We start from the raw sequence: 144,179 nt of genomic DNA on the forward strand, positions 1-144,179 counted from the left end.
TTCTTTAAAGAATTTACAATCAGGGAAACATTAACAAACCACTCTATACATATTCTAAACCACATGTATCTATCTATATATATATATATATATATATACATATAAGCATAAATATAAATCATTATGCATATAGCAAATATAAATTTAGTTTTCCACTTACAAAATATAAAACAGGACCATGAAAACCATAATGCATACACACAAAGTTTAATAATACAGTAACACATTGCTTCACAATTGCATTGTAAGTTGATTTCATCATTTTGTGCATATTAAGGTGTGCTTCTCTTGATATAATCAAGAGATGCAATAACTATAAGACACATGAGATTGCTTCCAGCATAATAAAAGATGATTTTGAGCAAATTTCTTTTAAAAATAAAAAGAATATTATATAAAGTAGCAATTAAAGACCTACAATGTCTCCAATGTTTTGGTTTTGTCGGTTTTGTTCTTTACTGTTTTGTTCAATTTTATTATAACTGATGATATAGGCAATTCTATTAGAGATAGCGGGAGGCATTATGTTAACCATTGTCGATCACCTTGTATTATGTTTTTACATTATCTATTATGTCCACCCTTTTGATTTGACCGACTCTGTTCTGTTATGTCACATTTGGTTTTACTCTCTTCCAAAAAAGTAATAAGAACCGTGGGAGCAATGAAACCCAAAATGTGTAATAGTCATTGTACAAAAGAGAGGAAAAGAAAGTGCTCTAAATGATATAACTGCATGTATATTTAAGTGTATAAGATAGAAAATGATATCACTGAGTTTTATTGGATCATTGAACAGAACTGTTTGCAGTATCATTGTCGGAATGTCCACTTTACAAGCTTTAATTTTGTGACTTGAACAATTATTTCTAAGATGACAATATGTAATCCATTAACTAGTGACTTCCTACTGTTTATTTTTTTCTGTAAATCTGTATAACTTGTACCCTTTCTCTGCTTTTTTTTCCTCCTTAAATAAAATTTAAAAAAAAAACTGTAAGCTACTAAATACATAACCAGTAACATATGCATTATTACTAATGAATATAATGTACTGTAGATAATTGCATGTGCTATACTTTCACACAACTGACACTATAAATGTGTTTACACCAATGGCACCACAAACACATAAGTAATGTGCTATGCTATAATGTTGTGACAATTACAATGTTAGGTGATAGTAAACTTTACCTTCATTATCATTGTATGGAACGACCACCACATATGTGGTCCATTATTGATCAAAATATTGTGAGGTGACTCACAACTGAATGTTGAATTCTGGGTCTCTGACTTATTAGTTCTCATATGTTGTGTTTCTAACTTCTAATTTGCTTACTTCGTTCTCTCTCTCCAAGGCTACTGCAGGCCATTTTCACAGCATATTGATTTCATTTAAACTACTCATATGATACAGGGACACTTGCACAATGTGGCTTTTCCTCTAGGCAGTCAAAGCTAACGTTTTGACATCATTGTTTCCCTTTTATGAATGGCTCTGAGTTGCTCAGGGTCCGTGCCGCTCATTTTATGTCAATTTCCCTGGCTTCCTTGCTCTCGGTGAGTCATCGTTTGCTATACTCAGTGATTTCCTCAAATCCTTACTTCCTTCTGAGCCACTTAAAAGTCTGTGCAGACAAAGCCCCTTTTTTCATCCAGAGGGTAAAACATTCATCTTTTGTTGTTAGGGCTAAATGCTAGATGATGAGATCAGAGATTTTTACATTCTACATTTTATATCTTCACCATGCTGTGTGGTACTTAATGGATATTTATTCTTGTTTAGTAATAATCAATCTGAACAAGCTTCCTTCATTCACTGCCTCAGTAAATACTAATTATCTAGTATATGCTTAGAACTATGCAAGGCCCCAGGCCTTACCATGAGCAAAGAAAGATATGGTATTCAACTATGTATACCTGGGGATGCCCTCTTTTATCTCAATCTCCACTCCATTATTTACTTTTTTATTTTTATCCTTTTAATTAAAGGAAAAAAATAGCAGGATATATTATAGTAACCCACTTTGACTTTCCATTATCTCGATTTGAAGCCCTATATTACTCTCACCATCTTGTTTTTGACTGATGTTCCCCTATTCTGTTTTGCTGGATAGTATCAGGTTCGAAAGTTTAGGCATCAGCTGTGAAGATAATGAGTTTCATTATAACACCCATTCTCGTTGACTTTTATCTACTTTTGAAGACCTACAATGTCACCAATGTTTTGGTTTTGTCGGTTTTGTTCTTTACTGTTTTGCTCAATTGTATTACAACTAATGATATAGGCAATTCTATTAGAGATAGCGGGAGGCATTATGGTAACCATTGTTGATCACCTTGTATCATGTTTTTACATTATCTATTATGTCCACCCCTTTGACTTGACCGATGCTGTTCTGTTATGTCACATTTGGTTTTACTCTCTTCCAAAAAATGTAATAAGAACCGTGGGAGCAATGAAACCCAAAATGTGTAATAGTCATTGTACAAAAGAGACGAAAAGAAAGTGCTCTAAATGATATAACTGCATGTATGTATATTTAAGTGTATAAGATAGAAAATGATATCACAGAGTTTTATTGGATCATTGAACAGAACTGTTTGCAGTATCATTGTTGGAATGTCCACTTTACAAGCTTTAATTTTGTGACTTGAACAATTATTTCTAAGTTGACAATATGTAATCCATTAACTAGTGATTTCCTACTGTTCATTTTTTTTTCTGTAAATCTGTAGAACTTGTACCCTTTCTCTGCTTTTTTTTTCTTTTCTCCTTAAATAAAATTAAAAAAAAACTCTATGTATACCTGGGGATGACAAATTTTAAGAAAACAATCACAGAAATATATTTATAGGACTGAGGATGTAGCTCAGTGGTAGAGTTTTGCCTTGCGTGCACAAGGCCCTGGGTTTGATTCCCACCACCACAAAAAAAATTAATTTATAATAAAACCCTGAGACATGCATTGCGAAGGAAAGGAATATGGTTCTATAGGTTTACCAATTGCAGACAGATTATTTCAGGCCAAATGTCTCTGAAAAAAATGAGAAAAACAGAATTTAGAAAGAAATCTGAATCAGTCATAAAGCTACCAACACTGAGAACTTGATCAACCAAACAAACTATGTCCTTAAGAGTGGAGATAGGCAGTCAAACATTTGCAAATAGATACATTTTAGCAATAGTATGGATTAGCTCCACTCTCAACTGAATTCTATCATCGGAGCTATGTTTTCAATCCATAGAAGATGTAATACTCTGAAATTTGGCTGCAAAGATACTATAAGACTTTCACAAGGTGTTATATCTCAGCAGTACCGTACACCAAACACCATTTCTGGACATGAGTGTTCTTAGACTTGTCTATTACCTTTGGTGTCACTTATGTCTCTGTAAAATAAACTTTTTTGGTCAGGTAGAGCTTGAGTGAATATTGAAATAACATATAAAATAATCTATGGAAGGTGATATTGAAAGAAGAAAAAATTAAGAAAGGTGAATTAAAATCTAAAGTATCATAGCTCCTCCCTGAAGGAGTCTAGTTTGCCATACTGCATTGCAAGCTTGGAGATACTTGCTGGTGCGGACAACTGTCATATTTTTTGAGGAAAAAAAAAAAAAAACCTTTTATATCTGTCACTATGTCTGCTCTTATCAAGTCCTAAGAAGGTATGGAAAAAAAGTAGATTGATATAAATAGTATCAGTCACCTGTTAATTAAAAGCTTCATTCCCAGGGACCTTCTACTGGTCGTTCACATAGGATATGCTAGTCACACTTTGAAACTCCATTCACGGAAGTTCATTCATACATGTCTTCACTCCAACACTTAGACATCAGTCTTAACAATTCTGTTTCCTTTAGATTCCTGACAATCTGATTGTGTCATTAGCCACTCACCACGAATTAGAATAGATACTTATCAGGCTCTCTACTAAAAGACAAAGTGAATAATAAAGATAAATTGTTTGAACTTCTGTCCAATGGGAGAATTTCCTTTCTAATGATTGTTCAGGGCCAATTTGAAGGGAGGAACTGATGCCTCAGAAATCTGTTTTTGGCAGGTGCAAATATGTGGAGAGCCATTTACCAGTTTTAATCAGAATCAAGCATTTTCCTTTTTCAGTCAACTGATCTGAAGTAGTTCTTCCAAGACAGTGAGTGAGTGGTGCCTCTTCCTAGAGGCAAGATCAGAGTTAATGAAATTACTTATGTAACTTATTCCTGCTTTCACAACTGGCTTGAACCCAATCCTCAATGAATCAATTCAGCTTGCTGATGGAGGACATCTAACTTCGTTGTTGGATTCTAAGCCTTCTCTGCGTCATGATATTATCTTGTACTCTCGTGTTTGGGGGAAAGAAATAATTCAGTCTGGCTGATGAACCAAACAAACTATGTCCTTAACAGTGGTCCTTGACCTCTTACCATAGTTGTGTCAGCAGGCTAGCTACATTGTACACAATCCTTGCCTTTGTTATTCTTCCCATCCAGAATCCTCTTCCCTGTAAATGTACAAGCCTCATTAACACTTCCTCAGGCTACTGCTCAAATGTGATGCTCTCAGTGACACTGGCTCTGATAGTCCTATTTACAATTGTACCCATCCACACACTGGCAAGTTTTACATATCCAGATTTATTTTTATCATATAAATCACCTTCTAACATGCTGTGTGTTTTAATGTGCTCATTTATTTTCTTTCTCCACTGGAATATAAGCTACAGGAGAGATTTTCATCTACCCAATTTACTGATATATGTAACAGCTAGAATACTGAGTATGAACATGTTAGAAATTTGATATGTATTTGAATGAATGAATAAACTATTATCTACAAGCTCAAATCAAATTTTAAGAGAGTATTCTAATGTGTCAAAAATAAATACTAATGTTTCATGAATTATATACCTGATTTTATTCACCTATGTTGTCAAACATCTCCAATTTATTTTCTTTTTTTCCCACATCTAACATATTAATTAATGTATATACGTATTTATTTTATTTCTATCAATTCTGTATATAAAGATATAAAAACATTTACATGAAAAGAAATCAGTTCAATGTGTTCTTTACCAACATCTGCTGGTTTTAGAACAATAATGTCACTGGTTTCTTTAGATGCAAACACAATGTGAGGCTTTGTTTCTGACACAAATAACCCAAGCAAACAATTACAGCTACTTCCAGTTCAAAGAGGCACACTGAATCCAGAATCTCAGTGAGTCTCCCCCATCATGTTAAAATCATCCTGTCCTAAGACTATCTGTTCCTTCTTGGGCCTGCTGACAACACACACACACATCCAATTCTGATATAAATTAACAAAACTGGTGATGTTTTGTGCCAGCACTCTTACATCTCACTGGTTTTCTTTTAAACTGATTTTCAGAGCAAGATAGAATCTGACAGCAGTTAAAGCCCTGGAGACAAAGCAGGTGAGACTGGAACAAAAGACAAAAAGCCTTCCTGTTGCCTGGTAAATTTCTAAGATAGCCCTGTTAATAGGCATTTCAGTCTTCATGTAAAAGGGAGCTGACACCATCAAAGAGAGGAGGAAGGCTGCTTTTCTTGCCAACAAAACTTACTAGGGAGTTTAAGTTGCTCCAATATAACAAAATTTACATTCTCAGTATTCTACTTCTTGATCAACACCCAAACTTTACATCAGACACATGGCAAAGCTGAAACTTTAACTGGCATTAAATCTTGGCAGCCCATAGACTCAGTGTGTGCATGTGTGTATGTATGTGTGTTTTGGCTCTCTTAACCTATCAGCTACAAGAAACCTAACGTTTCTTTTACAGAGTTAAAAACACTAATTTCCCATCTATATTTTAGGCAGGAAATTGTACATTATACAATTAAAAGTCCATTTTATTAAACTGTTTAGAAATAATAAACACTCTACCTCACGGATCTTGCATAACTGTTTCTACTAACCTCTAGTGTCACCTAATTGTGCCCCCTTCAATTTTGCTTCAGTTGGTTTATATTCAGGGTGAACATTTTAATATACTGTATTATTTCTAGATACCACAGTCTGTCAGAGACTCACTGCCTATAAGTAAGAGGTTTCAGTATCTTAATCTGTATCAATCAGTATATGAGTTAGTTTTCCTTCTCGATAACAAAAGAGCCCAGGTAGCTGACAGTGAAAAGAAATTGATTTAGCTCACAGTTTCAGAGGTTCAAAGACATGGCAGTGACACTCTGCTCACAGCCCTTTTGGCGGCATCATATAACAGACATCACCATGGAAGAATGCAGGAGAGGAATCATGGGAAAGAGAGCCAGAGCGCACAGAAGCCAGTCTTCCTCTTCTAAAACAATCATTTCTTCTCATTCTTTGTTTTGTTTTGTTTTGTTTTGTTTTGTTTTTTTGGTACCAGGGATTGAACTTCACACTTTCCAGGTAGACGCTTATGACGCTGAGCTAAATCTCCAACAAAACAACCCTTTCTTGAGCCACATGAGAACTATTTTAATAACCTCCAGGGCAGCATTCCCAATGACCTAACCACCTCCCTCCAAGACCCACTTCTTAAAATGGGCCACCACCTCTCAGTACCACCACAATAAGAACTAAACTCTCAAAACGTGGACCTTTAGGCACAAACCACAGCTAAAACGCAGAACTCAGATACTGTCATAAAAATGCTGCAATAAAACTATATGGTTTAATATAATTTCTTATTCTTGCTTTATAACCTCAGGTTGTCAGAAGTTAATTGATATACCGGATCTTCAAATTGTTCCGTAGACTGCTCATCTTCCTTAAACCAGCAAACTACCTGGGGAAGGAATGGATAATTTTTTCATGACAATGGTAAAAGTACAAGAGAACAGGCAACTACTTCACAAATGCATCTGAGAACTTTATTCACATTATATATGCTTGATTTCCATTAGCCAAGTGACATGATCAAGCACAATGTTAATGAAGCACTATACTATACATTGCACTCATAAATGAAGAAAAGACTAGTGAATATTTGCTGAACAATAACCCAAACTATGGTAAGTCCTAACATGTCCAGATAACCATTTCTTCAAATGTCTGTGCCTATAAAATCTTTTCATTTAAATTTTGATATCAATAGTGTTCTTAGTTGCAAACAACAAAAAGTCTGGCTGATTTAGTCAAAAGATAAGAATGTTGAAAGAATAGTAAATTGTTAACAGACACAACAGGTGGCACAGAGTCCGACATAAGTAACAGTGTGTAAATCCCAGTATAATACAGTCTTGCATCAAGTCATACTCCTCATTACCTCGGAGGTCTCATCCTACACTGTCTAAAGTTGGGGAGTGTTGTCACATAAATCTGTTAAAAATCAAAACACAAATAATCTGAGTTAAGATGTGCTTGTAATTTAAAGTACACACTAGATTTTTTAAATGAAAGGAAAATATTTATAAAATAACTCAATGTCCTAAATAGATTGCATGTTTAAGGCATCTATTGGATATTTGAGTTGAATAAATTATATTCTTAAAATTAATCTAACCTGTTTCTATTTTCTTTTTTAAAACAATTAGGCTAACAGAAAGTCTTTACTTGCATATGTGATTTATAGTACATTTTATTGGGCAGCACTGCTCTAGAAATATGGAAGAATGGAGAGAGTATTTATTGGGTACAAAGGTGCAGTTGAACAGGAGGAATAACTTTTTGAGGATGTGTGGTACCAAGGTTTGAATACAGGGCCTTCAGAATGAGCTATGTTTGTGTTTTCTTTTGATTTGTTTTGTTTTATGACATAGCCTCACTGGCTGGGCTTCAATTTATAATCCTCCTGGCATTACAGGTATGCGTCATCATGTCTGACTGAGAGATAACTTTTAATATTATACAGCACAAAAAGATAAATACAGTTTAAAGTTAAGCAAATATTTTAGAATAGTTTTCAGAGTGAATTTTGAATGTTTCCAACATAAAGAAATTAGGTCTAAAGTGATAGATATGAGCCTTCTTCTATACATGTACTGAAAAGAAACACCTTCCCCTATACATATATACCATTAATTAAAATAAAAATATATTTAAGTAAGAAATAGAAATACAGGCAAACTTTTTCTCTTAACTGGGTCATTCCAGAAGCAGACCCAGAAATATTTCATTTGTGAGATGACTCCAAAGGCCTCAGTAAGAACTTTTAGAAGGAAGATAAGGCAGAAAAGGGGATCAATTTAAAGTGCATTAATGAGGGCTCCTGTGTTGTTCACTGATCTATGGTTTCTTTAATAGTGCTTTATGCATTTTAGGTCTTCAATAAATATTTATGGAATGAATTGCATAGATTTTCAAAACCACTTTGAAAAATGAAATAATTTTAAATTGAAAAATAAAATTATGTATATTTGTTTTGTTTGTATATATATCATATATATATATATATATATATATACACACACACACACACACACACACACACACACAATGTGTAAAGCACTATTAAAGAAACCATAGATCAGTTAACAACACAGACCAAAAGAAAAAGATAAATACCCGGAAAAATAACGAATTGTTTGTGTCATAAAAGCTCATCATATAAGTGGGCTTTCCTGTTGCTGCACATAGTAACTGATGATCACAACATAAAGCAAGAAAGATTTAATTTGACTCATGAGATCAGGAGATTTAGGGCATGATCCATAGGCCCTAAGGAGAAACATCACCAAAGGACTTAGTGCCAATAGAAAATAATTACAAGCTGCTAGCTTAAACTTGTATTTCCTTTAAAAAAAAAAAAATAAAACTAACTGCCATGTATGGTGGTGCACATCTGTAATCTCAGCACTTGTGAGGCTGAGGCAAGAGGTTTTCCATAAGTTCAAGGCCAGCTCAGGTTATATAATGACTTCAGGACCAACCTGAACTATGTAGTGAGACATGTCTCAAAAACTTAAATTAATAAATAATAAATAAAACTACCCTTTGATCTAGCAATTCTATAATTCTACTCCTTAGTATAAATCCACAAGAAATAAAAATTCTTGTACACGTATAGTCATAGCAAAAGTATTCATAATGGACAAAGACTGAGAAATCAAACCAAACTGTCATCAACTTGTGTAAGCGAAGTATAGTAATCCATACAATGGCATATTATTATAAGGGGAATGAGGTAATGATACACAGCACAATATAGATGATCACTGAAAACCTGCTAGTTGAAATAAGCCAGATAGAAAATGTAACTATATCATTACATGTATGTGACATGTCCAGAATAAACAAGTCTATGGAGGCACAAAATAAAGCACTGGTAGTCTAGGTCTGAGAGCAGATTGAAATGGACCTTGGTGTTTTTGTGGAGGATAATTAAAATGATCTAAAATTAATTACAATAAGGGTTGCACAATTCTGCATATATAATCAAAGCCACCAAAATGTAATTGAATTTTGTGTTATGTGAATTATCTTCCAAAAATATTGCCTAAAAAATGGAAGGACCAAGTGTTTGAGTTGGAACCATTAAACATTTAGGGATTTGGGATCCTTATTAGAGAATACAATATAAAATTTTGAGTAGAAGATTGGAACAATAATTTAGAGTTTCAAAGAGTTATCTGAGCTTAACAGATGAATTTGAAATGTTCTTAATATATAAATAATACTTAAAATCATTGTACTAGATAAGCACACTTTGAGAGAGGCTATAGAAAATGAACAGAAAAAGCCTGAGGCACAGTCTGGGGCATGCCAAGAGGTTCAAGGTTAGAAACATATAAGAGAACTAGCAAAGGAATCTAAAAGGAACATCCAAGAAAGTAAAAACAGAACCAAGTGTATGGGATCCTACAGTCAAGAAAATACTTAAGGGAAAAGTAATCAACTGTGTTAAATGCTGCCAAGAGACAAGTAAAATGAAAACTAAGATCCTTCACTGTTTTAGCTATGTGGAAGTCAACAGCATTTTGACAAGTGTGCTTTATAAGAACTGCGAGAAAGAATGCCTGTTTCACGAACAGAAGACAAGCAAATTACAGATATCAAGTAGATATGTCTATTGAGAACAGTTGCTTTCCAGAGAAACAGAGAAATGTTCCAGTAACTGAAAGAAGATACAAAGTCTAGAAATTTTTGTTCTCTCTGGGACGGGAAAAAATTAACATTTACGTATTTATGAAAATGATCAAGCAAAAAAAAAAACATGGTTTTATAGAAAAGAAATTTGTACTGCTGATGTGATGACCTTGAACACATGAGAGGGAAAGAACACTTGTGGGGTAGGGTTGATCTAGCCAAAGTATGGCAAATTCACACTAATAAGAAAGATGAGGATTGTGAGCACAGAGCAAGCATCTGGGAAGCAGTGGTGGCAGGAGCATGATGGAGGTGTATTTTGCTGGTTTTTATTATCCTAGTAGTACAGGAAACAAAAGCTCAGTACAGAGTGACAAGGTACTGAGGAAAGAGGAGAAGGAAAAACAGCCTCCCGTCAATGATCAACTAAAGGCCTAGACCAGTGCATATGGGGCATAGCTGTGGTTCATAGAAGTGTTTCAAAAGTGAGACCAGCCAGCAAGATGGTAGAGCTGAGCAAGACCCTGATAAACTCAGATTTAGATTTAACCAGGATGGAATTGTCACAAGGAGCAAATGCCCATAATTTTGTAAAAAAGAAAAAAAAGAAAGAAAAGAAACATAGGAAACTTTACATAGCGTATGATTATAGTATATTCTCCAGAGAGGATAAACAGGCAAGAAATTTATGTATATAAATGATTTTATAGGCAATTTTTATTCTCTTCTATGGTCTCTAATTTGTTGTAAACATAAAAACTCATTGTATCCTAAGCACATTCGTATTGGGGATTATCCTATATAATCAAAGACAAGAGCCAGATCCTACAACAAATTTAATTCTGAAAGCAAGAAAAGGAAATAATTCTTTTGTCTTTCCCTTCCCTTATGCACATTTCCTTCCGCATTTCTGCATCACTATCTTGAATCTCTCTCTGCCTGCCAAACAACACACTGGACCCCAACAAGCTGCTCTTGTCTCAGTCCATAGTTGAAGAGATCATCATCATTTGATTCTTTTATCTTTTTTGAAAAAAACTATAAGAGGTAAGCTGATTAGCTCAGTTTAAATCAATCAGCTTTGCTCAGTTAGCTGGACCCAGAAATGGAAGTCACCTACTCAAAATACAAGGGTCATCCAGCTCCATATTTTTCACCAAAAGTGGGGGAGAGACACAGAAGATACCAAGAAATATAATAAATATTAGGATCCTAGTTTATCCCCTTAGTATCAAATACTCCATCTTTGTTTTAGGCAGTCATAATTGTGATGTCTGTTTTTGAGTTTATTCATGCAATTTAAGTATACACAATAATCACATTCATTACAGGGAATTTGTAACTGTACATGGTACGTTTCGATTCCATTTTTCTTTTTTTTTCTCATTTCCATCCCATCTTTTCAAGTTCGCTTTCCTTTTCCATTCACAAAGCTCAGTTTTCATTTTATCCTTCTTTTCTCATTTTATCGTTCCTTTCCTTCCTTTCCTCTCTTCCCCTCCCTGGTTGTTTTTCCTTTTGAACAGTTTCTTCCTATTTTGCAGTGTATATTGTACATTTTTGTTCTTATTTACTTTTTCAGTTTCTCATACCAGAGAGATAATATAATATTTATTCATGGATATTTTATTTATTTCACTTATGATTATGCTCTTAAGGTCCATCCATTTAGCTATAAATGTCTCAATTTTATCTTCTTTATGGCTGAGTAATAATCCATTGCATTTTTTAAAACCACATCTTTTTATCCATTCAATGGTTGATGGGCATTTGGGCCACTTCCAACTATTACAAACTGTGTTACTATAAACAGGCATGTGCATATATCACTGTGGTATGATGCTTTGAATTCTTCCAAGAAGACACCCAGCAAGGGAAAAGCTGGATCAAATGGACTACTAATCCTAGTTTTTTTGAAATCTCCACACTGATTTCTACAGTGACTGTATCAGCCTACACTCCTACCAACAGTGAAGAAGTGTTTCTTTTTCTCCACAGCCTCACAAGCATTTGTTATTACTTGTTTCCTTGATAACATTCTTTGATCTAGAATAACAAAAGCAGTTCTGGGCAACAAAGGCCCAGAGGCAAGGCATCAAAATTCCTGACTTGAAATTATACTACAGAGCTACTGTGATAAAAATAGCATAGTAGTGGCAAAAAAAATACCTGAGGGTCAATGGAATAGATTAAAATGTGGAAACAGTTCCAAACACACTCAGCCACCTGATCTTAGACAAAGAGGTCAAATATGTTCACTGGAGGATGCCCCTTTAATAAATGGTGCTGGAAAAACTGGAAAAACTTTCTACCTGCCAAAGACTAAAATTAGACCCATGCCTATCATCACATACCAAACTAAAATCAAAATGGACCAAAGATCTAAATATTAAAACAGAAACAGTAAAACTGCAAGCAGACAGAATAGATAAAACTTGGAAGAGATAGGTGTAGACAAAGACATTATGAACAAAATCCCATTTAAACAAGAATTACCACAAAGAATTAACAACTGCAACTCTCATCTTACTAAAAAGCTTTTGAACTGCTAACGAAATCATCAACAGGGCGAGAGATTTAGCTCAGTGGCATAAGCAACTGTCTGGCAAGCGCAAGGTGATGAGTTTGATCCTGAATACCAAAAGAAAAAAAAGAAACCATCCACAAAGTGAAAAGATAACCCACAGAGTGGGAAAAAATTTATGTAAATTGTTCTTCAGACAAAGGACTCATATCTAGAACATATAAAGAATCGAAAAAATCAAACTCTCCACATTCAAAGACTCAAACCAAAATGGTCACCTAAGATGAACACATACTTCTCAGAAGAAGAACAAATAGCAAATAAATATATGAAAAAAATGTAACATCATTGGTCACTTGAGGAATGCAAATTAAAACAATGCTAAGATCCCATCACATTCCATATCTGTGATTTTTAAAGTTTCTGTTGAATACCTATTAGCACAAGGTGCCATTAATCTTCATTGTATAAATCAGACTGACAAACCTAAAATTGTGTTTAAAAGTAAAATCCGTATTTTTAAAGAAAATATTGAGAAGTTGGAACGTACTCCCAGGTGTCAAACAGACCTTCCAACAAATACCAAAATTTCTGAGGATTCCCTTCCTTGTGCAGTGACCATTCAGTGAATACTTTCTACATGTTATTAGACTTGGAATTAGATTGAATGCAAGGTAAAATGAGCCTATTAATAACTTTTTAGAAGTTATCTTATTTACATAAATTGTACATGATAAATATTTGTGTATTTGAAAATTCAAATAAATACAGAAGCCTATGGAGAAAATGTACCTTTAATCCTACCACCCTCTCCCGACTCTCCTTCTGCAGGGGAAAATACATTTAATATTTTCTAGGTTAGGTTTATTTTCCTGTTAATTCTTCAGGTTTCCTTTTCATTTTTAAGCCTTCCTTTCTTTGTTTACATTAATCATTTCCTGTCAGTTTTCCTGGTAATTTGATACTTTGTTGGCCTTGTGGCCCAGACTCATAAAGACATTTTAATAATATCCCAGTGATCACATGTCCTAAAGTTCTGGTATTCACCAGTTTTTTAAAAGCTGACATTTTATAGACTGGTAGAACAATCATTTAGAAACATGTGTCTCTGCAGCTGTAATCATTTTATAACTTAAAAACAACTACACTTAGTCTTCCATTAGAGTAATCCTCTAAACCAAATGTCTAACATTAAAGTTGCTTATGGCTGTATCAGACAATAGGTGCTGTCCAGTGTATGCTGTTCTCCATTTTTGACATTTAGGAAAGATCTGTTGTACATTATTCAATCAACTTGAAAGAGGGCTGAGTACTACAGATTCAGATTCAGCTGTGAAAACATGGAAATAAGTTATGAAATTTTTAGAAATTTCTGAATGTCAGAGATTATATCAAGCACAATGGCAAGTACATGAGAGATAAGGTAAATTATATGGTCCTTTCAAAAGATTTAGTTAAGTGTAATCAAACCAACATCTATTTTGTACATTTGTCTAAATTTCTAAAACAACAAATAATATGCAAAAAAGCTCTGCAGACTTCTTCAAAGGAGAAAATTCCCCAAAATATGTCCTTGTCATATTTTAAGTCATATCTCTATAGAATTACATCCTGTCAGTTGAGTTATATTATCTTAAATAGATACAAGAACTTTTTTTCTGATTCTCAGTTTCCTCATTAAACTGGAATAATAATGCATATGTTGTAAGTACCATTGCTATGATCTGCATGTTAACGTCTCCCTCTAACTGCTGTGATGAAGCACAGTCCTTAATGTTATTATTAGTTGGAGCCTTTAAGATGTAATTAGGCCACAAGATTTTAAGGAACTGAAGGGACAAGAGTGAGGCTGCAGTGAAAAGGCACTGTTCTAAGAATACAGGCTCTCACTAGACATTAAATCAGTCTTTTCTTGATCTTGAAATCCCCAGGCTTTAAAACTGTAAGAAATTGGGGGCTGGGATTTAGCTCAGCGGCATAAGCACCTGCCTTGTAAAGCAGGCAGTCATGAGTTTGATCCCCGGTACCGATAAAAAGGAAAAAAACAAAAAAATAAAAACTGTAAAAAATAAGTTTCTACTGTTTTCAAGCCACTTGGTTTATGACATCTTGCTAAGCAACCCAAACAGACTACATAAGCAGAAAATTTCCATGCAGGGAAAGAGAAAGAATGTGTGGATGACTCTAAATATCTAACAAGATGTTTAACTACAAGTCATAGAAAATTTAGGCCAAGGTAAGAAATATTTTTATTAGCAATTAAACGAAGCTCCAAAACTGGCCCAAAGAAACAAGTGTGGAGGCCAAGCACCAGGTACACTGTTACTAGAGAATTTGAATGGCTGCCATCATTCTGCTTCCCATAGCCACATGCTTGGCAACGTGGCTTTGAAGTGCTTACCATCAAGAAGTAGTGTATTTCTTTACGCTTTGAGTCAATGCAGACCTTGTGACCTGCTTTGGCCAAAAGAATGTACCAGAAGAGGGTACTGTTTCAGTTCTGAAATCAGACTTCGCAAGCATTTTCCTTCATGGAAACCTGCTGAGTTGTCATGGGAAGGACCTCCGGCTGGCAAGCTGGTTGACAAAAGCATATGGTTCACTTGGCCCCCTAGGCTCAGCTGACAGCCACCCAACCCACAGAAATGGAGCTGCCTCTCTGTCTGGCTACTGATTGCAAACACAAGAGGAAGCCCAGAGTTGCTTAGGTAGACCTGGTTCAGAAAGATCTTTTCACTGAATCATTAACTAAACAAGCAACTATGTCCTGAAGTGGCATGTGTCAAAGATAAACCTAACAGTCTTTATTTAATAATAGAGGAACTAGCATAAACTGAACTCGACTTCGATTTATGCAGAGGTGGCTAGGCATTTTAAAAGTATCTTAGAACATAGAGAGGAGAATTGAGCAGAGACTGAGTCTGTTAAATGATGCTTAACTGGAGGAGAAGCTAGCTTGTATAATTACAAGACATAGTCTAAGTTAAAGGAAAGTGAAAGGTGCTCAGAGAGCTGGGAAAGAGAGCAGAACTTATTTGCTTAATGTTTGCATTTCAAACAGATGGCTCTCAAATCCTTGAGAAGACACTTCACAATGGTAGACGATGTACTTCTCAAAGGAGAAAAGAATCATAAATGCAAATTTACTATGGTAACTATTCCAAGGATGATTTCAGGTGCCTGCCTATTACCAGCTTTGGACTAGAACAAGCAGTAATTCTGCTGGCAGCCTGCATCTGCTCAGGCAGGAAACCTAAGGGGGCTGGGTTTCATGACTCTTTAGGGATGCAGCCTTGAGCTGCTAGCAACTATACTCCTGTTTGTTCAGATCTCTTAGTGTGTGTATGAAATAGGAATAGAGGAGAGGTGAGAAAAATCACTTGCACTGAAAAATCTATGCTTTCTATAGGTCTAAGGCCTGGTCAGAAACAAACCTACAAAGCTTCAACAAGACAGTCTTTGTCATTTGCCACTTACTTGGGGGATTGCTTGTCCTACAGCAAAGTCTAAATATTATACTATCTCAAATCAAGGCACAAAATCCATCATACTGGAAACTCTACCATCCTTCTCACTGAACCTTCTAGTTCATACTACTATGCCCTGTTATAAATATAAAGGAAGTTTTGTTCTCCTCCAGGTAAACATCAAAAATGCATCTTGCCTTGCTAACCTACTGATCATGAGCATGGCACTGCCACTGTTTCCCTGAGCCCACTAGAATGGATTTTGTACTATCTATGATTTGGAACATCACTAGGATTGATAGTGCTTAAGACACATGCCCATGCCCTAGATTCACACTGGCATGTTTAGCTTCTAAAATACTGAAAGTTGTGCTTAATAAAATAGGGAATTATTCAGTACAAGAAAGGCATTTAGATGCCAGCTAGGTCATCAGATCAGAAACCGAATGATATTCTATGCACTATCATATTGCATGCCTCCATTGCTTACCGATAATGAGAGCATGCTTGAAACATAGTTTCATCCTCCTAAGCTTTAACACTTCCTCTACACCTTCTTGAAGAATTATTTCATGACTTTCCTTTTTCCCAGCCCTGGCAAAATTAAAAAGATATATAGATGCATGAGGCCAAAGTAATTAACAATTCCACTGCTTGCTTAGTTGTTCACTGTGATACTTTTCAGCAACAAGAATTTTTCAGTGAAAATGACTGAAAGCTTTCATTCCTTTCCCAATATTTGGCATAGTACAGGGAACATAGTAAAGCTTCAGTATCTGCCTTGACACAAATAATCTAGGTGCTTTATGAAAGGAATAATGTGACGTCGATTTTATAAAACAGGCTGTATCAGATTATGGCATATGTCATTGTATGGCCTTTCTAAAGGCCATATCATGTGATAGAAGGCTTTCATATCATTTATTGAAAAGATTTATCAGGAATCAATGTGTATGATGCAAAAAAGGGGAGAGGATTAAGACTACAAACTAGGTAGCATCCTATTGCAAATTGAGAATATGTGAGTAGAAGGGGGTAGCCATGGCGATAGAGGAGAAGCACCAACTGCCTCTGATAAAATTAAGAAGATTCTGGAATCTGATTAATCCTGGTGGAAAAAAGAGAGGGAGAACTATGTTCATACATCTAGTGAGAAACATATCTTTGTTTAGTTGTGGTGATAGTAGTTTATTTGTTTCCTTATGACCTTTCTCTTATCCTATTGATTCTGAGGCATTTTTTTTTTAGCTCATAAAAGGAAATACTCTGCACAACAAGATAAAAGGATGTCCTCTTCTGTCCCATTGGCCTCAAAAGCTACGTTCCAGGACAGAAAGAACTTTGGAAGAATACTTGCAGAAAGAGTTTACACTCTTCTCTCCATGCAAGTTCCAGTCCTCAGTAGGTAAAAGTCTTCTGAATACGAATTCATGGCAGACAGCCTGGCATAGTGGCATGTGCCTAGTAATCCCAGCAATCGAGAGACTGAGGTAGTAGGATCACTGTGAGTTCAAGGCCAACCTGAAGTACATAGCAAAACAAAACAAATGAAAGAATTCATAGAGGAGAAGCAAGAGTTAAACATGATTGCAAGGAGGACTACAGATTTAGAAAAGAGAAGTTTGGAGAAAAATACAATTTGCTGGATCTGCCCCATCAACATCAGCATCAGAACAGAAATGGTACTGTCAGTCTCTGTAGAACAAAGACACTGAGCCAACAGATTCATCTTGACATGACATCAAGGGACTAGGAGGCTCTGGTGACAGTGTCATACCTTAAATTTTACCAGTAAGTAGGCAAACTTTCCCTATTTTGACCAGCAGAGTTCATAGGTCATTTGTTGGAGACAATTGATAGCTAAACAGGCTTGAATTTTTAACACAAATTCAAGTGTGAATCATTCAACAGAGGCTTTTACAATTGCAGAGTTTTGAAGAGGTAGCCTTTAGAAGATAAATATCATGACTATCAAAGAGGACACATCATTTTCCTCTGAAGGTCTCTCCTCACTTTTATCCTGTCAAAATTTTATATGGGAACAGGCATTATTCTGAAGAGAAGAAAAAGGTAAAATCCAAAATTGGCATGATCTTAAACTTGAAGCAACTGAAAACACACACACACACACACACACACACACACACACACACACACACAACAAAGGCCGAGCTCACCTGTAAAATAACTTGTTTTTCTTCCATCAGAGGAATTAGAGCATATAGTAGAAAATAAGTTCAGTTAAGGGAAAATGAAATGTTCCTTGTTTTATATGTATGACTTTAGGACTTATAGACTATAGACTTACAGACTACAGACATGACACTATAGCCATGAAGGAGTTTACTGAATTCTCAAGAGATTTAAAATCTGTCTGTCGATCTGGCTCTCTCTCTTTCTTTCTCTCTCAGCAGTATTCTCCAATATAAGGCAGTTCAAAGATTTCCAGTCCATTCTTAGATCAATAGAAGTCTGGAGGACTCAAGACAAGAGATGAAAGAAGGAAAGAAAGAAAGAAAGAGTTTCTGACATTAGCTATTGAGGTGGATCTATTGTTAATATAAATTCTATAGCAATGATTCTCAATTGGGGAAGGGACACAGTTTGTTCCCCTACAGGACAGTTAGCAGTGGCTGTAGATAGTTTTGGTTGTTATAATTGACAGTGGCATAAGTATTTAGTGGGATGAACTCCCACAGTAGACAGACAGTTCCCTAACAAGGTATTACTTGACCCAAAGTGTCAACAGTGGTTGAGAAACCCATGCAGAGGCTGGATGCCTAGTCACTTTCAGGTTCCTGCAAGCCTATTAAAGTTTACCTATTTCTTTGAATCGTTAATAAAGGAAATTTCTTATGCACAGAATCCTTTGTTCTGTACCTAGAAAGAAACTCTACAATTGTTGCATAAAAACTTTTTTGTTTGTTTGTTTGTTTTTTGTTGTTTTGTTTTGTTTTGTTTTTGGTCTTTTTCCTTTTTATGGGTACTGGGGATCGAACTCAGGACTGCCTGCTTGCAAGGCAGGCGCTTATGCCGTTGAGCTAAATCCCCAGCCTGCATAAAAACTTTTTTCCTTAATAATATCATTAATTTTAGTTTTAGCTATAGTTTGAGCAAGAAAGATGAAGAGAACCCTCTACTAGTGTATTATGTGCATTTAATTAAATAGATCAGAAGAATAACAGAAAAGGGGAAAAAAATCTAAAAGGGACAGAATTTGATAGTTTCTAAAATACAGTGAGGATTATCAGGTTAGAAATATGAGCTTTGAAAAATGCCAACTGATAGGATTATTTCCAAAAGATGTGAAGTATAAAACAAAAGAGGTCTTTATGCTGAGAACACGGAGAGAGATAACCAACACCCCCAGGCTGCTGGAGTCCCCAGATCTCTCTAGCGGACACGTAGGGGGGGTATATAAGTAGCCTAAGCTTAGGGTAGTGCCCTAGGGCCTTTAGAGATGCACAGATATCTCATTGGCACATGTTTGGCGCCACGGGCAGATTCCTAAGGGTGGGGGGAGATAGAGTCACAGGTAAATCTCTAGGGGCGGGGGGAGGTTTCGGTTGAGGCTTTTCCTGGCTACATTGTCCCGTCTGGGCCAAAACCCTTTCACCAACTTTAGATTATAAAACTAGATTATTTTAAGAAATACTTTAACTTCTAAATAAAAGTAAAAGCACAAATCCTTTGTAATACTTCTTCCTTTAGATGTAAAATTTAATTAATATCACTCTCTTCAATGATCTGTGTGTGAATAGTGCTTTACAGTCAGAAAACAACACTGATACCTACCTGTTCCCTCAAAAATGTGAAACTAGAGAGGCCAAGACAAGGGAAGTGACAGGAGGAAGCATGAAAATGATCAAGTATATTATGTGTGCGTATGAATCTGCCAAAATGGAATCAATTGATCTATATAACCAATAAAAAGTGAATAGAAGAACAATGTAACACAAAAGTACCAACTGGAAATCTAATTACCATGATTTTACATAAGAGAAAAATCATAATGTAGTATATGTTTTTCCCAAACCCAAATTCAATTTCCTAAAACTCATAAAATCTTAAAAATAAATTAATAAGTAAACAAAGTATCATGTTAAGATGTAAAATCCTTGAAACTTGACTTCCTAATAACCAACAAATTGATATAATCAGTTGTTGATATTCAGCAAAATATCGAACTTCTGCTTTCTAAAGACTCAAACACTTGTTTAAAATATCAATATGTGACTCATTTTATGAATGACATAACCTTAAAATGTTGTCTTGGGCTGGCAATGCAGCTCAGTGGCATTGCACCTGACTGACAAGCGCAAGGTTCTGAGTTCGATTTCTAGTACCAAAAAAAAAAAATAAATAAACAAAATGTTCCCTCACTTTGCTCTGTTGAAATTAATTTTTTTCATTTTACTGATGACTAATGATATTGCATACTTGTACTTTTTGAGTATTTATGTATCAATCTTTCTAAAATGATTACATATCTTGGCCTTTTTTAAAATTCAGTTGCATATATTTTTATTACTGAGATGAGTTGCTTATAGATTCTGGGTACAAATCCTTTGTCAAATATATTTACATGGATTATTTCCCATTTGTTTGGTGATTTATTATTTATTTATTTATGTTTGTATAGCTAGTGATCAAATTCAGGCTCATGCACATGATAGGCAGTCTACACTGAGCTACATATCTAGGGTGCTTTTTTGTTTTATTAGCTGTGTTTTTCAAGGAGCAAAAGCTTTTAATTTTGGGCAATTCAATTTTTTTAATGGCTAGTGATTTCTATGTTCTGTGTAAGAAATCTTTACCTACCTTAAGATCACAGAGATATTTCTGTGTTTCTTTATACACTAGAATGGCTAAAAATAAAGATTGACAACACCAAATGCAAATGAGGACATGGAGCAAACAGATATGTTGGAAATTTCTATGGTGAAAATGATAAAATCAGCTTGGAAAACTGCTTGATTGGTTTTTATACTGAAATGTCAAACATGTACTTAGTCTCTAACCCAGAAGTTCCAGTCTAATTATTTCCCAAGAGAAGTAAATACTGTACCTGTCCACAAAAAAAAAAGTTACACAAAAATGTTTATAGCAGCTGTATTCATAATAGCTTAAAGCTGGATACTACACAAGTGCCCAAACAGGCAGCAAATAGAGAAAGATTTGACCTCACCTGTATCCTTTTAGATGTAAAGGCAGATGCAGGATTATATGTAGGGAGTTGTTTTGCTCTGGACAAATGATGAATGATCCACTGTTGCACGTAATAGCTCTTCTGGTCACATTCTCCTAAGACACAAAACCCATACTCACAACTCTAAAGAAGTAATCTTTACTTTGTTTCACAGTTTGTACAGGTTTCAATCCATAGTCAACTGGCTCCAAAGCAAGATATCATAGCAGATGAGAAATAGCTCATGGCATGAACGTGAGGCAGAAAGAGATCAAAGGAAAAGACAGGAAGACACAACCTTCCAAGCAATGCCTCCCGTGACCCACCTCCTTAGACATCTCTCAGTCACAGTTAGCTATGAACATAGCAAACTAATTCACTAATGAGTATCCCTCCTCCACGATCCAATCAGTTCCCAAAGACCCATCTATGAGTGCATGAGATTTGGGGGCAACTTCTTTATATAAATTATAACAACAGCATATGTCAGTGATGATGAAACTTTTAAAGTATTTAATGATAACAAACAGCTGACTGTGGTATGTGTACCATAGATTCACCACCACTGACATAGACACATCACAGAAATATTACACTAAACAAATGAAGACAGATTACCAAGAATACTGTTAGTCTACTTTTGTCACTGCAACAAAATACCTGAGATAATAACTTAAAAGCAGGAAAGGTTTATTTTAGCTTATGGTTTCAGAGGTTTCTGTACATGATCAGTTGGCTGTGTTGCTTTTAGGCCTATGGGGGAGCAGAACATTACAGCAGTAGCACGTGGTGACACTAGCAACTCACCTTTTGGCAGCAAGCTAGTAAAAAAGAGAGGGAAAGTTTCTAGGTTTCAAAATCTCATCAAGGCCATGAGACCAGTGACATAAGCACCAGGTCTCATCTCTAAGTTTTCACTGCTTCCCACTAGCACCACAGGCTGGCCACCAGGAGATACCTATACAAGCCATAATAGAACATAGTTTGTGATTCTGTTTACAAGAAGTTCAAAACTAATTGATATTTACAGAAATCAGAAACATTGTCTCAAAGTGAAGTTCAAGTAGTAACATAGAGTATTTATTAAATTGACAGAAATGTTTCATATTTTGACAAAAATATGGTTTATATTATTATTTACAATGGTATGGTTTGAATTTATTGTAAAATTAATAGTATACTTACTTACTGTTGAGTAGTATACTCCTAACAGCACACCACGTGTATGTTAAACATCAAAAAAAAAAAAAAAAATACACCATTTGGAATTTTGGAAACATAACTTTATCCTTAAAGTATATCACCTGAGAAATATATATATTTTATAAAGTTGAAATATTGAAAGTCAAAATGTATTCTTCTGGAAAAATCCATTATGGAGAAATTCTTTCCTAGTGTATCTATGTCTTCTGCACACGTGATAATTCCAATCTTATCATATACTCTGTATATTTTTCTTTCTTTCCTTATTTCTTTTCCTTATTTTTCTCATAGAAACTTTGATTCATAGAAATTTCAGTGAAGATTTGACCTCATCTGTACCCTTTCAGATGTCAGAGCATATACAGGATTATATGTGGACAACTGTTTTACTCTGGATCAGACTATTTTAACTCCTTGGGAATTCCTGAGTGCAGTTGTGTTCTGTTACATTTTTCTGTTGTGCAAGTACCAATAATTAATTCTTTCTCTACTTATAGCTATAAATCCAGAGTATAGCATAACAGGATTTTATTTAAAAGGCAACAAGATTGGAAAATATTTTTGTTAACTATAAAATTTAGTGTAACCCATTCAATTTTCTTAAGGATTGGAGAAAAATGCTTAAGTTGACCAATAATCAGATATGTTAAATCTTGGACCTAGTTCTAAAAAGCAGAATTACTGTAGGTAAAGCATTACCAAACCTTTTGTCCTTTGTGAACAAATGACACCTTGAGTCAACTTCATAGCACTGTTTCCCTGGAAACTTTAAAAGAGTAAGATGGAAACAGTGCTACTAGGCATTATTTCTTGGGATTAAAAAAATGACAAAATGCAGCTCACAAGACAGAAACTATCTCTGAACTACTAATACCTTGTAGGAAACCATACCTTGGGGCCCTTTGAGTATGATGACTCCCAAAGCTAGGCAAACTCCTTGCAGAAACTCTGAATGGCTATCTTAAATGTTCATATGGTATGGTCTGAATTTATTGTAAAATTAATAGTATACTTACTTATTGTTGAATAGTATACTCCTAACAGCACACCATGTGTATGTTAAACATCCAAAAAATACAATAAAATAAACATCAAAAAAATAGAAGTTCTCACTTATGAAGCTTGTAAGCTAAAATGGACCACATGTATGATTGTCATCCTCATGCCCCTAAAATGTCAAGCTGGCAGCCAGAGAGTACCCTATCAGTTGGTGTGAGGTCTGCAGCAAGAAGTCTTGCTGAAAAGGGATGCCTAATGCTGCCCTCTGGCAAGCTGCATTTCCTGTCCTATATCTTTCTAGCTGAGTCTGATGTCTGATATGCCCTGTGGAAGTCTCACAAATCAGAAATGTTAAAGACTCCCTGGTGGGCACTGCAATAACTCAGTATACAATAAAAGATATTTAACACAGAATGGCAGTGCATGCGTTTTACAATTGATGGGACATTCACTGCTCCTGGAGTCAAGTTCACCTCTGTCACCATGGATAAGTCACTCTAAATCACTCTTCAGTATGACAATCCAGAGTGGGATGGCATCTGCTTCTATCTAGTAGCAGGAATGTTGTAAGCAGAAGGAATATATGAATTACGTGCAATTTTTTAGGATAAAGACACTAGAAAAATAAAAGTATACTTCAGTAGAGATACGACTGCTAACTTTATCTCCTGTGGTATTTTTTACAATCTTCTGGTTTTTGTTTCATATATATATATATATATATATATATATATATATATATATATATATATATTCTTTTTAGAATAATGGTTCACATGCAATGTATTAAGGGAAAATTTTCAATTTCTCCTCTATGCAGATCTGGTTTATTACATATAGTTATTATATATAACAAATCAAAAACAAGTAAAGGAAATAAAGATCACAAGAGAACTTGGTAATCATATAATAGAAACAAAGACTAGACATATCAAAATCATTCTCAAACTGAAAGAAAAATTTGGGATACTCAGACTTAAATATAATTAGCAGAAACCTTAAATATGTAAAATCAAGTAAGAGTCACTCTTGAACATTTTCCATGGGCATGTAAATTAATCTAGCCCTTAAATCTGTCAAAACCTGTATAAACTTGTGTACTATCACAGGTCACTTTTTTCCTTGAGGTTTCTAGATAACAGTTTTTTTCTATGTAAACTTTTAATAAGTCTAAATATAAAAAATAAATAGGCCAGTGAATCGAATATTAAATGAAAAACTTTAAAAGACTAAGACTCATTGTGAGCACACATACATTTGTCATTTGAATTTAAATTGTCAAAAAAAAAAAAACAAAACCCTGCTGGGTACATTCAACTTCCCTTCTAGATGTAAATGTACTCATTTGTCAGCTAACATAAGCATTTGCAGACACTGAAAAACTTTGCAGAGAAAATAGTTCAATATACCAATAACTAAAGAGCTAGTTTTGGATTACAAAACTGCAGGGCTTTTTAAGATACACCATTCTAGATGATGAAATATTTAATAATCTGCAATTCTAATTTGTTTCCCAGGCATACATGCAAAATTTACAAAAAGTCTGTAGCAACCTATTTAAGGAGCCACAGATTTATACTTCCATTTTAACCAACATTAGCTGTATTTTTCCAGCTAGAAAAGAAAAACCTATAGGAGCATATGGAGGAGAAAGAAGTGAGCATCCCACTCCTTGCTCTGTGTGCTTCCCTAACTGCATAATCTTCTCCACCTGAGTTTATTTTATATTTGAATCTACAACTAAATATCAAAGCCACAATTACCTTACATTGCTGCTGTCCTTTCTGTGTCAGCAAAAGAGAACCTCCCTGAAATGTTAAATGAGAATAGAATCCATGTGGGCCCATTGCAAAAATAATAGACTAGACTACCTCTAGCTTGTTATGCCTAGAAAACTAAATGTATCTACTACTATCCTAAATTTAAAGCTAACAATAAATAGTGGATAACTTTTTAATTCTGTAACAGAATACAGAACAAAAATTAACTAGACATGTTTTTATTTCTATTAAAAAGGAAATGACTTCAAGGTTGGTGCAGTGATACAATTAAGTTGTATAAATCCAGGAATTTTTTTCCATGTTCCTTATTCTTACAACCTCAGTATGTTAGCAATGCCTGCCTTCAATGAAAAGATGGCTGCAGAAGTTCCAATATAATATCATCACATGAATAAAACATATCCAAAACACAGACGAAAGGAATAGAAAAAAATCTTAGAAGTTCTCTATGCCATCAAATTTTTGCTTACATTTCAATGGCCAGGATTACTTTGCTTGTCTATTATTAGACTAATCAACAACAAAGACTGAGTTTGTATAAGTGGCAAAAAATAATTCTGTAAGACTATAGAACAAACAGAAGCTCAGTCTTCCTTCCCCACTTTACAAAATGAACAAGAGGAAATTGTATTTACTTGACAGAGAAGAAATGGCTATAAGGCACAGTATTTCCACAGCTAATTTAGAGTATATAGAGCAGATTCTGGAAAGTCAGCATCTTCTCAAAGCATTCATTCATTCAACAAATATTTGTTGAGTACCTATCCTTCAAAGACACTCTTCTCTTTCCCTGGTAGACATCAGAGAATGAAATATAGCTTCCACCTCTCAGTGAATTTTTATTCCAGAGAAGACAGACAGAAAATGAATGACACGTTTAACAAATCAATAATGTTTGTATTTGTGCAGGATAAGTGATATTTTAAAAAGTGATGATAATAAAAGGGGACTCTGAGGGGAAGTTTTAAATAGAATGGTGAGAGAGTCTCCCAAGAAAATGACCATAATTTAAAGGTGAAAAATCCAAAGATTAACCATCCACCCCATCCCACCCTGAATTGGAAAGCTGACTAGCTCTGGATTCCAAATGAGGAAGTTAGGATGTTGCTTTCTTAGCCAAGCCAAATTATTCAGATAGTTGCTATTAAAATGAAAGAGCATGTCAGAAGAACAATGAAGCACAAACTGAAGAGCCGTGTAGACGGCATCCAGAAAATTTGAGGGCTGTGCATTTAGGCATACTAGAAATAAACAAACTAGGGTTTATTAAAACTGGTGCTAAAGAAATTGTGGTGCTAAAGAATCTGTGAGCCTAAAACCAAATACCCATGCGGCTCTACAAACTGAGTTACAAAATCTATGCAGCCGCCAGGAGGAATAAATTTCCAAAACTCTTTCCAGACATTGCCAAGAATAACAGACAAAGAAGTTTCTTCAAGAGTGCAGAAACGGAATCCATTCAGGAAAACTCCTCCACTGCCAGAGTAGAAAGGTCTTTGAAACCTTTGTTTAGCTGGTTTTCATCAGTGCTATGGACAGTTCATCGCTGGGTTTCTCATGCTTACTTTTCTCCCCCTTGTATGATTTCCTCCCTTCCCCATTCCTTTGGCAATCCTGTGGATTGAGCCCAAAGCCTTTGCACCAAGCTAGCCTTTTTAAAAAATTTTTTATTCTAGGACACAGTCTAACTAAGTTGCCCAGGATAGACTTGATTCCCCTTTACCTCCTGGAGTGCTGGAATTACAGGCATATGCCACCATGCCTGGCTCATTCTTACCTTTTCTGAATAGAAAGTTTAGTTATAATTATCTAACATTTACCCCAGGATAGTGACAAAAAGAGAAAGAAGTATCTCAATTTTAGTAGACAGTCACCAGATAACTGGGAGCTACATCTGGACCTGAGCGAGAGAGGACTAAACATCACCAGGGATCTTAGACTTTGAGCAGGATCCAGCAAAGCACTCAGTGCACTTTTTGTGCCTTGCCTGGCAAGAGATTGAGTATGAGAATAAAATACACACCAAAACTTTTTTTTAAGAGTTAGTACTCTTCTTTATTTAAAAAACAAATATATTCATTAACATCAGTAATTATATATTCAGCCTTTCAAATTCAGAATATTAATTCATTTCACTATTGGCATTTACATACAATATTTAGTAGTTTGCAAGTATTTTTATCTTATGGCTTTAAGTTTTGAGCCAAAATGAGGGGCTAATGTTCCTCAGAAATCACATATTTCAAATATAGGCTAATATAGAGCTAGAAATCAAAGAAGAAAATAAAAGCTGTTTTTTTTTTTTTTAGAATAACCTCTCCAACAATGTAGTTTTCCTATGACATATGAAAAAGTCCTTTATATTTGGAGACAGACATGCAAAGGCTTTGGTCTGGCAAGACCTCCTTTAACAGTCTGTAAAAGTAGGAACTAACAGCTGTAGTGACAGTGGTAATGTTCTTCCAGTTGTCCGTACAGACAGCCAAAGTCTTATCTCAGTAGCTTTGTAGTACAATTTCAAGTTAGGCAATGTGTTGCCTTCTGCCTTGCCTTCGTTGACCAGGATTATCTTTGCTATTCTAGGTCTCTTCTGCTTCCAGATGAATTTTAGGAATGTTTTCTCTAGTTCTGTGTGGTATGTTAACAGTATTTTGATTGGGATTGCATAAATTTGTATAACAATTTTTGGGAGTGTGGCCATTTTCTCTCTCCGTGAGTTTGCTGCTTGTGTACTGGAATGTGATTAATCTTTGAGTGTTGACTTTGTATCCAGCTAAACTGCTGAATTTGGTTATTTACTCTAGGAGTTCATGCTCGAGTTTTTGGGCTCTTCTATGTATAGTATCACATTGTCTGTGAATAATATTAGTTTAACTTCTTCTTTTCCTATGCTTACTCCTTTTATTTCTCTTGTAGTGGACATCCTTGTCTTGTTTCTAATTTTAAAGTGGAAGCTTTCAGTTTTTGACCATTTTGTACAACTTGTATCAGACGAGGTAAATACCATTTGTTCCGATTTTCTGTAGGGCAAAGTCTACCACTCATGAATGAGTGGTAGACTTTATCCAAAGCATTTTCTGCATCCATTGAGGTGATTATGACACATCAAAACTTGATAGCCATAGTTACAAGCAAGGGAAAAAACAGTTTAGCAACCCACCAAAAGTCACCAAATTTTCAATTCCTGGTCACAAACTAAGACTGCCTTTCCCAGTCTCTCTTGCATACTAATGTAACCACGTGACTGAACACTCAGCAGCAAAATGTGAATAGGTATGTTCCCACCCCTTCAGGACTGGATCCTCTAGGAGAGCTGTTCCTCCTCTGCTGTATTCTCTTCCCCATTGGCTGAACTCTGGGTGCAATAAGTGAGACTTGATCTTGCATCCAGTGACAAGGATGTAGAGGATAGAAGAGTAACAACAATCACTATGCTGGGGACAGCTGCTACCAACTTGGAGAACCCACACTTAACTATGACCCGAGAGAAAAATCATTTTGTTAAGTCTGTGTCTATAACAACTTATTCTACTTTAACACAGAAATTTATCTGATACAAAAATTATCTTCTATATGTTTAAAGCTTGATGAAAAAGAATATACTTTAAAAAGTTTTTTTTCAAAATAACTAAAATATTTTCGTTTTTGAAACTTACACTTTTCAGTCATACTAGAGAAGAAAACTCGGTGGAATTCTTCTACATTTCAATTAATTTTAACTGATACATTAAAAACAAAAGGTATACATATTTATGATGTGCTATGTGGTTTCAGTACACCTACACCTTGTGTAATGTTCAAATCATATTAAACATATCTGCCTTCTTAAGCATTTATCATTTATGATGAAAAATTTTAAAATCCTTTCTTCACTGTGCATGGTGGCACATGCATGTAATCCCAGCACTTGGGAGGCTGAGATAGGAGGATCGCTGTGAGTTTGAGGTCAGTCTAAGCTACAAACTGAGTGTAAGGCCATCTTGAACTGCATAATGAGAACTTGTCTCAAAAAGACAAAAAAAAGTCTTTTTTTCTAACTTTTTGAAATATGTATTACATTATTACTTTATACAGTTCCTCTGCTGTGCATTAGTATGCCCCAAAACTTTTGCTATTTAATCATAATTTAGTACTTATTGATCATTTCTTCCCATGTTATAATGTATTATTATTATTATAATTAATATAAGACTTTAACAAAACATGGAGGAAGCAGAAAATAAAAATGTTATTTTTCAGCAAAATACTTAGACATATTAATGATGCTACAGTAATTAAAATGCAAATATATTTCAATGGTTTTAAAATCTCCATTTGAAGCACAATTATTTAATGTCAATATCTTATATAAAGTGGTGAATTTCTCTAAATGAGACTGTTTTGCTTTCTACTATCTAAATACCTGATTCAGTATCTCACGTATAATATGTATTTAATAAATATTTTAAATGTATAAGTTAATGATTTATTGAATGACGGAAGTTAAATTTTTGATTTTAACTTTTTGTGAAAAAACAAGACGATGGTAGAATTTTTGTCAAAAATAAGTTGTACTTTCATTTACCCTTGATGCTGTCTTCCCTTATCACAAGTCCTACTGAATTACGATGTAACTTAAATTTCCTCTGAAATGTGTCTTGATTTCAGTTTATAGCTTGAGTATTCCACATTCAGATATTTGATATTTATATGATGAAATGGTAAAATAATTCTCTGGTAAAATACTATGACACTTCCAACTTCAGACATCAACCCTAAGCTTCCTTTTATCACTTTGAATTTAACTGTGAGAATGGTGTGTGTTATGAAAAACTGAATTTGGTTCACAGTGAAAAGAAAATCAATAGCATGGTAGTTATCTCCCACCCTGCTCCCAGAAATGCCAACACAGAATTTATCCACAGACTGGAAATAGGTTGATTTGTCCCACTTATACAACAGGACAATGGATCAGCAGTCAGCTTCCCATAATGTCAGCATTACCAAAAGTATAGATGGTAAATCCCCTTAATGCAGATGTTTGTATTCCAAATGTTCCAAGGGATGATTATCTAAGCTTAAGAAAAGTCATAATTTCAAGAGTGACATTTTCTTTAGCATTAAAGAATCCAACAGAGCAGCACTTGAATCCCTGTAGAAAATCCTGAAAGGAATAAACTTTTATAAAAGAGATCAACAAAACTGAAATAAGCCTGACAAATTTAATAGAAATAAAAAAGAATTCTAAAACAAATAATTATTACTTTCTTGCTTATTAAAGGTAAGGAATAATTCAAGTAAATAATTGAATATAGGATAGAAGATTAAATCTTCAGCCTTTATTCTGATTTTATTTATGTATTTATTTATTTATTGGTACCAGGGATGGAACTCAAAACCTTGTGCTTGCCAGGAAGGTACTTATACTGCTGAGCTAAATCCTCGGCTTTCAGACTTTATTTTTTAATGTTTAACATGTAAGTCATTCACTTACACTCGTTAGAAAACCATTTATCTGAGCACTGCAGCAGAGGCTGTTTGTTGTCTCTCAATACATATGCTCTCTCTCTCTTTCAGAAGCATATTTTTAGCTGGACATAGAGATGTCTAGAATAAAGTCTCCATTTCAATTAGGACTTAAGGGTAACCAGAAAAGTTATGCGACAGCTTCTACTTCTATAATATCTTTAAAAGGCAGCTGATGTGTATTCTTTACCCTGTCTTCCCAACTTCCACCCCCACAGCTGTGTAGAATGCAGTTTTAATGAAAGAATCTATCTCCTGCAAAAAAAGAAAGAAAAGAAAAGAAACATACACTGAGAAATGTCAGAACAGAAAATTAAAAAACAAGTGTGAGGACTTTGCAGACTAGGACCCTCACACCTTCCTAGACTGTCCACATCTAAACTAAAGCAAGGGAAACAAGAAAATCCTACCTTTTTAAGTCACTATTATTTGAGGCTTTTATATTACTTTCAGTGAGATCTAATCCTAATGATACAAGGACAATTTGTCAGACAACAGTGTTAAAGTAAATACAAATGAGTAAGGCAGAGTTTCTGCACAAAGCCAGCTTGAAACTTAGCAATGAATCCTGACGAACACAGCGCCACGTAGATTATGACATATAAGGGTTCCCCTCCCCCATTATGTTTCAAACTGGCTCCCTTCCATGGATAACATCAATCATTTCCCTTGGAGGAAACTTCACCCACATTATGAGATCAAATTACTATATGATCCCTACTCCCTATTCCTGAGCCAACTTTAGTTATCTGGGATGGGAGCAGAGGTGGGAATCTAATCAAGTCTGGATAATTAAAATGGTAGCTATTATAATTGATTCAGGAATGAGCATAGGAACTAAACTTAGCATTCAGAATCCCACTGCATTAAATAGGTATTGCTGCAATATGTTGCATAAAACAATCCACAACTCAGGCAACAGCAAACTTCTAGTGTGGCTCTTTAGATCAGCTGGGTCCTCCTAGCTGTAGGTTACAGGTTGGGGCCTGGTTTTGCAGCACATGCCTCTCATACTCCTCCTACCAGCATATACACTGGTGAGGTTTTTCTCAAGATATGACAGGAGCATACAAATCCAGGCTCCACACAAGCACGTTTTGCTCATGATATGTTCATTAATATGCTCAAGGCCATAGGGAAGAGAGGATGAAGCAGTGGAAATAATAATGTAACTGACTACATACATTGTGAGTTTCCTTTAGAGTCATGGTACCAAAAGCTCCAAGCCTGGGACCGCATGTGCCAATCTTCCTAGCTAAATACAAAAAGTACAGCTTCAAAAGACCAGAAGGGCCAAAAGTCTGCTTTGAGAAAGACACAAAGCTATCATAAGTTAAAGAAGCTATCATTGTTTCAGAACAGCCAGTGAAGGATGAACTGAAAAATGATCCACTGATGTAATAACAAAGAATTCCAGCCAATATAGAGGAAGAGGTAGCAGAAATGTTCTCAAAATCAAACTAAACCCAGGTGTGGTGGTAATATCCCGTTACTCTGGGAAACCGAGGCAGAAGGATCACAAGTCTGATCCTAGCCCAGACCACTTGGTGACTTAGTGAAAACATGTCTCATAATGAAAATCACAAGGATTGGGGATATAATTCAATGGAAGGCTTTGGTTCAATCTCTAGTACAGGAAGAAAAAAAGAAAAAAATAACATTTTAATTCCTGTAACACATGTACGAACGAGATTTTTAACAAATGAGATGAGCCCTCCAGTTATCCTGTGTTTTCAAAACATTTTAGCCAGGCATGGTGGCACATGCCTATAATCTTAGTATCTGGAGGCTGAGGCAGGAAGATCACAAGTTCAAACTCAGTCTCTGATACATAGTGATTTCATGGCCAACCTGAACTACATAGCATGATCCTGTCTCAGAACAAACAAACAACACTGTCTACATAAACAAATCCAACAAAACTGTGCTGAGAAGGAAAAAATTTGGTTCAGGGAGTATGAAGTGGCTGAAATTTAGAATTTGTAACATTGCTAGGAAGGAGAAACTACACACGTAAGTGTCTGGCTGAATACTAAGCCATTCACGTGTAGGCTGAAACTCTAAGAGGCTGTGCAAAAATTAACCACAAAGGAAAGAATAATAAGGAGGACTACAAATGAAACCCTCCTGGAACTCATAGGAACATGTGTTATTTGAGTTTTATTCAACTAGGGCATAGAATATTTACTGAACATCTGGGATATATATAGTAGAGATCCAGGAAGCCACTCCTTAAGGTCAAGACTAAAATATCCTTTAAAGTAGTGTAGACTTTTACAAAGCTCAAAAACAAGCCTCAAAAGGATTGAGCTGCTAATTGCTAGAGAAATTGCTTCCCAAAACAAAGCCCAGCCCTTTCCAAAAATTGATACATTCCACTATTAGCTTTATAATGCTACAATAACAAATTAATGCAAAGTTAATGGCTTGAAACAATATAGTTATAGTTCATTATAACTAGAACATTATAGTTCTATAGAAAAGACATACAGTACAGAGTGGCTAAATTGAATCCTCTGTTTAGAATCTCACAAGTCTGAAATCAGTGTACTCTTAGGTCGCAGGAATGAATTTCTCAATCCATAGGCTGTTGACTGGTTTAGTTCCTTGTATTATAGGCTTGAGGTTCCCTTTCTTTGCTGACTGTCAGCTGGCAGCTGGCCACTGATTTTAGAACAATGATAAGTCAAGTTCCTCTAATTCTTACTTTGACTTCCCTTCATTATTTCTGCTTTTTTATTTTTTGAGCACAGACCTCTGTTTTTAAGGGCCCCTAAGACTAGATGGATTCCCTTCAATAACCTGTAATACTTTACCTATTTTAAAGGCTATAACTATTATAGGCAGCTAAGTTAGATAAAAATTAATATTCTGTCAAAAAGGGACTATGCTCCTAAGGAAGTGAGTGCAGAAGATTAAAACACATCACAGGTGTGCCAGAGGTGCATCTAAAGAAGGCAAGACCTCAAGAAGTATGGTCAGATACACATGCTTCTCTGAGGGACCAATGGAAACTTGAGAGTATATCGTACTTGATACCCTGTTTAGATTTCTCATAGAAATGACCTCACCAGGGATAGGCCTTCCTCTCCCACTCATTAAGACTGATAATAAGACTACTAAGACTAGACAAAAACAAGATTAAGACTATAGATTTTCCACCAAGGTTAATGATGTCATCTATATGCCTTTGCTATGTGCCCTGTTTCCCTATCAAATCAATGTTAGCCAAAGGGCTATACTTGTTTTTGTGAGACAGGGTCTCTTGCTTTGTAGTTCAGGTTGGCCTTTCGCTCACTACATAGTCCAAGCTGGCCTGGAACTCACAGAAATCTTCCTACCTCAGCCTCCCAAATGCTGGGATTACAAGCATGTGCCACTCACCTGGGTAAGTGGCTATATTTGTAATCTTATTGGTTGGCTATAGTTTGACCCATTTTGTATCCACTTTGTGACTTTGCCCTATAAAACATTCCAAAGAGATGACCTTGGTGGTAACCCACTTGGAACCCTTCCAAGTGGGAGGAACTATTCCTATTCTCCATTGCTATTCCCCAATAGAACTTCCTGCTCTTAACCTCCTTTGTTCTTTGGAATTCAGGCCATGATCTCAGGGAACACAAACTTGGCACATCTGACATCTAGCAGGTTGGGAATTATATCTGTCCTGTAATTACAACTGTGAAAGTCCTTTTTGTTAGTTTAAAACATATTCACATATCCAGAGACTAGGGCATAGAGATTTTGAGGAGGTATTCTGCTGATCACATGTAACAACGTCACATGAGCAATGCAGCATCCAATCAGATAATATCAGGTAAAACACAGGAAAATATTCCAATACCCAGGAAGAAAAATCTGTTCATGGAAACAAACAATAATGACAAGATAATGAAATTAGTAGATAAGGAATTTTTTTCAATAAAATTTGCAAAGATTTACATTTTTCTGCCCTGGAAAAGAATCTGGTGAGTTTCTTTCTTGTCTTTGAACAAAAAAATTGAATACAATATTCAGAAGCTATTGGCATGTAAGTGAATGATAGAATCTTTAATTCCCCTTCTCAGTTTTAAAAATATTTTTCTTCTGGTCTCTTTTTTCCCTGTCCTTTCTTCCCTTCTGCCTTCTGCCTCCATCATTCCTCTTCTCATTTGAACATTTTCATCCCATTTCCCAATACTTATTGCACATTTTGGTCCTTATTTACACTTTTGGTTTCTCACACCATGGAAACAATGCAATATTTACAAAATGTGTCCAATTTCACTTAGGAGTATGGTCTCAATGTGCATTCATTTACCTAGAAGTATCTGAAGCTTAAGCTTTTTATGGCAGAGTAATAAAGATATATATCTTGAAGATATATCTGATGAGCATTTGGACTGTTTCCAAGGTTTAGTTATTACAGACTATGCCATTATAAACATGGGTGTGCAAATATTAACCACAGCATAATGCTTTCAAATCTTTCAGAGAGATATCAAGAAGGGTAATAGCTGGTTCAAATGGAAGATAAGGATTTTAAAACAGCAACTTTAAATTTATTTTATGGTTTAAAAAAAAACCGTAAAGAAACTGAGAAAAATGCAATCTAACAAAGAGAACTAAATGAGCTTTCTAGCTAGGTGCAGTAAGGGTGATTTGAAGCTGCGTTGTACATATGAACTATAATCCCAGCACTCAAGAGTCTGGGGCAGGAGAGTTGTAGCAAGTTCAAGGCCCAACTGAATACATAGAGAGATCTTGCCTCAAAGAATTAATAAATTTAATTTCTGTGGTTGAAAATACAATACCTGATAAGAAATTTTGAATGAATAATTTAAAATCAAATTACATGCTGTAGAAGAAAAAAAATGAATAATTTGAAATTCAAAGAACAATGCTTAAAAAATAAAATAGAGATCTCTGGCATGATCTCTATCAATCTAATGTATATGTAACTGCAATCCCAGAGGATAAAAAAAAAATTGTATGTACTTGATGAAAAATATTGACTTAACATTAAAGAAACTCAATAAATTCAAATAGCACAAACATAAGAAAACCAACAAAGATACACAATGATCCAATTAGCAATATGAAGAATGAGAAAATATTGAAGCAAACATAAAAATGATACGTACAAGGGGGAAAGTTAAAAACTTTTGATTTCTCATCAGAAACAATGCAAATTCAAAGGACAAAAGACACCATAGATCCCATCACACCCTAAAGAGAAAGAAATTTAATTTGGTTCATGTTTCCTAGGACTTTGGTCCACTGTTAACTAGCTCAAATGCAAAATCATGGCAAAATGGCCTGGTGTAGAGCAAAGATAGCTTAGTTAAAAGAGGCCAGGAATCAAAGTGGAGAAACAGTGCCAGAGAAGAACAGGTCAGGACCAATATGTATTATCCAAATCTTGCCTCCATAACCTACACAAATCCAGCAAGAAGTGTGCTTTACTAACCAACTAGGTGATCTTAATCCAGTAAAAGAGACAAATCAAGATTAACAGTTATATATGGACTAATACCCTGAAAAGGCTAAAGAAAAAGCCCTACTGCTAGAATTCTATGTGTAGTTAACGTACTCCTGAAAATGAAAGTGAAATAAAGACGTTTCAGACAAACAGCAGCTGAAAGGAGCTCTTAGTAGCAGTTACATTTTAGGAAATGACAAAGGAAGCTCTTGGATGAAGTAAAATATACCAGATTAGCCAAAATATACACAAAGTAATGAAGAACACTGGAATTAGTAATATGTTGATAAACGCATTTCATTTTTAAAACATTTATGTAAAAGATAGTTGACTAAGAAGGAATAGTATATTTGAAGTCTATGACATATACATTGTATAAATTATATAACAATAATAGGTGAACAAAGTCAAAAAGTATCTGTTTCTCTCATTTCACATGAAGTGGTATATTGTTTTAGGTAAATGTGACAAGATATAAAATGATCTACTAAACTCTAGAACAATCTAGAGTACATATAGAGTACACATCTACATATAGAGAACACACCTACATATATAATTAATAGAAGACATAAAAAGAGAAGACAAAACACTAAAAAAGTCCTCAACTAATTTAAGAAAAGAAAGAAATAAGAATATTTAGGTCAGCTAGAAAACAAATGGCTAGCTGGTATGCTTAAATCCACTCATACTGCTATAGTCTAGATCTAAAATATCCCCCAGGGTCCACGTTCAGAGGTGGGACTTTCAATGTCTCCCAGAGTCTCTCTTATTCAAAGGTAGAATTTTAGCTTATTGGATTACATGGTGCGATACTTATCGATAATTTGTTCAGAAATTGCAAGATATCACTTATAAAACATCATTATGTGGGGTGAGATGGTACACATCTGTAATCCCAGCTACTCAGGAGGTTGAGGCAAAAAGGTCACCAAGTTGAGCCCAGTCTGAGAAGTTTATGATTCAGAAAGATCCTGTCTCAAAAAAGGGAATGCATAGGGATACAGCTCAGTGAAATGGTCCTGTGTTCAATCTCCAGGACTTCATAAAACAGCAAACAAGAAAAACATCACAAATCTCAAAAACAAAAAGATGAATGAAATTAGCCAATCACAAAAAATATCACACATTGCTTAATTCCATGTATGTGAAGTTATGGGAACAGATAAGACTAACTTTTACTGTTATAAATTAGATTCCATTTTGGATGAGCTTGACTTGGAAAGGGTAAAAAGAAATTTAGGGTTGTGGGAATATTCTATGTTTTTATTGAAGGGGTGTCTTGGTTACTTTTTAATTGCTGAAACAAAATACCTGACACCCAGAATGAAAAGTGGAAAAGTTTATGTGGCCCACAATTTGTAAAGGTTTCAGTTAATAGTTGGCTGACTCCAAGGCAAGGTGGAATGGCAGAGGGTCACTGCAGAAAAGCAATAGTCTACACAAACAGGCAAGCTAGAATAAAAGTAAGCAAGAGATCAATAACAAGCGACAATAACAACTTCTTCCTGCACCTTTTATAGTCTATCTGGGCTGCTTGTTTTAGGTGAGTGCCAAATTAATAAGTGATCACACACCCTTAATCCTAGAATTGCATTATGAATCAAGCACACAGTGTAGGTCCAGCCCCCTCTAAAAGAGCCCTGTCTATGACTGTATGAGACTTTGGTGTGGGGTGGACACCTAAACACAAGCCATAACTTCTGCCCCTACCTCCCCACAAAAGAATCATGAACATCCTTTTATACAAAGGCATTTAGTCCATCTCCAAGAGTCACTGAGGTCCTAAAATTTTCATTACTGCTGAAAAGGCCAAGTCCCAGACCTCTTCTGAGATTTAAAGAAAACCCTGATCTGCAAGCTCCTCCGCAAATGAAAAGGAAGTTAAGCACCTCCAACATTCAGTGGCATGAGAGACACACTTCCACTCCAAAAGATTGTATTCCAAAGAAAAGGCAACAAAGCAAGTCCAAAATCCAGCAGGACCAGCATCAAGTCCCATAAGCCCATATCCAGTATCCTTGTCAATCTGGGGCAAGCTGTGAACTCCAAAGGGCTTCGGTTGCCCCACCCCATTGCACTGCCAGTAGTTTTAACTCTTAAAACTTTTCACCTGGGCAGGCTCTGCTCCCTCTTCGCAGTTTTCCTTAGCTAATCCACTCTCCTGGCTTCTCCAATTTTATGGGGTTAAGCACTTTTGTTTCACTCAGAGCATGGCACACTGCTCTTTTAGAGGCACACTCCCTGGCTTCCCAGGCCTCCTTCTGGCATCTGAGTGGAAGCCTTCCTAACCCCACAACTCTTGCACCTAAAACCAGCATTGCACTGATGATGTCAAGTTGTGCCACTAGCTAGTACACAAGCTTCTTTCCTCCTTGGCTGTAGAGGTTGAGCGCTTAGGAATCAAATCCTGAGAAACAATTTCCTTAGGCTGCCACCATTCTAGAACACAGTGCCCTGGGGCTCTCTTCTAAAAGTGAAGTCTTTTGCTTTTGCAATTTTCAGGCTACAAAGGATAGGGTACTGCTGGTTCTTATGTCCTCAGGCCATCCTTTCTGTTGTCTTCTTCTGAACACTTGGCTTTTTCTTGCTAGTCTTTTCAGGTACTATTTTCTCCTCTGTTCTAACTTTGAAGCTGTAAATTTTACTGGAGCTTCATTTTTAATCATTCTGTTAGGCCCTTTAAATTTCTTCTGCAAGATTAATTAGTGTGCCATCCTCAATCTCAGTCAAATCAAAGTCTCTGGACACAAGCAAAATACAGACAAATCTTCTCACCTTTTGTGTTGTAGTGTGTTATTTGAAACAATCTTGCTATGCAGTTCAGGCTGGTCTTCGCCTCACTATCCCATTAGCCTTGAATTCTTGGCAATCCTCCTGGCTCAGTCTCCTAACTGCTGGGATTATCTTATGAGCCACAATGTCTGGCCTGCAGACAAACTTTCTGCCAAGGCACTACGCACATGTTCTGGAGCCCAGGAGTGAAAGTAATCCTTCCCAACAGAAACCTCCTGAGTCTAGCCTATTTTATCATTTAAGCATTCTGGTCTTCTGAGCTCTGACCAGAATCTCCCATCAAGTATAGCATAAAGTTTTCCAGGGCTACTTTTTCAAATGTCAGCTCTGAACTTTCCTAATCCTTCCCCTTCCCACAAGCCAATTCCAAAGTCTCCTAAACTATATGGTACAGTCACTGCAACAGCCCTATTTCTCTGGTCCCAAACTCTTATCTCAGTTACTTTCTCTGGTTGCTGAGACGAAATACCTAATACCCAAAGTTAAAGTAGGAAAAGTTTATTTTGGTTTATAGTTCGTGATGGTTTGAGTCCATAGCTGACTGGCAGGACGACATACCAGAAGGGCACTGCAAAGGACAGTTTATGATAAGCAAAGACAGAAGGTAGCAAACTGCTAGGAACCATAGCAGCTTCTATTTTTTTTTCTCCCCTTTATACCCGATATAGGCTCACTGGTTTGGGGCTGAGGGTGCTAAACCAATCAATAGACTAATTTAGTGATCAAACACCCTTAATCCTAGTGCCATGTATAAGGAATTAAACTCAGCATCACACTTTCTAGATCCAGACACCTCTGAAAAAGCCCTCTCTATGACTGCTTAAGGCTTTGGGAAGACAGTTAAATACAAGCCATAACAGGTGGTGGCTGCACAAATGTATAATTTTGCTGAAACTCATCAAACTGTGCTCTCAAAACGGGAAATTTTTATTTCTACACATTAAGCAATTTTAATAAAAGGAAGAGAGTTTTAAGGAGAGCAAGTAAACAATGTGAAACGAGATCACCGAGAATTGAAAATAATTTCTTTGAATACAAAAGAACTATTAGTGACTTTAGAAAATGCTTTAATCACTTTCAAAAATTCACTTATTGAAAAGATAACTAGAATTCAGTATGGAAGATATTTCGGTCATATTTACTACATGAGAATTCAAGTAGACAAAACATCACCTTTTCTATTTCAGTTAATGTACCTAGCATAGAAATTACGGGGAAGGGGATCTTACTACTCTACAAGTCGTAGTTTAGGAAATTTGGGGTACCACCTGAGGCTCTAATTTGTTAGCAAGGTAACAGGTGATGTCAGTACTGCTGGTTTAGCTACTGTTCATCAAGTAGGTTGGGCACAGATCACTTTTCTGGGGCACTGATAGTTTATAGCAAGTGACAGTTTGGTCCCAAAGTTTCTAGTATCTATGGAGTCCACTCTTACCATCAACTGAAAAATACTTACCTGTAGAACGATAATTTAGCCCCTTTTCTACTTATAATTGTAAGTGGACCAGGTGCTTACAATGCTGTGCACAGTAAAAGTGGCCTTATGTCAGTCAATAGCCTTGCATTGAAATCTCTGCTCTTTTTCTAATCTGAGGTGGTAACTCCATTAATTATTCTTAGGTAGCAAAATGAGAGAACAATTTTCATTTCGTCTTCTAAGCTACTGTGAAGACAGCAATAGAAAATGTAGCTGACTGAAAGTATCACACGAACCGAAACCCTTTTTAAAAAAACTTTAAAAACTCTTGAACTCCAACAAAGGGGCGGAGTTTTAAACGGTCAGAATTTGGGAGCTTTTGGAATGTACCAATTACTGGGGAGGTAGGACCCCTTAAAAATAATCTATAATAAAGAAGCTTCTGAATTTAAAGTTATACCCAAATCAATACTCATGAAATACGAATTTTTCTCTCCTTATATTATTCAACTGACATCTAATTGAAAGCGCAGCGGTAGTATTTCACTTCAGTCTCCAGATATCAAGCAGCGCCCTACTACCCACGCACTTCGCCCCCTTTCTCGCTTCCAGCCCCCGCTTTGCCTCCCACACCCCCGCTCGCCTACCCGCCCACCCCGGCCTGGGGGCAGTAGTTTCCACTACGCTGAAGAGGACGGTAGTAACGGACTCATCCATCTCTGGGCTCTTCGGGGGGAGGATGTGAGAAGCCGCGTTGCGAAGGACAGGAAGTAACCCAGCCAGGAGAAACGAGATCACAGTAAAACTCGAGTCTGGGCCGGGGCGTCCTCGCAGTAAGGATGAGGCCAGTCCACAGCGGCCGCGCGGGCACAAGCTTCGCCCTGGGCCCCTAGGTCCTCCCCGCGGGTTTCGTGGGATGGCGCCGGCCGAGGGGGCGAGGCGGACGCGCGGCTTGCAGCCTTCGCCTCGGCCGCCTGCGCCGCGGCCGGAAACAATAGTTGAGCGGCGGGAGCTTCGCGTGGAGACTGTGGTGGCGCCGGCGCTGGTGGCGGCCCGCGGAGCCGGACAGTAGAAACGCCCAGCCCTGTCCCACCCCGCCTGCGCTGTCGTCCCGCCTCTCAGAGCCTAGAGCCCCGCCGCTAGTAGCAACTGCGCGCGGGCGCCCCGACGGACGGACAGAGGGACAGCGGCAGGCAGATCCGTGGCGGTCGCAGCGGAGTCAGGCGGAGACCGACTCCCTGAGGCACCGCCGAGCGTGTGCGCACCGGCCGCTGCGCAGAGGGGAGTCTGGGGCGAGGGAACCCCCTGCAACCCGCGTCGCCATCATCTGGAGCGCGGCGTCTGGGCTTCCGCGTGCCTTTGCGGTCTCGCGTTCTCTCCCCGGCCTCAGACCTGCGCTGGAAAGCGCACGCCGCAAAGGGAGTGAGGCGCTTCTGAGGTTCCCTCACGGAATTTAGCGAGGCGGCGTCGAACAGGTCGGTTTTTCTGCTTTTAACTGTGTTAAGTGGGTTGACAGTCCGGCGAGTGGGGCGCGGGCCACCGAAGCCCTAGCAAGTCTCTTTCCTTCAGATCTTCTCTGTCTAGTGAAATAATCAGGGGACGCTGGGGTACAGGGTGACCTGCAGCTGTACTTTTCACAAGCTTTGTGGTTTTCCACGATGAAAGCTTGGTGTTGAACCGCCGGAGTACAGCGATGCTTGTTTGATGGGCTACAGCGAACATCAGTTTTCCTGATTCTTAGAAGTTCCCGGTGTCGCATGCCGAGATGGCACGTTACCAAAATTGTGTAACTTTTCTGTTTTTTAATAGGGGCACTATGAACGAAGAGGAGCATTTTGTCAATATCGATTTGAATGACGACAACATTTGCAGTGTCTGTAAACTGGGAACAGACAAAGAAACACTCTCCTTCTGTCACATTTGTTTTGAGCTAAATATTGAGGGTAAGGACGCAGCGTAGTTTCAATTTCATGACGTGACTTTGTAGCGCTACTTCAAGCGGATACGGTTATAAAATAGTGATATGGTTATCGAATTGAATTTCTTTAAGTTTGAAAACTGCTAAGTGAAGTATGGATGGAGGTCTATTAAAGATAAGTGTTTCTGGAAATGAAGATGGAGTTAACTCAGTAATGAGTTAAGAGGATTTAAGAGAATTAAATAATTATTTAAATACCCACAATAATGACCCTGTTTTTGTTAATATAAAAAGGAGGTGTTAATATTGCCTGGTAGTCGAGTTTCCTGCTTGAGACCTAGGTTGTCAGATTCCAGCCGGCTTATGTGTGTTAACAAACAACAATTTATATTGATGGGTAAATGTAACTTTATGCCTTTGGGCCTGCAATACTAGTACCTGAGATGACCCTGAAGTCTTCTCTTATCTATTGTTCCCATCATCTGAAAAATGTTCCTAAAATTTTATATACACTTTTAATTGATCATAAACACCTGTAGGAATTTTTATAACAAAAAGATTCTTTAAAATTTGTATTACATGAAAGTACATGAAAATACATGAAAAAAAGTACCCCAAAGATTTAAAAAAAAAAAAAAAAAAAACCTTATTGAAGATATTCAGGTTGGTGGAAAGTTAATGTGTCTGTCAGGTTAGTTTGCTTCCAAGAAATGTGTGGGATATTTTTCCTTAATCTTGATGTTGTCTTATTAAAACTGATTCTTTTTAGATACTTATGAGTCACAGGAAGAGACTTACTATTCTTGATAACATTAAGTTTGCCTGTATTTTGAACTTGGAGTTTTACCAGTAGAGAGACTGTTAGATCTTCAGATTTGGATAGTTTTTTTAATTTTCTCTTTTTACTAAACAATATATTTTTGAAAATTTTAATTATCTTTTTTATTATAAGATATGATCTTAGAGTGTGCACACTCACATTACAGTGATACATCTTGAAATTCCTGTTAGGGCTTGTTATTCAGAAATGTAGTTGTCACCCCTTATGTGATTGAATACTGTGGGTTTCTTTGGAAGTATATAAAATACTTATCACTTTGGCTTTAACGAGTGTAGTATTTAAACTAACTTCAAAAGAGTGACTTAAAGATGTGATTTTTCTGGGCTATTTAAATTACCATGATTAAATAATCATGCTAGAGTGAAAGATGTAAATTTATTTTCTTCAGAAATAGAGTTGGCCCTGAACATTGTAATAGGTGTAGTTTTACATTTAGATGGGCAAGGACATTAGAAATTGTGCAATACAGACTTTGTATTTTACATGTAAGTAAACAGAGGCCAGAGAGTTGGAGGGCTCAAGGTTGCGGCAGTGGTGATGGGAAGCTGTTTTTATGTGCTAGGCATTGTACTAAGCACCTTACATGGATTATCTTATTTAACTCAAAATAGCTCTGGTATGACTGCTACTGTTACTCACTTTATATGCCATGGATCTGAACCTTAGAGACCTAAGAAATGCACTTTGAAATTATACCACTGGTCATTGACTATCCTGTGCTTGCCTCCTGGCCATATGATTGTAGTGTGTGTGGTCTTAAATCCACTGATCTACTGACAGTAGTTATTTTAATTGTACAGCTGATTAAAAACCCCTATATTCCTGCTTCCAAATTGATTCTTTCCTATTTATTTATGCAACTTTTCCTAACCACTGCTTCCTGCTAAATCATCATTAGTGGGGTTCATGTTATAAAAACCTAAACTTTCATAATTAATTTTTATAGTAACCTTTTAAAATATGTGTTTTAACTAGTTCTTAATCATTATATAAAGAATGTACAGATGTTCCTCTGGTAACATCTTTGTAAACACTTCAGCTCTTGATACTGAAGCATCACAAAACATCCTTTGTTTTTGAAATAACAGGGTAGTGGTCTCTCAAAAGGCAGGAGCAGTTCTCAGTTTGAATAATTCTCAATTCAAATTAGAACTATTTCATTTAATATTCTACATATATCCTAGGTTTTAAATATTTAAATACCAGTTTAACTTTTGTGAGAAATATTAGAGCTAAAAATTTTCTTTTCAGTTTATCTGGTGTCCATTCTCAGCTTTCACAAATACATATTTACATTTTTCCTACAGTGATAAGCTAGTACATTATAACTATTTTGGTTCATATTATAAGATTATTGTAGGAAAACAGAAGGAAAAGGAGTGTCTTTATTTCTACAAAATTATTTTATATCTGTACTGATTTTTAAAAACAGAAAAAAAGTCACAATTATAAGACCATTTTAAGTATTTTTGAAATTTTCTTTCCAGTACCAAGTTCTCAGCACAGTGTCAGTAAACTGGAATGTAAGAGGAACGTCTAAAAAATGGTATTAACTCTACTAGCTTGGTATAATTTTCCTTGTGATATGATACCATTACTGTTGTCTGGTTTCAGAGCTTCCTAGTTGCTAAATTTACCCCAGACTATTCTGTTTTTATTTTGTAAAGAGGCTCAGTAAAAATAAATTCTCTTGAGGAATAATAACATTTATGCTAATTTTGAGTCCACACATTTGTAATAAATCAAGTAATATTTTATACATTTTGGATTATTTATATCAAATGAACATTGATCTCATTAACTAGCCTCTTGTTTAAGAACTGTGTGCATTCATATGTTTGTAAAACAAAGACAAAGGAAAACAAACTGACAAAAGACAGCCTGAGCTTGTTAGAGAGATTCTGTATTCTGAACATTGCTCAGAATTCTTCTTTCTGTGAATTCACAATAGTTAAAAGGAAAGGGATACCTAACTTTTGTATTCTGCTGAGCCATCAGTGACACACTTTTAAGTACTAAGAAGTGGACTTTAAAGAACTCCAATCTTTTTATCTATTCTCCAAGGTTGACTTTTAAACTTACAGGTCACCATTAAAATAATGGGTATACTCCTAGGATTAGGAGACAGATGCATAACCTTTGCAATAGCTGTGGCATTAAGACACTATAACTTTTTCATACGGGTTAATGACCAAGTGCTCTAGTATATCTAGCGGCTGTATGTAGTCAGTTTTGGACTTCATTTTCCTTTAATTTGTTCTTCTTTTCAGGGAGCAGAATAATATTCAGCTCCTTTGTAAATCTTTACATCAAGAAAAATCTGTAGCTATTTTCTCTTAGTTAAGGCACAGGTGAGTTCTTACTCTTTCTTGGTTCTTGTGTTTTTTTTACTATATAACACTGTTCATAATGAATAGCCCGGGACCGTTTGAAAATAAGTGTTAAATCCTTGATTTAAGGATTTACTATTTAAGGTCTATCCTCTTTCCTGTGTCCTGCTGCTGACACAAGATCTTTCTAATGATGTAAGTAAAGGGGTCCCCACTTGTGAAGTTTGTAAGAAGCAAACTCAGTCTGACATTACCCTTTTTCTTGTTTTCCATCCCATAATAACATCATTATGTACTAATAGTAACTAAAAGTAGCATCTTGTAAGTATAGAGCATAACACTATATTTGAAACTCCCAAGATTAAATTTTTGCCCTAGGTGCCTTTTATTGTCATTTTAAATAAATATACTTTTAAAATGGCTCTACTGGTAAAACTTTATTATTAGGATGGAGGGACAGGAGGGTTCTTCAAATATTTCCCTTTCAGTCTGGGTATTGTTCATGAAGTCTTTGCCAACTCCTATGTCTTCAAGATTTCTTAACTGTTTTTTGTTCCAGATTCAGTGTTTCTATTTTAGTATTTAGATCTTTGATCCATTTTGACTTTAGTTTCCTGCTTGGTAATAGACATGGGTCCAGTGTTTTTCAGCATGTGGAAAGCCAGTTTTCCAGCACTGTTTATTAAAGAGATTGTCTTTCTTTCAATGAACTTGTTTGGCTCTTTTGTCAGTGATAAGGTTGGCTGAGTATGTTTGGGGATACATCTGCATATTCTGCTCTATTCCACCGATCCTCAGGCCTTGCTGATGATTACAGTAGCTTTGTAGTATAATTTTAGGTCTGGGATTGTGGTGCCCCTTGAATTGCCTTTGTTTGCCCAGAATTGCTTTTGTGATTCTAGGTATCTTCTGGTTCCAAATGAATTTTAGAAATATTTTCTTTGCATCTGTGAGGTAAAAATCAATAGATTTCACCATATTAAAAAGTTTTTGCATAACAAAAGAGTGAAAAGACATCCCACAGAATGGGAAAAAGTAGCAGCCAATTGTCCCTCAGACAGATGGCTTATATCTAGAATTGAAAAATCTCAGACCCCCCCCCCCAAATACAAAGACACAAATGACAAATACGTGAAAAAATGTTCAACACTATTGGTCACTCAAGAGATGCAAATTAAAATAACACTGAGATTTTATCTTACCCCAGAATGAATGGCTGTCATCAAAAACTCAACCTATAGCAAATGGTGGAGCTGTGGGGAAGAAGGAACCCTTCTCCACTGTTGTGGGTGTGTACACTGGTACAACCACTGTGGAAATCAGTGTGGAGATTACTTAAAATACTAGGATTAGAGGTTCCATTTGACCCAGCTATTCCCTTATAGCTATCTTCCTAGAGGAATTAAAAACATCATACCACAGCAATATATGTGGTAAGATCGAGTCTCAGTACAAAAAAATAAATAATAACTAAATCTTAGAAACAACCCACGTGTCTGTCAACCAAGGAATGGATAATTGTATTGTCTCACAAGAATGAAAAACTGAATAAGTAAATGGGATCAAAATTGTATAATAGATACTGTGAGTTGGGACAAACTATGACGGGGGAGGGGGAAAGGAAGAAAGGGGAAAAAATACATTTATACATGAGATGTTAAGATAGTTGCACAGGTATTTCTCTTAGTTCATTGAAGAGATTTGTGCTAATACTGTTTGTACAAGATACCACACCTATGTTTTATACTCTGAATAACTACTATGATGAGAGCTATATAGTGTATTATAACTCCTGCTAACCTGTTTTGAAACTTTTATTGTTACTTGTATATTTTTATCTTTAAAATAAAAAAAAAGTTGAATACTCTGCATCCAGGCAATAAAAGTATTTTCCATAAAAACATAGTTGATAGAGTGATATTTATAAACTACTGATAATTTAAAAAAAGTACCTACAATTAAAAAGGGGAATAGGAGGAGAAATTGGGCAAAATTATTGAATATTTTTAAAAGAAAAGTAATTGAAACCAAACACAATTTTCGACATGAACATATATGTGTTAGGTCTGACGATCTGTAAAAAGAAATCCGAGTATAGTGGTGAAATGAAGTAAGTGAGAATGCCTATCTTTCAGAAGATGAATTAGGCAGTCAGAGTTAGTATGGCAGCTCCGTGATCAGAAGGACCTAAGTTTCTGGAGTTTTATTTTGTTTTATTCTTTTAAATTTGCATTATCAGAGTCTCATGCACCAAGGTAGCTGCTGGAATTCCAGACATTGCTTCCTTATTCCCGGGCAGAAAAGAAAGGACATGTGAACATTGTGTCCTAGCGTGAAAAGAACTTTATTTGAAGTCCTGCAAAATAATTTCCTATTCATTTTGCTTCCTTTATATTCAAGATAATATACGCTTCAAATAAAATCAGTGTTTTACAAAGAAACCATGAACACACAGTAGGCAACTTGGAAAAATAAACCTCAGAAAAACACTTTTAGCATAGTTTATATCCCACACTGAAAATAAACTATTTGACTTTTAAGAATAACAAATAATGCTCTGATCTTCTAATCTTGAATTTTGAACTAGAAGAGGCTATAACAAAATAAGGAATTGTGTTTTGAGGGTAAGCATGCAGCCAGGTTGATTTCAAGTGGACTTGTTGCCAGAAAGCTATAAGAATTTTCAGGGTTTTTACACTTTATCAGTACCTAAAACGTAATATATGCTTATACTCATAAAGATGTCTCGTAATATTTTTATTCTGTTAGAAACTTTAGCGTTTCTTCATCTTGGACTAAGAAATAGGAATAATATTCTTATTTTTATGTGGCAAAACAAATGCATCTTGCTATAAAGTCATGTAGGTGCTATGAAAACAGAAGCCATTCATATCTAGGTCTCTGATACCAGAGCTCTTATACTTGTAACCCTTGTGGGCAGTGGGTGTTCCCAAGTTTATATCATTACAGACCATTCCCTCTGATGGTGGTACCCACTTACTAGTTTTCCTAGTGTCTCTGATTAGTCCTAAACAGGTCTCCTTCGTTTTTCATTGTTTAAGTGAAAAAGAACCTTGGCATGTTCTGTCACAGGCCTTCCAGCTTCATTCTCCCTGGTCTTTCACCTGTATATGCTGGTACCTGCAGATCACCTACTTCCTTTTCTCCCTTCAAGCTGCACATCTGTATTCGCAACTAATACAGACATCTTCACTTGTGCAGTCTGTGATTACCTCAAAGTGTATGTCTTAAGCTAAATTACTGTTTTATCCCCATCACAGGATACTATAGATAAAGTAAGTGAATACCCTCACCAAATCCCTGCAACCAAAACTACTGAGATTCTAAATGAAGTATGGAGTAGGTAAAGACTTACATACCTAGCTAAAATATGTAAGGTAGCTCAACAGAATGAATTTACCTAATTAAAGTTGAACAACCTTCCCTGTGGTCACTACCCACCTCCAATCCTCAATATTCTTTCCTTCAAAACACCTTTTTCTTTGTGGTATTCGTTAAGTTACTGTAATAGTTAGCTTACGTGTTTGTTAAATGCACTCTCTCATCCTCAGCCCCAATTGCAGTGCTATAAGGACATAGATTAGGGTTCATTTTGTTTACTAGTATATAATCAATCAGCACAAAGACTGGCCAAAAGTAACAATATTTGATAAATTACTTAATTTAAAGGAGACTATGAAAAACTACTTTTGAGAATTTTTTTCCTTAAACTTTGCAGCCACACTAAAACTCCTCTATCTATTCACCAGATTTTTATGAGATCTTTCTGGAATCTACTAGAAGTTGTGTGACTCTTACTAACAGAAAAGCTTTTTCTCATAGTAAAAAAAAATACAAAGTGTAATACAGTGATATGTGGTTGTCTTATTTACTCAGGAGGATAAAAAGGCTTTTTGTCTTTATTTTTTTTATTATTTTAGTTTACTGATGTATAAGTAAATGTACTAATATTTATATTCCTTGTGGGGAGTTGGTATATGTAAAACATTCCAATTCCTTTTTCCATACTTTATCGCGCTTCCCCACCTCCATCTGTTGATCTCCTTCCCCTTTGAGAGCCATCTCCCTTCTGCCTATTAACTGTCTTTTATTTTGCTCTTTATTTTTACTCTAGGTTTCTTATTTTAGACAAACAGTATGCTATTTCAGTTCATATGTCTGATTTTACTTAAAATTATGCTCTCAAAGTGCATTCATTTTCCCACAAATGACTCAAGTTTATCTTTCTTTATGGCAGAGTAGTAATTACTACATGCTTTGTAAGTAACACATTTTCTTTATTCATTCAATATTGATGGACATATGTGCCATGTCCACACATTAGCTATTATGAATTGTGCTGTTATAAATATAGTTATTCATGTAACTAGTAGCATATTTTTAATTCTTTTGGGAAGATACTTAGAAGACAAATAGCTAGATCAAATGGAATTTCTAGCTTTAGCTTTTTGAACAATCTCCATACTGATTTCCATAGTGGTTGTGCTAATTTATATTCCCACCAGGAGTGTAAAAGGGTTCCTTTTTCCCTGCCACTCCTCCAGCATTCACTTTCTTGATGGCCATTCTTTCTGGGGTAAGATGGAATTTCAATGCTGCTTCAATTTACATTTCTCTAATAACCACTTACGTTGAGCATTTTTTCATGTATTTATTGGCCATTTGTACTTCCGTGAGTGTATTCATTTTGTTTGCTCATTTTCTGATTAGATCTTTATTTGGAGGTGTCTTAATTTTTTTGAGTTCTTTATGTATTGTATATATGAGTCTTCTGTCTGAGGAATCACTGGCAAAAAAATTTTTTTAATTATTTTTTTTTAATTTTATTTAAGGAGAAAAGAAAAAAGCAGGGAAAGGGTACAAGTTATACAGATTTACAGAAAAAAAATGAACAGTAGGAAATCACTAGTTAATGGATTACATATTGTCATCTTAGAAATAATTGTTCAAGTCACAAAATTAAAGCTTGTAAAGTGGACATTCCATCAATGATACTGCAAACAGTTCTGTTCATTGATCCAATAAAACTCTGTGATATCATTTTCTATCTTATACACTTAAATATACATGCAGTTATATAGTTTGGAGCACTTTCTTTTCCTCTCTTTTGTACCATGACTATTACACATTTTGGGTTTCATTGCTCCTACGGTTCTTACTACTTTTTTGGAAGAGAGTAAAACCAAATGTGCCATAACAGAACAGAATCGGTCAAGTCAAAAGGGTGGACATAATAGATAATGTAAAAACATAATACAAGGTGATCAACAATGGTTACCATAATGCCTCCCGCTATCTCTAATAGAATTGCCTATATCGTTAGTTATAATACAATTGAACAAAACAGTAAAGAATAAAACCGACAAGACCAAAACATTGGAGACATTGTAGGTCTTCAAAAGTAGATAAAAGTCAACAAGAATGGGCGTCATAATGAATCTCATTATCTTCACAGCTGATGCCTAAACTTTCGAACCTGATACTATCCAGCAAAACAGAATAGGGGAACATCAGTTAAAAACCAGATGGTGAGAGTAATACAGGGCTTTAAATCAAGGTAATGAAAAGTCAAAGTGGGTTACTATAATATATCCTGCTATTTTTTTCCTTTAATTAAAAGGATAAAGATAAAAAAGTAAATAATGGAGTGGAGATTGAGATAAAAGAGGGCATAACAACGAAACAGCGCAGATCAAAGCATAACCATTTAAGCAGAATAGTGTTTCACCACCAGATAACCCTGACCTAAAAGTAGTTACCATATTGTCTCTTTCTTTGAAATCCTTTAGTACAACTTCGTATACTGTAGCATTAAGTATATCAAAACAATGTAAAACCATTCAAGAGAATGACAGCATTACAGAGTATTTAGAATCGACTAACAGAAAATGAACAATGGTTTCTGTATAATCTCCTTGCCTTTAAAAGGTTTTTGCTTATACTATCATACATAATAAAATCCAATAAGATACAGCCTATTTAGACCATTGGAGACAGGACAAAAGCTAGATGAGACTTCAAAACAAGATGATACTAAATCAGTATTACCTATTAAGATGTCATTTTCTCCAAAATAGCTGTTCCTATCATCCAATCTTCTCTGTCTCATTTCTGTTGAGCTCTTTTTCTGTCAGTAGCTGTCAGTTTGTCTTCTTCATTTTGTTCTCTGCTCCATTCGTTGTGGCCTCCCCGCCACTATTTCTGGGTTCTTTGTATTTTTCTTTTTTTTAGAATATCCTGCAATACTTTCTGTAGAGTTGAATTGGTGGTTGCAAATTCCCCCAGTTCCTCTTTATCCTGGAAGCACCTTGTTTTTCCATCAATTTCCAGGGACAGTTGTGCAGGATATCTCAATCTTGGCTGGAGATTATTTTTCAAAGCTTGAATTATTTCCCCCCATGCTCTTCGTGATTTGATGGTTTGTGCAGAGAAATCTGCTGTAATTCTGATGGGTGTTCCCTTGTAAGTGATCTGTTTCTTGTCTCTTACAGCTTTTAATATTCTGTTCTTGTATTGAATTTCTGGAATTTTTATTATTATATGCCTGGGTGTTGCTCTGTTTGGGTTGTAGGTAGCTGGGGTCCTGTATGCCTCATACATCTGAGTATCTTTACCTTTTGCTAAATTAGGAAAATTCTCCTGGATTATTTCTGTGAGTAGCTTTTGTAGTTCATTTGTTTGTGTCCCTACTTCTTCTTTTATGTTCTTAATCCTTAAGTTATGGATCCTCTTATCATCTTCTTGTCTTTGTATTATTGCTGTTTGTTTCTTTGTTATTTTTAAGAAGTTTTTCATTTCATTCTCCCATATTACAATTCTGCCCTCCAGTTCAGATAGTCTGTCCTTAGTTTCTTTCAAGCTGTTATGCCAGTCTTCGATAGACTTCTTAGTATCTTGGTAGTCCCTTTGAACCTGCTTCACGTATTCTATGCTTTCTCTGTTTTCTCCATCAAACAATTCTCCCCTTTTTTTCTGTTCTTCCATTCCACCACCTGTTTTTTCTTGGGTGGTACTTAGCATTTCTCTAACTATTCTGCATACTTCTAGCTTCAGGTCGTTGATAACTTCATTCCTGAATTGGTCTATGAGGCTCTCTATATGGTGCCTTATGTGTACTGGTGCGGTGTCAGCTATTGCCTGTTTCTCAGAATTGGGGGCCAAGGAGCCTTTCTTGTTGCTGCCTCTTCCCATGCTGCCTCTTCTTCTCTGTTCCTTATATATGCAAGCTTATATAAGAGGCCCAGCTTCTCTCCCAGTCAGCCACAGCCTGATTGAATTGCGCCAGTTAGGTGTTCCCACTCACCGCTGCGCACCAGGGAGTTACGGACCAGGCAGCCTACGCGTCTCCCCTCCCGGCCACCGTCAGGCTCTGGGATCTGGGTTGGGACAGTCTACCAGGTCCGCCAGCAGCGTCACTCAGGCCAGGCACTTTTCACCAATCCCGTCCGAGAGGGGGATGTGTGGCTGGAGTCGCCACCGCGCCCTGCTCCCGCAGCACTGCTCGGGCCCAGAAAGTCCTCTGCTGGAGTCAAACTGTGGTAGAGTGTCAGTTTCTCTCACTCACCTCACCACAAGTCAGTGCACGCCTCCCTGCCGTTCGCAGATTGCCGTTCTCAGAGCTTCTGCGTGTCTCTCTCCTTGCCGAGCTGATGTAGAGGCAGCCAGCCGCTGTGCGGCGGGAAACCCAAATCGCGGCTTACAATGGCGCGGGGTCCAGCCTCCACACCTAGGCTTTTCTGTTCCTGTTTTAGCACCAGGACTGCATTCCAAGTTGGTTTCTCTCAGCCCAGTTCGTTCCTGAGTCAGCAGAGCATATCTCCACCTGCTTATGTCTCCTTAGTCCGCACCATTCCTGGCTTCTGAGCCGAGTCTTTCAGAGAGCCTCCGGTAGTTGCTGTTATCTGTCTGCCATGTTCTCCCCACCCCACTGGCAAAAATTTTTTCTCATTCTGTAGATTGTCTTTTCAGTCTATAGGTTCTTTTGCTATGCAGAAACCTTTAAAATATGATCCCATTTATTGATTGTCAGAACTATTTCCTTTGCAAGTAGGGTTCTGTTCAGAAGATCTGTGCCTATGCCTATGACTTCAAGAGTTTTACTTATCTTGTCTTCCAGTAGGGTTTCTGTTTTAACATTTTTAAAAAGTTTGTTTTCCCAAAAATAAGAGTAAGTAATTTTGACAGGGCTATCTTTAGAAAGAGTTTTTTATTTTGACCACACAGTATAGTAGTATGTGTTCACGTAGATGGCCTTGAGGCATTTGATGATTTTGAATGCTTTTCAGTACATTCCCACTGGTTTGTTCAGTGGTGGTACATGTGTGACTGTCCCATCCAGCAATATAGGACAGTCCCATTGGGTGGCACAATCCACTGATGGGACAGCTGTGCATGTACTATACCATCATGAATGTGTTGAATCATTAGTAAAAATACCTTCTTTTAGACACTGATTTAAAGTTGAAAATAAGTAAGCAGAATATACAACCCAGAATAGCTTGTTAATATATCATAATTATAAAGAATTGAGTCTAATAGTTCAAAGTCAGTTCATTCATCTTAACATTCTGAAAGTAATGAAAGCTGTCTTATGAGACGTATCAAAATGTAGATCCAGATTGAAAGGCTTTGATATTTAGGAGTAATTTGAATTATTCTTGGTAAAGGATACATTTTTCATGATTGAAATAATTTAAAACAACTGCTTCTGGAGAGTTGACAAAGAAATCAGTGGCCCAGAATAAAGGCTTATTTTTCTGTTACATATAGACAGTAATGGCCTATGAAGAAAGAAGACAAAAAGATCATTTATGTCCAATGGAAGTAAAGTATCACCCTTTAGTTGAGAGAAGCTGGTCCAATACATAAGAGATTTATACTTTTAAATAAGTGTCTTGACCAAATTGTAACTGGGTGATGTTTTCCAAGCATTATGGAAGTATTTATTTGTTTAGTATTCCAAGTATTTATTTGTTTAGAGAAGAAAGAGGGGAGAGAGAAGAGGAAGGAGAACAGAGGGGGAGAAAGGAGAAAAATAATGGAGAGAGAGTGGAGAGAAAGAGAAGAAAGATGAGAGATGCAAGGGAAGGAAAGTGAGGAGACAGTGCAGAGAGCAGAGAAAACAGGAGAGATGGGAGAAGAGTGGGCAGAAGGGACAGGAGAGGAGAGGAGAGGAGAGGAGAAACAGGAGAGACAGACAAGATGGATAGAGGGGAGAGGAGAGAGTGAGGAGGCAAGGAGATGAGACAGAAGAGAAAGGAGAGTGAACAGAGGTAGAAAAGGAGATGAGAGAAGACAGGTGAGAGAGAATGGAGAAGAAAGAGTGGAGAGAAGAGAGAACAAAAGAGGAAAGGGAGAACAGAGGGAAGAAAGGGAGAAATTGCAGGGAGGAGAAGAGAGCAATAATGGAGAGGAGAGTATTCATTTAAATGCATTATTTCATTTAATTTTGAATACAGCTGTATGAGACAGCTGTGTTATCCTAATTTGGTAAATAAGAAAAATGAGTAGGTTGTTTACCTAGTTCAAAACTGTTTTTGTCAAAAGTTCTAAGCAGAGTCTACTTGTGGAAAGTCCAACTGTTTTAATTATTTCTGCTTCCACAGAAAACTGTGGAATTTGGGGTAAAAGTAACTTTTAGGCAAAGTTAGAAATGAACTCAAAATGTGAGTACTCAGGCAAGGAATAACATTTGAGTCCTAAAAAATGGTTAACTCTTAGGTTTGCCTCCATGATTTTATTTAACTGATATACTTCATGAAATATCAAAAAAATCCTCATTTCTCATGACCAAAAAGGATGGAGTGATATAATCCCCATGTAGGTTATAATATAAATAAATAATGATCTATCAGAATCTTCTATGTAACCTAGCAGATTGGCCAAAAGGATATAGCAAGGTGCTCATGTCTCCTATTTTTAAGAGACGAAAAAAAATCTTGCCTTTAACCTGCATTGTTGAAGGAGTTGTGGTGTTCTTCCTTTGTCATGGTGCCAAAGTACACATCTTGAGCATACTGCTGAGAATCACCCTGCCGCCCCAGCCCGCTAGACCACCTCTGACTTCTACTTGCTATGGGCTATAAGGGAAGGATGCTTAGAGACACTCAAACCACACAAAGACGGTACAGCAAAGAGCAAATCAGCCTCTCCAATATTCAGAATCCTGACATTGGAAAATAATTTGGGGAAGAAAAAGAGGAGGAAAATCCCATGGAGAACTGATGAGACAGACTACAACACAGAAAAGGGAATAGGCAGTCTGCTCTTTGTCCTCGGCTCGAGGCTTGTGGCTTGTGGGAAGGGAAGTCGTACTAGTAAGAGATACTGTCACAAGCTAAACCCCCCAGGCTCCATCCCCAGGACCAGAAGCCAGGTTCAGCATGAATTTCTGTGGATTTGAAAACCCAAGAACCAATACCCTGTCCCAGTTCTGCCAACTTGCTGATGCTTGTCCAACATGGATCTGGGCTCTGCCTCGTTTGCCTACCAGAGGGAGCAGGGACACATCTTGAATTGGACATTGCCACAAAAAGTAGACTCTGGAAGATAACCGCAGGCTCCAGAAGATAATCACAGATGGGGTGATTAGCTAAAACTTTTGTTTTTGTTTTTCCATTAGGTTATATTTTTTTTAAAATGTTTTTGTTTTTTAAGCATTGTTTTTGCTTGCTTTTTTTCTTCCTTCCTATTTACCGGTTTTCTGAGGCTTAGGTTATCTTCTTCTGTCCTTCAGCCAGGCTTCTAATCTTTTTCTTCTTTTATTCCTCTATTTTTCCTCTTCTCCCTCTTAAATTTTCCCTCTTAATTCTCTTATTTTTACTTTCTATATAATTTCTTTTTCCCCTTTTTTTTTTCTTTTCTGCTTTATGCCAGTTTTTTGTCTTACCTTTACCCAGTTCTGTAGACATCCTTCTCCCCAGTAACATCCTTCATACCACTTTCCTCTTATCCTCACAGTACATGAAAAGGTTTCAGTCAGGAATCCAAGAGGTTAAAAATCATATTGAAAGTATGGGCAGCAGGATGGACCAGTGTGAGGACAGAATTTGAGAACTAGAAAATAATGATTCCTTCAAAGACCAACTACTCAGCACCTTAAAAACATCAAGAGAAGATTAAAAATGGATCCAGCAACTGCTACATGCTGCAGAGAAGACTGAGAATAATTGAAATAAGTGAAAAATTAGAAGACAACACAAATGACATAAAAAAACATGTTGACAGAAATAGTGGCAGAAAACTTCCCAAGTATAGGGGAAAAAAAATAAACGAACAAATAAGTGAAACATAGAACTTCAAAGAGCTATGACCAGAAGAGAACCTCTCCATGCTACATGGTAGTCAATTCTAGAGGTCCATATCAGGGACAGAATCTTAAAAACTTTTAGAGAAAGGCAACAAATCACATACAATGATAAACCCTTTAGAATCACAGCAGGCTTATCTGCATAATCCGAAAGGCCAGGAGCCCTGGAATGAAGCATTTCAAAGCCTGAAAGGTAGCAGCTTCTAAGCCCTATTTATATATCCCACAAAAGTTTCCTTTCAAATTGATGGAGAAGTAAGGTACTTCCATGAAAGGAGTACTTCACAAATTTATGACTACCAAACTAGCATTACAGAAAGTTCCCAACAATATTCTAAAAGGGGCAATGAAGCCAAAAATGTCAGTAAGTCAAAAAGAATGAATAAAGCTGACAGGATGAGCAACTTAGCAAAAGGGGAAATAATGCAGTGACAGGAATAAGTCAATACCTCTCAGTCATAGCTGTCAATGTGAGTGGTCTCAGTTCCCCAGTCAGAAGACACAGATTTGCAGAATGGATCAAGAAAGAAAACCCAACAATATTTAGTATATAAGAAACACATTTTCCAAAAAAAACAAGACATACCACAGTAATGTGTGCATACTCATATGCACAATTCAAAACAGCTAAAACTTGGAAACAGTTTGTATGTCCATCAACATAAATTGTAGTGTTTCTATACAAGGAATATTACTTTTGCCATACAGGACAAATGAGACATTTGTAGTAAAATGGATGCACATTGACATCATAATTTTAAGTGAAGTAACTTGGATACACAAGTATCTTCTTCCACCCAAAAGATCTTTAAAGTACAAATCTGCTCATGCCATTCATTTTAGAATTCTTCAGTGATGCCTTGCCAGTATCTTGAGGTTAAACTGACTGCTTGATGTGACATACAAGATATTTCATGACCAAGCACCTTAATTGGTCACTTTCATCTTGTAGCATCCCTCTGGATATACCCCATGAGCCATTTATACCCCACTCCCATCTGTCCCTTTGGTTATCTAGTTCCCTCTGTCCTAAAACTATTTACATCCTCCTATGCAATTGCTTAACTTTTAGAGTATCTATATTAAATGAGAAAGAATGACAAATAATACTGTTTACATCAAACGGCTCTTTTAAAAATAGGTGAAGAATGTAGAAATCAAATGTAAGTAATAGTAAATATATAATGAAAAATATTAAACTGAAATAGGGCTTGTTTTCATCTTATCTAAGAAGGTGAACTATTTCTGAAAGTATTACCTTCATTGGTATATTTGTTGAATAGCTTCTCCCTTAACAAAATAATTTAATGTGTTGTCAACATTGAAGAAGTTTGAATTGGTGTTGCATTAGCCTTCTTGTGGTTTTCAGTCGTTTTTTCTGCTCCATCATTTCCCTCCATAGCTGCAGCGTAGTATGTGCTTTTTATGTAGTAGTAGTAGTAGTAGTAGTAGTAGTAGTAGTAGTAGTAGTAGTAGTTTTTCTTTAATCCAGTGGTAATGATTTTGTTCCCGTATCATCTTCTGCCCTATTCTCACTGCCATCTTTGGATCTTCAACAAGGATTGCTAAGTAAAACTTTACTGTTAAGAGATTTTACTTTGAAAAAAAGGAACTGCTTATTGTAGGTTACTTTTCTTTTGCTAGATACATTGTTAAAGAGACTCACAATAAAAAAAATTTAGAAGTTTAGGATGTTTTAAGAATGTATATCTTTTTTAAAATTTTATTTGAAAGAGGTTAAGACAAAAGAGGACAGAACAAAGCAGATCAGAATAGAACTATGTAAGCAAAACAGCACTTCACCACAAGACAACCGGGTATTAACAGTAGCTGTCATAATGTCTCTTTCTTTGAAATAGTTGAGCATACCTTCACATACAATAGTGTCAAACATAAAATAGTATAAAACCATTCATTCAGGAGAATGAAAGTATTACAGGGCATTCAGAGCCAAATAACAGAAAATGAACAATAGCTACTATATTATCTCATTTTCCATAAAAAAATTTGTTTATACTATCACACATATTAAAATCCAATAAGATACAACATGATAGAACTAATGGAAACAGAAGAACAAAAGCATGGTAGGACTTCAAAGCAAGATGATATTAAATCAGCAATGGCTATCATAATGTCTTCATTTTCTTCAAAATAGCTATTCATACCATCACACATAATAAGATCAAACAAAACAATGAAACTATTCCAACTAATGAATGAAAACACTATAAGGCTTCAAAGCAATGTAATGGGGAGTCATGAATACCATAAAACCTTATGTACTCTTACCATTTATGTACTCTTACACTAGGGAGACTATATGGTATTTATACATGTGAGTTTGATTTATTTTGCTTATGAGTATGGTCTCAAGTTGCATCCATTTACTTATAAATATTTCAATGTAATCATTCTTTGTAGCTGAGTAGTACTCGATTGTATAAAAATACCACAACTTTTTTATCCATTCCTCAGTTGATGGACACTTAGGTTGTTTCCAAGATCTGGCTGTTACAAATTGTGCTGCTATAAACATGGGTGCACATGTATCACTGTGGTATGATGTTTTCAGTTCTTCTGGGAATATGCCTAGAAGTGGAATAGCTGGGTCAAGTAGGACTTCCAATTCCAGGTTTTTGAAGAATCTCCAGACTGACCTCCACAGTGGTTACACCAGTCTACACTCCCACCAACAGTGCAGGAGAGTTCTTTTTTCCCCACAGCCTCTCCAGCATTTGTTGTTGGTAGTTTTCTTGAATCTGGCCATTCTTTCTGGAGTGAGTTGAAATCTCAGTGTGGTTTTAATTTGCATTTCTCTGATGACTAATGATGATAAACATTTTTTCATGTATTTATTTGCCATTTGTATTTCTTCATCTGAGAACTGTATATTCATTTCAGATGCCCATTTTTTGATTGGGTCTTTGAATTTTGGGAGTCTGATTATTTTTAAAGAATGTATATCTTTTACCTTTGCAAATTGTATAATCTTTTTGTTTTACTTACATCATTGAAGCACAATAATACAATGCCTAGAATTAAGAACAGTTTTCCTTCAAACCAAATACACCTCTTAGGCATTTTTGTGATGTTTTAAATTTTTGCTACTTAAAAAAATTAAAGAAAGTGTTTTTTTCTTTGAGAAACCAAAATATACCTATTAATAAGCCAAGCAAAATATAGGAAGCAAAAAATATAAAACACAGAAGTTAAAATAATAGATTTATAATCTCACTGATTTAATAATCTTTCACTATTTTTGATGTGGTGTACTTCTAAAATTTTCCACAGTAGCAGATGGAAAGGGAAAAAATTATATTCAAAAATAAAATTATGGAGATTCTGGAAAAATGATGGTACAGTAAGCAGCAAAGTAAAAAGTCTCTCTGAGAGAAACGGCCCAGATTGGAGAAGACCAGAAGGAAAGAAATGTATCCCCTTGACCCAGGGAAAAACTTAAGTGAAAAAAAGAAAGAAAAAGTTAAACAGAAGGCGATAGCCAGACGCACTTTCACCAGAGCTGGTCCCACGGTTTGCAAAGAGCCACTGGAATCTGGAGAAGCACAGTCATGGTGAAGTTAGGGGTTGGCAAGCCCAAAGACCTCTACAGAAAGACACAGTTACAGAGGGGAGCAGCAGACCAGAGAACTGCACCAGCTCGTGGTGATTATGGGGGACTCAGTCCTGTGGGAGTGATGGCCAGGCACCATTTTGGAGTCAGGCAAGATAAGCCCAGAACCAGAACTGCAGCCGGCTTCATTCAGCCACTTCTAATGCAGAACAGATTGGTGAAAATTGCTTGGACTGAGTCCCGCCCCTGTGCGTGATCCAGTAGCCAAGGCCAAGGTTTCCCTAAAGCTATCACTAACCAACCCTGCCTGCACAGCACACACTAACATGGTGATGACTTCCAGTGGTTAACCAGCTCAAAAGGGAGGGGCCAGCCTGCCATGTCCCTGCTTATACTCTGGTAGTCACCAGTAGATTGGGGAAAGCAGCAATTCCTAGCCAGCATGCTTCAGAGTAATTATAGCCAATACAGGAAGTGCCAGGGACCCCACTACCCACTTGTCTGGAAGAAACCAGGAACATGACAAGAGGAAGAAACAAAAAGCTGTCTCTATTCTCCAACCCAAGCAGTACTGGCCCAGGAGAGGTAAACACAGAAGAGATCGGGAGTTGCACACTTGCAGTTTCTGAAGCAACAGCATCTGATATAAAGGAACAACTTCGTAAAACTATAAAAGTTGAAATATTAATACAAGTAAAGGAAGATATAAGAAAAATAATAAAAGAAATGCTAAGCACCTCTCAAGACATAGATGGAAGAATGGAGGAGCACAGAAAAAGGAGGGAAACCTTTGATGAAGAATATAAAAAAAACTAGAATACAGGAAACAGATTCAAAGAGATTACCATTAATAACCTCATTGAAAGCTGGCAAAACTGCTTGAAAGAAACTATCAAAACTTGAAGACAGGTTTGCAACTTGCAATAGCAAAAGTAGAGATCTCTTAAAGGGAAACAGAAAGTGACAATACAAAGGCTAGGAGATGACAAGAGGATCTATAACTTAAGAATAAAAAACGTGGGTGAAGAAGCAGGGGTAAACACAAATGAAATACAAAGGCTATTTATAGAAATAATTAAATCTTCCCAAGCATAGGGAAAAAATGATATTCAGATATGAGGCATATAGAACTCAAGCCAGCTATAATCAAAATAGATCTACACCTAGACATATACAAATGAAGATCCGACAGACTTCTCAATACAAACCATCAAATCAAGAGGTTGGAGTGAAGTATACCAAACCCTGAACGAAAATAACCGCCAACCCAGATTGATGTACCCTTCAAAACTATCTCTTAAAATCAATAGCGAAACAAGATGTTTCCGTGACAAAGAGGAACTGGTGGAGTTGTGATCACCAATCCAACCCTACGAAAAATACTAAAAGACATTCTAAAGAGAGAAAAAAGACCATTGTTTCAGGAATAATGGCAGAAGGGGCCCTGAATAGGGCAGACAATGGAATGAAGGGGTAAAGTAGACAACCAATGGCAGAAAAATAGCATGGCAGAGATGAGGCAGAGAAGGTTGGCCATAATCACTAACATAGATGACCTCAATACCCTAATAAAAAGAAACACAGGCAGCAGAGTGGATCAGGAGATAGGATCCATCAAAATGTTCTATAAAAGAAATACAATTAACCTCAGTTTATGGACTAAGAGTCAAAGATGAATGCTCTGTGTGACAGGAAACCAGAAAAGGGTAGCTTGCTCATCAGCTGCAGATTGGTTGGAAAAACATGACATTTACGCAATGGAGAATTACTCAACTATAAGGAAGGAAAACCTTGAGGCTCTTATAGGTAAATGGATACAACTTGAGACCAAGCTCAGGGGTAAAAAGGTTCAGAATCACTTAGGTAAATAGCAGGTTACCTCCCTAATCTAAAATGTAAAGGAGTTAGTGGGAAACAAAATGTACAGTGCACCCTGTGGCAATGAAAGGGGAGGAATTGTCTAAAAAGGGAAGGCAGTGGACCTTGTTAATCTTGTATCATGATTTGAAACCCATTTTATTTTCATTGATCTGTTTGGTTATATTCTGTTCCAGGTTGTCTACTTGTACTAGATATGGCATGGACAGCTATTCCAAAGATAGCAGAATATAGTATGGCAACCATTTTTGATATCCTATTAACTTAATTTGAAGTCCTATATTGCTTACACGGTCTTGTTTTGATTGATTTTATTTGAATGTGCTTTGTTTGATTGCTATCTTGTTTTGACTGATTTTATTTGAATCTGTTTTATTTGATAGTATCAAGTCTGAGGGCATAGGCAACTACTTTGAAGACAATAAGATTCACTATGATACCCATTCTGGTGTGACTGCTATCTTCTTTTGAAATTCTATAATATCTCCAATGTTTTGTTTTTATTGATTTTGTTCTGTATTCAAGATAACAGGAGACATGGTAACCCTTGTTGATCACCTTGTATTTTGGTTTTAAGTCATGTACTATGTCCATCCTTTTGTTTTGACTGATCGCATTTTGTTTTCTCTAATTTGGTTTTATTCTCTTCAAAATAAATTTAAAATAAATAAATAAGGAAACCACCAAAAAATGAAATTATGTGTATATGTCATTTGATAGCTAACTTTTTCTTTTAATATATTAGAAACATGTTTTTCATGTGATTACATAAAATTTTACCATATAAGTTTTTTTAAGGTTTATCCTCTTGTACCATAATTTAATTCATATCCTATTAATGACTATTTAGTTTATTTCCAGTTTATTAGGACCAAAAAATGCTCTTAAACATCTTTTTTGTTAGTCTGATTAAATTCCTATTGTGTTATACCTTGAATAACAAAATGTCAAAGACATGTCTCAATTTACATTCTTTTAATGTCTTCTATTATTTATGAAATGATACCATGTAATTTACAATTTAAAGAACTTACATTCTGGAAACTTTTTATCCCACATTAGTTTTCTAATCCTTTATTTCAATCAAAGTTTTTATTCTAGACAGTAATGACAAATAGTCACAGTATTTAAGGATGTTAATACCAACTTAAGATAGAATTCAGGATTCCTAGGTATAAATCTGTGTATTGTTTTCTTGTAATGGTGTATTTGAGAAAGTTACCCACGGGGAAACTGAGATTCAAGAAACAAGTGAGATTCATTTCAGAGCTGCAGCCATCAGTCAACTGAGGCCATTGAAGCTGCTGCCTGGCCCCAAATTCTTTGTTCTCTTTGCTTATATACCCCTGTAAGAGTTCACAAAGTCAGAGGATTACCATAGATACCACCTTTTTGCAGCACTGTCATTGCTTTGGAGTGTTACAAGACCTTCTTACACATCTGGTTAGTTGACACACAGAATATGGGCACTGAGCAGTTTGGTTCCTTTGAGATAAACCCATTTGCTCCTTCTTTGTAGTTTTTAAGCTAATTAAGGGAGAGAAAGGAGGCCTTTTGGAGGACTTGGCTAGAGTTCATTGCTGTTTAAAGTTTAATTGCTAGCTAAGCATGTGTGCTATAATCTGTAGGCCAAAAAATAAGTCAAGTTTTCAAGAGTAGGGTTTGAGAGGAGTTTCAAAGAGAAAAGGGCAAAGAAAAGAAAGCAAATAGTTCTCAAAGTCCTTGTCTGTGTATAGGTGCAATAAAAGAAATACAAAGAATGTATTTTGCTGAAATAACTACTTTTATATAGTTTACATTGGCCTAAACTGTAGTATATTTCTGTTTTCACTTTTTTTAGGATGATTAATCAGTAGCAGTATTGCTTCTTTTAAATTTTTGCTATTAGCTACAGTAGTCATTGATTATAAATGCTTTAAATTCAATAGCTAATATATGCGTATTTATTAAACGTTGCTTTAAAAATAGGACTTCAGGATAAGTGATTCAAATATATGTGAAGTGAGTTGTGAAAACTGATACTTTATAAGTAGTTTGGGGACAGCTCCTCATTTTTCTTTATAAGAAAATCAGTTTCTTGAAGTTTAATAGGGCATATAGCTCAGGAGAGGAAAGGCAAAGAGTTCATCAGTTTTCGCATTTCTTGCTTCTTTTAGTAAATTTACTTTATCATAATGGTTTACACTCATGCATCTGGTTTTTTATAAGACATTTTTTTAGGCTGTCTCTGGTTTTAAGAACTTATATCTTTTTAAGCTTGTTTACCATCAAGAAATAACACTGTTTTTCCTGCAAGTTAGTGTCTGCATTTGACACATGTAAGTGGATATTTAAAGCTGACTCATGTTATAGTTAATTTGAGCAGCTCCTTAGGAATCTGTTATGACAACTTTATGCACAAAAGTGTTTTAGAATAAGTGTCAGTAAATCAAATTAAAGCTAAATAATGAAAAAATAGAACACATATAGTATTATTTGGGTTAGCTGAAATATTGTCTTAAAATATTTTTATGGTATAACTTTAATTATGCCCACTTAAAAATTGTTATCTAAATTTGACATATTTTAATGGACCGAAAACAACTTTAGCTTTTTGTCCAATTCAGATACAGAAATACATCCAAAAGTTCTATTGGATATTTTGGTTAAAAAATAAGTAGCTAACTTAGGGATTGGAATTGAGTGTGGATTGTTACTTTTTTATACCCTTTTAGTAATAAACAGTTGTTATGTAGGTGTGTTTCCAAAACTTTCCAACTGTTAAAATAAAAGAATTCACTGGGAGAGGGCTTTTCTTTTATTTTTGACAAATCATTTGCAATTTATTTATCCTATCAATACAAGAATCTAGTTCTAATTTGTTTTTCTTGATTATTTGAGGTTGAAGTTTCTTTCAGTAGTTTCTGAACTCCTATCTTCCTGCAATTAGCCCTTATAATTAGTTTAGTGGATTAAGCTGATTTGATTAGCTGCTTATTCCTTCTTAGCACACACAAAAAGTTAACATGGCATAAATATCCCAGAGCTGAAATCTGCTGCCTACCTATTTGTATGTCTTTCTTTAGGGCAGTTGTTTGCAAATAAGGAAAATGAAGTTGGTGAACCTATCTGTGTTGGCTTAGAGTGGTTGCCAGTATTTCCATCTGCTACCAGTGCAGAGATAAGCAGTCACCTTTTTAAACAGTATGTTGGATACTTGAACATGGCAGACTCTTATTTAGCTGTTTAAGTAGCTTTCAGGTTGGCTAAATGCATAACGGGAAAAGAGTGAGGCACTTCTTTATCATAGTATTCCTGGATACACAAGAAGCAAATGATAAAAAAATTTCTAAGTAGCAGAAACTTGCTCTGTGTGGATGTAGGAAAAAAGTAGGTATTCCATCTATTCATCCTTGCCTTGCCACCTTTGGTCTAATTTCTCCCCTTTAGCTGTAGGACAGGATAGACAACCTGAGCATCCTCCCACTGTCTGTCAGTGACTAGCGTTATATAAGATGGTAATAGCTTTTCTTTGACTTGACCACTGCTTGCTGATCAAATGCATAGTAATCTAGTTAAGTTGGATGTCAAAGCAGCAGTGAGACACTGAGTATTTACCTTGCAGCACTTGAGACCTGTGTCAGTGTGTGGTCAGGATGTAGTGCACAGTTACCTTCCAGGCCTGGGAAGCCACAGGTACATGTGCTTTCATTAAGGGAGTAATACCAGCTGTTTTGATTGAGGGAGATGTGCTATTTTCATATAGAAGCCACTCCTCAAGACTTGCTGCCAAATCTTACTGTGTTTTTAAAAGAAATCTAAGAATTGAGGATTATGTAAAAAATCTTTTTTCTCCGTAAGACATTTGGAGGCCAAACAAAACTTATCTATGATATGGATACAGCCTTCAAGCTGTGGGTGCATCATCTCTCCTGATCAGGCTTTTTCTTCTTTTTTTTCAGAAATTGTTATGTAGTCCTCAAAAACAGGGAAGTTGCCTCTCTGTCTTGTTGGTCTTCGCTATGGTTTAGCTATCCTCCCAGTTTTACAGTTAACACTTGCTTAAAGAAGCACAATATTACTAATTAATATAGATAAGACGTACATACACAGGTGCTTATATCCCCTTTCTTAGCAGCCCAGTTTATGATCATCACAAAAAGAAACACACTTTAAATTTTGGGAGGTTATTTAAGCTGAAAAAATATAAGCCTTCATTTAAAAAAAATTAAAGAAGTATGACATGAATAATAATTTGAAGGCAGTATTATTAATATTTTTTTGCAGCATGTTAGAAACCTGAAACTCAAATCCAAACTAAATTTTCTTGTTTTACTTAAACATTAAGAAAGATTTTCACCACTTGGAAAATCTATACTGCCTGTTCTCTAGTCCTGCTGGAAGTTTGAGCTGCTTACCAACCTCTCACTGATATGATACACATGTATTACAACTTATGTTCAACTACTGATTGTCTGCTTGCTGTACCTATGGGACAACAGAGTATTTGAACTATTTTCTTTGACTGGAAAATGGAATATGTAATCAAATTAAAAACAACTAGTTGGCAATAATAAAATACATGTAAGCCAGTCAGATGATATGATCCTAGTGTGTAAGTATGAAACTATGCAACGTAAGTGTAGACAGACGTATTTGACATTACCAGATGGTAAACCAGAAGAAGAAGACAGCTTATTTTATTACCATGAAATCACAAACAAGATCTCCTTTCTAGAGGTTACAAGTAAAAGCAGAAGATAAGGGGATATGTGGTAGTTTTTTGTTTTTTGTGGGTTTTTTTGTTTTTTTTGTTTTTTGTTTTTTGTTTTTTTGTTTTTTGTTTTTTGAGACAGGCTCTCACTGTGTAGCCCAGGGTGGCCTTGAACTCACAAGGATCTTCCTTTATTACCTTCTCAAGCGCTGGGATTATAGGTGTGCACCACCACACCTGGCTATAGGTGGTTTGTTATTTATGGCTTTTATTTTTTTCAGTGCTGTTTGGAATACCATCTTTGTTAGTGGAAAAATGTATTGTTAACTAGGCCAGATTAAATATAAGATAGAAATAATATCAGTTTTAAAAGAGGTTACCAGTAGCTAACTAGAGATAAAAGTCTCCTTTCGAGTAGCTTTTGCTCTTCTGTAGATTTAACCAGGCTTTCATGAAACAATTTATCTTCGAGAATAGGTATGTGGTAGGACTGGGACTATATACCTCAGCATTGGAGCACTTGTTTAGCATGTGTAAGACCGTCTGGGTTTAATCCTTCCCACCACATGCATACATAAAAAGAATAGAAATGTAAGGACATCATGCCAGATGGGTTAGTGGGAAGACTTACAAAATGTTTTAGAATGGTATATAGTAAAAATCTAAGATAAATGTGGGAAAAGATAAAAGAACATTGTTGAATAAGAGCCACTTAGATTTTAAAATACCAATTTATATAGAAATGCAGACATTTCTAAAATATACTCTATCCAAAAAGAAACATTTTTTTTTTTTAAAAACCAGCAATATGTGGTTGCCAATTAAGGTTTTGGTTCTCTAATATAATGACCTCATCACTGGAAAAAGTGGTGTGAACATCTTTGAGCCATGTTTCAAGGAAGTTTTCATTAAAATTAGAATGTCAATTATACTGACTTTAAATTTTTTATTAGCAAGGAAATCATAGTGCAGTCTTTGAACTGGTCTTGAAATGTTTTACACTCCCAGCTCAAAAGTATCGATTCATCATATAATTGCATTTAACTTCATTCCCCTTTAAAAGCTGCTTAGGAAACAAATTACTGCTCAGAGCTATTTATACTTATAAATGCAGTTAAAATTGAAAAGTCATTTGGGAAATTCACTGATAATCTCTCGTAATAGCAATGGTTGTTTTTCCTGTATTAATTTGAAATGAAGTGGGAGATGAAGTGGGAGAAAAATCACTTCGTGTTCACCAAATGATGTGTATATTGCAGTTATAAATTGTGAGGTACATTCTTTTCTAGATGCAAAAATAATTTGCTGAATTAAGTAAAGTAGTTGACGTATTTTTCAGATTTTTATTTTCTGTGCTACTGCATGGGATTTTTAAAGTTATTTTCAAATTGAATTTAAAATGAAGTTAAGTTTTAAGTATTTAGTGTAGTTGACAGCAAAAGAAGAGGTATAGCTCTTAAATGGAGCTAATGGAGCTAGAGAGACCTCTGTATATTTATTATGTATAAATTTCTATTTAAAAATATACAATAAAGTAGAAGTTTATGATTTTCTTGACAGTGAATCATGCCACAGGAATGCCATTTCTATATAATTACCAGTCATCATTTCCTTAGAATAAATAAAATCACTGAAATACGCTCTTAATTCTCCAAGCAGTCTCAGAAAACTGGTTGACATTGTTCTCTTGGTAAGATGGTCAAAACTGCATTGCAGGGGCTGGGGATTTAGCTCAGCGGGCATAAGTGCCTGCCTTGCAAGCAGGCAGTTGTGAGTTTGATCCCTGGTACCGATAAAAACGAAAAAGACCAAAAAAAAAAAAAAAAAAAAAAAAAACTGCATTGCAGTAGACCACACCTGAGTGATAATAAGGTTTGTTTGGATTTATTTTAAATGTACTTCAAATTTTTCCTTACCCATTTAATGACGTGTGTAGCTGTTGTATGACAGACACCATGACACTGAGGATGTACATGAATAAGATAGCATTGGTCCCTTTTTTTTTTAAACAGAACTCAGCCTAGGAAGAAATGAAAGCTAATAAAGAGTGTTGTAAAAATCTAGTGTGATAAACTAACCCAGATGCATTAGTTAGAAGAAGCTTCTCTGAGGAAGTAAGAACTAGTTAGGAGATGGTAATGATCAGATTTCCGGTGGGGGTGGTAACAGAACAAAGCAGAAGGAACTGGCAGGTTTAGTTTTCAGCTCCACATCCCTAATTATCTTCATTATTAAGGCAGTGCTGTTTAATGTTGATAATATGTCTTGAATTTATAAAATGTATTATCGTATTCTGTATTTTAAATTACAGTATTTGAAAAACTAATGTGAATTTTCAAAAATGACTTACTAAAGGTCTGCTAAGAAATCGGGAGCTATAAAAATGCAATATAAATATTTCCATTATTTATGGTATATGATGAATATTTGTGAGTAAATAATTAAACAGCCTGTCAAACTATCTTGACAGATTGAGTTTACTGATCTCTAATAATTACAGTTCATCTCTCTTAGAAGATAAAGATATCTTAATAAGGTTTTGGTAGTATAAAAATAGAAATTTGAAAAATGTTAGACATTTTTTTAAGGAGTAAATCTAAGCCATTCATTAAGTTTTAAATCTTAATGTGTGTTTTCTAGTTCTAATTTGTCTCTCCTCACTAAAAATATAACTAGTACTTTAGACATGATCTACCTGTGTCTTTTTTGGAAAAAAAATGAGCATTTCTATTACTGAGATTTATAAAAGAAATTTTCTAAGTGTTTACTTCAAGGTGGTTAGTAGTACAGACACTAGTGTAAAGGCCAAGAGTCGGTTTGGTTAATTTACTAGGTTCAGTAGTTGGAGCTTGTTGTTTTCATTTTTTACTTTGTTTAGTATTGGAGGTTTGCTGCAACCCCACATAGCCAGCTGAGTCCCAAGAAGGGGCCATGAGAAGAAAAAACTTAAGATACATCATTGAAGGAAAGCTGGGATGCAGTGGGACCTGATTTCTCTGACAGAGAGGCAGCAATGGCCCAGCATGGTCTGCGTCTTTATTTATACACAGTAAAAGGGGGGGAAGTACGTGACAGAGCCAAAAGGTTAGCATTAAAGGTTAGCAAGGTCTCAGTGTTTTGCTGAGAACACTGAAAATGGAACATTCCCAGAGCTATCTGTGCTGTGGTTATCAGGGAGAAACACCAAGGCCAGACACCTGCTGGACTGGTCTTGCTGTAGTCCCAACAACTTGTTCACATGGCTCACCTCTGGCACTCTGTGTTCTTGGGGCTGATCTTGCTCTGACTGTGTGTTCTCTCTCCAGCTCAGTCACTCCCCATGGTGTTTAAACCCACTACTTTTGCACAGCGCTGTATTTCCAATGCTTTTTGGATTTTAAAAGTTTTTTTGAGACAAGGTCTTGCTAAATTGTCTAGTCTAACTTCAAAGTCACAGTCCTCCTGCCTCAGCCTCCAAGTAGCTGGGATTATGGATGTTGTGTGTCACTGTGCTTGGTCTCAGTAGGATTTCTTTTCATATTGAATGCAATGACCTGTTTCTGGACTAAAATTATAACTGAATCACTAAGTTTTCAAGAAATTCTTTGCTATCTGTAAGAATATTACTATACATGTAGTTAAATTGAAGCACAAATCATTAGGACACCTTTTAAGAGTATTAATGTCATTGTTCTTTAGTATTTTTCTTCTATCAAGGACTGTCAACACAATCAGTTTATCAAGATTTCCATATTCTTAGGCAACTTAGAAAAGAATGCAAAATTTTAAGTCATTTCTTTTTTTTCTCCCCCCATAGGAGTACCAAAATCTAGTCTTCTACATACCAAATCATTAAGGGGCCATAAAGACTGTTTTGAAAAATACCATTTAATTGCAAATCAAGATTGTCCTCGATCCAAGCTTTCCAAAAGTACTTATGAAGGAGTTAAAACCATTTTGAGTAAGAAGATAAACTGGATTGTACAGTATGCACAAAATAAAGATCTGGACTCAGATTCTGAATGTCCTAAAACCTCCAAGAATCACCTATTTAATTTCAGGCATAAGCCAGATAAGAAATTACTCCCACAATTTGACTCTCAAGTACCAAAATATTCTGCAAGATGGATAGATGGAAGTACTAGTGGCATCTCAAACTGTACACAAGAAATTTTGGAGCAGAGAAAAAATACAGACTTTGGGCTTGCTGTGTTACAAGGTCCAGGTGCCGCTTTATGCCATGACAATGTTTTATGGCCTCATGCTCAGGGCCAGGCACAAAAAAAAGAAGAGGCCACTTTTTGTCCAGAGGCAAATGTCCCAACTCAGACTCTGCGTTACAGCAGAGAGGAATGTAAGTAAAATGGGAAGAAAGGTAAAATATGACTTTTTTTGGAGGGGGGGGTGGTTTTTACATTGTTATATGTGTAATGTCAAGAATTTTGATGTAGAGTCAGATTTCTTAAATATAATATTTAAATGGTCAACTCACCTTAGCAAAAATGAGAGGTCTTAAAACTAGCCATTCTCTGGAATACTTTTCAGTGTGTCCTACACATTAAAGATTAGCATCCCTATCACTTGTTTTGCCATTTTAAATGACTTAACATGAATGAAATCACTTTATTGAATTGGTAGTTCAAATAGTTTAGAAGTTCAACTTATTCATTATCACATTGACAATAACTAAGGACTAATTGACTGGGGATGCTATTTAAAAGTAAAAATCAGACATTTTACTAAGGGCTAAAAGATAATGTGTACATTTATTTAGAATATTTTAAAAGTGGCTCATTTTGTCTATATGTACTTCTATAAAATTTTATAGGAAGTCAGGTAATTGTAATAGACTTTAAATCAAAATGTTTTAGACCTAGAAAGAGACCTTGAATATCTTTCATACAGCTTCTTGATTGTACATGTGAGTTATCTAAGGTTGCTTAACCAGGTGAACAAATGATTTTTCACACAGTTTCCACAGTATTTTTAAGTAGTGTTGTCAAACTGAAGATCATAAAGTGTGTAATGTTTAATCAAAATTAGCTTGATGGCTAGTGATTACCAGTTTTTAAAACCTGAAATAGGATAGGCGATATCAGAAACCAACAAACACACTACTAATTTTTTTGGTTTGTTTGTTTGTTTTTATTGGTACTGGGCATCGAACTCACAATGAAGTGCTTACAAGGCAGGCGCTTATGCCACTGAGCTAAATCCCCAGCCCCCATACTACTAGGTTTTTTTTTTTGTTTTTCTTTTTTTTTTTTTTTTTTTTTTTTGTCTTTTTCATTTTTATCGGTACCAGGGATCGAACTCACGACTGCCTGCTTGCAAGGCAGGCACTTATGCCGCTGAGCTAAATCCCCAGCCCCTACCATACTACTAGTTTTTGATGCAAGCTTTGCTCCAGGTTGTAGTTGGTGGTGTTACTGGTAGTGACATAAAATACGTTTCTTACTGTGGGGCAGTATGTTAGGATATGAAAATTCCACACTGAGAGTTAATGAATACCCAATTATCGCTTAATGTTATATTATTTTAAATAGGGTATTAGGCAGTTTATTTTCCCAGATTGTTGTGGTAACAAAAATATATTTTCATGTTTCAGTGAATTCAATGACGCTTGATGAGGTAAAACAACTGAATACAAAGCTTCGACAACAGATCCAGGGTAATGAATCAGTCGTGAGTGTTTTTTAACATGTGCAAATTTTGATACAGAACATCCGATGACCAGTCATCATTAGCTTCAGCAGCATTTAAATTTGGAAATTGTATATTTGAACTTCTTAGTTCCCAGAGCAAAAGAGAACAGCCTCTTTATGACTTACAATAGAAATATATTTTTCTTCCCTAAGTGAAAATGGAGACTAGAGTTTTCTCCTCTTCTTATATTTTACCTCACACTTCTCTTCAGGGTACTATGGAGATGAGCTTCCTGGAAGTTGTTTAATGCAGGTAGTATTAGTCCTGATTTAGTTTGTCCTTTTTGTTTTTAATTATAGATACAGAAAAGGAGTGGAACCATTAGATTCATCTTCACCAGCTTAGCTATTGTCCAAAAGCATAGCTAATTTTTTCTTTTCTCTATCTGGAACCACTTTCCTCATACTCTCCCTGTTCCAGTATGAATTATTTTGAAACAGATCCCAGGTAACTTCCTGTTTTGTCCATAAATACATCAAGATTTTCTCTGAGAGATACCTTCTTAAAAAGCAATCACACCCTAAATACCACACCTTTTTTAAAAAGCTACTACTAATTCCTTAGCATCAACTATAATGTTAACACGCTGATAGTTATTGTCCAAAGTCCCTAGTTGTCTCCTTTCCTCCTCTTTACAATTCTCATTTAGGTGAGGAAATTGCTCTGCAGAAACTTGAAATTACTTACAAAGATTTTGCATTCAGTCAGTAGCAGATCAAGGATGATTACCCATTTTAACTGTAAAGCCAGTGACTTTTCTTAAACACAGTCTTTGAGAATAATGAAAATAATAATAGTAGTAGCAACAGCAGTTTATAGTTATCAAGTACTTTTGTCTACTTTACAAATACGATCTCATTTAATCCTTGAGTAACTCTGTAAGGTGTTTACTAACTTTACTAACTTCAGTCATATATACAAGAAGAAACTGAAAATAGTAGGAACTAGGATTTGAAATCCAGTTAATTTGACTCCACGGCCTCTTAGAAGAGTATCAGACCTGCATAATGATAGGCATTCCTTGTCCATAAGTCATATTAAATACTCATTACACCTACCTACAGTTTCTAATAAAAGGTGGCTCCATTTTAGTACTAAGGATGATTTCTACTGTGTATATCCATAGTCATTGCAATATAAATCACAGGATTAGTTTTCTTGTACTAAAAATGAAATGCTTTTTAAATTTTACAGACGTTTTTGAAGAGTTAACACATCAAGTGCAAGAAAAAGATTCTTTAATATCAGAACGCCATGGCCGTCATGTTGCCATTGAACAGCTTCACAAGAACTGTTCCAAGTTACCATGCCTGCAAGTAGGACGAACGGGAACAAACAACTGAACTAAATTTACATAGACTTCATATATTCTGTACTTTAACTGGTCTGCTAAGCATGTATACTTCGAAGAGTGAAGCAAGATACAGTCCATTATTTTATGATCATTAAGCTTGTAAAGCTGTAAGGCAGTATTTATCTTTGTCGAATAAAGACCATTGTATTCTAATCTTCGATAGGGTAAATCCTTTGACTTCATTTTGGGAATCTTTTTCCCATAATTACTACATGTCCCTCCCTTTTACCACAAATGACTACTTACACTGTTACAGTGTGATTTTATGAAACATTTTTATATAATTTACCTGTCAAAAACAATAGTTTAACAAACTCATTAGTCTGAACTACTAAAGACAGTTTTTAAGAGGGAAATGGAATTCATAGTATCACCTCTTATTTATTATGAGCAATATTTTAATATAGAATTTTATATGTAAAAATGCTATTTTAGGTACCTTTTCATAAATGTGTTTAAATGGCTGAGTATTTACACTTTCATGTGTAAATATGCCCACCCATATTTCAGATCACTGCATTTTATTCTCATAATAGAATGTTTTTACAACCTTTATCTTGCTTTCCAAAGATAAGTGTATTTTGGAGTAGAAATCTATCAAGTTGAGTTATTTAACTTCTAAAACTTTATGAAAGAGAAATTAATAACTTTTAAAGCAAGTATTCAAGAAATAGAATACATTATTGTCTAACAAAAGCATTTCTGAGTTAAAGAAGAGAGTACTACTTTGTCAGTTTATCCTCATAAAAAAAATAAAACTCTTTACTTTCATTTATTATTATTTTCATGTGTTAGAATTTGGACAGAGTCAGTCAAGCCTCATTTTTAAGTCAAATATATCTGACCTTCCAATTGAAAATGTTGCCCCTCCACTCTCCAAAAAAGAAAATGTTCTGTTTTTGAAAAAATTAAAATTATTCTTTGTGCCACTTTGGGATAAAGTTTCAGAAATCCTTAAACTGCCCAAATTGTTTGCAGTATCATTGAAATTCTTAAAGCATTATTTTTCTAAACTTTACAGGGAAAGAGAAAATTGCTTGACACAAGAAAAACAAAACTAATTCAATAAAATAAGGATAAGTGTTACGTTTCTAAACATTTATTAGTCTTAAGCAGGTAGATATTTTTAGTAATGTATTATATTAAAAGATATAATCAGTGCAACATTAAAATGAGTTCTAAATTGTTTTCAACTGGTGCTTAAAATGTACTTATGAAGTATATCTTTTCCTCAAAGAATCTACAGAAAAGCTCATAAATTTGGCAGCTTTACCATAAAGTGATAAATGACTTCTGCCTTAAATTGGTATCCTATCCTGACTTGGGTCAGAGTTTTAGTTTCAAACATACACAGTTTTTCTGTAGGCAAAGAAATGTCCAGTTGAAAGCAACTTTTTATAATGTTAAGGTTACTAAGTTAGCCTGGGGGTGTTAATTGATATCCCATTGACTTTGTTTTGTTTTTCTTTGAAATGTGATGTAACTGTCAAGCGTTTTAGAGGAAGCTTTTGGAAAATGCTTTTAATCTGTCTCAGTTCTTTGACTCATCCAGAATGAATTTAAAATTCTGAGAGCAGGATGGATGCATTTGCCTTAGTCTTGATTAGCTTTATAAATTGTGTGCAATGTGAAAATATCCAAATGTACAAGTTGGATAAAGACATGTCCTGATTATGTAGTTAAGTATTTTAGTTTTTAGTTGTTATAGTTACATTTTCAAATTGACTTTACTCTTTTTTGGCATCATGTGTTAAGAATTACTAGCCAGGGTTGTTGCACACATTTGGGCTTGTTTAGGTAACTTAGGAACAATCATAAAAGTTTGGGATGCATTGCATTTGTTATCAGTGGTAGCATATTTCCAAAATATGAGTGATAGGCTTCAGTCCTAAATACAATAGTGTTATCCAAAGAAAGTATCTGCTTATCTCTTGGAAGTTTTTTTCTGGCAAACAGGTAGCTTTACAAATGAGTTTGGAATAATTGACTAGAATTGTGCATGTACTCAGATCTTAATTGGGGTTTGTGGTTTAATCAAGTTAGATACTTTTAGTTAGCTTGTTTTCAAAGGAAAAGTCCTCCTAAAATCTATCCTGTGGTGCTGGTACTCACATCAGTATTTACTCAGATGAATTTCTAAAAGAAAAAAGTTTTTATTGAAGTATTTTGCACAACAGTTTATTCAAGTATTTGGTAAACTTAGATATTTCTATGCTTTCTTGATTGAATATGCAATTACTATATATGCAAAAATAAGAATCAGGGACAAATTTATTTGTGGCAGAAATGGTGAAAGACAGATTGCTACTTGGGCATTATTAACATTTTCAAAGTTTATAGGATAATAGGAAGTGAAATAAGACTGAATTTTTTTTACATCAGATTTCATAATTTAGAAAGTTAAATTTTAAAATTCAGAATGAAGAGTGAGTTTTAATCATGTAATATCTTTAAAGATGAAAAAAAACTTTTTATGCACCTACGATATGCAAGGCCTGGGTTTTATACCCAGCACCACATAAACTAAATGGACAGTGTTTGTAATTTGTCCAACTTTATGTTTATTTTAAGATCATCATCTTACCCTTTGATTCTAGTATTAATACCTAAATTTGTCTTTTGAAAAAAGTATGCACTTGAGACACCAATAAAGATGATTCAGGCAATGGAATGTTTTCATTCCATTATGTAGTATCTTTTCCAGAATGTTTAAAAAAAAAAAAAAAAACTCCTTACTTTTCCAAAGTACAAATATGTTCAATTCACCAAAAAGTGCCCCTTTTTATATACATTTAAGGTTTATATTTAAAATAACAAGTTCATGTTTGCAAGTGGTTTCAGAAATGAAGTATATTCTGGTTTTTTTGTTTGTCATCTCAATAGACATTTTTAGCTTGCGTTTTTTTTGTTGTTGTTGTTGTTGTTGTTTTTAATTTGCTTATGGTACTGGGGATTCAGTCCAGGACTTTCACACAGAGCTCTATCTCCAGCCCTTTTGGGTTTTTTTTGTTTTGTTTTGTTTTTTTTAATTTATCTTTTTTATTTTTGAGGGAGGATATCACTGAGTCCCTAAGTTGCACAGGGTTGGCTTGAATCTGGAAACCGTCTTGCCTCAGCTTTCCAGAGTGCTGGGATTACAACTGTATACCACCCTGCCTGCCTCAGTTTTATTTTTATGTTTAATCATCTCCTTTGCCACTGAAAATGGTTTCAATTACTTTGTTGTTTTTTTGCCTTTATGCATAGTTTACCGTGGTGTCTACTTTGTTGAGGCTTACAATTTTTGCTAGTTTTTTAAACTAACATTTTTTAAAATTGATTTGTGTTTATTGTTTACTACTTTTTATTTTGTTTCATTGTAGAGAAAATCTTTCATTATTAACACTGTAAAATGCCATACAAAATGCATATGCTCTAAATTTAAATAGGGATTTTTAAAAATTAAATTATTTGTGTAGCTTATTATTAGGTTCTAGTTAGTAACCATAAAAGTAGGATACATGTCCATAAAAATTTTTAAATGGTACAGTGTTAAAGTCTTCTGGTGTTATTTTTTCTAACTTCTGCCAGTTCACTTACTGACAGGTATTATTGCTTATATTAAAGTAAAACAATTGAGTCTTTTTAAATACTAAGAGAATTAATACTCTATAAATTTTTTAAAATGTCTTTTCAGATGTGACTGTGAAGCAAAGATAATTGATTTCTGTATATAAGTGCATTTTTAACTTTAGCTTGGTGGAATTGATAATATAAGAAAATTAGTTAGAGATAAAACCCTCAACAAGTTACTTTTGCCAAGTTAATGTTTGTAGTGATGGAATAAAGGAGTGTATGTACCAGAATAAGGTGATAAGGCTATGGCACAAAGGAGGAAGGCTCCAGTGACTGGGATGTCGGAGCTCTGTTTTATGGCTTAGCGTTTTCATTTTATTTCATCCTTCCACATTTGCCATTGTAATGGTGCATTGTGGCCTTCAGGCTATGTTAGCTTTTTGCAAAACATTACAGTAGTCTCTAGCCCTAGAAATTGGGAAGGAGTTGCTTGCCTACCATCCATGACGTTCTGGTTTAGAACATATAATTTCACTATTACATTTGGTTTAAAAGAGCCCATATTAGTAATTAATTTTAGTGATTGTAAATTATCCCATAACTTTAAACTTACTAAGATGTAACCAAAAAAAAATCATGGAAATGAGTTTTACCTGCCCCTAAAACAATGAGTGTGTGTGTGTGCGTGTGTGCGTGTGTGCGTGTGTGCGTGTGTGTGTGTGTGATTTCTTTTCAGTGTAAGTAGCATGTGCTTTGGTCGTTGAACTTAATCCTTTTTAGTGTTAGAAATTTATGTTACAAAATTGTGCTGAGACATCTGGTAAAAAAAATGAAACTGCTGTGATAAAAACTAAGTTTGTTTCAAAAAAGTTTATTTAGACATTCACTTATATTTTCTTTGGAAACTGCAATAATTTATATATTTGTATTCTGCTTTAGAACTGTAACAATATATGCTTGTCTACTATTTTTAATTTTACAACAATAAAATAAATATTTTTGTTAACCTGCTAGCTTCATTGGGTGTTTGTAAGAGTTCCTTCACATTTTAACGACTGACCTACGTTGATGGTTTGTTTTGCAGGTTTAGGGGTATAATAATTGTCTTACTAGGTACAGTGGTGTACTCCTGTAATCCCAGCACTCTGGGCTAAAGCCAGAATATCGCTATAGCCAGTCTGGGCTACATAGGGATTTCAAGGCCAACCTAAACTAAATAATGAGATCTAATCTCAAAACATTAAGAACACAAAAAATAATTGTCATGCTGAAAATACAACTCAGGGTAGAGTACTTGCCTAAATGTGCAAGGCCACAAATGGGTTTGCTCCCCAGCACGGGTGGCGGGGGGAGGGATATAGTAATTCTGTGTGAAATTTTTACATCATCTTTGACATTTAATATTCCCATTGCCCCCAGAGTCCAGATGCTAGAAATAAGTTCCCTGTGACTTACTGGAGGTATGTACAGTTTTTTAAGCTGAGTTATAAGCCTGGAGGTAAAGCTACATGACAGAGGACCTACAATCATGAAGGACTTGGGTTCAATCCTCAGCACTGCTAAACGAATAGGTGTATACTTTATGTATAGTAAGTACACTGGCCTGAATTTTAACAGGTAAACAGCTATATAATCATTATTCCCTTTGACCTTTCCAGTCTCTGTTTCTCATCTTTCCACTCACTCTTCTGAGCTCCGTTACTATAACTTGGTTGTGCCTGCCCTAGAATTTTATGAGTACTCAAAAGTATGTACTAGTCTCTGGCTTTTGCACTCAACTCTATGCTTTTGGAGTTCATGTTACTCAAGGAATAATAGTTCCCTTTTTTTTTTACTGCCTGGTGTTTTATTGTATGAATGTATTGCAATCTATCCCTTCACCTGTTCATGGACATTGGCATCTTCAAGTGTGAACTAGTAAGACTAAAACTGTAAGGGTTATTTTTATATTGACTTTTTAAAAATATTTGAATTAGGAAAATAAAATAATTGAGAATCACTTGTAGTTAGTATTATGAATGTGAATAATTACCCTTTTTATGAATGACTTTTAAAAGTAATATTTTTGTGGTAATTTAAAACTAGGAAATAAAGACAGTTCAAAGATCAGAGGCAGATTACAAAATAGTGTCTGAAAATTAAAACATTTAGTATTATGCTGGATGAATTTAACAGTCACGAAACACTTCAAAATCTAATGGTCTGAGTTGTAGAGGGTTTTTTGTTTGTTTGTTTGCTTTTTGCTTTTTCCCAGAGAGGAGAGACCGAGTGTATGTTTTTCTTTTATTTTGGTTTGTAAAGAGCTTTTATTTTATTTTTTATTTTTATTTTTTGGTACCTGGGATCGAACTCATAACTTAGCGCTTGCTAGGCAGGCGCTTATGCCGCTGAGCTAAATCCCCAGCCCCTGTAAAAAGCTTTTTAAAAGAAGTTAATTTTCAAAGGTGATCTAAATAATGCCAGTAGCTATCCTGCAGAATGCTTCACTCCCTCACCCAGTGACCAGTTACCTCCATATCTATTTCAAGCCTTTAATAAATCACTTTCTTGTTCTCCATTTCTCTTCCAAACCAGTGACTCCGAATTTTGAGTTTCATCATGTCAGGGCTTCCTCCAGTTTCTCAATCAGTAGGGCAAGGGTGGCCCTCAAGAAATCATCTAACATTACCAGGTGATGCTGATGTGCACTAAGCACTTAGCAAACAGCCACTTCAAATAAATGTTGCACATTTACTTCCCAAGAGTATGATAATGCAAACATTGTTCATTGCACTACTGAGCTCTGAATTTCCTTAGCATGGCTGAGTTGTTAAATGAACTGATTGCAAAATGAGGAACTCTGTATGGTATGTACATCACAGTATTCAGAAGAAATCAAAGGAAACTCCAACTTGATGACTGCTTTTACTTGTATATCATACATGCTGTACTGTAATGTGTAACATAAAACTATAGTGTGGTACAGTACAATCAGCAAAAATTATAAGTAAAGGTTTATGTACAAAAAGACATTGAGGCTCTATAAACAAGATGTATAAAACTCTATTAAAGGAAACTACGGGTCATAAGTCTGAGCAGTGGTCCTAAGTCCAAAGAGTCATTAAGCAGGCCGTGAAAGGAGGAATAGCTGTACTGCTGCTCTGCTCAAAGATCTTTTAAGGAAAAATACCATTGCTTACAGAATAAAAACCAAATCCCTACTGCTCAGCATCCAAAGCCTTGGTATACATCTGGCATACACATATTTTTCATGTCAGTTGTCATCAAAGAATTATGTGTCAGGGGCTCCATCAGCCCCCATAAGGTTTTGGGTCTTGGAGGGACACAGAAGCCAACAAGATGATTTTGTTCAATAAAAAGGATTTTGCTGATTGGGGCTTTTGTTGTTTTATCCAGGATTGAAGTGTCCCCAATTTAGCACCCAGGACTTAGCAGTTTTATTAGAGTAGAAGTGGACCACAATGCATTGATGTTACAGTAGGTTAGAGGACTTCAAATGTGATCTTCTAAGCATCTCAGCTTAAGGTTATTTTTTCAAAATTTGGAAAGTGCTTGAAAATAAATAGTAAGCAGACATGTTTTGGAAAGGCCAAGGATAAAGAGGTAGCAATAATCAAAGGAATAAAGGAGAAGGAGCAAGATAATCCCCCCTTTCTCCTAGAATGGCTTGTCTTCGAAGCATTTAGGCTCACCTCAGGCTTTAACACAGGAGAGAGAAAACTGCAGATGATGTTTCTGAAGTTCATTGGAGAGAGGAAAAACAATTCATATATGGCTGCTTTTGTATTCTATGACAGAGAAGAAGGTAGGGTCAGAGGCTCAGCAGAGTGGTGAAGTGCTAAACATGGCTTCCTGGGGAGGAGTGAAAGTCCCGGCTACAACTGGAAGTGTTGCCAGATGAGAAAAGGTGGAAACCGCCAATGTGTCATCATTGATTGAATTTCTCTATAAATTTGCATTCTGATTTTATTGCTATAAATACAGGGCATAGAGAGTATTCTTCAAAGTGAACTAAACTGAGTGTACAACTGAAAATAGAATCTGGAACTCAGATACATCTGTGGCTCAGGAAAATTACCAAAAACCCTATCTGATAGATGAAATTTCAAGTTCAGGATAACAGGGAAATCTGAAAAGCTACTACAAATGGCATGTGGGAAAAAATCAAAATTTTGTACCTTTAATGTATTCTTTTCAAACAATAGTTTCATTTGTCTTCCCAATAATTGGTCCTCTAAGGAGGAGTGGACCAAGACAGTTTAGAAAGTTGACTCTTGGGTGAGTTGGTGCCACAAGAAAGTGGAAAATCTCTGATATAGATGAGAGGAGATTTATAAGTAATAGGTCAGCCTATAGGAGGTGAAAGCCAGATATACCTGCCACACACAAAAAAAATGGTAATATCAAGGGAGAAGACCCACTTTAGGGAAAAGAGGCAACTGAATTGAAGAATGATAAAAGAAGAGGAAGTTCTGAGCCAGTGGATTACTAATGGACATTCAGGAAGTTCAAGTCTAATCTTCCCGTTGTGACTATCTCTCTTAGCTTCTGTTTTCTTATCTATAAAAAAAACTGCAATAATTTGATCCTCAAGGGAACTCCCACCTCTAATAATCTACAAAAAAGTGAATGATTAGAAATTTGCAATGGAAAATCAACCTAACCCCTACATGAACAGCAGGGTTGGGTTGAAAGAGCAAAAAGAAATGTGATTTCATGCAAGAAACTGAGGCCTTTTACAGCAAGCAATTTCTGTATCAGCTATGATGAAAGAGAAAAGACTGCTGAGTCAACCTGGTTTCTAAAGGAGCTACCAATTCACATACTCTTTAAAAGTAACTAAGAGAAGAGGACTATATTAAATAGCTAGTATATACATATATTTTTTTCTTTTTTTTTTAGAGAATTGGTGCATGGAATTATAAGGATGGGTTAAATACCAAATATACAGAGTAGCATAGAAATTCTAGTGAGAGTCAGTGTTTACAATCTTTTGAGTCCAAGCTAAATCAGGACAGAGAATTCCTTCCTGCTCAGGAAACCTGTTTTTTCTCTCAAGGTCATCAGCTGACTATATGAGTCCCACCCCTATTATGGAGAGAAATCTGTTTTACTTCAAGACTGTTGATTTAAATGTTAATCATGTCTTTAAAAATAGTTTCACAGCAACATGCAAACCGATGTTTGACAAAACAGCTGGGCATCATGGCCTAGATCAGCTGACATATAAAACTAACCATCATGGCCTCTCTTTTTAATTCTAATATTGCATGAATTATACAAATCTATGGACTTATATCTGGCCTTGCTGCATCTGAAAGGCTATCTCTGAGCAGCCCTGCTCCATGTACTCTCCGCTCTGCTCTTCATGCCCTCCAAAGGAGGAAATCTATTCAAGAAGACTCACACTACCTTGAATTTTTCTGTGTGTTCCAAAACAGGTTTCACTATTTTTTTAAGTAATGTGTTGAGTAACACAGACATTTATCTGATAAGCCTTTCTTGTGCTCAATCTTAAATTATTTGAAATCTGAGTTTTATATAAAAAGGAAAAGGTAATATACAGCTCCAGGTAGATACAATACCCAATAATTTTCACATACACTACTGAAAATTGTTAGAAATTGGGTGTGTTGTTTATTCACATCATATTCCCTTCTACCTCCAACCCATACATACCAATCAGGAGTTACGTCAGAGAAAGACATCATTTAACCCTAACCACCACCAGTCCAAAGAACATCATCCCTTGAAACAAATTTATGTAGTATCAGTGCTGGAAAAGGTTTGAAGCTCCCCAAGGTTGACTGGGTAAATAAATTGATAACCAGCTCCAGCTGGGTGTACTTGTTCCTTTCAGGTCTGATTATATTCTCTGAAACTAGAAAAAGCAGCATCTGGACCTCACTCTATGTTTCTCTGTGCATTTGCTGCTATACTGTTTCAAACAAAAGCCACAGAAAAATATGGGGACCCCATGTGCTGCTGCTGCCCTCACAGCAGGACTGAAGGTTTTCCTTCACTTAAAATGCAGGGGCATTAAGCTAGTGACATGCAAACCACATTTTTTTTTTCCTGATTCTGTCTTTTCTCATCTTCATATTTATTTGACTAAAGTAATAGAGCAATAGACCTATATTCTACAGGACTACACTGCTTTTCATCAGAGCATGGAAAGAATTTCTGTCCCAGAGTGACGTACTGGTCTTGTCTCAGAGGACAAATAAACCAAATTGTGGGATACATAAATGTCACAAGAAATCACTACATAATGTAAAGCTAGAGGGGCCTTTTATTGACCAACAGGCGCTGAGTTGATTTGAGTCTTTTAAAATTTTCTTTCATGAGAGACCTTTCTTTAAAAAAAAATGATTAATAAGTAACATGCATATGAAAAGAGTTGCTGCTGCATTACTTGAAAGACAATGAAGATAACTGAGACAGAGCACCCTTCACATCCCTCTCAGTGACCCTTCTCCAGGTTCCGTACACGCCACTAAGAATCTGTGAGGCAGCTTACAGTGATCTTCAGGCCCTGGGTATTTACAAAGCGTTCTTTAGGAACTGCTTACCCCACTTAATATCCTTTTGTGACCAAAGTTGCTTAACATACTTTGAAGCATTCTACACTCAATTAGCCACAGAGATAAGAACCAAATCCCCAATTTCCTTTCCAGAGCTTCCATGATATACTATTTCCAACCGAAATACTAGTTTTTATTATTGTCACACAAGATCTTCTGACTAATGGGACTGTAGGCTATTTCTCCACACACCAATGGAACAGCCAGGAAAGGACAACATAGTTGGGAAAGAATGAGCAGAGGTTTGTAGTGATTCCAGAGGTGTCTTGGATTTCTTCATTCTAACAAGCAAGAGAAAACACATACACTTGCTGTTCTTGACTTACTCAAAGTAGAGGAGTTATATATTTTTTTAGTCACGTTTGAAGCCTTGTGCATAGCATGGTTGAGATTTCCTATGTCAACAGAAGGAAACTACAGTGACAAATAAGGGCCCCCAAATGTCTTATATTAGAAAGCATTTCCTGTATAGAATTGATTTGTTTTTATGCTTTCACCTGGAACCAATAAGAAGAGGGCTAAGGTAGCTGGAGCAACAATGAAGTTCAATATGGAGCTAAATTCCAATCAAATACCAGCCTGAATTTTCAGTGGAAGTCCAATTAGATACTTAGAACAAGATCTGAAACTCCTGGATAAGTAGTCTTCCTTTTAGTGCTAATAACTTGATGTTCATTAGAAGTAAAAGGAGGACCTTTCCCATTACCCACTGCTTAGTTTCCTGTTTACTGCTAAGGCAGAAATCACGTCTGCAATCTGCATACAGCCTGTGGTTGGGCCACATGGCTGGATGCGCTGAGTTGTTTTGATCAGTCAACCCAGGTAAAATGTCATTACTAGAAATACCAAAAATAGTACCAACAAAGTGCCCTAAGAAAACCCCCAGAAGCATTAGTTGCTCCTTCACTTTTCTTCAGGAACATTTAGTCCTGGTTCTGAATTAGGTACAGTAAGGAATGCCCACAAGGGAACTAGAGAGGCTGGGGCTGCTTGTCAGAGCTATCAAAACTGGAGCAAACAAGAAGGCCTCAAAGGGTGGTCTGATGCATGATGTCAGAGCCACTGTAGGTTAGAGAAAACACTCACAGATTCAGTAGGGGAGATAGGGGCTTGGGTGCAGCATAGCAGAACCTCAGCAGATTGAAAAAGGCACATGCAGGCTAAAGGGATAGCAGTGGGATATTGGTTACATACAGGAAAGTTGTATTATATAATAATAATATATTAAGGGCAATAGAAGCCTGGTTTGTCATTGCTCAAGAAGGTACAAATAGGGAAAGGGAGAGAATTTGAGTGAGTCTCATAAGCCTGCATGGAATGGAAAATAATGGGGTGAACTCATAACTGTCTATATAGGTAGAAATATGGATTTAGAGACACATGGATATAAACGCACTTGCATGTGGCTTTCTATTGAGAGGGCCAGGAAAAGTGATCTCCAGCTAAAGCAGTGAGTAACCCAAATGTTGGTTTCTAAAAACTTCATTGACTCAAGACCCCTTGAGGAAATGACTGACTTTAGGACTGTGCAGGGAACAGACAAGGTAAGTGTGAAATACCGCTTTGGCCAGAAAGTACAAAACTACTCCAAAATACAGACACATCAGAAGGACACAAAATCACATTGGAGGGAATTTAAGTATCAAAGTATTTAGTGAGTCAGTTAAATTTAAGAAAAGTATGTGACTGGATGGATTAAAAGTGAATAAATTTTCACAAAGATGGGCTATTTATGTAACTTCAAAATATCTCCGTTCAGATAATCATTATTTAAAATGAATGAAGAATATGGTGAGAAAAAGAATAACTTGATGATGGGGAAGTTTGGCAGCCTCAATCAAATTACTAAAGTTGATGCTGGAGAATGAGAATGAGGATAAGGATGAGAATGATGTGAAGAGGCATGGAAAAATACACTTTAGCTTTTCATAAAAACATACATATATATACAACTGTAAAGAAAACATTAAAGTAGGAAATATTAAAGCAGTAAAAATCTGTTGTTCTTAGGTCATATTTTGAAAGCTAGAAAAATATCAGTTAAGACTATTCAATTACAGCACAGGGTTTAACAAAAAGTAAATGGAATAGCTTTTGCTAAAAAAAAAAAATCACACTGTGAATCTCAACATAAATCCTTGATCTTTAGAGTTTCAAATGTAAGCAATGAGAAAAACAGTTACAAATTTCTAGTCATACTGTTCATTTGTTCTTAGAAGTAACAAAACATTATCATCTGTAGAATTTTATTGAAGGGCAAACATTGACCTTTATATTTGATACTCATTGTCATATTTTCTTTTCATAGTTTCTCTGTGAGATAGTTACAATTATTATACTCATTGCACAAACAAGGAAACTAAGGTGCAGAGAATTTAAGAATGTAGCCCAATATCACACAGACTAGTGAACCTAGTTAGTTTAACTCTTATGGTGGTGTAACTTAATCTTTATACTGTCAGCTCTGATCCTTAGTTCTAACCCTAGTTCAGTTCCCCTTATATCAGTCATCTAAGATCTATTAACATCTCCCAAAGCATGTTCATTACCAATTTCCACCACCATGACTAATCCTACTGTGTAATGCCTTGGTTCCTTTTCAAAAACTTCCAGTCCCTCTCTGTGTCTAGATCTTTCCCACACTGAACTACATACAAGCCAAGATCTCTATCAAGCTTTTAAAGACCAATTTACACAAGTATTCACCATACTCCAATTTTTAAAATGTCGAGGTGCAGACAAAATATAGCTCAATGTTTGGTATGTGAAGTCCTGGGTTCAATTCTCAGCACTACCAAGAGAAAAATAAAAGAATATGATAGTGTTTTGTTGATTGAAAGTGCATTCTGGAGAGGGTATTCAAAGTTCTATGCTAGTGGATCTAGTTCTGACTACATTTTTCTACAAAATGTTCCTGGCAGCTAATTCCCTAAAAGCATTTCTCTTAGTGTGCTTTCTGTTGCCATTACAAAATACCTAAGACTATGTAATTTATAAAGAATAGATACTTATTTAGGTTGCAGTTCTGGAGGCTGAGAGGTCCAAGAGCACGACAGCTGGTAAGGGCCTTCTTATTGTACTTCGTAGAGATGGAGCAAGGCTTCTATCTCTCTTACACTTCTTGTCTCTCTTACACTTCTTAAAGACGCTAATGTCATCCTCTAATGTCATCCTTGGACCCAACCCACAACACATTATCTAATCCTAATTCCTTCCCCAAAACCTCACCTTAGAAAATCATTAACATGTGAAATTGAGGACTAGGCTTCCAATATATGAACTTTTAGGGGACACATTCAAATCATAGCAGCATCTTATACAACCCTTATTCTCTATTTCTATATAAGTTCTATGTATATCTCTAGAATACCCTGCCTCCTCCATTTCCTTATAAGACCTACTTTAAGCATATATTTTAAACAATTCCCCAAATTTCTGTGTTTCCATAACACTTTGATTGTAATTATACTTTGATAAATATTTGTGTTAGGGCCTATATCAGCCAAAAATTGAAAATTCCTTATGGACAGAATACTATCTCCTTGTCTTTATATCCTCATCCCTTGTCCAGGGACGGTAGTAGGTATCATTAAATTAAAGCTGAGAGAATAAATTGAATTCATGAATACATTCTTTCCAAATTTTGATTGCTATTAACTTTGGCTGGAGTAATCATGATTAAAAATAGAAGTTTATTTAAAGACTATCCAATTTTGTAACATTGTAGATTTGCTGTGGATCCACATCCAGTTCTCTGATCAACTATCAAACTGCCAGATAGCTTGCCATTGCATCACCAGTGAGTCACTGGCCTGGGGGAAAGTACATGTCACACATTCACATCTTGGCCTTTAGGTGAAAACACTTTTTGTTTCAGAGTGGAATAAGTTTCTTGAAAGCTAAAACAATGAATTCAAAGCTGATTATGGTAAAGTGATGAAAACTAGCATCACACAAAAATGCACAATTTCCAGAGGTTTTCTCTCAATATAGGGGTTTAACATTTGTGACCACTATTAGTACTAATGGGTCTTCAAATCTTAACACAGCCTGTAATAAACACTCCTGTGAAGTACTTCTTTCAGGTTTTCAACTTTGATTATATCACTGGTGACCTTAAAAATTCTACTGCAAGAGCAGTCTCCAATACTTGCATTAAAGGCCATTTTGGAGCAGGAGAGTGAGAGAAAGTTGGTTAAAGAGAGATCACATAGGAAGCACCTCCAGTAGTCCAAATGGCCTTCCTCAAGGCAGAAAGACAGACATTACTTTGAGATGCCCTGATAAATCATTATTTGCATGCACTTCTATATTGACAGACACCCACCCATACATACATATATACACAAGAAGCAGGAAAATTAGAGTGGCTAAAACTGGCAGAGAAAGGATGTGTGAGAATTCCAGTACATGTACTCAGAACAGTCCCCCAAAGCCCTGCACATGGGCTTCTTGAGAGAACTCAATACGTTTTTTGACAGAATGGACTAAACCTGATGTCAGCCTGAGGAGTGAGCAATACAAAAATGACAGCAAACATCAAGTTTTTGCCACTGTGTTCTTTCTTGCATGGTGACCCACCCTCATGCAGTAGGGAAGTGATGGTGAACCTTTTAGAGCTTTCAATAGTAAAAACTAAAATCACTCTGCTGCAGCACGTGTCATAGCTTTGCCATCACTGCTGCAGGGCATACTTCTTTTTCTATTTTTTACTTGGCCCAAATTTGCTCTGCAGAGCCTGTTTTCCCACCTTTAATAAAACTTTGCTATCATTTGTGCTTGTCTTAATCAACTCTTTTCTTAGGACACAAAGAACTTAGAAACCACACCCAGGAGATACCAGTACCCCAAAACCCAGTAACACCAACACAGAATTTTTACTACAATAATATGTTTTAACATCCTGGTTAGATTCTTTATTTGGTAGCAGAATATAAAAGAAAGACCACCAGACTAAAACTCCAGAGGACTTACAATGGTAGTAGCAAATAAGAACAAAATTATACAATAATTGCTGTGACACAAGTTGCTCTCTTGATTTACATATATTAAATTAATCAATCTTGTTAGTGAATCAAAAAGATGGTTAACTTTATAGATGGAGGCTGGAACACAAGACTGAGTGAACATTGAGCAACATGTGGTAGAGCTAAGGTATGAAACCGGGCATTGCAGATAACAGAAAGCAGACTCTTGATGATTAGCTCCAATGTTCCGTAATTCTAGTATTGACTTATATATCTGGTCATTTTTCATTGCTCCCATTTATTCAAGTTTTTTTAAATATCAGAAGATTTACCTATAAACCCTAATGTTAAAGAATATGTGTAAATAGAAACTATAGAATCCAATAGACATGTGATCACAATTAAATGAGCCAAATCACAGATGATCATTTAGTTTTAAAAGTAGGAGACTAGGCTGATGATGTAGTTCAGTGATAGAGAGCTTATGTACCATGTGCAAGGGCCTGGGTTTGATCCTCATTACTACCAAAATTAATTTTTTTTTAATTTTAAAAAGTAGGGGAGAAGCAGTCTCCTGCACACTTGTGGGCTGCCATCAAGGGTGCCCTCCCTCTGGTAGCCAGTGAGGGCTGAGAGAAGCATCCAGCCATGTCCCCACATGCCTGCCATCATCATGGAAGTCTCAGTGTATCTATGTGGCTCTGCAGAATTCCACCCCCTCCCCCACTGCTTCCTAGGGAACCTAGGTTCAGAGAAATTCAGATGCCTAACTGATTCCCCTACACTGCAGATGGGCAGCCAATATGGGAAGTGCCTAGGATCTCACAACTGGCTTGCATGGGATAATCCAGGAAAATATCAAGATGAAGGATCAAAATGCAATCTCAGACCTCTAGCCCACACAAAACAAGTCTAGAAGATACAGATGTAAATTGGAAGTTGCACATCTGAAATTTATGCAGCAATAGCAACTAAAGTCAAGACACAACTTCATGAGGCTGTAAAAGAAATCAGATCAGAAATACTATCTCAGATAAAAGAAGAAATGACAACCAAAATGAAAGAATTGCTGAGTATATTTAAAGAAGATATAGATTTTTTTTTTAAAAAAAGAGAAGCATAGGAAAATGGAAACTTTGAATTAACAATATAGGAAAGAATTAGAATGCATGAAACAGATTTAAAGAAATATCAAGGAAATTAAAAACTCCACTGAGAGCTGGCAAAATAACTTGAACAAAACTGAAGACAGACTTTCAGACTTTGAAGATAGGACTGCAGCTAGCTATCACAAAAGGAAAGACCACTTAAAAATCACAAGGAACCAGGAAATAAACTTCAACAGAGGCAAGGTGATGCAAAGAAAAAATAATCTAAGATTGATAGGTGTCAGTGAAAAAAGCAGGAGTCAACACAAATGACATAAAAAGACCACTTACAGAAGTAATTGCAGAAAACTTTCCAAACATGGGACAAGGATCTAACATACATACAGACAAGTGAGGTGTAGAGAACTCCAACCAGCCATAACCAAAATAGATCTACATCCAGACTTATAATAATCAAGATCCCAGAATTTTCACATAAGAACAGAATAGTAAAAGCTGTTAAAGAAAAGAAACATTGATCACCTATAAAGGAAAATTCATCAGAATCACAACAGACTTCTCAATGAACCATCAAATCAAGAGGAGATTGAAGTATTTTAAGTCCTGAAAGAAAACAACTTCCAACCGAGACTGATATTCCCTGCAAAACCATCTTTCAAAATTAATGGAGAAATAAGATATTTCCATGACAAAGAACAGCTGAAGGAATTCATGATCATCAAACCAACTCTACAAAGACTATTGAAGGATATTCCAGAGAGAGATAAAAGTGACCACAGGGGAAAAAAAGAAAGAAAAGATGACCACAGTTCCAGGAACAAAAGCAGAGGGAGATCACTGAGCAAAGCAGGCAGCTAAACAGAGAGCAAAGGTAGGGAGCCAATGGCAGGAAAATAGCAAGGCAGAGATGAGCCAGTATCTATCAGTCATGACAATTAATGTGGATGGCCTCGATTCACCAAAAAAAAAAAAAAAAGAAAGAAAGAAAGAAGCAAAATAGATAAAGAAAAAAGATCCATCAATATGCAGTTCACAAGAAACACATTAACTAGAAAGGAAACATAGATTGAAAATCAAAGGAGAAAAAAACAAGGCTTCATTCAATAGGGAACCAGGGGACTTGCCCATCAACTGCAGAATGCATAAGAAAGATACAGAATTTGTATACAATGGGAAGCTACTTAGTTATAAAGAAGGCTAATCACCAGGTAAATGGTTGCAACTTGTGATCATGCTGTTGGGTGAAATGGTTCAGACTGACATACATGAACATCTTGTTTTCTCCCTAATGTGCAAGACTGAAGGAGTTAGTGGGATCTCAAAAGTACCACAGATACTGTGAAACTGAAAGTGAAAGAACCGGCTATAAAGGGAAGGAACAACTGGGATGGGGGAAAGGAGAAAAGAAAGACTGAAGAGAGAAGACTACATATATATACTATGTGTGTATATATATATATATATATATATATATATATATATACTATATATATACTACATATATATATGTGTGTGTGTGTGTATATATATATATATGTACAAGGTAGATAATTATGCTACTCTGTTAGCTCAACAAAAAGAATGATTTATGCTTTCATTGTTTGATCATTTTTTCATACATATGTATGGTAATCAGAAAAACTACTTTGAAAACAATAATAGCAGCATATTAACCATTGTTAATCCCTGATTATTCTGTTTTGAAATTCTGTATCTGTGTTTTTATTCTTTTTTGTTTGTTTTAAAATAAAAATTTTTTAAGTAGGAGACAGTCAAATATGATGCTTCTTCAGGTATTAATACAATGGCTTATTCATAATCTGTCCTTGAGTCATTAAGAACTTCCATTTTGTAACAGACACTTCAACAGATGCATTCCATAATTCAACGATTCTACAACCCCTTCTCTTCAATAACAAAAAAGACAAAAAAATGCTTGTCTAAAAAACAGAAAGCAAAAAGTCTTGAAATTACTGTAGACTTAGCCCTCTGGTATCCAAGAGTGTTCATTTTTCTTTGGAAAAGTTCTAAAAGCACTTTCAACTTAACTATAACTTTTTTTAATCACCTGATAGTAACAATTAACACAAGCAAATGCCCAGAAATTAGATGAAGTGAAAGGACTTCGAGAGAGCCCTGGGAGATTTGCAGGTTGAATCTCCAGTATCCTGATCTCAGCAACATGCCTACAGCTTAATTTGCCATACATTTCACAGCTCTACTTCCAAAAAGATCCAACTTCAAGATTTCATTTATAAATTTATGCAGAATGGGAATGTAACTGACTGTAGCTGATTCCCTGTCTGCAGGTTTTATGGTGACACTGAACTAGAGTATATTGTGTTATTAAGCCATAAACAGGCAATAAACTATAGGGAGTAAAACAGAAGCAAATTCTGCTGAACAAGTGATTTTTTGTTTATTTCTTGTTTAAGTGAGTGGTCTTGCTTTATTCTGAATGAGCAAGTAGTAGAGCATCTCTTAGGAATCTGTCAGCACAATTATTTTTTATTTTGCCTTTAGTAATAAAGCAATATTTGAAAGACACATTTTATATGGGGGATGGTAAAATTGAGGAGACAGTGTTCTTGCAATTGTATCAGTTACGAAATAAAAATTGTTTTAGTAACTTTCAGGTTTAAAAAAAATCTATGGACAAACATGCAGGAGAGAGAATAAAACTCAAATATTACAATCTTCTGAGCATTACTGAAACTGCAGTCAGTAGCAGCACACAGTTCAGTTTTCAGGGGAAGGCTGTAGAGAAGAGGGAAATCAGAGCAGTGCCATAAAATAGAAAAATATTGGTCTTTGCCCAAATACCGTGGACGCCAGCAAGACCTCTGGTAGTTTCTTGGGAGGTCAAGTATCTGCCTTCTATCAAATCTGTTTCTATAAAATTTTCTCAACCCACACTCCTCTCTAAAACTGGAGTAGAATCTGGCATGTGATGGTCTAAGTATTTTGTAACAAACAGGAAAAATAAAACTCAGTAACTTCCCTTCTTTGTTCAATAATAACACCAATCACAAGATCCTTATGTGCCAGACTATAAAGCAAAAAGAAAACAATCTACTGTGATACTCTACACACAAACCTCCACTCTTAATGTTGAAGGAATAAAATTAGAAAGATGTCTTCCTGGGGTGGGAATTAATGTTTTCATTTGGTAGTTAGTGAACCTATGGTTCTAAGAAGTTGCTAGTTTTTTTTCAACCCAACAAAGTTTCAAAGCCTTCAGAAACTCTATGTAGTGATTTCGAGAACACACAAAGCTATTCAAATTAAGGTTGCCTATTGCAGAAAGTCTGCATCTTAAAGAAGTCATCCTTCTTAAGTTCTCAGACTGAGGAGCTGAAAGAATAAAATTCTACACTTTTTCTTTAAAAAACAAAAACAAGTTAAAATATTTCCTAAAATTAAAATTATCATGGAAGTCTTAAGTAATACATGGATTCTTTGGTTATAGATTACTTTCTGTCCTCTAATGAAATTAGAGATAATGAAAGCTGTTTCCATTAAAATGACTTTCAGCAAATACTTTTATCAGAAGATGTAGGAATTTCACTAGAAATTCCAGGAATCAGTTTCTTGTTACATTAAAACAGTGCAAGATGGTTCATCTTTCATTTTACTGAGAAAATGAATTAGCTCTTATTCAAGAGAGTTCTATACAACAAAACTTTTTTAAGAATGTTTTTTTCAAAACTCAAGGAGGAAAAAAGAAACCAGAACATGGGGGTGTTGAGCATAATAAAAATATTAACAGCAGTCTGCTCTCCAGAAAAAGCAGAGCCATTATTTAAAATGGACACATCTTGTAATGGGAGCTAGCTGAGTGTCTAAAAGCAAAAAGGAGAAGAACATAGAGAATTAAAATGAAACATGCTGCTTTTTCTTAGACACTTCTTAGGTTATCCTTTAAATTCCTGTATTTTCAAATGCTAGCTTTGGAAGAAATGTTTTGATTCTTCCAGTCTAACTGACATGTCTAGAAGGATACTTCTAGGGAGCGTCTCCATTGGAAAATGTTACTAAGGTGCACCCCCTTTTCTGGACGTTCTCAACTCCCCAGGCAGGGATGAGGAACTCTTCCTCTATGTTTGGGAACTTCAACCCACCATTTTGACACATTCACAATAATATTGTCATTTTTTTTTAATTTAAAAGAAAAAAACAAAACAAGAAAAAACAATGTAAGGGTACAAGTAATACAAGACTACAAAAAAAAAAAAAAAACAGTAAGAAATCACCAGTTAATAGATTACACATTGTCATCTTAGAAATAGTTGCTCAAGTCACAGGATCAAAGCATACAAAATAGACATTCAAACAGTGAGACTGCAAACAGTTGTGTTCAATGATCCAACAAAAACTCTGTAATATGGTCATCTATCCTAACACACCTAAACACACTTGCAGTTGTATCCTTTACAGCACTTTTTTTTAACAACAAAATTTACATATTTTGGGTTTTATTACTCTCATAGTTCTTATTATTTTTTTTGGAAGAAAATAAAACCAAATATGACAAACAAAGCTGTCAGTCAAAACCAAGGATAGACATAGTACATGATGTAAAAACAGAGTACAAGGTTATCAACAATGGTTACCATAATGCCTCTTGCTTCCTTAAAAAGAATTGCCTACATCATTAGGTATAATAAAGTTGAACAAAACAGTACAGAACACACCAATAAAACCTAAACATTGTAAACATTACAGGACTTCAAAAGAAGATAATAGTCAGACCAAAATGGGCAATTATTGTCATTTTTGGATGTTTGTGAGCATCAGTTGATAAGAAGGTATGAACCAGATGTTACCAGATGAACTTACATGTTACAATTAGATTAAATGTTTGTATCCTCCCCTCCAGAGTCAGATGTTAAAATCCTAACCCTCTATGTGGTGGCATTAAGAAGTAAGGATTTTGGGGAGTGATAGGGTCATGAGGGTGAATTCTCCACGAATGGGATTAGTACCCTTAAATAAAAGGAACTCAGATTGCTCCCTAAGCCATGTTTCTACCACTGAGGAGGATTTAGCCACCTACAACCTGGAAGAAATTCTCCAGAATCCAAACAGGCCACCTAGTCTATAAGCTACCTCATCTATTCTGCTTTGTTATAGTCACTTCAATAAATGAATGTCGATTTGTTGATTGTTCCATTAAATCACAAATTAATACAGGAGGAAAATGAGACCCAGACTTATCAACTGACTTAACCAAATCATACAGTTACATTGTGCTAAAATAAATCTTCCTAAATCTTCCTTTAAAAATGTTGGCTACATAATCCAGTAAAAGATTTTATTATAGCAAGAAAAAAAATCTGTAATAATGTGTACAAAAACTCAGTTCATGAAACTAAATGTGTACTTCAAATGAGACATTTTCATTTTAATTTTCAGAGATTATCACTGTGTGGGACAGCACGGAGGGAATTTGAGGCTTCAGAGAGAAGCCAAAAGCAATTCCATTCCATTTTTCACCATCCATATGTTGCACTTTGTGCTCCTGGCACTGTGCAGGGAGCGCAAAACACCTGAAGCAGACAGTGGCTCTGGCTGAGTTTATCATCTCATGAGCACTTAATAAGGAACCCAGATATTCCCTTATTCTAGAGATAAATGATTTTTCTTTGAGAATTTTTTCCATGGAAAAATAATATATGTAGTTTTAAAAAGTTAGAGGGAAGCAGTTGAGGAAAGAAACGTAGTAAAGGTAGGTAACAGAAGTGAGCCTAAGTTCTGCTATCTTTTCATCCTGGGTATGTTGCTCCCAGCCAGGCTGGAGGTTTTGGCTGTTCTTCACTGCTTTAGAGTGTCGAGGGTATGGAAAGTGTCCTTGGCATTCTTTTTTAAGCCATCATGGTCCACGTGTCTCAAAGGACACACTAAACTCTCACCACTCTCTGTTTCAGGAAATTCTCACATTCTCAGGTGATATTCTTGCTCAGGTACTAGATTCTGAGATTCAGAAAAAGAAAAGTACACTAACAATATGGAGAGAAAGAAGAGTCAAGAAAACCATGTCTTTCCAGCACCAGCCTCCTGCCCCGCCATCTGTCCATATGACCCAGTGACTACAAATGTGCCTCACTGTCCACACGTGTGTCCCACAGTCCTACTGCCTCACCATAATATATACGTGACCCGCTGTCCTCCGGCCTTGCTGTCCACACCTGTGTCCCAGAGTTCCTCTGGCCTCATTGGGCGCCTTTCCTGGCATCTCCATTCTCTCCCAGAAGTGCCTAGAAGCTCTTGCATTGCCATGGTGAAAACCAGTGTTGGTTAATCTTTTAGAGCTTTCAGTGGTAACAGCCTGTTGTAACACCTATGATGTAAGATCAGTACCATGGATGAAACCTAACCTTGTATATATGTGAGCGAAGCAGATACAGAAATCTTGTTCATGGAAGTTATTTTAAATCTCTCCTGTTGCTGTCTGAAATGCTTAATAATTTTCTAGCAAGTAACCATAATTTTTATCTTGCACAAAAACCCACATTATTTGTGGGGATCCCAGGCAATAAGACTAAATAGTTTTCATATAAGCATAGCATATGGCCACCATGAAGTGTTTCTATCTTACACTATCCCAAAAGAATACATAGGCCAAAGTAGTGGCTGACCTTCAAGAACTACTATCTTTCCTGTAGAAAGTGAGGACTATGCTAAAAGATTCCTTTGCATTGCATCATATGCTCAAAAACCAACAGTTTCCAAACAATGCCAGCCATGAACTGGTCTCCCATCAGTCACAGTCTATGATACACTGGCCCAGACAAATTCTTCCTAAAGTTTGACAAATAGCCTCCTGGAGAAGTAGATAAGAGCTAATTAAATAAAAGTGATCATGATAAATTAAAACACATGATATTACTATCCTACAATTACACTGCAGTGAGTCTCAAAATCTGGTGACTGAACTCTGGCATCAGTATCACCCAAGGATTTGTTAGAGATCTTCAGTCCTAGAACTACTAAATTAAGCCTTGGGCTGGGGCCAAAAATCTGTGTTTAAACAAGTCCTGGTGATTCTGATTCCATTGAGAACCACTGGCATAGTATCAATATAAGAAACAATTGCCTCTAACTGCAAAAATATAGCATCAATTATGATAAATGTCCTTCACCATTCAACTTATGAGGAACTTTCATTTGTTTATTCATTTCTTTACTTCTGTTGTAATTACTTTTGTCCACATGATAAATGTGTTTGTGTCTCCCAAGTGAACCAGGAACCAGGATGAATATAAGGTTAATGGTGTGTATTATGAAGAGATTTATAATCCGATGAAAGGGAAGAGAAGAGATGAATTCACAGGTGAGAGTAACTCTGTCCTGAATTTCTAATACATAACAGAAAGTGCAGCACAGGTATAGTAGAATGGACAGATCAAATGGTGTTAATGGAACCAGAGTTAGAAAAAAACACTGAAAACACTCTATTGCTGTAGTGATGGAGCCCAGGGACAGAAAAACTGGAGACATTAGATAGAAAATAACAGTGTATTTCCAGATAAACAAAGGAGTCTGTTGTGGAATCTGCATTCTTTTGAAAAGATTAATCTGAGAATAAACCAGAACCATAGTGTGGAGCTAACTTTTAGAGCAAGGACCTGGAGTGCAAGGTGGAGTTCAAGTTTCTCAGTGAGGGTGAGACTGATGTTCTGATACCTGTAGTGAGATTAAGTAGCATCATCTCTTCAAATTCCTGATTGTTATTGGTTACATTTTGACTGTGTAATTTCAGAGCAAAAACTTAAGTGATTCGTAAAACTATTTTGAAAAAGCAAACTATATATATTCCTTTCTACCTCACAAGTGAAGTCAAATGGGCAGAAGTCAGTTCAGAGTCATTTGGAGGCAGAGGCATGTTATTGGTCAATCATTGAGATTAGATGCTTCTTCCTGGCTTTTGTCAGACAGCAAATAAGATGCTATTTCTAAATTGCCTTTTTATTCTTCACATCAGAATCCCTCATAAGAACATGTTTTGGGTTTTTACATTTTTGTGTGTGTGTTTTTTTTTAAGTCAAAAGTAATTTGTAGTTTGGGGAGTTTTCCTGAGGAAGGGCATGTTTAAGCTTCTATTTTTAGCTCACCACACTTTGAGCTCATTTTCTTTCCCCACCCTCGATTCCTGCCTAGTGTCACAGAGGGACTAATAGGCAGCTTTTTTAAAGTCCTGAAGCATCTGTGACAACATGATGGGCCCTGAGGTGAAGAAGGAATATCCTTTGTTGCCTATCTTTCTAGCTGTTTCTGTCTCCTTACAGTCACTCTCCCAGACTTTTCTAAGACTAGGCAATGAATGGGGGACAAAAAGATCACAACTAAAAAAATATATATGCTCTTGGAAAATAATTTATGTCTTTTGAATGTTAGTTTCTGGGGGGAGAGGCCATGTATGGCTAATTCTATACAACATTCAAATGGCATAGAAAAAAACTTGATGGTTTGAAGGCCTTGTTTAAAAAGCAATATAAAAATAGCCAGGGAAATGTAAATTAGTGCTGCCTCTGTGGACAGCAAGTTGGCGGTGCCCATCCAAACTTAAAATACATGTGAAATGTAGGCCAAAAGTTAGACATCAAGAGCTTTATCTTATAAAAATTCTCAAATGGAGAAGTTGATCCTGACAGGTTAGCCTTCAAAGTCTGTTTGCCATTGCCTTACAATGGCAATTTTTAATGACTAGAAACATCCAAAGTGACAAATAGGGGACTGCCTAAATAAATTACAGCTACAGAATACTTTGCAGTTAGAATAAATAAGGGGAAAGCACTTTATATACTAATGTAAAAAAGGTCCATGATATACAGTTTTTGACAAATAAAGGTAACACTGTGTAATCAGTATATAAGTATTAAAATCAGGAAAGGAAATTTGTATATATTCATTTATACAAAAGAAATCTAAGAATTAAAATGTTTTATATACACGTAGCAATGCCCATGGTAAATGTAATCACTATGTACCACAAACATGTACTAATACAAATTTTTTTTAAAAACCTAAAAATTGACAACTTCAAAGAAAGGGAAAAAGGGTTAGGAGACTTCATTGCATACTCTTTGTTTAAGTTTAGAGTTGCATAAATGTATTGTCTATATAAAAATAAATCACATCTATCTTTCACCATTACAGATACCAACACAAAATGCATTAAAGACTTAAATATAAGATCTGAAATTATAAATTTACTAGAAAAGAGCTTGTAGAAAATGCTCCAGGATATTGGAACAAGCAATAATTTTTGGATAAGACCCCCAAAACATATGAAACAAAAGCAAAACCAGATAAATGAAATTACATGAAGCTACAACCCATGAAGCTATCTAACCCATATTTCAAAGAAAATAACCAACAAAGTTAAGATACAAGCTACAAAAGAAGTGGCGCTTCCTCAAAAAACTAAAAATCGAAATTCCACTTGACTCAGTTATCCTCCCTGTAGGTCTCTTCCCAAAAGAGTCAAAGTCATCGTATTAAGGGATGCATGTATATTCATGTTTATAGAAACACAATTTCTAATAGCTAGATAGTGGAAACAGAGGCTATGCTTATCAAAATATGGGTGGATAAAGAAAATTTATAGACAGTAGAGTACTAGTCTGCCATAAATAAAGATAAATTTGAGACATTCATAGGCAAATTGAGAACATAATATTAAATGAAGTCAAATACTCAAGCTCAAATCTTGCATGGTTTCTCATAATGAAACAAGTCCAGGAGACATGGATGTGGAAAAAAGTGGAAGTTGCAACCTGAAATTTTTGGAATGATGGTAATTAAAGTAAAGAAACTACTTCATGGGGTTATAAAAGAAATTAAGTCAGAAATAACATCTCAAGTAAAATAAGAATTAACAAACAAAATTTTTTGAGTATATCTAAAGAAGACAGATAATAAAGATGAGCATAGGAGAATGAGGGAAACCTTGAATGAACAATATAAAGAAGAATCAAAATGCATAAAACAGAATCAAAGAGATATCCAGGAAATTAAAAACTCCACTGAGGGGCTGGGAATTTAGCTCAGCGGCATAAGCACCTGCCTTGCAAGCAGGTGGTCGTGAGTTCGATCCCTGGTACCGATAAAAACGAAAAAGACAAAAGAAAAAAAAAAACTCCACTGAAAGCTGCCAAAACTACTTGAAAGAAACTGAAGACAGACTTTCAGACCTTGAAGACAGGATGGCAGCTAGCAATTGTGAAAGGGAAGATCTCTTAAAAATAACAAGGAATCAGGAAATAACAACTCAACAGCCGCAAGATAACACAAGAAAAATAATTTAATAATGATAGATGTCAGCAAAATGCAGGAGTCAGCACAAATGGAACAAAGAGACCATTTATAGAAGTAATAGCAAAGAACTTCCCATGCATGGGAAAAGGACCTGACATATAGATAAATGAGGCATATAGAACCACAAATATCCATAATCAAAATAAATCTACACTCAGACATATAATAAAACCCCAGAAATTCAGCATAAGAACAAAATATTAAAGGCTGTTAGAGAAAAGACACAGATCACCTATAAAGGAAAACCCATCAGAATCACTCAGCAGATCATCCATCAGAATCAGACTTCTCAACACAAATCATCAAGTCAAGAAGAACTTGGAATAAAGTGTTTTGAGTTCTTAAAGAAAACAACTTCCAACCCAGATTGATACACCATCCAAAACTATCTTTCAAAATTAATGGAGAAATAAGATACTTCCATAACAAAGAACAACTAAAGGAATTCATAATCACCAAACCAACCCTACAAAGAGTTCCAAAGGATATCCTACAGTAGATAAAAATGACCACTGTCCTAAGATCAGCAGCAAAGTGGGATCACCAAGCAGAGCAGGCAACTGAATAGAAGGGAAAAGTAGGAAACCAATGGCAGGAAAATAGCAAGGCAGAGACAAGCCAGTGAGTGTCAGTTGTAGATGGCCTCAATTCACCAATAAAAAGAAACAGAGTAGATAAAGGAATAAGATCTATCAACATGCAATATACAAGAAACACATAAACTCATAAGGAAATTCATAAATTAAAAGTCAAATGAGAGAAAACAATGCTCTATGCAATAGGGAACCAGAAAAAAGCAGGGGTAGCTTGCCTATCAACCACAGTATGGATAACAAATGTATAGCATTTTAATACAATGGAAAGCTAATCAGCTATAAAGAAGGATAATCACAAGGCTCTTGTAGGTAAATGGTTACAACTCGTAACCATGCTGTTGACTGAAATGGTTTGGACTCACATAAGTGAACATCATGTTGTCTCCCCAACATAAAAAACCTGAAGGAGTCAGTTGGATCCAAAAACGTACAATAGATATTGTCAAAGTATAAGGGGAGGAAATGTCTAAAAAGGGAAAGTGGTGGCCATTGTTGATTCCCTATTATCTTGTTTGAAAGTCCTGTATTGTTTTCATTGTTTTGCATTGATTGGTTTCATTCTGTTTTGTTTGGTTTGATTTTATTACATCTGATGATATGGGGAGGTTTTTGAAGATAACGAGATACATTAGGATAGCCATTGTTGATTTCCTATTACCTTATTTTGAAGTCTTACTTTCACTGTTTTATTTCACTGGTTTTATTTTGTTTGGTTTTTATTCTCTTAAAAATTAAAAACTAAAAAAAAAAAAAAAAGAAAAAAGACAATATGTGAAAGTGGAGACTGTGCCAAGTCAAGTTACTTATTTTGATTTCCTTATTTCAGAAAAAATATTAGATTTACTAAATCATATACAACACAAAAGCACAATGTCCATTAAAATAAACCAGTTGCTCAATAAAAGTTACTAATTCATTCAATGGCTGAACAATATAATAAAATCAAAGAGAAAGTCATCGTGCTGGCCTTGTGAGGAAAATATATCATGGGGGCTGGGGATTTAGCTCAGCGGCATAAGCGTTTGCCTTCCAAGCACGTGGTCGCGAGTTAGATCCCTGGTACCTATTAAAAAAAAAAAAAGTTCAGTTTAAAAAAAAAAAGAAAACATATCACAATAGTTGTTTAAGTGCCGAAGTTTCTTATAGCGTTTTTAAATATAGGAAGATGTCAAAATAGCAAATGTAATTTAGTAAAAGCTGAGTACAAGACAAAACAACAGGATTTAAATACACAGCCCTGTGATGACCTGCTTAAGGATAGATTCAGATCATCTGAGGAAATCAAGGACTGTGTATACTTTCAAAGTCCCTTTCCTAAATATTACTCTAGGTGAGCTTTTGTTTTATACAGAGTACAGTGTTAGTGTTTTAGTGTTGGAGATATTCACAGGCGCTGCTAGAGAGTAGAATAATGAGTTTTAGTCGTCAGCATGGCTAGCTCTAAATAATTATCTTTTAACAAAACCTGAAGAGAGTTTCCATCTAACAAGGGAATATAAATTCTTGCCTCTGTACATTAAAGTTAGCTAGAGAGGTCAAGATTTCCCTTAAGAAAAATTTAGGTCTATTTCAACATATGTATAGACAGAGAAACTAGTGGTCAAATTTTGACCTGAGTTTAATATTTTTGCCTGAAAAAGATAAAGTCTTATCAGAAGTCCATTTAAAAACACTCAGAAAAACACAGAAAAACACTCAGAAAACCTTTAAAATTTCAACAAATGACTTCATTGTAAAGGAGACCAAAAATAAACTGGTTACAAAATGTATATTTTGAAAACTAAATTCGTAGACTTGCAGTACATGAGCATAAGCAAGTAAGAATCCAGTTATATGTTAGTGAATGTTTGAATAAGGCTCCATTTTATCCAAAGTTATTCTTTCTGGCAATGTGTCAGAAAAAATATTCAAACGCATTTAACAGAGAAACCAAAATAACAGTGGCTGAAACAAGAGGATTTTACTTTTCTCTTACATAAACAGAGTCTAAAGGTGGGTGGTGCTATGACTTTGCAGTGATCAGGACCAAGGTTCCACTTCTCTTTTTTCTGAAAATCCTAGGTAGTTTCCTTCTCCAACGTCACTTCATGGTTAATGATTGAAGTCACAGCTTCTGTCAAAATTTCTACTTCACAAATGTAGAAAAGCGGACAGAATTCTCAAACAAGTATTGAGGAAATACAATTTAAAAGCATAACCTCCTAATCCATAAATGCTCTCCACAAAGTAGTAAAAAAAACATTTATTTTTGATTAAATATGAAACCAGAATGTGGTGTACATCATAGACAATCAAGAGCTTAGAGAGACAGATTGAAATCTTACCCTTCACAGCCAAACACAATCCCTTAATATATGTTCTTAAAGTACATAATAGTCTTTGACTAAAAGGATTTAAGAACATTATTATATTGCGCTTAATTTATCCTAAATTTAGGTGATAATTGTGACCATCTGTACTGGTCAATTAAATATATGATGCAACTTGAGACCACACTCATAAATGAAGTAAATTAGACTTGCATGTGTAAACATCATATTGTCTCCTTGGTGTAAGAAGTTTAAAAAGTAAAGAAGATCCAAAATATACAATAGATATTGTGAAATGGGAAGAAACTATTAAAAAAGAAAAGTGAAACTAGGATGGGGGAAAGAAGAGAAGGAAGGGAAAAGGAAAAATATATATATACACAATAATATAGTTATATCACTAATTACTGTTAATTCATTGAAAAAAAAAGTTTGTGCCCATATTGTTTGATCAATTTTCACATCTGTATCATGTAATATGAGCATCTACTTTGAAGATAACAATACACAATGTACCAACCATTGTTATTCTCCTATAGTCTTGTTTTGAAATTGGGTGTCATTGTTTTTATTGGGTTTTTTCTTTAAAATAAAATACAAGGGACCGGAGATTGAGTTCAGTGGCATAAGCACCTGCCTGGCAAGTGCGTGGTTGTGAGTTCGATCCCAGTTACAAATAAATAAATAAATAAATAAATACATGATATAGTGATTTCCTACTGTTTTTTTTTTCTGAAATTCTGTATAACTTGTACCCTTTTTCTGCTTTTTTTCCTTTTTCTCCTTAAATAAAAAAAGAAAGAAAATCCCGTTTTCCCAACTCCATTTATTAAAGATACTACCTTTCTTCCACAGAAAAATAAATAAATAAATAGATACATGATAGAAACATAAACTTCTCCTATCTTGATGACCAGGTAGTTTTACAACTTTATATAAAATTAAAGTTATATTCCTACCATTCTGTCAAAAGTGGAAGGTAGAGGTATCTTTCTTGGATCTTTACATTTAAAGGAGGTGGATCTCAAGTTTTTGAAACTGCTATTCCTTGTCAAACTAAAATGGGCATATCTACTTTTGGAAAAGATTTATATATTTCTGAAGTCTAGAAAGTGCTTCTGGTTACAAGTTTCCACAGTAAATACTCTAAGAAAAAGATGAGGAAGGAAATATCTTCATTTTCAACAGGGAGAATTAAGCCTCTTTCAATTTGCTTTTCCTTACATGCATTAATTCCCTTTGAGGACCACTTTTAGAAACTTCACACAAAAATTTCTTTATTTATATCTTATTATACAGCATTTACTTAAATGAATACACCTAACATCCCAGAAGCTGCCAGACAGTCTCTTAGTTGACAGTGCTACTACATTAAAAAAGACTCTGTCTCTAAGGAAATTTGATAAGCTCCTGCAGGTTTTCTCCACTAATATTATTAAGATAGTACACATAGTTGTCTAGTCTTGTTAAAAAAACAAACAAAAAACCCCTCCTAATAAACAAAGACGGCTCCAAAAGAAATTATTTACTTTTTTCAAAATCTCTTTTAAGAATAGGATATTATAAATACTAAGCTCCACTGAAATTATCAGGAAATGATTCTTTAATTAGAATGCAAGTTTAAAATTTGCAACAGAGAAGAAGGTTTTACTAGAAACAGAGTTGTTTTACTCTATTATATAGCATCAGCTGACAGAGTAAGAGGTCATTCTTACTGATGTATTACTAAGGAACAGCTTCTATCCATATTAGTAACCAGGAATCATCCCACTTACAACATCCAAAAAAATTATAGAGTATCTAGGAATTATTCAAATAAGAAATGAAGAACTAAAAATAATTTTTAAAGCCCTCCAAAGGGCACCAAAAAGAACCGATCAAAGGGAAACGCACATTTTGTGTTAGAATGAAAAAAATTAACATCATGAAAAAATCAATTCCACAAGTTTTTAATTCTTTTCATATAACTTCAACAAAAATAACAACAGTTTTTCAATTAGGCAAACTAATACTGATGTTCATTTAAAATATAAGTAAACACAAAAATAGAAAATCTGTGACAGTGAAGAACAATGCAGGATTATTGGCCCTTCTAAATACTGAAAAAAAAAAAAAGGCTTAACAGTGACGTCAGTGATTTTTTACATAAGAATAAATAGATCACAACACAGAATACAATGCAATTCTTAAAATAGAACAAATATATAAGTGGATTGAATATGTGCAAATGATGGCAATTCACATCAGTAAAGAAAAGAAGACATTATGGTAGCCATTTTTTATTTCCTGTTGTCTTGTTTTGAAGTCCGGTGTTGCTTGCATTGTTCTGTTCTGATTTGCTTTGTTCTGTTTTATTTCATTTTATTTTCTTCAAAATAAAATAAAGTAAAATTTAAAAATACTAGAAAATTGAAAAGAAAAAGGGAAAGGCAAGGTACATACTATAATCTACATACTATTTGGACAACTGGGGACCTATATGAAAAACCTCTTAAACTGAAATCCAAATCTTAAAACATACATTAGGAAAAAGATTTTAAAGCATCAAGAATTAAATTTTTAAAAGGATGATAAAAGTGTATTGGCAGAAAACATGGATAGACCTATATTATAGTTGTGATTCCAATATCCAAACATCTTGAAAGCTTGATAAATTCAACTGCATAATCAAAATTTCTGTATAGTGAACAAATCAAAATAGGAAAAAAAAAAAGCTGGGAGTGTAGCTCAGTAGTAGAGCATCTGCCTAGGCCTTTGCTTTGATCTTCAGCACCACGAACAACAATAGAACACACAAAAAGAAAGGAAAAACAAAAAACTCACAAGCAAAACTATATACAAATGATAAATTAACAAAAACATTTGAAATATATATTTTAGACAAAGACCATATATCCCAAAATACAAAATGTTTTATCAAATAAGGAAAACAGCAACAAAGTGGATAGAAGATTTGAAAATTCACACAAAAATATGAATGAGTTTTAAGTATATTGCACCTGCCTAGTGTTTCACTTGTCTTTTGCAAACTGTCTTTTGTTTTCCCTTTGCCCAGCATTCAAATCCCCCACCCTGAAAAATATTAACTGTTAATGTCAGGTATTCTAGAAGATGAAAACAAGAATAGCATCTGACAGCCTTCAGATAACATCAGAACAGCATCAAAGAAATAGAGAACTGTAGAAATACTGATTACTCTGGTGCTCCCATCTGTGGCTAAAATAAACTGCCTTATCTTTCACATATAAGCTCTTCACTTGAAGTTATTGGTCAAGATTTTTTTTTTTTTTCAGAATAGGAGTCTAAATTTTCATAAGTGCTGGTTTGCTGCCAACAAAGCTCTTTCTCTTCACTTCACTGTTTCTGGAGTCACTGGCTTCCTTAGGTGGCAGCAAAGTCAGACTTTTGGCAGTTACAATATAAAAAAGATGTGTAACTTCATTTGCATAATAAAAATTAGAATGAACTGAATTGCTTGTTTTTGCCCATCATGTAGATAAAATGCTAAAACTTGATAATACGTGATGTTGATTATGGAAAAATAGGCACCCTTTCGCATTGCTGGTAAAGCTGTAACTGGCCACAATCCTTAATAGAATGTAATTAGCCAACATCTACATGAATAACAAATTTGATCAGGTGTGATTGCACATGCCTGTAACGCCTGTGCTCTCAGAGGCTAAGGCAGGAAGATCACAGGTTTGAGTTCAGCCAGGGCAATTTAGTAGCCTAGTGATCCAGTCCCAAAATAAAAAATTTTAAAAGGGATAGGGATATAACTCAATGCAAAAAGCTCTGGGCCTGTGTTCAATACTCAGTGCCAGACATAACTACAATAATAAATGCATAATTTACTTGTGAAATTTGCTACTTCAATTTTGAGTCAGTCTTTGATAAAATGTATGTGTATGTGTGTGTATATTAAAGCATTTTATAAGTGCATAAAAACTGAAAACAACACAATAAAATTCTAAACAGCTATAAAAAGAATGAGGAAGTTATCTATGTACTGTTAAATATTTATCCTCAAGATATACAAAGAAATATCTCAAAATGTAGAACAATTTACCTAGAACTATAGGGGAGGGAAAATGTTTCCTCTACCTTCTGAAAACTGAATCTATGAAATAAACTATCAGGTGATGGATTAACAGGAGAAAGTGTGCCCAAATTTATTACATGCATGGGGAGACGGAACATGAAAAAAACCCTAAGTATATCAAAAACCTAATGAAATCAAGAAGCGTCTACCCTCTTCAAACTGGAGAGGAAAGATGCAAGCCATTTAGGGGACAATAAATAATTTCAGAGGGAAAGTAGAATGATCCTCAGAAAAATAAGTTGATCTTGTCACAAAGTCTATCTGGGACAGGCGTTGACCTTCAGTCTCAATTCCTGTGACACAGTTAACCTCTCCTAGTTGATGAAATTCCCGGGGAAAGGGCTCATTGCAACTATTGTTCTCTGGTAGACCTATCTTTAGATAAGCAAAGTTCAGCGAAAAACTGAACTTTGTGATTATTCCCTGTGCTCACTTTTCCCCCAGCGTTCTCAGTCTGAAGTCCAGAAAGTGACATATTTTGGTGTGGTATTTACGAAATGCCTTCAGTATATTCTATGTTACTTGGGTAAATGAGCAAAAAATTTGCATTAGTATCTGCTTATATAGGCAGTTGTTTTAGTTACTTTTCTTGTTGCTGAGACAAAATATCCAACACCTAAATAGGAGGAAAGGTTTTTCCGTTCACAATATGTAGAGGTTTCAATTCATAGTTGATGGCTCCAGAGAGACATAGCAGAGGGTCATCACAGAAGAGAAACAGTTCATGGTGGGCAGAAGACAACAAAGCAGAGAATTAGCAATGAAGCAATGAACCTGCCTCTCCTTTTTATCCTTTCCAGGCTACCTGCCCTTCAGGTGGTGCTGCCACAGCCACCCATATCAGATCTATGCCAAACCAATAAGTGGACTAATTTAGTCATTAAACAACTTTAATCCCAGTACCATACACTTAACCCAGCATCACACACTTAATCCCAGGTTCACACCAGCCACCTCTAAAAGCCCTGCTTATGACTGTATGAGACTATGGGGATTCATCTAAATACAAGCAACAATAGCAGTTCAGGGACTGGAGATACAGCTCAGCAGCACAGTGCCTGCCTGACAAGCATGAGGTTGAGTTCAGTCCCTTGTACTGAAAAAATATATATAGCAGTTCATATAGTTAATTTCCACTTCTCTCTTTCTCCTTCTTTCTCTCCCCTCCTACTGCTCAAGGAACACAACACTATGTAGTGTGCATTTACATATATATGAATATAGATTTATATATGTATATATGTTCACACAAAAACATTTAGGATATTTGCATCAGTGGAATAAACATGGACAGGGAGTGCCAACTGGAGTACCATGGGATGGATGGAAAGGAGACTGCCTGTTTGTTTGAGACAGGGTAACACTATGACGTCTAGGCTGGCCTCAAATTTGTAATTCTCTGATTTCAGCCAGTGAGGTGCTGGGATTACAGGTGTGTACCATCAAGCCTTGCAAGACTTTTCACTGTGTAATTTTAACCAACTGGGTCCTTTACTATTTTAAAAGTAACAAAAATTTTTAAAACAAAGATCACTGAAGAGTAAGCACAGGCAATTTGGGCCATAAATAAAATCTGTTTTGGGTTAAAGCTGAGAAAATTACTAGATTCATAAATCCCTAGATTTTTCTTAAAATATTTTTTTTGTACTGAGACTCAAACTCACAACCTCATGCCTGTCAGGCAGGTGCTGTGCCGCTGGGCTATCTCCAAGGCCCTATTTCTATTTCTGATTTTTTAAATGACTAGTTATAGAAACCCAATGCCTAAAGCCTTTTCACTGAATAATTATCTGGGATGTCAGTGTATCAGGAAGGGGACAGGCATTTGATTTAAATGAACAGAGCCCTTTAATTATCATTTAAAGGGCTACCCTTTTATGCGATGAGATAAATTACTTTTTCAGTTCAGTCAGATGGACTCACATTGGTGGCAGTGATTTAAATTTTTTTAATTAGCCAAGATTTGAACACTTCTATTTAGAATCTTCTCAGGGTAACTTCTTTGAGATTTTTAAATTATGTATGACACAAGCAGAAGCATTTAAAATGAAGCTCTGTTGGGAAACAGCTCAGAATCTACAGAGTTCTGGCAACTGACCTAATTATTATGTTTAATAAGAGAGTCTTCCAAATGCTGCATTCCACAGCTTCACCCACATAATTTAGAACTCAAATAACTTATTTAGTTTACCCACATTACTAGATCTGGTCATCCAATCTTCATTTTTTATATATTCTCAAGATACATTATTTGTTTTCATTTTTTTTTCTTTTTTACAATACTGGGGATTAATCCAGGGCCTTGCACATGCTAGACAAGAATTCTTACCACTGAGCTACATCATGAGCCTTGATTTTATTTTTGAAAGAGAGCTTTGCTAAACTGCCTAGGATGACCTTGAACTCAAGATTCTCCTACCTCAGCCTCCTGAGTAGTTGAAATTACAGGTGGGTGTCACATGACTATAATCACATGCCTGATTGAGTTTTGTTTTTAAATCAGTGTAAATCCTCATATAAAGGAAATAAATGTAATAAGGTACGTAATAAAAATGCAAACAGGATGCTTGATACAGTTTAAAAATAAATTAGGGATGGACATATCTTTACTGTTTTAAAAAGCAGTGAGTGGCCTTCCAAAGATAAGTAAACATAAAGAGAATCGTCATTGAGTGTAAGTTTCAGAGGTGAAAAGATTTTGATATTTCATCAAATATTTACAAATAACAACAATAATAATGTTTGTCCAAATTTCTCTTAATTGACACCAGAAAACTACAGAATTGGCACTGGTTCATTGGGGCATCATGATTATTTTAAAAATAAATATAAATCATTAACTTCAGAAATATGATATTGTTTGCACTCCAAAAAGAGTAATTATGGGACTATGAAGAGAACCCCCCAAAACCACCAATAACATGTAATAAATTGACAAAGAAAGACTGCTTTAAAATATTTTTATCCCCTAAGATTGATGTCTAAAAGTTGTTCATGCAAAACAAACCAAAATACAGGGGTTTTTTTTAGATTAAATGGTGATGTGATTGCTTTTTAAAATTTGTTAGAAAAACATGCTTGTCTGTTCCAAGAAAACAGGAGATAAGTAAAGCTGTCCCTTGGGAGGAAATGTGTCTACTTACACACAGCTCAGAGAAGATGCCTAGAGTCTAACTATATTTGCAGAACTCTGCATTAGGAAAAATCTGCCAGGGTCAACAATTATGCAGTTGACTGGGCTGGAGATTTGGGTGTGAGAAGGAAATGCAAATAGTTGTGAGGGAGGGGATGTGCTGTTTTGACCACATAATGCAGATGATTGTGAATACCCTGAGTTGGCCTAAAAGCTGGTCTCAGCAGTAGTGTTTGAGAAACAAATGCTAAAATTGGGAGTACATAGACTAATTCTGTGTTGGTCTCTCATAGTGTCTGAAAATTCTGGTGTATGAAGATATGACCAAGCTGATTAGAGTCCTCAAACCATTGGGTAGGTCCTTAAGAAGTAGGTTCTAGATGTTTTGTTTGATGGGGTGACTGCTCACTGGACTAACTAATTCATCAAATAAGAGGACGTGGCTATTTGCCTCTACTTTAGGAAGCCAGCCAGTGCAGTTATGCAAATTTGAAAGCTTCCTATGTTTTCAAACTTATTAAGGTTTGTTTAATTACATCAGCCCACTCAGCTGACTAGGCATGTTTGTTTCCCAACTTTTAAGAAAGGGTGAAACTCAAACACCCTTGGGTATGAGGCTGGTCAAACAATTGTGTCATATAAGGAATGACTGTGATTAAGACAAACTGGAATGCATCTCTCTCTGAAGGGAATCCAAATGTAAGGTTGGTTGAAGAGAGTTTAAGATTAAAACTGATTAAGACTAAAACATGCGTCATAAATCTGTAGGCAGAGGAGAATGCAAATGGTGGACTGGTGACTGGGAGCAAAATTCAGCCTCTTTGAGATCTGCAATTCAGATACTGGAAAATTACAACTTGGCAAAGGAAAAAAGACAAGCAAATTGCTGAGAACCAGGAGGGAAATGACAGGAAAAATTAGAAGCTATAGAAAAGTTGGAAAGAGGGTCCATACCACAGAGAAAAGGGGACAGTTTGGACTCTCTGGCTAGCACTTACACCTTATTGGGAGAGCCTCTTGGCTCTCCAGAAACAAGGTAAGAGTGGGGACTTGGCAGAAAGAAGGGGTTGATTAAATCTGGGGCTCAGGAGAGCTATAAAACAACTTTACGTCAGGCCTCATTATCTTAAGTAACCTGTTTAGTTCTTAGTGTTATGCTCTCACAGTGAGATAGCCACAAAATGTAGCGACAGACAAGGAACACATTAGAAAGAAGTATTCCTCGAAGTTTAAACACTGGTCAGGAAGGACAGGTGTCCCATCATTTTCCATGAGAAGCTAGGTCCAGCTTGAGTTGCAGAAAGAAATGTCTGGATCTGAAAATGCAGGTTGGCATTAAATACTTGAAACTTTGCCCTGCTGCTTATATCCAACCAGATTGGAGATCTGATTGCCTTCCCTGTCTACCAACATAAGCAAGAACATGTCTTGGTATGGATATTGTACAGTCTGGGATAAACTGAGGGACCTCTGGAGTAAGGAATGCACATTATAATCCCACAAGCCATAAGGCTAGGTGGAAAAAACCAAGACTTGCTTGACCTCAAAACTGTGCACACTAGAAGAAAACCACCCATTCAATAACGTTAAGAGAAATAAACCAGATACATGTTTTCTCTTATATGAGAAACCTAAATTATAAATGAAGAGAAAAATAGAGCGTGTTGTAGAGAGCATTCCAGCTGGTTGGGCTGCTTTCTGTGACTTCTACAAGCTACAGGCTGCATAGGAAAGACCATAGAAGACCACCAAGCTGCACAATGGGTAGACCAAAGGAGGGCAGAAAAGTGGCAGGAGATACTGGTATGCCAATAATAGTATCTACAATATAGAAGGTCTCTGAAACTCAGATTGTTCTTATGTGATGTATGTTACAGTACTTGCTTGTGATGGAGGACAGCAATGAGGAAACACTGCTCTTCAGCAACAAGACACTGATGCTGAACAACTGGGGTCATCCTGCTGCAAGGAAGAAATATTGCATGTGCATATCATGAAGAACTCTTGTCACTCTCACTTCACCCATTAAAGAGAGTGAGAGACAGAGAAAACAAAGGAGGAGAAAGAAGAATGGAATGTATCATTCTAGAGTATATCTCAGTGCCCTTCTTCTAAACATCAATGTTGATCTCTTTAAGAGTATCTGCAGGATGATCTTCAGAGAACAAATCACCTGGAGACTGGACCGTGCTGTGCTGGGAGCACTGTGGAGTCAGGCGATTCAAGGTCGAGCTGAAGCCATGACTGCAGATAACGGGAATTGTTGAGTCCCAAGCCCTTGGCAGGAGGATGCCGGGCAGCATGCAGTGGAGCCAAGATGGAGAACTGCATTGGTTCCCGGTGAGTGCTGGGGATTGGGTCCCACGGCTGCTGTCACTGGCTGGAGGACATCTTGGGAGTTGTGCAGAGCCTGGCACTGCAGTGGCATCAGTCGCCTGCCCCTGGCACAGAGAGGATTGGTGGGATCTCCTGGGGCTGAGTTACACCTCTGGTTGGGACCCAGTAGCCAGGGACAAAACTGTCATGACTCTGTGACATCCACAAGGTACAGCCTAAGTTGCTAAAGGAACTTGCAGGTCAACTGGCTCAGAGGCTCAAGGCTAGCCTACACCATCCCTGCGTCCCTGCATGTACCTCAGATAACAACAAATTGGGGAGGGCAGCAAAACCCTAGTCAGCACACTTCAGAAAGACCCTAAGCAATATGGAGAGGGCCAGAAATTCCCAGGACACACCTGTCTGAAAGAAACCAGAAACATGACAAGAGATAGAAATTAAAAAAAAAAAAAAAAACCTCCAGCCATTGACTCTGGGAAAATAAGCCCAGGAGAGGTCAATACAGAAGTGAACCAGTGAAGTAATCATGAAATATTAGACACAGCATCAGTGGACACAAAGAAATACCTTGCGACCTCATGGAAGAATTTAAAACTCTACTTCTGATCCAAGTGAGGCAAGATATAAAAATATTAATTAAAGAAATGATAACTCCTCCCAAGAGAATACAGGTGGAAGAACAGAGAAACTCAGAAAAGGAAGACAAGCCTTTGATGACAAACATAAACAAAACCTAGAATATGTGAAACTGATCCAAAGAGATAACCAGGAAACTAAAAACTCCATTGAAAGTTGACCAAATGCCTTCACAGAAACTAAAGTTAGCCTTTTGAAACTTGAAGAGAGATTTATGATGTGTGATCATGAAAGAAAAGATCTCTTTAAAATAACAAGGAACCAGGAAGAAACAATTCAAAAGCTAGAAGATGACAAGAGGATCTATAACTTAAGAATAAAAAATGTGAGCAAAGAAGCAAGAGTAACCACAAATTAACTACAAAGACTATTCAGAGATATAATTAAGGAAAACTTCCCAGGCATAGGAAAAAGAAATGATATCCAGATAAATGAGGCATACAGAACTCCAACCACCCACAACCAAAACAGATCTACATCCAGATGTATAATAATCAAGATTCCAGAAATCCACCACAACAGAATATTAAAAGCAGCCAGAGAAAAGAAGCAGATTACCTACAATGGCAAAATTATCAAAATAATGACAGACTTAGCAACACCAACTCTCAAATCGAGAAGAGTCTGGGGGGAAATAGTCCAAGCCCTGAAAGAAAATAACCTCCAACCAAGACTGATACACCCAGAAAAACTCTCAAAATTAATGGAGAAACAAGATATTTTCAAGACAAGGAGTAACTGTGGGAGTTCATGGCCAACAACCCAACCCTACAAAAATACTGAAGGACCTTCCAGAAAGAGATAGGAAAAAATACCAGGATTCCAGCATCAGTGGCAGAGAGGCCTCAGTGAATGAGGCAGACAGTGGAATGAAGGAGTAAAGTGGACAAATTATAGCAGAAGAATAGAATAGCAGAGATGAGGCAGAGAAGGTGGGCTATAATTTTAATATAGATAGCCTTGATACACTAACAGGAGGTAGGATCCATTGAGATGCTCTGAATAGGAAATACACTCAACCTGAAAGAAGGTTAATAAACTTGAAGTCAAAGATGAGAAAACAATGCTATATGTGACAGGAATCCAGAGAGAAATAGGGACAACTCATCCAGCAGCTGCAGATAGATTGGAAAGCTATGACACTTTTGGGCAGTGTAGAACTACACAGTTGGAAAAAAGGAAAACCTTGTGACTTTAGCAAGTAAACACGTATAGCTCAAGATCAAGCTCAGGGGTAAAAAGGTTCAGCAACACTCACATAGATAACAGGTTGGCCCCCTAATCTAAAAATTAAAGGAGCTAATGGGACCCAAAATATACAAAGCACCCTGAGAAAGGGAAAGGGGGGGAATTGTCTAAAAGTGGAAGGAAGAGGACATTGTTAATAGTGTATCAGGATTTAGAAGTCACAGTAGTCTTATCACTCTGTTTAATTTGATTATATTTTGTTCCAGTCTGTCTACTCATATTAGATTTGAGGGCACAGACAGCTAACCCAAAAATTGCAGGTTATACCACAGTAACTATTCTTAAGTTCCTATTAACTTAAACTGAAACCCTGTATTACTTACATTGTCTTACTATGACTGATCTTATTTGAAGCTGGTTTTGTTAGACCACTGTTTTGCCTTGACTGATTTTATTTGAATTTTGTATGCTTTGATAGTATTAAGTCTGGGAGTGGAGACAACTACTCTGAAGATGACAAGATGTAAAATATATCCATTCCAAGTTTTGATTATTAACTGCTTTCAAGTCCTACAATGTCTCCAAAGTTGTGTTTTTATTAAAATAGCTGTGTAATGTTACGTACAATTGTATTATGCCTGATGATGTGGACAATTCTATTGAAAGTAACAAGAGAAAGCATAGTAACTATGGTAGATCACCTAATATTGTGGTCCTATATGTCTTTTTCATTTCATGTTTTTCTAGGAATTTGTTTTGTCATCTTTTTATGATTTTTTTTCCTATAATACAGAAAAGATAGATATACATGTAGAGAATCATACATGGGGAGAATTTCTAAACTGTTTACGGGAACAGATACATGCATGAGGTAATGTACAGATACTCTGAAGAAGAAGAAACACTAAGAAACCCAGTGCTAATTCTGTAGCATTATGATATAAAATCTAGCAATACTATTATTCACTGTTCAGAGTGATATTAATCTAGTCTATTATGTTCAATTTCAGCATACGTAAACATAAAGACAGCTACTATGAAGACAATGAGAGACATTATGGTAGTCATTATTGACTTCCCCAAAGTCAGGTCTTGAAGACCTAAAAAGCCTTCATCATCCTGTAATGATTTGATTAGTTCTATAACGTCCAGTATATATTCAATGTGTGTGAAGATGGGGACAACTATTTTGAAGAAAACTAGAGACAATAAGATAGACAGTGAAGATCTCCAGTGGACTTGCTTTGAAATCTGTGTTTCTTTAAATTGTTTCCTTATGAACTGTTTTGTTCTGTTTTGTCATGTTTAATCTTACCCTCTTTAAGATAAAAAACAAGTGTGTAAGACTGATAACCATATTACTAAGTTTTTGTTGGATCATTGAGCAGAACTATTTGCAGTGTCATTATTTGAATGTCCCTTTGTATGCTTTAATTTTGTAGCTTGAACAACTATTTCTAAGATGACAATATGTAACTTATCAACTAGTGATTTCTTACTGTTTATTTTTCTGAAATTCTGTATTATTTCTACCCTTTTTCTGTTTTTTTCTCTTTAAATAAAAAAGAAAAATAAAGGATATAAAATAGAAAGTAAGGAGACAGAGCTCTTTCAAATCTAGCATTATCTAGATTCCATAAACAGAAAAAAATCCAATCAAAAAAGAGAACTACTGATCAATCTCCTTAATGAATACAGATGCAAAAATCTTCAACAAGATACTTGAAAACAAGATGTAAAAACAAACAAAAAATCATAAAAAGGACCATATCCCATGAGCAAGAAGGACTCATCCCAGCAATGCAGGAACTGTTCAACACAAAAATCAATAAATATAATATATCACATGAATAGAAGGATGAACAAAGATCACATGATCATCTCAATTGACACAGAAAAGAACCTTTAAATTCAAAATCTAACATAAAACCCTGAAAAATACAGACAGCCCCGCCATGTGGCTGTGAACGAGCTGCACCCGCAGCAATGGCTGAAGAGCCAACCACCGCAGCCCTATGCTGCCCGCAGCCTGCCCCTGGCCTGGCACGGCCCGGCCCTGTCCGTGCTAGTGCTTGTGCTGCCGGGGCCAGAGGCCAGCGAACTGCAGCAGGAGACCCAGAGCTCCACCCAGTTGATCTCCAGGTCATCTCATACTGAAGAGCTCATCCATGCATCCTGAGTTCCACACCTGTGCACCCCCTTTAGCACAATGCACAGGGCTAGGGTTCTTCTCAGCAGTACATGGGTCATTCTCTAAAAGAGACCATATTTAGCTCACAGAACATATTTAAACAAATGCAAAAGAGTTGAAATCATCCCTTGCATGTTATCGGATCATAGAGCTTTGAAATTGGAAATTAATGATAAAAGATACTGCAAATATCCCACAAACACTGGGAAACTGAACAACACACTCTTGAGAAATCAGTGGGTCACAGAAGAAATAAAAGAAGAAATTAAACAATACCTACAAGAAAATGAAAATGCAGATACAACTTACTAGAATCTATGGGATGCAATGAAAGCCGTCCTCAGAGGAAAATTTATTGCACTGAGTTCCCACATCAGGAAAACAGAACGAATACAAATAAATAACCTGATGCTACACCTCAAACAGCTAGAAAAAGAAGAGCAAGTCAAGCCCAAAGCCAAAAGAAGAGAGGAAATTATAAAAATCAGAGCAGAAATCAATTCAATAGAGACTAAGAAAACAATCCAAAGAATCAACGAATCAAAGAGTTGGTTCTTTGAAAGAATAAATAAAATCGATAAGCTCCTAGCCAACCTTATTTTAAAAAGGGAAGAAAAACCTCAAATTCATGCAATAAGAAATGAAAAAGGTGAAATCACTACAGACTCTACAGAAATACAGAAGATCATCAACACCAATTTCGAAAAACTCTACTCTCAAAAGTTTGATAATATAGAAGAAATAGACAGATTCTTAGAAACATATGAAGCACCAAAGCTAGATAAAGAAGATGTAAAACTGCTGAATAACTCAATATATATTAATGAAATTGAAAATGTAATTAAGTCCTTACCTACAAAGAAGAGCCCAGGCCCACATAGATTCACTGCTAAATTCTACAAGAAATACAAAGAAGATGTAATGCCAACACTCCTCAAACTATTCAATGACATTGAAAGAGAAGCAATCCTTCTTAGTCATTCCTGGAAGCGAATATTACTTTAGTACCAAAACCTGAGAAAGACCCAACTAAAAAAGAGAACTATAGACCAATTTCCCTAATGAACACAGATGCAAAAAACCTCAATAAAATATTGGCAAATAGGATGCAGCAAATCATCAGGAAGATTATACACCATGACCAAGTGGGATTCATCCCAGGAATGCAAGGACGGTTCAACATATGTAAATCAATAAATGTAATCCCCCATATCAATAAAGCCAAAAGTAAGAATCACATGATCATTTCTATAGATGCAGAAAAAGCCTTTGACAAGGTCCAACATTCATTCATGATAAGAACTTTACAGAAAATTGAATAGATGGTCTTTACCTCAATATAATAAAGGCCATTTATGACAAACCAACAGCCAGCATCATACTAAATGACCAAAAATTGAAAGCCTTTACTTTAAAATCAGGCACAACACAAGGATGTCCTTTATCACCAGTCCTATTTAATATAGTACTGGAAGTACTAGCCAGAGCAATTAGACAAAAAAGAGAAATAAAAGGGGTAAAGATAGGAAAAGAAGAAGTTAAATTATCATTGTTTGCAGACATGATACTCTACATAGAAGACCCCCAAAACTCCATTGAAAGACTCTTAGATGTAATAAATAAATTCAGTAATGTAGCTGGATACAAAATCAATACTCAGAAATCAATAGCATTCCTATACACTAACAACAAAATCACAGAGAGGGAAATAAGAGAAACCACACTCTTCACACTAGCAAACAAAAAATGAAATATTAAGGAATTACTCATATGAAAGAAGTGAAAGACCTATACTGGGAAAATTATAATACACTGATAAAAGAACCTGAAGATGATCTCAGAAAATTAAAAGACATCCCTTGCTCATGGATAGGAAGAACAAACATTTTGAAAATGGCCATTCTCCCAAAACTGTTATACAGATTCAATACAATCCCAATAAAAATACCATCAACATACCTTATAAATCTAGAGAAATCACTCCTAAAATTCATCTGGAACCAGAAGAGACCTAGAATAGCAAAGGCAATTCTAAGCAGCAAATGCAAGGCAGGAGGCATCACAATCCCTGACTTGAAGTTAAAATACAAAGCAACAGTAGTAAAATCAACATGGTACTGGAATCAAAACAGAGATGAAGATCAATGTAATAGATTAGAAGATACAACCACAACTACAAACACACTCAACCACCTTATCTTTGATAAACGAGCCAAGCAGGTTCACTGGAAGAACGACAGTCTCTTAAATAAATGGTGCTGGAAAAACTGGCTCTCCATTTGCTGAAAACTAAAGCTAGACCCATGTCTATCACCATGTACTAAATTAAAATCTAAATGGGTCAAAGATATGAATATTAAAACAGAAACACTAAATCTATTGGAAGACAAATTGGGTAGAAACCTTGAAGACATAGGAGTAGGTAGAGAATTCATGAACAGGACTCAAACTGCACAGGAAATACTTCCCAGAATCAATAACTGGGACCACTTCTTATTAAAAAGTTTCTGCATGTCAAAAGAAATCTCCAGCATAGTGAAAAGAAAACCCACAAACTGGGAAAAGATTTTAGTGAACTCTCTCTCTCAGACAAGGGACTCTTGTATAAAGAATTAAAAAATCTCAGACCCCCAAAATTCAAAGATCCAATCCAAAAATGGGCATCTGAGATGAATACGCAATTCTCAGATGAAGAAATGCAAATGGCAAATAAATACATGAAAAAATGTTCATCATCATTGGTCATTAGAGAAATGCAAATTAAAACCACACTGAGATACCATCACACTCCTGAAAGAATGGCCAGGATCAAGAAAACCAACAACAACAAATGCTGGAGAGGCTGTGGGGAAAAAGGAACTCTCCTACACTGTTGGTGGGAGTGTAGACTGGTGCAGCCTTTGTGGAGGTCAGTCTGGAGATTTCTCAAAAAGCTGGGATTGGAAGTCCCATTTATTCCAGCTATTCCACTTCTAGGCATATTCCCAGAAGAAGTGAAAGCATCATACCACAGTGATATATGTGCACCTATGTTTATAAGCGGCACAATTTGTAATCACCAGATGTTGGAAACAACCCAAGTGTCCATCAACTGAGGAATGGATAAAACAGTTGTAGTATTTCTATACAATGGAGTATTATTCAGCTATAAAGAAGGATCACATTGAGATATTTATCAATAAATGGGCACAGCTTGAGACCATACTCATAAGTGAAATAAATCAATCTCACATGTGTGAATACCAAATAGTTTCCATAATGTAAGTAATGATTCAAATATATAAAAATATGTGGTAATCATGATTCCCCATTATGTGGCCTTGAAGCCTTATAAATTTTTCACTTATTAATTGGAAAGGCTTTATTCTGGGCTTCTTGATATGGAAATACTTGAAGCTATAGTATATGAAGTTTTATTCAAATATTTCAAGGAAAAAGACAGACACTATGGTAATTACTATTAAGTTGGGTTATTTGGTGGTGAAGCACTAGGTTGCTGAAACAGTCACGCTTTGACCTGTATTGTTATATTGTTATGTCCTGTTTTATCTCAATCTCTCCCTTATTCATTAAAAATTTTTTAGTTATTTATTATGTTTGTTTTAATTAAGGGGAAAAATTTTAAAAATTAGCAGGATATATAATAGTAACTTTTTTGATTTCCTATTAACTTGTTTTGAAGTCCTGTAATACTCTCACGATCTTGTTTTGACTGATTAGACTCTGTTCCATTCTGTATGATAGTATCAAGTTTGAGGGTATAGGCAACTACTTTGAAGGCAATAAGATTCACTAAAATGCCCATTCTGGTTTGACTATTGTCTCCTTTGGAAGTCCTGTAATGTTTACAATACTTAAGTTTTATTGGTCTTGTTCTCTACTGTTCTGTTCAACTTTATAATATCTAATGAGATAGACAATTCTTTTTAAGGAAATAAGAGACATTGTTGATAACCATTGTTGATAACCTTGTACTCTGTTTTACATCATGTGCTATGTCTATCCTTGGTTTTGACTGACAGCTTTGTTTTGCCATATTTGACTTTATTCTCTCCCCCCACAAAAAAAGTAATAAGAACTAAGGAGTAATAAAACCCAAAATGTGTAAATGTTGTTGTAAAAAAGAGAGGGAAAAAAGAGCTCTAAAGGATACAACAGCAAGTGTGTTTAGGGGTGTTAAATAGCTGACCATATTAATGTTTTTGGTTAGATAATTGAACACAACTGTTTGCAGTCTCACTGTTTGAATGTCCACTTTGTATGCTTTGATACTGTGATTTGAGCAACTATCTCTAAGATGATAATATGTAATCTATTAACTGGTGATTTCTTACTGTTTTTTTTTTCTTTTTGTAGTTCTGTATTACTTGTACCCTTACACCGCTTTGTTTTGTGTTTTTCTCTTTTTCCTTTTAAATAAAATTTAAAAAAAAAGAAAAATACAGACAGAATGATCTTATCTCAATCTGATAAAATTCATTTATCAATGGACTAATGACCAACATCATATTAAATGATGAGAAGCTGAAAGCTTAGAAACCAGCTACCTGCAGAAGATTGAACCTAGATGTATATCTCTCACCATATACTAAACTAAAATCAGAATGGAGAAAACATCTAATTATTAAAACACATACACTTGATCTCCTGGAAGATAAAACAGGTAAACTCCTTAAACACAGACACAGGCAGGGACTTTCTGAACAGAACCCCAATTGGACAAGAGATAACAATAAAAATCAACTGATTGCATCATTTTAAATTAAAAGTCTTCAGCAGATAGAAAAAAACAACCAATAAAGTGAAGAGAAACTCAAGAGAGTAGGAAAAATTTTGCCAGCTATTCCTCAGCAGAGGTCCAATATCTAGAGTGCAAATATATAAAACATTTTTTAATTAGATGTTTTCCTCTCCTTCACCTACCTTCATATCAGCCTGTGTTCTTTCTGTATTAAAACTACTGGATACCCACAATCCTGGCTTATATCTCTGACTGTACTTTCTGTGCTCTGTATCCAGCAGAGTTCCTGGCACAAGGTATCCTCTGTATCATTCAATGATGTGAGCTGAGTTCTGCTGGCCTGCAGATCTGGTTACTGTTCCTAATATTTTTTGAGTCTCTTGGTGAAGACCGGGATGTCTGAATGTTAAGCCCATTAAACCCAGACCTAGTTTCCTCCAATCTAAATTTTGGCAAGACTTTTTAATTTTGATTTTCCTTTCCATTAGTATAGCAGCCCTCATCCTTTTCTCTTCCAGGAACAGATGTGGGGATTTTTTTTTTTTTGCATGTTTTACCAGTTTTATTGGTTCATTTTTTTATATGCAATAAAGATAACATTCCTCCTAGGGGACTTGTGCCTTACATAATATATCTCGCTGCTTCTTTTTTTCCATTCCCCTCTCCTTCTTTTGATCCCTCTTCCCTTTCACATTTACAAAAGCATTGTTTCCATTTTTCTTCTGTTCTTTTTCCCTTGTCCCTTCTTTCCTTTCTCTCTTCCCTCTCTGTTGTTCCTCTTCTCATTGAACACTTTCTTCCCATTTCCCAATATCTATTATACATTTTGGTTCTTATTTACATTTTTGTTTTTTTCACACCATGGAAAAAAATGTGGTGTTTAAATATATGTGTCTCATTTACTTCACTTAAGAGTATGGTCTCAAGGTGTATCCATTTACCTGGAAATATTTCAAGCTTATCCCTCTTTATGACTGAGAATTACTACATCGTATATATTTTTTAAAAACCTTGCCTATACATTACTTGATGCATATTTGGGCTGGTTCCAAGATTTAGCTATACAAGCTGTGCCACTACAAATATGGGTGTGCATATATTGCTATGATATGTTTTTAATTCTTTCAGTAGGATACCAAGAAGGAGACTAGCTGGATCAAATAGAACCTCTAGTCATAGCTTTTTGACAAATCCCTAGACCGAGTTCTTTTTTTTTTTATTTTATTTTAAAGAGGATAAAACATAATAAAATCAACCAAAACAGACCAGTGTAAAAGTTACAAATTTAATTTATATCTCTCAAAACATGAAATCAACAATAGTTACCATAATGCATTTTGATGTTTTCAAAATAGCTGCAGATAACTTAAGACACAGTAAAATCAAACAGAACAGAATAGAAACAATAAAAACAAAACAAGGAATGCAATAAAGGACTTCAAAACAAGCCAATAGTAAATCCAAAATGGTTACCATAATATATCTTGTTATCTTTGAAATAGCTGCTCCTGCCATCCCATTTGACATAATCAAACAAAACAAAAGAGAATAAAATCCAACCCCACAAAATAATGGAAATGATATAGGACTTCCAAAGCAAGACTGTAGGGAATCAACAATGGCTGCAACCATGGCTGCAGAAAGAGATTTCCCCTAGATGCCACACTGTGCACCACTATCCTCTCAACCTCTGATCAGATCACTGGCCATAGGCCTGCAATATTAGTGAAACACTAAAGCACCATAAGCATCCAATTGCATTTCACCTCAATAGCTATCATCACAGCCTGTGTTTCTCCTGATAAGCCAGTTGCTTACAGTGGGAAGGGGATGGGTGGAGGGTTGGTACTTCTTGTTTGCCAGCCCACATGCCAGAAGGGGCTGAGGTCTGTCTGTTCCAGTCTGCTGTCAGCCCACACATGGCACTTGTTCCCAGACCAGGCTTGCTTGCTGGTGTGGCCTTGTTCTCTCTACCCATGATCTGTGAATGGCCTCTAGAATAAGTTCCACAATAGTTATACCAGTTTACATTCTCACCAACAGTGGAAAATAATTTTTTCTTCCCTACATTCCCACTAGCATTTTTTATTGGCTATTTATTGAAAATAGCCATTTTTTTCTGAAGGGAGATGGAATTGAAACATTGTTTTAATTTATATCTCTCAAATGAACAGTGATGTAAACATTTTTTCATCTGTTTAATTCCATTTCTACTTCTTCATCTGAAAAGTATCAATTCATTTTAGATGGCTGTTTTTGGATTGGGTCTTTAAATATTGGGGGACTGATATTTTGTTGTTGTTGTTTTAGTTCTTTATACATTCTATATAGTAGATCTTTATCTGAGGAACATATGGCAAAATCTTTTCCCACACTATGGGCTGTCTCTTCATTCTGTTGGTGGCTTCTCTTGCTGTTCAAAGCTTTTTATTAAGATGAGATCTCAGTTGTGGATTTTTTGCAAGACTTCCTGTAGAATCGGGGTTCTGTTCATAAAGTCAGTGCCTGCATCAGTGTTTTCAAGAGTTTTACTTATTCTATCTTTCAGCAGATTTAGTGTTTCTATCTTAATATTTAAATCTTTGATCCATTTCAATTTTAGTTTAGTGCATGGTGAACGATATGGGTCTACTTTTAATCTTCAGCATGTAGAAAGCCACTTTTTCCAGCAGCATTTTTTAAGAGACTTTTTTCCCATGAGCCTATTTGGCTTCTTTGACAAATATAAGGTGACTGAGTATGTCTAGAGTTGTTTTCTGAATCCTTAATCTGTTCCACTGATCCTCAGATCTGTTTTTTGCCAAGGCTACACTGTTTTTTTTTTTTTTTTTATCACTGTAGTATTATTTTGAGTCAGGATTGTGATGCCCCCTGCCTTGTCTTTGTTACCCAGAATTGTCTTTGCTTTGTAGGCCCCTTCTGATTCCAAATGAATTTTAGGGTTAGTAATGGTATTTTGATTGGGATTGCATTAAATCTGTATAACAATTTGAGAAGTATGGCCATTTTTTACCATATTGGTTCTTCCTGTCCAAGAACAAGGAATAACTTTCCATTTTCTAATATCTTCTTCAATCTCATTTTTCAGAGTACTATAGTTTTCAATGTAGAGCTCCTTTATTAGATTGATTCCTTGATATTTCATTCTTTTGAGTGGTATTGTAAAAGATTTTTTTCTCCACTTTTTCTCTCAGTGAGTTTGTTTTTTGTATACAGAAATGCTATTGATTTTTGAGTGTTGACTTTGTATCTGGTTATATTACTCAATTTTGTTATCAAACCTAGAAGGTTTTGTACTCTTCTATGTATAGTATCAAGTCATTCACAAATAATGATAATTTAACTTCCTTTCTAACCTTTATTTGTTTTATTTTCTCTAACTACTCTGGATAATGTTTCTACAACTATATTGAATAACAATAGTGAAAATGGACATCTTTCTCTTGTTCCTGATTTTAGCGAAAAACCTTTAAGAATTTGTCCATTTAGTAAGATGTTAGCTATTGGTCTGTCTTAGATGGCTTGAATTAAATTGAGATATAGACCATGTATTATAACATTGATAGAATTTTTATAACAAATGGATGATAGACTTTGTCAAACACCTTTTCTGCATCTGTTAAGATGACCATCATGATATATTACATTTATTGAGTTGCATACATTTAACCATCCCTGCAGCCCTGAGATGATTTCTACTTGGTAATGGCTTATAATTTGCTGTATTTTGTTTGCCAGTACCTTACTTTTTTTTCTTTTTTTGCCTATGTTTGTTAAAAAGATTGACCTATAATTCTCTTTTTTGGTTTGATCCTTCTCTGGTTTTAGTAACAGGGTAATGCTTACTTCCAGAAATGAATTTGGAAGTATTTATTGCTTCTCTTTCAATTTCATTAAAATTTTTGAAAAGTAGGGTTACTAGACCTCTCTAAACTTCTTATAGAATTCAACAGTGATTCTACATCAGGAAGACAGAATTCACACAAATAAACAAACTGATACTACACATCAAACATCTAGAAAAAGCAGAGAAAGTTGAGTGTAAAGCCAAAAAAGGGGAGAAAATTATAAAGATCAGAGCAGAAATCAACACAATAGAGACTAAGAAAACAATACAAATATTAATGAATAAAAAAGTTAGTTCTTTGAAAGAATAAATAAAATTGATAAAGCTCTAGCCAATCTTATTTTAAAAGGAAAAACTCAAATTCATGCAATAAGGAATAAAAAGGGTGAAATCACTATAGACCCTGTGGAAATACAAATGATCTTCAATACCTACTTGGAAAACCACTACTCTGATAGGTTTGTAACACAGAAGAAATGGACAGATTCCTAAACGCACAAGAATTACCAAATCTGGATCAAGAAGATGTAAACTGCTGAATAACCCAATTTCAGTTAATGAAACTGAAAATGTTTTGAACCTTACTAACAAACAAAAGCCCAGGTACTAATGGATTCACTGTGAAATTCTACAGGAAATTCAAAGAAGACTTAATGCCAACACTCCTCAAACTCTCAATGAAACTGAAAGAGAAGTAAGTCTCTCTAACTCATTCCTGGAAATAAGTATTACCCTAATACCAAAACTGAGAAAGACCTAACCAAAGAAGAACTATTTCCCTAATGAACATTAATGCAAAAATCCTCAATAAAATACTGGCAAAAGAATGCAGCAAGTCATAAAGAAGGTTATATACCATGACCAAGTGTGATTTATCCCAGGAATGCAGGATGGTTCAACATATGCAAATCAAACACAATATGCCATATGAATACAGCCAAAGATAAGAATCACATGATCATTTCAATAGATACAGAAAAAGCTTTTGATGAAGCCCAACACTCATTCATGATAAGAACCCTACAGAAAACTGGAATAGATGGTCTTTACTATGATCTGATAAGTGCCATCTATGACAAACCAACAGCCAGCATCATATTAAGCGATCAAAAATTGAAAGCTTTCACTCTAAAATCTGGAACAAGACAAGGATGTCCATTAATACCACTCCTATTCAATACAGTGCTGGAAACATTAGCCAGAGCAATTAGAAAAGAGAGAAATAAAAGGAATGAGGATAGGAAAGAAAGAAGCTAAATTATCATTACTTGCTGATATGATACTCTACATAGAAGACCCCCCCAAAATTCCATTGAAAGACTTCTAAGTATAATAAATAAATTCAATAATGTAGCTGGATACAAAGTCAACACTCAAAAATCAATAGCATTCCTGTACACAAACAACAAACTCACTGAGAGAAAAATAAGAGAAACCACACCCTTCACAATAGCATCCCAAAAAATCAAATACTTAGGAATCAGTCTAACAAAGGAAGTAAAGATCTATTCAGTGAAAAGTACAATACTCTGAAAAAAGAAATCATAGAGGATCTAAGAAAATGGAGAGACATTCCTTGTTCATGGACAGGAAGAACAAATATTGTAAAAATGGCCATTCTCCCAAAATTATTATACATATTTAATGCAATTCCAATCAAAATACCATTAACATACCTCACAGATGTAGAGAAAACATTGCTAAAATTCATCTGGATCTAGAAGAGACATGAAATATCAAAAGCAATTCTGGATAGCAAAGGCAAGGCAGGAGACATCACAGTATCAGACGTGGAGTTATACTGCAAAGCTACTGTGACAAAATCAGCATGATACTTAAATAAAACCAGAGCTAAAGATCAATGGACTAGATTAGAAGATACAGCCACAACTACAAATACTCAGCCACCTCATCTTTGACAAAGGAGCCATACATGTTCACTGGAAGAAAGACAGCCTCTTTAATAAGTGGTATGAAAAACTGGCTTTCCATATGCTGAAAACTAAAACTAGACCCTTGTCTATCACCATGCACTAAAGTCAAAATGTATCAAAAATTTTAATATTAAAACTGAAATACCAAATCTGCTAGAAGACAAAGTAGGTAGAAATCTTGAAGACATAGGAGTAGGAAGAGAATTCATGAACAAATATCAAACTACAGGGGAAATACTTCCCAGAATCAACAACTGGGATCTCATCTTATTAAAAAGTTTTTGCATGTCAAAATAAATCTCCAACAGAATGAAAAGAATCACATGAATTGAGAAAAATCTTATCCCTCAGACAAGGATTTTTATCTAGAACATACAAAGAATTAAAAGAATCAGGATCCTGAAATTGAAAGACCCAATCCAAAAATGAGTGTCTGAGATGAATATACACTTCTCAGATGAAGAAATACATGTGACAAATAAATACATAACAAAATGTTGAGCATGAGTGTTCTATCTCACTCCAGAAAGAATGGCCAAGGTTTAGAAAACTACCAGTAAGAAGTGGTGAAGAGGCTGTGGATTAAAAAGAACTCTTCTGCACTGCAACCACTGTGGCAATCAGTCTGAAGTTTCCTCAAAAAGCTAGAATTGGAAGTCCCATTTGACCCAGCTATGCCACTTCTGGGCATATTCACAGAAAAACTGAAAACATTATGTCACAGTGATATATGTGCACCTATGTTTATAGTAGCACAATTTGTAATAGCCAGATCTTGGAAACAAACTAAATGCCTATTGACTGAGGAATAGATTTTTTAAAATGTGGTAATTTTATACAATGGAATGCTACTCAGCTATAAGGAAGGACCACACTAAAAAAAAAAAAAAAAAAAAACATTAGAAAGATCACATTTTATAGGTAAATGAATGCGACTTGAGACCACACAAGTGAAATAAACTCACATATATAAATACTGAATTGTCTCCCTAGTGTAAGAAACTAAAACAATAAATAAGATACAAAATCTTCAGTAAATATTGTGTAAGCATAAGAAACTACTCAAAGAGGAAAAGGAGAAAAGAAAAAAATATATATAAATTTGTACATATACACTTAAGATAGCTAAGATGATGACTGTATTACTAATTCTATTAGTTCTTGGACAAAACAGTTAACATTCATAGAATTAGATCAATTTTTTCATGTTTATATCTGGTAATCTGAGTAACTGTTTTGAAGCTAACTATGCAAAATAACAACCTTAGTTATATTCCTAACACCTTGTTTTGAAAGCCTATTTGTTATTGTTTGGGGCTCTTTCATTGTTATTTATTTGTCTTGTTTTTCTCGTATTTTGTTTTGTGTTGGGGTTTTTTGCGTCTAATACAGAAAGGATAGATGTATGTGTGTAGGCTTATTCATGCTTAGAACTTCTCCTAAAGAGTTTACAAGACTTGACTTTATTATGTGTGATGGTATAAAAGCTACTTTGAAGAAAATGAGACATTATGATAGCCATTGCTGATTTTCTATCATCTTGTTTTGAAGTCCAATAATGCTTTTATTTTTTGTTTTGATTGGTTTTAGTCTGTTTTCTGTTATTTGATTTTAATATGTGTGAAGGTATGGACAGCTATTTTAAAGAGATATTATGGTAACTATTGTTGATTTTCCTACTGTCTGGTTTGAAGGCTATAATGCTTTCATTCTTTTGGTTTGATCAGTTTTATACTATTTTGTTTTATTTGCATTAAATGTGTGTGAAGATATGGACAACTATTTCGAAGAAAACAGACATTATGGTAACCACTGTTGATTTCCTGTTGTCTTGTTTTGAAATCCTGAGTTGCCTGTATTGTTTTGTTCTGGTCTGCTTTGTTCTGTTTTGTTTTGTTTTGTTTTGCTTTATTCTCTTTAAAATTAAAAAAATACACAATAATTTTTACTAATCTAAAAATTAAATATGGAATTTTTTATAAGAAATGAAATTATAATTTAAAAATATTAGAGGGTGTTAGAGATGTGAAGATTGTGATTCCTTTTGTAAATTTTACAAAAATATGTGATAAAGTAATCAAACAGTTAGGGCCCATCCCAGAACCTTAGATGGAGCCTATGTTAAGCAAAACTGGCATAAAAATAGATGCACTGGTCAATGGAACAGAACAGAGAGTCCAAAAACAAACCTATGCATTTATGATCAACTGCTTTTCAACAAAGGTACAAAAGCACACAATGGGAAACGGCAATTTCATCAATAAATGACGTTGAAAAAATCTGGTATCTACATAAATAAGAAAAATGAAATTGGACACTTATACTACACCATATGCACAAGTGCTCAAATGAACCAAAGACATATGAGCAAGACCTGAAACTATACAATTGCTGGAAGACAACGTGGGAGAGCTCCATGACATTGGTCCAGGCAGAGATTTGTTGGACAGAACCCAGCTATCATAGGCAATGAAAGCAAAAACCGATGGAATCAAACTAAAATATAAAACTGTCTCTTTTACTCATATAAAATAGTCTCATTTGGTGAAAGTACAGAATGAGAAAGAAATGCATAGACAAAATGAAAACTGCTTTAGAAAACAGACACAACACAAAAGTATACTTGCTACTGGGAACTTTGTGAAGGACTTATCCCTTAAAAACATCACCTCACTGGATGTAAAAATAAATAATTTTCTGGTTTAGTTCTGTTGGGTTTTTTCCTTTACTTTTATCCCCCACACTTACGTACTTCTTATATTTCCTTTCTCCTACCTGGTTTATATACATATTTTTTCCTAATATTTTATTTCCTGATTGTTTAGTTCCACATTTTTTCATCTTCCAGTCCCTTCCTACCAACTATCTCTTGAATCCACTCATGTAATAGTAGAGATGTTCCCCTGCTTTTTGTAAGCTGATATTCACATCTTCAAAACTTACAGATGTTGGAAAAGAAATGCAGCACATGATACCTCACTTACCAGATGGAATTTCAGGGTGACCTTGTCTGGTCATCAGGCCTGACAATGATAAAATTCATGGCAGGCAAACTCCCTGTATGAGAAAGAGCAACAGCATGATCAATGGACCAGTGATGATGGATAGCTCTTCTCCTACCCTTACTCCATATGAATTTTGGCTCAAGGGATTTTGTCCAGTAAGAATTAAGTTGTCCTAGTGAAAAGATAACAATGCTCTATCTGTTGCTGAGTTGTGGGTTTACTGCTTGCTGAGGGATAACAACCTAATTACTCAGTAAGCAAGCTATTAGCAATATGATAGGATTTTAGCTCATTTTCAGTGGTTTTTAAATTAAGTAGACAGGCTGGCATATGGATTAGGATTTATAGGACTATGAATATAACATGGAATTAAAGTAAAAGCAAAGGTGTATATAGAAATTTAGTAACTCTACTTATCATATGTTCATTCTTTTTGAGAAATAACTTACAGCTCACTGTAATCTTTATCTTGAATACTCATTTTTATGTGACCCATTATAGTATTAAAAAAATAAGCAGAAATCTAAATACAAAAAGTTGGATGACTTTAATATGCCTGCTGACATCATCTCATCAATCCCCATGGTGTTTCTGAAAGATATATGTAATGTATTTAATCTGCATTTTACAACATGAAAGGAAGATATCCCAGAATTCTTTTAACATGTTCAAGACCACACAATGGCTCAGTAGTATACTCAGAAGTCAGTTTTTCTAACAAGAAGTTTTCTGACAGTCAGAAATACAAGTCAACATTTTGATGACTAGAAAACTTATCTGAAACTGAGTGCTGATTTGGGTAAGAAAAAAGGCATTGCAACAGCTTTTGTATCTTTAGGAGATTTTCAGTACAAAAATTGTAGCATTTTATGTAACACCTACTTAAATTTCATACATTACAATGAAGATACCTACCAAGAAAATTCTTCTGCGGTACTAAGGACTATACCCAGAGCCTTGCACATGTGAGGCAAGTGCTCTAACACTGAACCATATCTCCAGCCCTTTTTATTTTTTTATTTTGAGACTGAGTCTCACTAAATTTCCCAGAATGGCCTTGAACTTATTTACCCTCATATCTCGGGCTTCTGAATGACTAACAGTACAGTCATAAAGTAGAGTAACTGGCTCCAAAAATGTTCTTATAAATAAAATTTTGGAACTAGAGATACAACTCAGTATAGAATTTCTACATGATATGTGTAGAACCCTGGTTTGATCTCCATAACTACAAAACAATAAAGAAAAATAAAAATCTTATTTTCTCTGTTATTTCATTTATAAAATCCAGAAAATAATTTCTATGAAAAACAATTTATAGGCCTCAGTTGAATGAGAAGATGCATTTCATAGACCAAAATTTATAGACAATGGAGCATCTTGGAAACAGGGGTCAACTACCTCCTAAGGATTCTGATGCAACAGTCAGTGACAAATGGCACAATAATAGTAACAGTGGTTATATCTGCATAAAAGTGTTATAGCAAATATCACCCTCCCCTGTCCACAGTGCTTGGCTTAGCCTGATGAGTAGGTATTTGATGCATAATCCTTGACTGCAAAGAGGAATGATATGTGGATAATCAGTGATATTCAAAAGTGTCTGTATTATTCTGTCCTAGTGAATTTCCATTTGGAGACACAATATTGCCAGAATATGTCAAGTTATTTCCATTATTTGATTTTTTTCCAACGAAGAGCTCTCCTCTACCTACCTTCAACAACAATTTTTTAACAATTTCTTGAATATGAATATGAATATGAATATCAGTGTTTTACTTTTTCAGCTGCCATCAAGATGCTTTAATTTAACAGATAACCAGTAATTCTGTGAGTTTCTAACTTTACTGAGTATAATCAACAGCAGGGGTATATGTTTCACATAGACTCACAGGTCTCCAATCATTCTGATTCAGAAGGGGACTTAAACAAGAACCCTAGAGGATTCTGATATAGGCATTCTAATTGCCTCTCAGAGAAATAAAGTTTCCTAAGATGGCTCTACTCCACAGTTAAAAAAAAAAAAAAAAACTCAGAGTGAGGTATTTCAAGCCTGAAAGAAAACAACTTTCAACCCAGACTGATGTACCCAGAAAAACTTTCATTCAGATTTAATGGAGAAACAGGATACTTCCATGACAAAGAACAACTAAAGAAATTGATGTCCACCAAACCAACCCTAGAAACAGTATTGAAAGACATACTAGATAGAGAAAAAAATGACCACAATCCCCAGAACAACAACAGAGAGAAATCACCAGGTAAGACAAGCAATTAAACAATGGGGAAAAACAGAAAGCAAACAACTGGAACATAACACAACAAAGTTGAGCTAGTACACACCAGTGATATCCATAAATGTAAATAGCTTCAATTCACCTATCAAAGTAGTTTGATAGAATGGATCAAGAAATAAGACACCACAATATGCTACATACAAGAAACACATCTGACTCAAAAGGAAACTCATAGGTTAAAAGTCAAAGGATGGAAAACAATATTCCATGCAACAGGAACCCAGAAAAAGCAGGGGTAAATACTCTATTCACAGACAACATGAACTTCAAACCTAAAATGATTAAAAGAGATAAAGAAGGTCACCATATACTCATTAGTGGAAAAATTCAAATGGAAGAACTAACAATTATAAGTATATATGCACCAAATACAGGAGCACCCAACTCTATAAGACAGATACTAATGGACATGAAAAACCAAATACACAAGAACACAATTATAAGAGGAGACCTTAATAGCCCATTGTCATAAAGAGATAGATCAATTAGACAAAAGGTCAGCAAATAAATAATAGAACTGAATCATACCTGCAAGCAATTGGACTTAGTAGATGATTACAGAGTGTTCCATCCAACCACATCAGAATACACATTCTTCTCAGCTGCACTGGGACATTCTCCAAAATAGACCATATATTATCCCATAAAACATTCTTAAGTAACTGCAAAGGTATTGAAATTATCCCATGCATAATATCTGACCATAGCACTTTGAAATCGGAAATTAATGGCAAAAGAAATTGCAAAACATGCAATACATGGAAATTAAACAACAACCTTTTGAACAACCAGTGGGCTACAGATGAAATTAAAGAAGAAATAAAATAATACCTACAATTCAATGAAAATGTGGAAACATACTGCAATCTGCAGGATGCAATGAAAGTGGTCTTAAGAGGGAAATATATAGCAATAAATTATCATATCAGGAAAACAGCGTGAGCACAAATAAATAATGTAATGCTTCATCTCAAGCTTCTAGAAAAAGAAGAGCAAGTTAAACCCAAAGCTCATAGCAGAGAGGAAATTGCAAAGATTAATCAATGCAGTTGAAACTAAAAAAACAATACAATGAATTAATGAATCAAAAAGCTGGTATTTTAAGAGAACAAACAAAATTGACAAACTCTAGCTAATCTTATAAATAAAAAGAAAGAATAAAACCCAAATTCACACAATAAGGACAGCAAATGGGGAAATTATAACAGATCCCATGGAAATTCAAAAGATCATAAATACCTACTTGGAAAATCTCTACTCACATAGAGTGGAAAACACAGAGGAAATGAACAGGTTTCTAGAAACATATGAACTACTAAAGCTCAACCAAGAAGATATAGCAATTTTGAATAACTCAATATTAGCTATTGAAATTGAAAATGTAATTTAAAACTTACCAACAAAGAAAAGCCCAGGTCCTGATGGATTCATGGCTGAAATCTACAAGAAATTTAGAGAAGATTTGATGCCAATACTCCTTAAACTCTTCAATGAAATTGAAAAGAAACCAATCTTTCCTAAATCATTCCTGGAGACAAGTATTACTCTCATACCAAAACCAGAGAAAGACCCAACCAAAAAGGAGAACTAAAGGCCAATCTCACTAATGAACATTGATGCAAAGATTTTCAATAAAATACTGGCAAATACAATGCAGCAAGTCATCAAGAAGATTATACATCATGACCAATCAGGATTCATCCCAGGAATGCAGAGATGGTTGAACATACACAAATCAATAAATGTGATATATCACATCAACAGAGCCAAAAACAAAACCTCATGGTCATTTCAATAGATGCCCAGAAAGCTTTTGGTAAAGTTCAATACCTGTTCATGATAAAAAAAAAACCTTCAGAAACTCAGAATACACAATGTATACCACAATCTTGTAAAGGCCATCTTTGACAAACCAACAGCTAACATTATACTAAATGGACAAAAACTGAAAACTTTCACTTTAAAATCAGGAACAAGACAAGAATGTCCACTATCACCACTCCTATTCAATATAGTTCTCAAAACACTAGCCAGGGCAATCAGACAAGAGACAGAAATAAAAGGAATAAAGATAGAAAAGGAAGAAGTTAAATTATCACTATTTGCAGATGACATGATACTTTATATAGAAAGTCCAAAAAACTCCATTAAAAGACTCCTAGAAGTAATAAACAAATTCAACAATGTAGCTGGATACAAAGTCAATGTTAAAAAATCAATAGCATTCCTATACACAAACAAAAAACTCATGGAGAGAGAAATTATGGAAATATCAGCCTTCACAATAGCATCTAAAAAGTGAAATACTTAGGAATCAACCTAAGAATGTAGAAGACCTATATGCTGAAAATTACACTACACTAAAAAAGGAGATTGAAGAGGATATTGGAAAATGGAAGGATATTTCTTGCTTATGGCTGAGAAGAACCAACATTGTGAAAATGGCCATACTCCCAAAAATCTTATACAGATTTAATGCAATCCCAATCAAAATACCATTAACATACCTCACAGATCTAGAGAAAACACCCCTAAAATTCATTTGGAAACAGAAGAAACCTAAAATAGCAAAGGCAATTCTGGGCAACAAAGGCAAGGCAGGAAGCATCTCAATTCCTGACTTGAAACTATACTATAAAGCTACAATGATAAAATCAGCATGGTACTGGCAAAAAATAGGGCTGAGGATCAATGGAATAGATTAGAAGGTGCAAGCATAACTAGGAAGACATTCAGCTACCTAATATTTGACAAAGGGGCTAAACATGTTCACTGAAAGAAGGCTAGTCTCTTTAATAAATGGTGTTGGAAAAATTGGCTCTCCACATGCCAAAGACTGAAACTAGATCCTTGCCTATCACCATGCACAAAACTAAAGTCTAAATTGGATCGAAGACCTAAATATTAAAGCACAAACACTAAATCTACTGGAAAACAAGATAGGTAGACGTCTCGAGGACATAGGGTTAGGCAGATAATTCACAAACAAAACACAAACTGCAAGGGAACACTTCAAAGAATCAACAACTGGGATCTCATATTATTGAAAAGTTTGTGCACTGCAAAAGAAATCACCAACAGGGTGAAAAGAAAGCCCACTGAAAAGAATGCAAAAGGATTATAGCCAGCAACCCCTCAGACAAAGGACTTGTATCCAGAACATATAAAACATTGAAAAACATCAAGCCCCTCAAATTCAAAGACCTTCTCCAAAAATGGGCCATCTGTGATGAACATACAGTTCTCAGATGAAGATGTACAAATACAAATAAATACATGAAGAAATGTTTACCATCACTGGTCATTCAAGAAACGCAAATTAAAATAGCATTGAGATTTCATCTCACTCTGGAAAGAATAGCTGCCATCAAGAAATCAACTGATAACAAATGTTGGCGAGGCTGTGGGGAAAAAGGAACACTGCTCCACTGTTGGTGGGGGTGTAGACTGGTGCAACCACTATGGAAATCAGTATGGAGATTTCTCAGAAGCCTAGGATTAAAAGTTCCATTCCACCCAGCTATTCTTCTCCTGGGTATTTTCCCAGAAAAATTGAAAAGGTCATATCACAGAGATATATGTGCACCCATGTTCATAGAAGCACAATTAGTAATAGCTAAATGTTGAAAACAACCAAGATGCCCATCAACTGCAGAGTGGATGAAAAGATGTGGTATTTTTATACAGTGGAATATTACTCAGCTATAAAAAGGATGATCTTGAGGCCTTCATAGGCAAATAGAGACAACTTGAGGCTATTCTCATTAGTGAAATAAACAAGAATCATATTTATAAATATCACATTGTGTCCCTAGTGTAAAAGGTAATAAGAAATGTAGGTGCAATAAAACTCAAAATGTCTAATTGCTATTGTAAAAAAGAGAGGAAAAGAAAGTGCTCAAAAGGATATAATTGCATGTATGTTTAAGTGTATAGGATTGAAAACCCTATTACTAAGTTTTTGTTGGATAGTTGAACAGAACTGTTTGCAGTCTCACTGAGTGTCCACTTTGTAGGCTTCATTTTTGTAACTTGAACAACTATTTGCAAGAGGACAATATGTAATTATCAACTAATAATTTCTTACTGTTTATTTTTTAAATTATGTATTATTTCTACCCTTTTGTGTTTTTTTTCTTTAAATAAAAAAATACTCCATAAAGTTTCTCAACCAAATCAACTCATTCATCTATTCAATCATTGAAAACAATTATTACAAATACATTTCTCAGATATCATTGGTTTTCACAGAATTAGAGCCTGTTCTGGTCTCCAATTCATTATTATTTCTACTCTGCCTACTGCTAGATGGTATGGAAGTTCAAAATAATACACAAGGCTGGCAAAAGATGAAGCAAGTATTTGGATTCAAATTTATTGAGTGAGTAGAATTTCAGCTAGAAAGATGAGGAAAGGGGAAATGGACAGGAAAGGTATTAATAATTATACAGTGGCTCTTGTGACAGTCCATACACAGAGGACCAAATGAATACAAGACAGATGGTACCTGGGTGATCTAGCAGAAGATTCCCCATTTAGCATAGTGCAGGGAACCTCAAAGGCTTATCTTGTACATCTTTTGGACAGTTCTGACTGTCACATTCAAGTTTGTCAGTATCCTTTTTGGAAATAGAAGACTTCCAGAAAAAGCTACCTGAGTTCTCCTACCCAAGTCTCCTCTGATTTCAAGAGGCAGCAGCCTTTGTGCCCCAGATGTTGAGAAGGACTCTCTTCTTCACTAACAGATTATTGCTGCAGAAAGATGAGGGAATAAGACAGAAAGGATTCATGTTAAAACAGACAAACAAAATAAATATGACCTAGAAAAGACCTCAACATGCTAGGCCTCATAAAAGAGAAGAGAATCACTAATCAAGAGGCATAAACATGGAATGATGTTTTAGAACACTTTTGTTTTCAGTTCAGACTGTTTTTAGAATAACTGAAGGATTTTTGTTAATTTATGTCCTGGTACCCTCATAGATCAATGGACTTAGGAGCTCTAGGGTGGAGTCCATGCAATAATATACATGTAAAAACTTTACCAGGTGGTTCTAATGTGCACCCTGGAATGTGAATCACTGCTCTAAAAAGCCACAGCTCGAAGATAACAAATGCAACATAAACGTGTGCAGTCAGTGAACAGTGATGCAGGTGGCTTTGAATAGAGTAATTTCAGCCTGAAACCAATAGGCTCAGGAAGAGAGGCATAAGCAGTGATAGCAAGCCTTTTAGAGCTTTCAAGGTTATGCAGAGCCTGCTGCAGCATGAGTGGCATATGTTTGCCACTACTGGGCCTAAGTAATCCTAGGTGCAGAGTAAAGGTGAGAGCAGTTGATCTGAGGGTGGTATCTAGGTATTTGTTTGTAAAGGACTCATTGTGTTAGGCTAGATGCAATGTTTTTAACAGTAAACAATAAATAAATAATAAATCCCTACTCTTCAAATAAGGAAACTTAGCCCTGTAGGGGTAAAATTACCTACATTGCTTGTTCAAAATTAAACAAGTGGACATTTATTAAGTCAAATTGAATTTTGAAACATGCAATAGAATATATTTGGTTCAATTATAGGGCACTGTATTTTTTAGGTCAAAAGTTGTTAAAAACAGGCAATTCTATGATGCTTATCCTAATACATTCCCATTCCATCGTGTCTTTATATGGTTTTTTTCTCCCATTATTGCTTATCATGTAAAAAGTCTAACTGTATTTTGGCTTTGTGTTCCTCTTCTTCCAGATACTAATTCTAACCTACCAGGATTATCTACATTATTACATCAACTTAATCTATTTGTATCAATTCTATTTGATAAAAATTTAAACCAAAAATTAAATTAAATGAATAAATGATCCTCCATGGAAACAGAATTTTAAAATAATCTAGGACTGCCAAACTTAGTAAAAATAACTGAAGGTAAATATCCAGATTGTAGGTTTATGTGAGAACAAGAGCAAAACTTGCAGTAAATGAATAGTCTTTGAATTTAATTCCCAACTTCTTTAACAAAAGTAGGCAAGAATAGAAAATTTATCCTTGTTTTTTACTTATGTTAATGTACACCTGTAATCCCAGCACTTGGGAGGCTGAGGCAAGAGGATCTCAGCGACTTTGAAACCAGCCTAGGCTACAAAGTGAGCTCAAGGCCAGCCTGAACTGCATAGCGATACTCTGTTTCAAAAAGTTCGAAAGAAAGAGAGAGAGAGAAAGAAAAAGAGAAAGAGAGAGAGAGAAAGAAAGAAAGAAAGAGAAAGAAAGAAAGAAAGAAAGAAAGAAAGAAAGAAAGAAAGAAAGAAAGAAAAAAAAGAGAAAGAAAGAAAGTTAGTTATTGTACAGGAAGCTGTGCTGGTGCTTAATTTAGTTAAGTCTGTAATACTACACCAAGAAAAATTTAATCTTATTGTTGTCTTACTAACTCTATATCCCAGTAATTGTTATTTTTTTATTCAATCCCATCAGAGTTCTTTGAGTAAATTCTATAAAGCCAAGACTGTTTCTGTGTTAGCCCTTCATTACTAGTTCCTAGGATAGCACCCTTTTAGAGCTACAAGATAGAGGTCAATACATACTTTGGAAAAAATGAATATGTTGGAGTGATGTATCTGCAATACAAATAACAGCTGGTGTTTTAATCCAAATTTGATGATAAATAGCTTTGTGGTACTGAACAATTCATTTAAATTATATGGGTTTCCCTTTTTTCATTAGTAAAGGAGAATCTTCACTTTCTTGTTAGTAAATATCACATTGTTCTTCACTTCAGTAATTCTGAAGCACAGAAGAAAGTACTGATATTCTCGTGCCTAGTGTAGTTATATTTTTCCCATCTGTTCATCAGTCGCTTCTATACTTATCCAAGAGCACACCAGAGCAGGCAATGCAAAATTAGGAACCACATCACAAAGAATTCTGGGACCACTCCTCAAGGTATCTGTTTCTCTGACCACATGAGATAGCAAGGCTTGTAGGGTCAAAGTCTCAGGACACAAAAATTGTATTCTCTTCTGGCACTGTCCAGTTTGGTTAAGGAATAATTTCTCAATCATATTTTCTTCCAAAGTGGTCCACATTTGCATTGCAGTTTATTGAAAAATCTGTGCTTTCTCCTCTTAGAAACAATTGGCATTTTTTCAGTGAAAAACTGGTTTTCCCTCGACAAATCTGCATTCTTCTCTGGAAGGAAACCAGATAATGGCATCCATTTAGCCAGGTAAGACTTTTAAAGTTACTGCTTGAGCTGGCAACAGAGCTTGGTGTCATCCAGATGGTGCTGGTTTGCAGAATACAAGAGTTATGGGGTCACAGAGGTTTCCACTTAAATTTCAGAGGAAGCCTTGGGAGGTCAGGTGACAAACAAACAGCAGTGAAGTCCAAAGTGCAGAGGAAACCCCAGGAAGTTGGAGAGGCCAAAAATGTCAGCATCAGAGCTAACCTAAGAGAAAGGCCATAAGGCTACAACTGGCAATGACACACAAGCAGTGCTGTCTAAACCCTTGGAGTTCATACCACTCCACCATTTTCCATGAATGCTAGATATAGTTATAGGATATAATATTTGCTTAGCTGGGTTGTGGTCTTGCTTTAGTCCTATTCTTTTATCCCTCCATTTCTTCCTTTCAAATGGGAATGTTTACTCTGTGCCATTGTGCCTTGGGGATATTTAACTTTTTTATAGGAGCTCACAGCCAAGAGTTTACCTTGAGTTTCAAAAAAGACTTTGGACTTCGACTTTCCAGCAGTGCTGGCAGTGCTAAGACTTTAGTGAGCTGTAGAGATGGACTAACTGTATTTTGCATAATGAGTTAGTCGTGAGCCTTCTGGAGGCTAGGAACAGAATGTTATGGTTTAGATCTAATGTGTCCCCAAATGTCTCACGTGCTTGGAAGGTGACTGGATTATGAGTATACTATAGCTGATTTGCTGTTAGCAGGAGGATCTAGAGGCATGAATTAAGAGGCAGAATTCTTACCCTTAACCCTGTTCTTATCCCTAGCTCTTCTTTTTCTCTTTCTCTGCTCTGGCTCCAGACTTACTCAACTTGGGTTGATCAGCTTTCTTCCTCTGTGATTTTCTGCCACGCTATTAAGATTGGTGTGGGGGGCTGGGGATTTAGCTCAGTGGCATAAGCACCTGCCTTGCAAGCAGGCGGTCGTGAGTTCGATCCCTGGTACCGATAAAAAAGAAAAAGACAAAAAAAAAAAAAAAAAACCAAACAAACAAAAAAAAGATTGGTGTGACAGTGTGAAATACTGAGGAAACAGATCAAATTTCTTTTCAGAAGATGAGGGTGCTGAAAAATGGAAAGAGTATATAAAATTAGAGTTACAATCTTTAAAGATTAATTAAAACTGATGGTTTCTTACTTATAAAATTAATACAATAACTTTAAATTACTCTAGGGAAACTATTGTTTTCATCCCTACATGTAGTGAATGTATGAGGCATCAAGTTTTCCCTTCCAACCTAAGGCATTCACTCGCCAGCCCATGAAGATGTTGGTGGAGTATAGTTCTCAGCTGAGATATTCCTTGAAACTCAGCCTCATTCTGAAGAGAGCGGTTCTTCCTCCAGCCTACACCTAATTACTAGTTCATCTTATAGGATTGATTGACATTTTTTTGGTGACCTCTGAGGTCAATTCTTCCCTCTGTGTAAATTTACCTCCTCTGCCCTATCCTCACTCAGAATATTTTTCCCAGAAAATTTAACCCAAACGTAAGTATACCACAATTGGTGTAACAACAATGATGAAAGGATTCTCTGTTTATTTTGAAAGACCTGTGAGTGACAGGGTTAGACTGAACCAGCCATGTACAGAACTTGCCAATTTTATTGCCTCTTTGAGAAAGCCCCAAAATGGAAACCACACAACCACAGGAAATGGCTCTGAGTGCTTCTTTAAGGAAGAGCCAGTTCTCCATTTCATTCAGTGGTATACAAGCCAACTATCTCGATGGTTAAAAAAAAAAAAAAGCCCTGATTTTTATTATGCTAATTTTTAGAGTATAAACATTCCTATCTTGCCAGATTTCAGGCATCAATGTTTAACAACTGGGCTCACCAATTTCACAAGTATTTCACAATCAGTTCTTGAGAACTAGTAGGAACCATTTACAGTATACCCCTCATGTGATACACTGACCTGCTCAGACCTGCTCAGATCAGGATAAGCACTAAAATCACAGGCAGCAAATCTGACATAGGCACGTCGATGTCCTAGGTTTGTAGCATGAGAACCAAAATAATAATAATAATTAGACAAAGCAACAAATTTGAATGTAAATACATAGAGAACATGAGCAGGAGACACCAGGGAGTGAAAGCTCTGACAGCAGCAGCAGATGCAGTAATGCCACAGAAAGAGGAAGTGGTAGAAATTATGAGTAAGCAGTTGGTAGTGAGAGAATAACAAGTAATAACAAAGTGGAATGGAAAGGCATGCCAATTAATACAGAGACCCGAGGACAGTGAAGTTACCATAGGAGCAGAATCATGGAGCAGAGAGTAATCACTTCAAAATGTTGCACACCAACAAGAGCTATATTTAAGCTTCGATAATATTGCTTATCCTTATCTACCTTATTTCCATGACATCCTTACAAGCAAAGTTTTGCTATTTGGAGAAATTAGGGAGATTCTCTGTTGCCCTCAAATATGTGTATTAATTCCAGATCACCATGGGAGCTAAGAAACCACAAGTAGAAGCGATTGCAAAGCATGCATGTGCAAATGTTGTTGACACAAAGAAAACAACCCAGAAGAGAAATGACAGGAAAAAGAGTCATTTTCTTTTGAGGTTCTAAATATTTATCGCAGCAACTTCAGTCACTCTTGTGCCCTAATAGTGAAAGAAAAAACTGCTGTATTAAGGACTTGATATCATTACTTCATTCATTTGACAAGAATTTATGGAGTCTTGCATCTGAGAGCCCCACACTGTGGTCAGGCCAGGGGCACAAAAGGAAAGAAACAGCTCCAGCCCTTCCATTGTAGAGCCTATAGTCTAGAGACTAGACATTTGACTTAAAAGCACCCACAGAACACAAAGAATTCAACTATACTAAGTTCCCCGGGAGAGACACTTGGTTGGGGAGGAAGAGACGTTCTCCAGAGATAACAATAATTAAAATCCAAATCTTAATTATTTAAATGATTCAAGTGAGAGGAGAAAGAAAGAACAAGGAAATCCTGCGTGTATAAAAGCATGCATGAAGCAAGCAAGGAGACTGACAAAACTTCATGTTCAAAGCTGAGTCCTGGAGCAGTAGCTTCAGAATCACTTAGCTGCGGAATCTCAGGCTTCCTTCCTGATCTACTTAACTAGAAATTGCATTTTAACAAAATTTGCAAGCAACTTGTACACATTTTAAAATCTGAGTGGGGCTGAAGTCATGATGTGAACTGAGGCTGGACAGATAGACAGAGCCAGCACCCAGTTTCATGGTCCATGTTTAGAATTTTGGCTTTATTCTAAAAGTATTAGGAAGTTGCCAAGGTGTTTTAATTTTTGTTAGATGACGTATGAGGGGACCCAGCTATAATGTAGAAATGTACTAGGCAGAAGTATATGTGATTTTCAGTGACATTATTAAAATGATCCAGGCAAGAGAATATGGGAGTTTGCACTTCAGAGATGGAAATGGAGATGGAGCTGAAAAGAAGTTAATGGATCGGGAAAAAAATGTTCAGGAAGTAGAGTCAATAAGAAATGGTAAGAGTCTAGATTTGGAAATGAGTGAGAATTATGATAAAGAATAAGATGACCTACACATATGATTTTCATTGATTTTTATTGTTGATAGTCACAACAAGCAGCAAGCCTAGCAGGTGATCAGTATTTGTTGAACTTGAATGGTTAGTTTAAGGTAAAAGTTATGAAATTAGCTTTGAAAGGTTGAGAATTTTTGTGGATTGAGTTTTGCCTCAAACTATATATCATCTTATTTGAAAATAAAGTCTTTGTAGATGTAATCAAGATAAGGCTAGATTGGATTAGGATGGGCTCTTAATCTTATGACAGGTGTCCTTATAAGGAAGAGCAATTTAGAGACACACAAAAAAGCCACGTGAAGTTAAGAGACAGAAGTTGAAGTAATGTATCTACAAGCCATGAATGCTAAGGATTGCCACAATCACCAGAAATTAGAGAAGGGCACTGAACTGATTATACTTCAGAGCTCCAAAAGGAACCAATGCCATCAACACCTTGATTTCAGACTTATAGTCTCCAAAATTGTGAAAGAACAAATTTTTATAGCTTTAAGCCATCTAGTTTATAGTATTTTGTTTGGACAACCCTAGGAAACCAATAAAGGAATATTTTTCTAATACTCAAGAAGAAA

At 35.6% G+C, this 144,179-nt stretch overlaps 1 protein-coding gene across 2 annotated transcripts; it reads left to right on the top strand.

Annotated features, from left to right (window-relative positions):
• The first annotated feature begins 41,067 nt into the window (after positions 1 to 41,067).
• Positions 41,068 to 78,547, top strand: CUNH21orf91 (chromosome unknown C21orf91 homolog). 2 transcript variants are annotated; one of them, XM_013151873.3, is made up of 5 exons: positions 41,068 to 41,859; positions 42,194 to 42,327; positions 70,744 to 71,280; positions 72,535 to 72,611; positions 73,827 to 78,547. In XM_013151873.3, exons 2-5 carry the CDS (start codon positions 42,201 to 42,203, stop codon positions 73,842 to 73,844), a joined length of 759 nt encoding a protein of 252 aa, XP_013007327.1. In that variant the 5' UTR covers positions 41,068 to 41,859; positions 42,194 to 42,200; the 3' UTR covers positions 73,845 to 78,547. The 2 variants fall into 2 exon arrangements, with proteins under 2 accessions (XP_013007327.1, XP_003469359.1); XM_003469311.5 differs by having other exon boundaries at positions 41,070 to 41,859; positions 72,535 to 72,597.
• Positions 78,548 to 144,179: the final 65,632 nt, after the last annotated feature.

The sequence above is a fragment of the Cavia porcellus genome, unplaced genomic scaffold, assembly GCF_034190915.1.
Source record: "Cavia porcellus strain 051 isolate PalLab524CR breed Dunkin Hartley unplaced genomic scaffold, mCavPor4.1 scaffold_15, whole genome shotgun sequence".
NCBI classification, from domain to species: domain Eukaryota; kingdom Metazoa; phylum Chordata; class Mammalia; order Rodentia; family Caviidae; genus Cavia; species Cavia porcellus.

Bases quoted from the DNA above. Each gene is read 5' to 3' on its own strand.
- CUNH21orf91 (XM_003469311.5), top strand. From the start codon at position 42,201: ATGAACGAAGAGGAGCATTTTGTCAATATCGATTTGAATGACGACAAC. The intron at 42,328-70,743 runs GTAAGGACGCAG...CTCCCCCCATAG, and splicing joins TTTTGAGCTAAATATTGAGG to GAGTACCAAAATCTAGTCTT. The intron at 71,281-72,534 runs GTAAGTAAAATG...TTCATGTTTCAG, and splicing joins GCGTTACAGCAGAGAGGAAT to TGAATTCAATGACGCTTGAT.